The sequence below is a fragment of the Rhea pennata genome, chromosome 5 (assembly GCF_028389875.1).
Source record: "Rhea pennata isolate bPtePen1 chromosome 5, bPtePen1.pri, whole genome shotgun sequence".
Taxonomy (NCBI): domain Eukaryota; kingdom Metazoa; phylum Chordata; class Aves; order Rheiformes; family Rheidae; genus Rhea; species Rhea pennata.
In genome coordinates this window covers 40240901-40385079 of record NC_084667.1, presented here as the reverse complement: position 1 = coordinate 40385079, position 144179 = coordinate 40240901, and the positions used below count along the sequence as shown (strand labels likewise).

The window sequence follows — 144179 nt, the reverse complement described above, 5'->3', positions numbered from 1 at the left end:
CTTCTTTCAGAGTCAACCCTTTTATCCATCTTCACTTATCCCATGTGCTCGCCTGCTTTGTTGAAATGAGACACTTGTGCCACAGAGTGGGAGCTGAAGGTGGGAGTGCATCACATGAGAGAGCTGCTTGACCTGGGTTCTGGGAGGTTGGGTGCCAAGCTGGAAAGAGCATCCTTCTTTTTAATCATAGGCCTTAGAAATAAGGACTTAATTCTAGAGGCTTTGTGTATTTCCCCTTGTCAGCTGATGTGTGACAGTCATGCCCCTAGTCTGTGGTTGTGCAAGGTAAAACAGGCTAGTTTAAGCTAAAGTATAAATTACTGCATTTTACTGGGCCTTTCCATTGATCAGTTACTGTGGTTCAGCTATTGCAATTTATCCCATCTCCTGGGGTCTGTTCTTTGTTTGCTAGTGTCAGGTTGGGGGAGGAATGGGGGAGAAGAATGGAGATGCAATGCCGAAGCCAGTGAAGCTGCCTGTTGAGTAAACACTGTCACAGTGAGAAGATGGAGGCAGCTGCTGCAGCAAGCACAGAAGTGCTGCAGTGAATCACTGAGCACAGCTTATCACAGTGAACGACTGCGTTTACAAATTAGACACAAGGTTGCTTTCACTCAGCTGCAGTGGTTGAGGGGCTGCTTGTTTTACTTCAGCAGAACTGGAAGCCCCAACTTTTGTCTCCACCTGCCCAGTGGCTGCAGTGAATTTGCAGAGAGAAGCCAGGGTGCTTGCAAGGAGAGCTGAGTTTGTGAGTCGGTAGATTGGGTGAATGTGAGAACTGTACCTTTAAGTGGCTCAGCTCTGGAGCCAGAAGTCTGGGGAGGAGCTGCAGATGCTCCCGTTCTGGTTGGTGGAGACAGATGGAACTGATCGCTTAAGCACCTTTGGCCTGGAGTGATCTTCAAGAATTTAAAATAACATGTTTTCTCTAGAACCGAGTAGGGAATTGATGTCTCTGTGTGGTGAAAAGTAGGTCTGATAGAGTCCTCTCTTCTGATTCATTATCTTCTTCTGTCAGACTAATTCTGGAAAACGTATTTTTTTTTTTTCACCTGAACTGTTTCGTATTGTTGCTCCTCTGGAATAGTTTGTCCATTTCCTATCACAACTAACTATATTTCAGTGGTAGGGAAATAGTCATTTTAGAATACAGAAATTATTCCTAGCATGAAGTGTGCTTTCCCCCCTCCCCCTTCTTCTGTCTTAAGATAGTTATCTTAATATTTCTGAGCATAAGAAAGGGCTGCCTGTATACTAATGGAGGAATTCCAGATGTTTGGATGAAAGATGGTACTTAAATGTATTTTATTAAAAAATCTCTGCAGAAATGTTTGTGTTTACATATATGAATATACACATCTTCACACAGAAAAAAATTGTTTGGGAACTAATCAAAAATTGACTTACAGTTTCTCTTGTATTAGCTTAATTCACTGGCCCCACCCAATGTTGACACATAAGCAAAAGAGTCATTTCAGCTGTGTGCATCTAGCTTTGGAAACATGTTTTGTCAGCTTCATGCATGTGTGCATGCAGATAATTTTGATTTTTTACATCTAGGAAGTCATTTCAGTGTTGAAAAATAGAAAACTGTCTGGTCATTTGCATCATGTCAAATTACATGTAAGCATTAATATAAAATGTTTTTCCACAATGTGTATTAAGAGAACAATTCTGCCACTTCCTTGTTGTCCAGGCTGGTTTGTTAATGTGCTTGTATGCTATCTTTCAGCAAATTTGGCAGCCCTGCATGTTCAAACCTCTTAGCTGAGTATTTGAACAGATTCAGAAGGGTATAGTAATTGTCAAACTGTCATTTTATGATGGTTTTGTCTATTTTCACAGGCTCAGTTCCAGCAATTTATTTAATCCGTCTATGATACACAAATCTCCAACTTTTCAAGGTAGTGGAAGGTGTGCTGGTCTTCCCTGGAGTCTGTTCTTGGAGATGAAGGGTACTCAAAAGCAACAAAGTACACTTGGTATTTATGCACTGCTGTGGAACTGCTTCTGTGTATTGCAGGAATGTTGTGAGGCTACATCCCTGGAAAAACATCAGGTATTTTCAATGTTCAGAAAGGTCATGCTCTGTCATCATTACTGAAGTACAGAATAGAACATCTGAATTCTAAGTACCTCAGGAAAGAATGTCTGCTTGCATTCCTTAAAATGATAGTTGTTGACGTTAAATATGGTGGTTGAGACACTGGATTATAAAATCAGGATGGAGAATTCTTGGGTGTGTGAGCAGAAAATAGAGTCCTCCTTTCTTTAAGAGGTGCTATCTTGCAGATAGTTTATTTGTCTCTAATCATTGATTACAAACATAAGTTAGGTGATAGGTGTCACCCTTCCCAGATTAAATATGTTTCTTCCTCTTTCACTGTTTATCTTGGAGTGAATATAGAAGTTATTGTACAAGGTATCTATAAAGTTTGCTTAATTTATATGTTTTGAAGAAAACAAGAAATATCAGACAGTTTTTCAATGCTGCAGAAAATGTGCCTTTCCATACTATACATCAACCTAAAAAGAGTATACCATTATGTTATAATGCAGAGGGCAAGGCCTAGAACGTATAGAATAAATGTTATCTAGGCTTTATAAATACAACCTTGAGTTTCAGAGTGAGTGGTAAATATACTATGCCTTCTTTAAGTAGCAGAGACAATTTTTTTAAATGAAAAAATTCCAAAATAATGAGACATTACAATACAGAAATTGTATGTCATGCACTGTGACCATACTTTTTTGTCAAGGCCCATACATTTTGAGGCCCTATTTTTATTTCCTTAATACATATGTGTCCTGTTTCCAAAAATAGTGTGCATGTCTTTATAAAATACAGTTTTATATAGAGCAGAACCTAGATATTTCTAATTAAAATTAACCTACATGACAGGATTGTTGCAACCTTCTTTAGCTGTAGTTGTTTAAAAGGATTATTAATTAATTATAATGTAGATTAACACCTGTTTTTAGAAATAGAATAGTTGTTTAAAAATATGTGATTCAGGGCCTGAGTCAAATGCACAGGATTGAGAAATATGTGCAGGTTAGTTTTTATATGTGAAGATTTCATAACTGATAATCCTGTATCTAGAAATCTGACTAGGTTTTGAAGCAGATAATGTGATTTCTGTGTAGATTGCCTCTGTGCATCTTATTACCGTTCACAGTCACATGGCACAAGATTTCTGATCTACCATTACACTGAAATTTGGCATTTTCCATTGCTTTATCTCCATCTCCTGGCATGGTCAGATTGATCAGTACGATCTTTCTTTTTCTGTCCCTGTCCACTGGAATATAAAAATAGCATCAGAGGCAAAGGATTCTATTTTATGCAAAGGATAAAGGACAAAAATTTGTTCATAGTGGCAACAGCTCTTGCTGGTTATGTTTTTTTTTTTTTTTTTTTTTTTTTTTCCTGGATCACATTTCCTAAGGAGAAGTAATGGTGCCATCTACCAGCAGAAAAGAAAACATCTTTTGGAATTAGATGCTTTTCTAATTCATAGCGCCTAATACAGACGCTTGTTTGTTCTGTCATTGAGTAACAAAATCTTTTTCTCGTGTTTAATTCATTGATCTTGGTCATAAATGCCACAATGAGGCAATTATTTCTGTGTGCAATCCATGAGTCATGAAAAATTGTATGAGTAAAGCATGTTCACAGACACTTTTTCTGCCAAATAGCCTCTGGCCTGTTATAGTAAGGGAGTTTAACAAGATGTTAATAGTAAGTATGCTAATAGTAAGTATGGCCCTGATTATGATTTAATGAATCAATGAAACTCATTCAGCTAATTCTGGGTGTCATCTCCAGACATATGGAGAAAAAGAAGGTGATCAAGAGTGGTCAGCATGGATTCAGCAAGGGGAAATCCTGCTTAACCAATCTGATGGCCTTCTATGACAGCATGACTGGCTGGGTAGATGAGGGGAGAGCAGTGGATGTTGTGTACCTTGACTTCAGCAAGGCTCTTGACACTGTCTCCCATAACCTCCTCCTAGAGAAGCTCAGGAAGTGTAGGTTAGATGAGTGGACAGTGAGGTGGATTGAGAACTGGCTGAAAGGCAGAGCTCAGAGGGTTGTCATCAGTGGTGTGGAGGGTTGGAGGCCTGTGGCTAGTGGTGTCTCCCAGGGCTCAGTACTGGGTCCCATCCTGTTCAGCTTTTTCATCAGTGGATGAGGGGACAGAGTGCCTCCGTAGCAAGTTTGCCGATGATACCAAGGTGGGAGGAGTGGCTGATGCACCAGAGGGCTGTGCTGCCATTCAGAGAGACCTGGACAGGCTAGAGAGCTGGGCAGAGAGGAACGTCCTGAGGTTCAACAAGGGCAAGTGCAGAGTCCTGCACCTAGGGAAGAATAACCCTAGGCACCAGTATGAGCTGGGGGCTGACCTTCTGGAGAGCAGGTCTGCAGAGAAGGACCTGGGAGTACTGATGGATGACAAGTTGACCATGAGGCAGCCATGTGCCCTTGTGGCCAAGAAGGCCAATGGTCTCCTGGGGTACATTAGGAAGGGTGTTGCCAGCAGGTTGAGGGAGGTGATCCTGCCCCTCTCCTCAGCCCTGGGGAGGCCTCATCTTGAGCACTGCACCCAGTTCTGGGCTCCCCAGTACGAGAGAGACATGGAGCTACTGGAGGGAGTCCAGCGCAGGGCTACAAAGATGATCAGAGGGCTGGAGCATCTGCCCTCTGAGGAACGGCTGCGAGAGCTGGGCCGGTTTAGCCTGGGGAAGAGAAGCCTGAGGGGGGATCTTATCAATGTGTACAAGTACCTGAAGGGAGGGTGTCAAGGGGATGGGGCCAAACTCTTTTCAGTTGTCCTGTGTGACAGGACAAGAGGCAATGGGCAGAAACTGAAACACAGGAAGTTCCGCCTGAATGTGAGGGGGAATTTCTTCCCTGTGAGTGTGACAGAGCACTGGAACAGATTGCCCAGAGAGGCTGCGGAGTCTCCTTCTCTGGAGATCTTGAAGGCCCACCTGGATGCAACCCTGTCTACCATGCTCTAGGTGACCCTGCTGAGCAGAGGGGTTCGACTAGATGATCTCCAGAGGTCCCTTCTAACCTTATTGATTCTATGATTCTATGAAGCCAGTGTTGGTACAATTTTTCCTAATGAAAGTGCACTAATAGAATAAATTTACATCTTTGCTACACCTGTGCTTCAACCAGGAGGTCTTTTTCATTCCCACTTGAATGGCAAACTGAATTTCCTCACTTTCTTGACCTCCATTCTGAGATCTCAGCAGTGGAGCTGTTGTTTCAGCCAAAGACAACAGCTCCCTCAAGCCCTGCTGCTCTTTCATTTACTGCTTGGTTTATGTGTTGTAAAATACTTTCCAGAAGGCTGCAAGTATCCTGCTGCTTTGCAAGGAAGCGGAGAGTAGAATGAGATACCAATTCAGTGGCAGATGTCATGTTCTATTTTGCTTTTGAAATAAATGCTGTTTAGATATGCCCTTTATTAGGAATTGTCTTGAAAGATACAAAAACACCATCACTGTCTTACACTTCAGTAGTTTATTGCTGTACCTGGCAGGTTAATCCCCATGGCTTTTCTTAGTTTGGCCTGGAAGAGCAGTTCACATCCCTCTTCCCAGTTTGAGGGAAATTTCTCCTGAGATTGACTGTAGTTCATGGTGACTGTCAGATTACGAATGCTGTCTCTCAAGAAACTGGACTGTTGCAAAATGGCTCTGGTTTGAGTCACTTCTTCATCTTACACTTGGATCCATTTTCTAATCCTATTTTTTCTTGTTTATCCCATTCTTAACCATTTTCTCAATAAAACTCCTAGAACTGCAGAAAAAGTGAACAACCTGTGAGTGTACTAGAGCAATGAATCATCTGAGGCAATCTGGAATTCTGATAACAGTGATAAGTTGCAGATAACGAGCTGAAATTGGAAAACATTGAAAGGAAAATACGTATAAGAACTAAATTAAAAAGAAGACAAATCACTAGATTAGGCTTCTTAAACTGCCTTTTCTCCTTATGTAAAACATTTATATTTTATTTTTAAAATCCATTTAGCTTCTGTTCTTGCGGTGTTCTGAATGCAAAGTAAATGATATTTTACTTCCTCTTTTCAGAAAACTGCTGATTCTGAGGAGACAGATGGAGAATGTTTCCTGTTTTGACTTGCTGAGTTTTACAGGTTCTATGTAGGTCACAGAACAGCTGTGGTTGTTAAATCCACGTCTTTAAAGGCTGTGGAGGTGGTTTTCCATAAGTAACCACACAGGCACTTAAGAGTTCACAGCATTACACCATTTTCTCTGAAAAAGAACAATATTTCTGTTGCTGTTGTTCATCCTCATTAACTGCTAGATGAAGGGCATTGCTTTGGTTGGACGTAGACTGTTTTAATTTTCTCCTCTGAGTAAACAAATGCTATATTTAATTCTTAGATATTAAGAGTTGTTTTCTGTTGTTGGATGTCGAAGGCTGAAGACTAGATGAAGCAGTTCTTTTTCGTAAGAAGGAAATAAATATATTTGTACAATAGTATTTACAGGATGGTGAGACTAGAACATATACCTAGAGAGATAAGATTCTGACTTCTTGGGGTTTTGGCAACTAAAATCTAAGTTACCGTAAGCTCTGCTTAAGTTCAAGGCAGGAAGAGGAAGGGAATGAGGTAGGAAATTGCAAAGAACCCTCTCCGTCCAGTGTGATTTTTCTGGTTAATTCTTAATAAGGAAGTTTAGGCCTGTGCTGATTCTAGTATGGCAAGGACAAAAGAGCACTCGACTCTTGCGTAGTTTTGAGGCCTTATTTGGGTTGAAAGCTTTCCTCCTTCCTTCTTTACAGAGAGAGGCAACCAAATAGAGTTGTTGCAGAGAAAAGGCAGAGGTGTATCACATGTCTTTCTTACGAGCAGAGGAGTGTTTGGATGAGTATATGGTGGAGAGAAAGTGTTTGTCACATCTCCTGTGTAAGAGAAGAGAGGATTAGGAGGAATGTGGGAACTGAAAGCTAATTTATTCCCCCTCACACATCTTTAAAATGGATCAGACTTCCCCCTACTCCTCCTTTCTGTTTTGTAACAGTAGGAGGTGAAGGGGTGAGAGGGGATTCCCTGGAGATACTAGAGGTAGAAAGCAGTCTCTTCACAGTTTATAACTGGGCCCAGGAGCAAGGCAGTTAGTCTTTGAGGTGGGAGGAGGATTATAGAGGCAAACAGAAGAGTTTAAATAGGAAGCAAAAGCATGAATGGTTAATTTGGGGTGTGAAGAAGTGACATGAGGTGAACACAAAAGGAGTGAATTAGAATTTGGAGAACAGAGAACAAGGACTCACAAGAAGCTGGATGCCCTGAATCCTAGGGCACTTTCTGGAAGCTAACTTTGTAATATCAAGAGCTCTTACATTGAAGTCCATATCACTTTTCAGTATTTTGGAGAGTCAGTTCTAGAACCACATCAAGGCTGAATACTGGGGATTTGGGGGAGGAAAGATAGACCAAACGAGTGATTAAAAATCCCCTACATGATCTTTCTGTGCTTTGGCTTGCTGTGTTTTAAATAGTTTAGTCTGACAATGTAATGTATCTCTGTGAAGTGATACCTGAGTCTTAAATCCTAACATAGCAAATGCTCTTTATTTTTGATGATTTTTCTCACCTTCTGAGCTACAGGCACAGGTATTTTGGATTTGTGCCTTTCACTTTTGAGACTTCTTCAGGTTCTTTTCCCATTTAAGCATGGTTAAACTTTGAGGGACAAAGACTATGAATTTACTGAAGGTTTGTGACCTTAACATCAAGTCTAATGGGGATTACTTTTCTGTCTATATAGACAGGATCTTTCTGATATTTATCAATGTTAATGTCTGTTACAGTAGCAATAAGATTGATGAAAAGGAGAGTGATAGGTTCTTTCAGCAAATCCTCCTTATTTATTTTTTAATGAGGATAGAGTTCCTCGGGGAATACAAAACATGTTGCCCATAACTGAATGACAGTTGAATCATATTACGTATTTTTCTGTATTTTATCTTACATCTCATGGCAATGTTAGCAAAGCTAGGTTCCATACCTCAAATTTTGTTTGGGTTTTATTTCTGTTTTGTCTTTGAAGGACAAAAGTCTTGGATCATGCTGATAATTATGCTCATGTTATTTAAACAGGTTTACTATGAGTAAGCCAATCCAGCTTGGCTGGATCTACCTTTACTTAGAACTTGCACCTTTGAGAACTGAGTCCTTAATTGGTATCAGCGGAACATTTTGTATGTTTACTCTTCACTGTGCTCCAGTAGAGGCATCCTCAGTGTTATCACCTTTACTAAAACAGTGTGGGAACTGGTTATCACTTAAGTACAACATTAGAAACTGTTCTTTCCTGGCAGGCCAGCAATAGGCTTATTCAGTTCATTGGAGATATTGAAGTTGTTGAAATATAGCACTTACTGAGCTTATAACAACTGGAGCTTATAACTAACTGATACTCTCTACTGCAGTTTGTTGTGATGTTATAAAATGCTGTTAGAAGGCTGAGGATGAGCTCTAAAACAGCACAGAAGCCTCTAAATGAGATCAGTCCAAAAATTCCTACCTAAAATGCTATACTGTGCCTGAGGTTTCCAGTAGAAATTTCCTAAATGCCTAAAGATATGTTACTTTACATGACTTGTAATCGATGACTTTGTTTACCTTAACTTTAACTTGTCTAGATGCCCTGTCTCCCTGCCTGTAATAATAAATCCGGGAAGTAGGAGACCTTGTACTTAAGCTGCCCAAAGAAACTGGTGTGTTCAGCATGCTCTGAACCCACCTAAATCCTTATGACTGCATGGAGTTAGGTTCAAGACAACACTAACTCTGAAAATGTTGGACTGACAAGGTAGGTCTGTTGCAGTCTGAGAAGGTTTAAACATTTTAAGTCTACTAACAATATTGTGGATATTTGGTGATGTACATCCTTTCACTTCTGCTGAGGCTGGATGACTGTGTGGAAGTCAGCTAGTAAATCAGAGGGAGAATAGCAAAGGGAGCCCAGTCAGCTGGGAGGAGGAGAGATTCTGAGCAATGGTGTTTACATTGTTTTTTTTTTTTTTTTTTTTTTTTTTTTTTTTTTTTTTGATGCCTTCTCATGATCATAATGTGATGTGCAGTACCTACAAGTGCCTAAGTGACTCCATGAACCTGTCAACATTATGACTTATAAATAATAATCTTAAGCAATTTTGTGAGTTTCTATACCAACTTGAATGCATTTTATAATCACAATAAATCTGTATGTTTGCCATTATACTTCTCAGATGGTTAAAAACAGTTGCATCCCATCTGAATGTAGTTCAGTAGAAGCATGGTTGTGGAGCAGTAAGATCTGCTTTTTTCCTGCCTTTTTTTGGAGAGTATTTCATTATATTGCATATGATCACTCAGAACTTTAATTCTCTATTACACATTATGAAGCCAAAGCCGATACAACTATAGGCACTAACTACTTAAAAAAAAAAAAAAAAAAAAAAAAAAAAAAGGATAAAATGAAGTGATAGGATTAGTGTATGGCTTGTCTAAAGAACTTTTTGTCAAGAAAATTTTAGCTTCTCCATTTGAAAGATACACTTTTTATGTTAGATATGAGAAGTTCCAGAGATGCTATATTTTTAATAGGGAGATTTCTACCGTGGTTTCTTATATGGTGTTAAAATTCTATTTTTCTTCCCTTGCCATTTTCATCCTGAGTTTTATATGAAGTTTCTCAGCTTTCAGTTTTAGCCACAGCAGCTGAACTGGAGATCTAATGGCAAATTCGTTGCATCATAACGGTTACTGAATGAAGCATCTTTGCCATTACATTAATGGGCAAAGAACATCATTGCCTTAGATGCACATAACCAAAATACAGCCCTTGTTCCTTCTTGAGCAACGTAGTTTTTTTCTAAAAGGGTAAGATTTTTGCAGGATTATTTGGAATGCACTGAAGACCCTTTTTATGAGGTGATGATAGTTGATTAAGATTAGTCAATTCCCATTTATAATGAAAATGTTACCTCTGTGTGAGTGTCCTTAACTTTAACATTAGATTAAAAGATTTGAGATGAGGAATATAGTTTAATGAGAGTTTATTTTGGTGATTAGCACAACAGGTCTATACAGGGTGGACAGTTCCACTGCTAAAAAAATAGAAGGCCATATATTTAAAAGTGCTTTGTCTTGATTCATCTGCCCCAACAGATATAGTGAGAAAGTGCTCATTAAAAAATAATGGTAAACCTCCCATAAACTTTAGAAGATAAATGAATTTAAGTTTATAGCAAGAAGGCACATAGATTAAAATATTAGTGAAAAACATAATTAAGACTTAACTATATTAAATAAAACACATTTAAATGCACAAGATATTGTATTATTAAGCCTAAATATAAAATAAATTATACTGTTTTTTTTTCCACGTTTTCAAGTTCTGTTTATAGCCTGATTTTTCAAACGGTATTTTAATTCCAGTTCAGTCAGTATTCAGTTCAGTATGATGAATATACTGTGCTACAGTATATGTGGCATTTTAACCTAGAGTCATAATCAAAACTCAGTGGCCTGCTGGGTTTTGCATACAAACATGATACAATATCACTGTGTTACCATGTGTGAAAACTATGTACTTTATTTTGTAGCAAGAGATTCATTTCCTCGGGGAATGGTGAGTAGAATCCTAAATTCATATAGTTGTAAGAAGGAGACTGTTCACAAACCGGAACACCCTTTCTTTGCACCAGGAACTTGCTATAAACCAGTCACAAATGTGAAGATGGGTGCGAACTCCACCTGTAGGCAATCTCATAATCATTATTTTTATCAGTTTTTGTGGCAAGCAGCTGTTGTTAATTCCTTCACTCCTCCCAGAACATTTATTGTTTGTTCCCTTAAGAAACTAGGCAGAGACTAAATAATGACTTTCCTTGCTGGGTGTTTATCTTGGGCTAGACAGCTATTTCAATGGGAACATTGTTCTTTACCCTATTGTAAAAAGAGGCTTCATTTACAGTATTTGAGTATTACTGTAGCATTTCAAGAATTTAAACCTACTTCTTCATAACCATTTGGTGCTTTTCTGTGTTTTTCCCCATAGCCAATCTATTCTCTCTATACCAAAATGACCCAATTTCAGAGATTCTTCCTCAAAGAGAGACTGCTATCTATTAATTTTCCTATACCATGAGCCTTATCTTTTGAGTGAGGGTCCAGTTAATGAAAAATTAGAGTGTGTTGTAAAATAAATTAAAAGTGTTTGCGTGCTTGTTAAATATTCTTCATGTTTTTGGCTGTATTTTAGCACAGCTTATTAAAGTACAGTTCTGGAAGGCAGAAATTCTGTGGGGAAGATAAAGTTATGGTGTTGGATAAGATAGTTGTACAAACAGCAAGCTGTATTCCTGGGAGTGGAAGAATGTTCTTTGTGCATAGAGTTTGTAATTCTTTTCTGAAGGAAACAACTGTTCCAAAAATGAGTGCACTGAAACATGGGCAAAAATACCTATTTTTTAAATTAAAAAAAATACTTCAGTGCAAAATGAATCTAATAAATTGGTATAACTGGGGGCTTAAATCTCCTAATATAACAAAAAAATGATATAATATAGTCAATACCACTTTGTGTTTCTCCATTCTGTCTTATTGTAACTTTCCTGATGCAGAGTGACCACAGGCAGTAATGAAAAATATATATCAGCCTCCATGCCCGTTCATTCCTAGGTGCTCTACTGAAACATAAGAATAAAATGGTAAATTATTACTGCATTTTATCATGATTCAAGTCTGACAAATGCCAGCCTACACAGAGCTAGAAAGAAAATAACACAGTCATATGCAACTGCTAAACCAAGAGCGTTCAGTAATAACTTATTCGCAGTACCATTATCCAGGTTGGATTTGAATTTCTAACCTAGATATAAAAAGACTCTAAATCCCATTAACAACTATTAAGAAGACTAATGGTTTAAGTACACATTGGCTGAAAACTGTGTTACTTGTTTCAGGCTTCATACTTTTGCTTGTACAATCTTCCTAGTTACTCAGATTTTAACCTTTCTTCCAGTCGTGCTTGCTTTTATGTTTAATCACTAGAAAAGGTGCCTTACTTGCTAGGTTTCTTTTTAAGCTGGGCATATGTACAATTTGAAGCGTGTGTGTGTTAATGTTCTTTTACTGTGTCTTTATGACAGTATATAAAAACTGTGATGACATTTTGTCTTTACTGCCCTTCAAACTCTTACTGCTAAATTGTTGCTTTAAAATATATATATATTTATGCAGATATAATGATTACATACTTTTTAAATAATTGCCACCCTGTGTCACCTCAGTCATCAATATTATATTTCCTTTTCTTCCTTCTGGAGAATATTAGATTTTCCCAGACATTCCAGTGTAGGTGTTATCAGTATGTTAGTTTTGCTAGTGGCAAAATTTGTAGATTTATTTGTAATGACTATACACTTAAGAAGAATACAACAATTGAATGTATCAGCATAATTTGTGCATAAGGAAAAATTAGAAGAACTGCATTTATATAAATTAGATAGATTGTAAGGGAAATTTAACAATTGATCACACTTGCTCAAAATGTAAAGAAGTGGGATTAAATTATTTCTAGAGTTCAGAAATAAGAGGAAGAAACTAATGGAAATGCCATGACTTGAGTCATTTACTTAGCAAAATAAAAGTACACTCCAGGAAGCAAGCATGTCTGTAAATACCAGAGGCAATAAAAAGATGCCTCTGTCTCTGCATTCAGATGAATCAGATAATATCTTTCAAATACATTTGCCTGTATTCTTGAGAAGCAAAACCAATGTGTCCAGTATTGATCAAATATAATTTTACCTTGACTCATTTTAGTGTGACTTTATTTGCTTTTTGCAATAGCTTGGAATAACTTTGATGACATAAGAAGGAACTAGCACTGCTGTCTGTAAAAATGCTGTATATATAAGCAGCTAAATTCTTAAGAAGGAAACATTTAAAGAAATTGGTAAATAGAGATAGAAAGTTAATTCTTGTCAAAGAAATGAACCTGTGAAAGAAGTCAGCCAAGTTCCCATTAATTATATAGGATTTCACTCTGAAACAGATAGGAAAAGACAGGAACAAGCTGTTAAGCCCTCAAATTGAGAAGATTAGTTAGTGGTCTCATAAATCTGCATTAATAGTGGGGCAAAGAGGGGTTCTGATTTCAGAAGTTCAGTCTTGGAAGAAAGTGTTAAATAGTGGCCTGTCTTTCTCTTTCTACATAAAGCATTTTCTGATATTGCTCAAGGAGGAATTCACTACTTTTTCTGCACTGAGCGGTATCTAAAAAGATGGGTGGAAACCACAGTATTAACTTTGGAAACAGAATCAGATCTAACTTCAGGGAAGATGCTGTGTGTTAAATGTTAGGACTCCACACTTTAGATTATACTTAGAGAGAGACAGAAGAGACAGGAGTCAGGAACAAGAGAGAAAGTGGATAAGACTGCGAGAACAGAGTATGTGTCTTCATAGTGTCCATGCACAGCAGATATGTTCAAAAGAATTGACGTGGATTTTTTTTCCATAGTTGTTTTTTTTTTCCAAAGAGGAGGAAGAAGGTGGTGAAATGGTTTCTTGTGTGCGCACACGCGCGTGCAGACACACACACACACACACATACACATACACACAAAGAAAAAATACGTAACTGAGCTTAGAGGAGAAAAAAGTACTGACCAGCTATACATTCTGAAGTATAGTTCATCTACTCTGTGAGTTCTCAAGCCAGCCCTTTTCTACTTCTATGATTAGCTATTTGCTGAGGTTTTTTTGAGCATGTAAAAGAAAGGTTATTTTTTTCCCATAAAGAGTCATCTTTTATCCTATACATGATTCCTCAATGTCTCTCCCACATAATCACTCCTTTGTGTTGGTGTTTTTTTAGGTCTTCACTTGGAAAATCCAAATAGCCTAGCTACATGACCATCCTACAAACATTGCAGTGCTGTATTCTGACTTACTGAAGATGAGACTTGACAAAGGGAGTTCCCAGCAAAAATCCCACTGTTTTATGGGATGAGACTGGCCTGAAAATAAATAAATAAATAAATAAAATTACCCTATTAGGATGACCTTTACAAGATCTTCTTTATTGAGAGGCTGTGGGGATTATGCAGATAGAAATAGTCAGTCTAGGCCATTTATTCTTACAGTGTATGGTTTGTCTTGTGTAAGCGACTGTATGTCCATCCTTAAGTCTTCCTGTAGGAAGAATACTGACTGGAGACTGGTGCCATGTGCTCGACTTCTGTTCTTAATGCCTTTGGATACAGCATAATGTGGAGTAGGCTAGTTCCAAATAACTTCACCATTCTACTTAAGCAGGAATTTTGACCTCACATCCTTCATAGCTGAGAAGATTGTGTTTGTTTCTTGGACTGAAGAAAATAATAAACATTGATCTGAGCTAGTTTTTGTTTTCAGCACCATGGCCAGAGCACAAGGAAGGGAATTTGTATCGGACACAAGACTATATAAAACGTCACTCATAAAAAGTATTTTTGTCATGGATATGTTGCTGGCTGTGCTCGCAGTGGATGAACATTAGCATAAAGGTAGCTAATTTTGGCAGGCAGAAAACTGCTAGATTCTTCCCTGCCTCCTGGTTGTCAGCCAGTAATAATATACTTGTTTCTCCTGTAAGTCAGAGCTGAATTGCAGCATTAGTCATAACCACCTAAAGAGAATTGAAAGGTGGCATTGATATTTCTGGTCTTCTATCAGGATCAAACAGAACTACAGTCATATTGTCTTCACTGGTGTCTAGTTTAGCTTCTCACTTAATTCTGCAAGGCAGTGGATTCAAATGTTTATTCAAGGAATCTATGTTCCATGCCTTAAAAAGCAGAGTGAACATAAGAAAATTGAAATTGAATCTATAGGTGTAATTTAACTCTAAGAAGTGAATAACGAATATGAAGGATGTGCGTAGTTGTTCTTCTCTTTCCAAATCAAATATTCTGACTTTTAAGTATAAAAAATGGTCTTTCTAACTCAGCCAAAAGAATTAACTTTGTAATCTGGCAATAAATAGAATTTATTTCATCTTAAATTTTGTTAAGGAAATAAAATCTTTAAAGACAGATACTATGGTTTCAGAATAGACTATTAGCGGACCTCTCCACTATTCAATTGTGGAAGTCATTGCCTTTTGATGTTGTAGTCCACACTCATTGGGACTTAACAGTATATAATATATGCACTTATCAAGAGAAAACATGCTGTAGAAGAGGACAGAGAGTCATAGCTATTCAGTCTAGGAGATACATCTCAATACATCCAAGAGCCTTATAAATGGTTAACAGATAATCACTAGAACCTTACATGGAAACCTTTTGACACCTTTGGGGATGTTTCCCCTCCTGACTCTTGGTGTTCTTTTCTGTACATTTTCTAGTTTTAAAATAAACTTCTTGGATTGGCCAGAATGAGATGTAGTTTTTTAAGATGTGGTCACACAATGAATGCATATAGTGTTCCAGTGTTGCTTTATGTTTTGGTCTCCATGCCTTTATTACAATTATATATGAATTTTGACTGCTGCTGATCACTTAGATGGTGTTTTTCTGATACTTGTCAAATTGGCTTCAAGATCTCTTTCCTGAGAGGTGATAATTAACATCATGCCCATTGCCTTGTGTGACATAGAAAGAGACTGTGGACATTATGGGAATTCTCTGGTCACATTTGTTGCTTTATATTGACAGTCCTGGAGTTTCAGCTGTCATTTTATTCCCTGTCTGTATTGCTGGCTAATTATACAGTTCTCTCTCAGTTTAGTTTTGGTTATCCTGAATAATTTCAGATCTTAACAAGACATGTAAGATTACAGTTCATCCCTCTTTGATATTCAGCCCTGATAGAGGCTGTTGGTTACTTCTGTCCATTGTAAAGACTGACCTACAGTTCGTGTAAGTCTCTTAAGCAGGTTGCTCATCCATGGGAGGACCACCCTTCTATTCTATGGCAGCTTGTTTTTTTTAAGCACTTCTGTGAAATTTGAGCAGGTTTATACTGGAGCTGCTTTAGAACACCTGAAGAATGCCATCTGAGCTTGGTAATTTGTTACTGGTCTTTTAATTGATTTATTCCAAAATCTCCTGTCATTGATATACGGTTTCTCGGAGCAATACTCCATGAAGAGTGACTGTTACGGAGGAATTTCTCTGCGTAGTGAGATACCACCTCCACAGTTAACAGTGAGATAAATAAGCCATTCAGGTCTTCAGCTGTCACAGTTTCTTCCTTGAATGCCGTTTTTGTCATCTACTGATTCACTAATTGACAGTTTTCCTGCTTTTGATGTAATTGTTATTGTTATAATGTTACTCTTTTCCAATTACCTCGTTAGCTGCTCCTTAAAGCTTTTGTAAACCTGCTTTACTATGTTGAATGCTTTTTGTTATTATTTGTATCTGTTTTCCTTCTGCTTGTTCATGCTAGTATATTGTTTTTGCCTCTGTTACTCAGCTGTTTGGCCTTACCAGTTTTTGTACTCTTTCTCATCCTTTTGGGTCTGTTTAGTTGGTCATAATCACATGTTCTGAGACTCTAATGTAGAGCTTTTAAACAAGGACGAGGTCATCTGCTACTTTAGTTTTATCCATTTCCCTTATTTTGGGGCATTTTTTATTTTTAAATTTAAATAGTACTCTGGTATTGTTAGCTTTATTATTCCTACAAATGTTATGTGCATGAAAGCATTATTACAACCTCTCTTATCTCTGTTCTTACTATTGCAGACAAATCAGCACACAGACTTCATGGGCGTTATAAACCCAGCTTGCTGTAAGTTTGATAATCAAGTTTGTAACAGCAGCTCTGGTAATTCTTGTGTTATTGAAAATCTTATTCCTAACTAATACATATTTGCAAGAAAAACAAACAACAAATCCCCCAAACTTAGAGAAAAATAAGCAAGTAACGTTGAAAATACATTCCATAGTAGGATTTGTAAGACTACTCAGCCAAAAAAAAAAATTAATTAAAAGAAATTAATATCTTTGGAAAGCTTGCATTTAAGAAAAGGATTGACAGAAATACTTAAATACTGAGTAGCCCTCAGAAAGCGTTTGTTTCTGTCAATTGACTATAGAGAAGGATGAGGGTGGTTAGGCAGGTAATACTGGCACTTTCAATAAACACTTAAAGTGAGGGGGCCCAAATCTTTTCAAATGAACCTTTCCCCAAAGGGTTTGTATGACGAATTTAAAAAATTCGAGACACAAAACAAGAAAACTCGAAGGACAGTGAAAATAAAAGAATGATAGGGAAGACCAGAATGCTTTAATTTGTTTCTCTTTGTATTATTTAGTGCTGATAAAATACAGTAGCTGTTTGGTGTTCCTTGGAAAATTAACTTGTCTTTACAAATAAAATCTTAGTGATATTTTTTCTTAAGCTTTTAAGAACAGCTTCTCAGCTGATTTAAATAATGCCTAAGTTTTTCTACAATTCCACATCAACTATATCTGAAAGTGAATGTAATAATACCCTAGTGTTTGGAGAAACATTTTGGGAAGCGAAAAGCAGGCATTTTTACTATTAAACCTTATATACTATTCTTTTGAAAACATAGTATCATGTATCTTAGAGAAACAGTTAAGATTTCCTGTGTAGGTGACTATTTCTTTTTCTTTTTAATGGGCTTAGTCAATAATTCAGGTAGTCTTTGTGCAACTACTGTGAAATTTTCTTGTAAGTATTTTCTGAAGAATCAGGAATTAATGCTAAACCAGCATTGTACTAAAAGGTGTTTAAAGCAGCTGGAAAACTTGGATTCAGCAAGATAGGCATGTTGTTCTGTTTCACTTTGTTTTAACTCTACTACTGCTTGATAAGTACCTTTTAAAGTGTGAGTCTAGTTATCTGTATCATGATTGTAATTTAAATCAGTGTGGTTTAGATGAGTATAAAGAACAGAAGAAGAAATAAGACTCATAATCAGAGTTACCATGATCTTTGAAAAGATATGTTGATGATTTAGGTAAGAATGACTACTTGACTCAAAAATATTGCCATTTTTATTGTTGAACAGTCTAAATCCCATGAGGAAGAGCCATAAACCTGCAACAGGATGAGGCTACTGTGTAAACTTCCTGAAGCAGGTGTGTAGAATATTACCTTGGGATATGACTAGACCTGTAGATGCTCCAGATCAGTCTTATTTCATACTGTGTCAATGTGAGTTATGCTTCAGAGAAGGTATGCAAACTGGACAGTAGTCGAGCTGGAGCGGTACAAAAGGATCATGCTGTGTCTCCTGGAAATACGTCTGTAACTAGCAATGCTCAGGATCATTTGAATGTTTTCACTAGGTACTCTCTGTAGTGGAGAGAAAAGCTCCTGGGAAGTATAACTGAGTGCTGTGTGCTTGATGGTATTTTACAGTACAAGCTACTGTGGAGTTTTTTTGTTGGTTTGTATGTATGTCTCTGTTTCATTCTGTTCTCTTACAGTTAGTCAAATAAGAAAGCTTTCTTCCTGCAACTTGTGTAATGTGTATATACTCTTAATCTAACATTCTTATACTCAGTGACTCAGTAGTATAAGCTAATCTTCTGTTCATATCAGATGGCTTTCAAAGTTTTTAAATTTACTTTGTGAAATGGGAGTTACCAAATTGTATGGGAGTTTCTCAGGATTCACACGAAGAGGATACACCTTCGTAATCAATTAGCACATTATGAAAGTAAATGTAGAAGGTTAAACATCAGTCACTACCAAGTTCGTTCAAGTGCATTTTGCTTTACTGGCTTATTTTAATTTGATTTATGTAACAGGAGTGAAGATAATATACAGTTATACAAATACTATTTAGCTTTGTAAAACTAAATTCATAACTGCACGCATGCTTTATACATGTCTCATTTATGCATTCTAGCTTTGGATGGGATGAGCCACTCTGCAAGTTCAGTATTGATTGTGCAAGGAAACTGAGTAGACTGGTTCAGATTTAGATGCCAGACTTTTAGAAAGAAAGGCAGATGAATTCCCCTCCATCAAAAGTGATTTTTTTTTTCATAGTTTGTTTTGGTTATGTTCCACATAACTTTTTTGATGAATGCAAGTATGTTGCATGTGACAGACCAGGCAGATACAGGGTCACAACATGAAAATGTCAGTATCATTAAAAGAGGATTTTTTTTTCCTACAACAACTACAAAGTAGCTCTTATTAAAACTGAAATGATCCATGTATTTGTAATTATCCAGTCAGCTCATATTCTGTGCATTTGTCAGAGTTTTGTGTATAAAAAGTATTATCTCATATATTTAGTAGCAAATTAAAACGTCATACATCCTCAGTGAATTCAAGGGGTTTCTTTTGCACTGATTTGAATGAGTTTTGGACTAGCCAGTCTGAAAAGGGTTCCTATAAAGATGGAAAAAAAAGGTTTAGGAGAAGTATTGAAAGAGTTGAACAGGTAGGTCTGTGACATATCAAAATTCCTATAAATTTCTTACAAAGACGGGAGGAAATTTACCTGAAGATGAATATAACATCAACAGAAAATAATAATTTTTCAGGTGATTGCTACATATTTAACTTACATGTTGTTCTGTTATAATAGTCTTCTTCTAAAGTTCATATTTCTGTCTCTGCCTTCCATTTCCATAATGCTCTTGCTGAATTATCTCAAGTACCTTGTAATAAATCTGTGTTAAAATCTGACCATTTTTGTTATTTTAAAAACTTTTTTTGAGTGATGAGTGGTGTACAGAAGAATCTGTTTCTGTTGCAAACAAGTGTGAGCCTATTCTAAGATTCCAAAGAAAAGATCCTTTTTGAAATATGTCCTCTCTGAGCTGGTAAAGAGATGTTTTTTTAAGAGTTTATATGGAGGAAAAATAAGTAAATTTTTATATAATAACAGGTTTGCCTGACAAGAGCAGCATTTAAAACAATACTGATGAAGTACTGTTCTGAACTGGAAGCTTTGCTATGGTCCTAAGTCTTGGGAAAGTACGCAGAGAAGATACTATCATTATCTCCTAGACCTGGTTTCTGTTTAGCATTTTTATTACTTTTATTGCTTACTGCAAATATCTTTTACAGAGTTGTTATGAAATATTTTTTATCTGTAATTTTTCTAACATGCAGAAACATTGCCAGAAAAAGTCTGTTCTTCAGTCTCAGCAGAGATGATTCTATGTTGTTATCTATGTCCTGCTTGTTTTCTTACACATCTTACAATATATCAACACTCTGCTATGCTGTATTCAACTAAGTCTTTTTGCCTAGATGAAAATAATACTTTAATGTTTTAATGTTTTTTTTTTCTTTTTTAAACTCAGTAATATCTTTGTAAATGACCTTGAACAATTTGAGCTCATATCCATACCAAAGCTACTATTCTCAGGACTTTATCTATATTTTATATTAAATATTTGGGTTAGCTAAAAACAAAATCTTCTCTCTCTCCTCATAGACGATTCTCTCCAATTTCTGCATAGTAGAGTGAGACTCCCTCTTGCTTTCCTTTTCTCTGGAACAATGACACTCTTGAGTATTCTGTGCCAAGTTGAACATTTTCAAAAGTAGGAGGGAGCCTTTTCTCACAGAAAATGAGAGTGTGAGTCCTCAAGACAGATTCAGGTATCTCACTGATCTCTGAATGAGAACTCAGCATAGGATGAAAAGAAAGGTCTTCCTCTGGCATAGTCTTGAAGAAAAAGTGCTTTTTTGAAAAGCATGAAGCACGTATGTTCATGAAGTTGGTCATATCTATCAGCATATTGGCCATGGTCCACAGAGAGGGGCTAGAATTTAGACATACTATTTTCTTCAGATTTTCCTTTTGCCTGGTCCAGGTGGCTACCTGTTTGGGATGTTGGATATGCACCTCTCATTTTGAGTCCTTGCTGTATATTGCATATTTGTGACTCAGTGCCTCTGGCTTTATGTTTTATTCTTCAGCTGCAGGACAGGAATTCTGTAGACACAAATACACCAAAAATGTGAGATGTCCTGATACTTTGAGAAACAGAGTTTTTTGGGTCTCAATTTATTACCTATAATTTAAAGTTATAATCAGATTTTTTTCCTGATTGTTTATATTTGGCTACATTGAGTATAGTTAGTCCTCCTTTTGAAGATTTTACAGTTACTGTATGAAGTATATCCTAGGATGGTATGAATTCTCAGTACCACTGCTGACTTTTTGTAGTGTAGATAATTCTAAGAATTGACATTTAATAAAAAATAATTAAAAAGGAGAAGCATCAAGGAAGGCTCAGAAGTATTATTTTCTTTTCTCCTGTTCATTCTTTATTTTCTTTCTCTTTCCAAAGGTACCTTAAAGAGTAGTTCAGTTGTAATTGCATGGAAATTAAATAACAAACAATGCAAAACATCATGAAGTGTGCAAAGGAAAATAATTTCTAGGTTGTCTAATTAATCCTTCCCTGTCCTTTGTTGTGTAGAAAGCAGCAGCTTTCAAATGTGCATTCTTCAGTACACACTGTATATTCACAATGGTGCTTTGATACAGCACTGTGTATTCTGTGTTGCCTTTCTGATGATTCAAAGGTTAATTACAAAGTAACGGTGTTATAAAATGTACATGGCAGCTGGAAGACTTTGACATTAATCAGATGTATTCTTGCATTTGACGTAGTTTTTCCTCTTAAAACCAAATGGAAGGCTCTATAAATTCTGTAACTGCATATTTACATAGCAGAAAAAACTCAGAGTGTACTTTAACTATGGCAAGTGTAGTGTGTTGTGCCAGCTGGATAGTAATTTTTCATGGGAGGAGGAGGACTAAATATTTTTAGACAAAATGTTCATGCAGATCAGTTCAGTTGTCCATGGTGTCTTGTGTAACCATCACCATAGTGATAGTATGTCTCAGAAATGGATTATATGATTATATCAGCTAGTCAGTATTAAATTCATGAAATTCTGTCAAGTTATTAGAACTATAGACTAAATGCAATTAGGTAAGCCATAAATCAAAAACTTAGCAAAATGGGAAAAGATGATAAAACAGGAGAATAAACTGTAATGACCAAGGAATCAATGTATATTTTGAACAGTCATAAAAAAAATTTTGTTTTGAAATCCAAAAAAATGTTCATAGAAAATGGTGACTTCATAGCCGTATCCACACACCACTCAAAAAAGAAAGGGAAGAGCAAAGGGTTTCTCTCTGGTTTTGGTTGTGGCAGTAAGGTGAGTCTGATTTTTCTCATGTCACCTGAAAGTATTAAGTAAATGCATATTTACTTCCAAATTAGTGGAGAATTATGAGTCAAGGAGATGGTATAAAACAGAGAATTGCAATTAAATCAAATGTGCTCTATATGTTTCTTACTGAGACTGTGAATTCTCCTTGATTTAGGATGTGAACTCCATTCAGAGAATACAAGTTTAGGTGCATAAACTTTGCCTAAGATTTTTCTCAGTTTCTTACTGAGCTGTATTTTCAGAAAGTTCTTCAGAAAGACCGAGAAAAAGATGTTTTGCCAGCATTTTTCTCTTCGATGTTCGCTAGAAAGAGACTAAAAGAAGATTCAGAAAATCCTGCTCTATTGAGACAATTAACCAGAGAAAGAAATGTTTAGTGTAGTTCACTTTATGACTCTTCTGTGTCATCCCTTCTTGGCTATATCCAGTTCCCTGTGGCAAATCCCACAGATGCTTGAGGAAGGAAGAACTGTTTTCATCTTTTTTGAAATCCTCAAATGTTTTTCCATGTGTGTTGATACAGAAGCTGTCATGCTGAGGCTTTTTATAGACATACCTTTTTCTAGAAGGGAAGTACGGAAATTCACTAATTGAGGTTATTATTTAGTACATCAGCTCCCAACCCCAGTAATTGTGTTGTCACACATTTTTTACCATTTGTACTTAACTGGCAGAGAAACAGAAGTTTTGCAATCTAGGTTTCAAATACAGTAAGTGCTACTGATAAAGAGAAGGAAGTATTATGGCTGGAGAATGGATGCTAATCTTTAAATTTCTATGCAAAACCACTTAAGGAAGGGCATGTGAAAATGCTTCAGCTAGCATCGGCAGCTGACTTACACAATTGTATGGTTTGGCCAGTATTTGAATAAAGAATGCCAAGAAACCCAAAGACTTGCTCAAGGACACAGTGAGGAAATTAGTGGCAGAGCTGAGATTAGACCAACCAGAAATCAAATACCTTAGGATAAAATTATAGAATGATAGTTAATTCTGTAGTATGAGGCCTTTTTCAGCAGGCAGCCAGGATCAATCAAAGGTATGTGCATTTTCATAACATTTAATTTATTCTTTTGGCATAAAATCCTGAATGTTACTTCAGTACATTTAAATGGCCATTCTGCCATTGAACGTTCTGTTTGCAAAAATAATAATTGGTGATCTACTCATTACAAAGCCTGAGAGGACAGTGTATTTGTTATAGCTGTGCTTTTTGCAACTTGTTAATAATTTAACAACATACAAATCTACTAATTCTGGCAGTTCTGTGACAGTTGTAACTCCATATAGAGACGGGCCCTTTTCATGCAAGCAGTTTTAGGTTAATCTGCTGGCAACATGCGTATCAAGATGAAGTGCATCCCTGGTACTTCTGCTTCATTACTGTAAAACTCCTCCTTTGAACCTGCTGTTCAGCAGACTGCTGCTTGTCTCTGTGCTTTCTCAGGTTTTTATCATGGTGCACTGTGGGATGCTTACTGCTGTCTCAGTCAAGCAAGTACGATGATTACTTGTCAGAGATAGGTTAATTCATAATCAGGCTCTGTTAGAATCATAGAATCAGTAAGGTTGGAAGTTCATCTAGTCTCCTCTGGAGATCATCTAGTCCAACCTCCCCGCTCAGCAGGGTCACCTAGAGCATGGTAGACAGGGTTGCATCCAGGTGGGCCTTGAATATCTCCAGAGAAGGAGACTCCACAACCTCTCGGGGCAACCTGTTCCAGTGCTCCGTCACTCTCACAGTACACTCTCATTGTGCTTGGCAATGAGAGCAGTCTTTGAAATAGGGAGTGATGGGTATGTCATGCAATTGGGTGGGTGCCCAGAAGGATTTGTGTGCTGTGATGGAAAGCCAGCAGATGGGAGTGACAGAATGAAATCCTGCAGCTACTTCTGCAGAGCATCCTCACTGATAGAGTATTGCTTCTTGACTTGACAATTAGCCTGTGATGAACAGCAAGTTAGGAAAGTGCAAGGAGAAGCGAAACAAGTATCAATGACCACATGTAATTTTCCTTTCCGAGGGATTTGTATAGTGTTCATCCTGGGGTTACTGTGACAAGACTCTGCAATCAGATTTCTTCTTAGTGTGTTCACAGATAGAGACAGGCTCAAAATTCTTGAAAAGCTGCATGTTCTTCCTAGAACAGTAAGATTAGACAATTCTCTGCTTATTTTTTTTCCTTAAAGCACTATAAATTTTTCATATAGGAAAATCTGTAATATGAGTCAAAATGAAGCATGATGTTCCATTTTGGTTCTCTCTTAAAAAAAAAAAAAAACAAAAAAAAAACAAAATACACACAGTAAAATAAACTGTAGTTAATTTGAACATAAGAAGTTAGCCATGGTATGCTGATGGAATGATTAGAAATAGTCTCATAAAAGTTTAAGAGTGGTGATATTCTCAGTGCATTGATTGAGCTATGACTCAAAACATACTTCTATATTTTTTTTATCTCTGCTGCATTTGTTGCTATAGTAAACACACTTGCCATGCAATTGACTGTTTTTAACCCTGACTTGTAGCACTGCCTATAAAACACTGATCTAGGGGCTCCTAGTTCAGGTATGTATTGGAAGATTAGGGGAGCTTGTAATTCTATTCATGGACTTCAGGAAGTTTTTTTTTTTTTTTTTTTTTGTAAAAAGTACCTCCATTAAGAGTAAGCAGCATGGAGAACTAGATACGAAAATACCCTTTCTCATCATTTGTTCTGGTGATGCCAATTGCATTGTGTTAAAGCAGACTTTTTTTTCCGAAATGAATTAAGTTGTCAAACAATTTATAATAAATAAATTCATGTATGTATGTGGATGCAGAGTTTTCTGTGTATTACAAGTCAGATACCTCTGGATTAAAATGCGTAGGCCAACAAGCTTTAAGGTAGCTGATTATGAAAGAAAATAGGCTATAATGGCATACCTCACACACTAATAATTTCCGAAAGTCAAATAAAGCAGCTGGTAGACAGGAGCATTGCCTTCATGCCAACAAGGAAACAGGGATGGAAAAGTTTAGGATACTTTCTAATGCTAGCAAAGGTACAAATACACTTGCGAGTTGTGAAGATAAGGAGCTGCACTCATTTCTCCTCAGGTCATCACACCCATATTGGCTTGAGTATAAATTCAATGAGAGTGGTCGCAGTCCTCAAAGACATATTGCCTTCCTGTATTCTCCAGGTTGGATGTCGCAGTGACCCACAGCTCTCTATGCCAGAAGGAGGGGGCAATGAGAAAGTACAATTCACTGTGAGGAAAAACAGATTTGAGAAGGGAAATAGTCCTGTCATATGTATATATATATAGCCCAAGGTGGGATCATGCTCCCTTTACAGGCAGTCCAGAGCTGGAAAAGAGAAATACAGTCACTAAAATCTAATAGTGCTTGGTTAAGAGTAGTTCTGCTCTTAGACGTATCCATGTCACCCAAAGAAAGGTACATTTCTCACTGTGCCTAGGAAGAAAACACCTGCGTATTGGATTGAGAGAAAGCACATCTCTAGGTGGTTTATCACCTTTCACAATCCCAGCAAATGAGGAAGGAAGTGGCTCATTCCAGATCTAGAAGTTCTGTCGCAAACACTGAAGAGCAAATAGACAAGGTTCCAGTTTATAGATACGAGCATCTGATTTAATCTAAAAAGGATCAAGTCTGCTGTGTACTAGGAGTTCCTGTTATAATTTACAAATATTATTAATTAAATCATGGCTAAGATATGAGTTAAGTCATGAAGATTTTTGAGGGGACCACAGTGGTTCCACATGGGAGGAGTCTACCTGAAAAAACACAGGGAGGAATAAAAGCTCAGAATAAAGGCCTTCAGGAAACTCTCAAGTATTTTAGGAAACATGCCTGAAATAAGAGTTTTGGTGGTATAAAAGAAGGAAAGTTCCAAGACGAGATGTCTCTGAAGTGTCGTGAGAATTAGACCTGCTAAAGTAACCAGCAGAGAAAAGTCTCTACAGATAGTTTAGTATCTTTTTTCCCTCTAATTACTGTGTTGCAAGTAGTTATTACTGTATTTATTTTTATTTTCTAAGAAGGAATATGAATTCTGTATTCTGGTGAAAGACTCCACAAGGAGAGAAGGGCAAGTGCTTAAATTCAGTCAGGGCAGTTAAGTGAACACTAACCTGTGGGTGGGTGGGAGAACTACAAATCTACATCCTTTAATAGGAAAGGCAGAAAGTCTAACATCTTTTGAGATAAGTTCAAGGAGAACAGAAGGATGTCAGGAATGAGGATAGGCTGTACTTGTGCCTACAGCACAAGCAAAAACAGCAAATAAAAGACAAAAAACATGTTTTTACCACAAAGCACTGCTTCTGTTTGATCAGAGCAACCAAAAAGACTAAGTGAAGAATTTATTTGTTTTTCTACAAAATATATAAAAAAATAAACGTTCTACTTGTAATTTGAGCAACAGGAATCAGGAAAACTCTGAAGAATAAAGAGGATTAGAGATTTCTAGACACTGCAACAAGAAACTTTTTATGAGAAAATAAAGTACCTTGCCTGGTATCTGCAAGAAGTAAACTCAGTTAGTGCTATGAAGCAATTGTGTTAAAAGATTTTCTGAAATAAGCATATTTTCTCTGAAAGAACCTATGTTTTGTGTTCTGAAGAGAGTGCCAGAAACACTTCTGAGAAATTCTGCAGAGCAAAATACAGTGCATGTAGAAATCTTTTTATTTCTGAAGCAGCGTTCTGAGCTGATTTCTGTTTCTGCAGCTCTCACAAGGACCCTCTTCATCTTTCTCTACATGGGGCAAAGCTGATCCTTTAGCTTTCTGTAGGATCTGATGTCAGACAGAAGACTGTACCTTTATCATTCATGTAAAGGTAAGCAAGAACAAGCTGTTCAGGGGGATTTTCTCTGAAAACAAATCTGAGTTGTTATTCTATGTGGACCACAGTGTATTCCCCCTTTTCCCTTCTATTTTGTTTTTCTTAAAGCTTAAAATATTGTGAGAGCCCCTGAAGTATTTTTTTTTGATGGATTTTCTGTTGCACAATGACAATGTTTGATAGACCATCTCTTGTGATGGGAATTCCTTGAAGTTATTATGCCACCCTATCTCAATTACTTTTAGGGAATGATATGCTAAATAGGCAGTATCTTATTTTGGATGCACCCTAGAGCTTCATGAATCAGTGGAATCCAACAATTACCTGTAAAATAATTTTTCCATTCATAGCATATCATTATTTATAAAGGTTGTTTTGGTCTACCAGGAGTTTTATGAGCATCATTTAATCTTTGCAGAAATAGTTCTAAGTGATGATGAAAAATGAAGAAAACTCTTGGCTTTAAAGCCATTATCTGGGAGTATCCCTTTCTAAACTTCATTCAGGGTATATACTTGTTCAGCCACTCCAGAATTCACTGTTTATTGTTGGAGTTACTGAAGGTTGAACTTGGCGTGACCATGTGAAGGATTTAAAGAAGTAGCATCCTGTAGGACAAAGAAATACAAAAGAGCAATAAAAAATTGCATGATTACTGAATCAATATTATGCCATTTCCTGTATGTCAGATTCCTTCATTTACAGTGAAAAGAACCTATCTGTTTACTTCTTATCTTTTGTAAATATCACACCTATTCTTTTTACCTGTCCTCTTTCCTCCTCCCTTGGTATCTCCTCCCCTGTGATGGAATCAAATGCACCATTGGGTATTATATAAAGAAAAGTTCTCAGAGGTGTTCCCAGTTCACCCACCTTAGCCACCATGGGGCTAAGAACTGCCAGCCTTTTTATACTCTGGCTGGCACTTTCCTATGCAAGCGAAATAAGAAAAGGTAAGCTATAGAGATGAAATGGTGGCAGGTTGCCTCCTGGTAAAGGGGGAGAGAATAAAATACTACAGCAAAGGCAGACTGAGGCAACACATTTAAATAATGCGCTAGAGTTTTTTAAGATATCTTGAATTTTTTAACATTCGAATACTGAGGCTATGTGACTGAGCCAAAGTAGGTAGATACTGCTGTATTTGGAGAGGTCAGTGCCTAAACCTATTGCATTAATCTTTAGTTTGCTATGCTTGGAAACTATTATTATTATTTTCAGTGTTATATTTCTTTCCATATGTTTAGACTTTCCTACGTATGGTAACTGCCTGGTAGATATGTCAGTTTGGCAAATTCTTTGTTGTAGTAATGAAGAAAAGGGATGAGTGTACATTTTGTTACTCTGGAGTAACATAAAACCTCTCATATTCAAGGCTGTATTTTTAGAGCAGTTGGTGATGCATTTTCTGCAGTGGTTAGGTTTGAGATACTAGTCTTGATCTCCTGTATCTTAAATTTAGCAGTGGGAGAAAAGCAGTATCTTGTTTGGGGGATCCAAATTGTGAGCTCTGGGAAAATCTCTGAGTAGTCTTCCTTTGGGGGAGAGAAGTATCTAATAATTTGAGCTTTGGTTGGATGCACCTAACATGGTTGATAACATTGAAGAATAATGACTTAGAGGTTCCTGTGGTAGTTCTGGTTTCTCAGATTAAATACTACTAGATAATTCTTGGGAAGATAAGTGTCATGGATGCTCTTGGTACCTTTGCAGGCTTCCCAATTATGTTGAGCTTTTATGCTCACCCCTAATCTATAACATCTTGAGACTTAATTTGATACTATGTTAATTTGTGTTAGTATTTGATATAGTGGTTGGGAAGGGAATGAACTTGAGATCATCACCTTCATCTTTTGCTCTTGCTTTTTTTGTTTTGCTCCCAACATCATTATTTTCTGCCCTGGTTTTCCTCCAGAGATCTGCTGTAATAGAAATTGCTTCTGTTGGCAAAAGAAGGAATTTTTAAAAAAACTCTTGTTGTGCTTCCTAACAGTTTTTTCTGTTTTAGCACATGTTGGATCAGGGAAGGGAATAATTCTTAGAAATAATAAATATAAAATTATGTATTAAAACCGGTACTGTGATTCAGCATAAATTTATGTATTTGGCAGAGCAACGATTACTGTACTGATGCACCATCTTGTTAGCAGTCAGAGGGTTAAGTTTCCCCACCTTACACAGGCAATTCTTTCACCTCAGTGAACCCTACAAGAAATACCTAGCAGTATTTATTAATGTCTTCTTTTCCATTACAGAGATTCATGTCTCTTTATAGGCAGGTATTTGACTAGGCTGGAGATTAGTGGAATCACTGTGCATGTAATTAAACGTGGTTTCTACTCTATATCCTAACATTCCTTTCCTGTAAACTCATTTGTGCTCCATGGCTGAATATTATGAACATTATCCTCAGCTGTCTTGTTGGGTAATACTGCTTAGCCTCGTTGGACTCTGGCTTGTTCATTTTGCTTTTTTCATGTCTCTTTCTTTTTTGTCACTTAACAGGTAGGACAAGAAGCCACGGCCACTATGTCTGCAGCACTTGGGGGAGCAATCATTTCAAAACTTTTGATGGAGACATCTATCAATTTCCTGGCATTTGCGAGTATAATTTTGCTTCTGACTGTCGAGAGTCTTACAAGGAGTTCTCTGTCCAAATTCAGCGTTCTCTGAACAGCAATAACCATCCTGTGATCCAGTACATTCTGATAACAGTCAAGGATTTCACAGTGTACCTCGCACCAAAGCTGGCTGTAGTAGATGGGCAGATGTAAGTTCTTATAGTGGTGTTTCAGAGAAATGTGCTACGAAGATAAAAGCAGGATTGATTCCTTACACTGCTGTATATCATTACGATCACTGCTGCAAACATTTCCACAAGCTAAAAGAGCGCTTCAAAATCCAACATAAAAACTGCTTTGGGGAAAGGCTTTAATACTAACCTTGATTTGTACACTGGCATAAGGGATGATTTAAAAGCAAATCAGGGAAGAGGTTTATGGTAATCATTCTTTTTCTGGCCATACAATAAATAAAATGCAATTCATGAGCCAGATCTTTCCCTGGGATGAAATAACAGTACCACCCTGAGCTTACCTTAGCAGAAGATCTGACCTAGCAGGTCCTCATAAATGAAGATGCATTTTTCTGGAGTCTTTTTCTATATTTTCCTGGCAGGAGGGAGGTGTTATTTTTGGTTCTTCATAAATAGTTCTCTGAAGTCTAGTGGCCATTCTTCATGAGATTATAACAGATAAAATGCAGGTCAAAAGGGAGGAGAACTAAACTAATTAGTCTGTGGCAATATGTACTTCTTCATAGGGAGCTGTAATCTTTCTCCTCCAGTAATATGGTACTAAGTCTACCACGATTACTCCTCTTAATCCTACAAGTATGCACACTGAAACAAATGAAGCAGCTTACAGGTTAACACATAGCTGTGTAGGATGAAGATGGAAGAAACTGGGCCAAATATTAATACATCTTAGCCTTATTAAAAAATACTCTTTTTAATTTCATTGCCTGACCAGATTTTGTCCAGAAGTCAACTTCTGATCTTAAATGGGGAATCCGCTGCAATAGAAACCTATTCAAAGATCAAACATTACATCCCAAGGATCATACCAGAATGCATGACAAAATAGCATGAAATCATGAAAAATGCAGTCTTTTCCCTCAGCTGAAGAAGTCCTTCACCTTCAGGTCTTAAAAGAACTGCATAAAAAACATGTTTAGAGATCCTTAATTTTTTTTTTTCCTTGAAGGAAACCTGTTTTTCTCCTAGGTGTTATTCATAAAACAATAGAACTCTTCTGAATAGAAGGCTTGTAGAACTGGTTTTTGCTGCATGGGGGATTTAGTTTTTGTAGAATTTAATTTCCTATACTGCTCTTTAGCAGGCACATAATCCATTGTCATTTAAAATACCATTTCACACCGCTGAAGTTAAATCTGTAGAGCAGATAAATGTATGAGTTTACCTTTTAGTACCTGATCCACTGATTGATTAAATGTCCTGGCAGATTTGGCTTAAGTGTATACGCTTGTATTTCATGCTATGGTAGCTGAAAGGTGAAAAGCTACCCAATGTTTTATAATCCCTCTCTAAAAACATGATCTGTTAAGGCCTCATTTACTAGAGGGTAATGCAGCCAAAAGTAGAAGTAATGATTTCTGAGTTCCTAATATTTTGATGCTTGAGTCATTTGGTGATACTAAAATTACCTGAGGAAAACGGTAGGAAAAATCTCAGTGGCAGTAAATTAGGAGATAAATTTTACCATGCAAGAGATTAATTGCGGGGACATGTATGTAGACATACGTGTATCCTGAACGATAACAGTTATTCTGGCAAATGAGTAGAAGAAGAACCGATGTTTTGATTGGATTCCAGTGTACACTTCTTCTGTTTTAACAGGCACCTAGTACTTCAAATTTTATAGGATGCTGCTGCTTACCATAGTCCATCTATGAAATAATGAAATAATATGTAATATGTAGTGTACTGTTATATAGTGTACCATAAAACAGACATGCAGGAACAGATGTCCAGTGAGTTAGTTCCTTATCAGACAACAACATCTATTCTCAGCCTTCTGCAAAATACTTTCCATCATATTAACCTGCATTGCTCTCAGCATTAGTAAGCTTGATCTTACCAGTAAACGACTAAATTCCTCTTAACATGCTCTCCAAGTTGTTCTTCCACTTCTTTTGTCCATTCCCATACCTGCCTATGTTTTTAGAACCCTCTCTTGCAGAGGAAGATCCTTTCAAAGGAGCGTTCATTCTCTCTCAAATGGTTTTCAGATTTTTGGTAAGGAAAATCTTCCAGTCAGATTATTATTTCTTTGGTAAAAGTAAATGATCAGTAAGCGTTCAAATATCCTGTGTTAATCCTACAATGATGTTGGATTTTACTTTGATTAATTTAAAGGCATCTGGCATTTTGCCTATTTTTCTAAAGAACCTCTCCCCTCAGGGAGCATTTGCCTCTGAAATTACTTTACCTTTTAAAGGCAGTGATGCATTGTGTCAAGTGTCAGATAGAGAGGATTTTATGCCCCATAACTAGGCATCGTGTGCAACTGGAATGAGCTAGGGAGATATAAAAAGGCAAAGGACGGTTTCCTTATTTGTTAGACTATTTCCCCTGTAAAAGGCATTCATGTCACCCCTTACATTTCTGTACTAATACAAAGCCTGTGATTTTCTTCCTAGTGTCAAGACACCATATTACAGCTCTGGTGTGTTCATTGAGAACAATGACATTTACACCAAGGTTTATGCCAAATTAGGCCTGATTCTGATGTGGAATCAGGAGGATGCACTGATGGTACGTATGTATGATCCAGGTCATCTTTATTCCTGTTCCCTGGGTTTAATAGACTATCACAGACTGAACAGAAATAAAATATCATGGACTGAACAGAGTTAAGAGTGTTAGATAGACTCATCCAACTGGCAGTCATGGTACCATATTTTCAAAAGGTAAAGTTCTTTTCTTTGTGGTATGATACAGTACTGATACGGTATTCAGATGATCATACTACTCTCAGTAACACCTGTAGCACCTCCACAGTCTGATCTGCATTTTCCTTCATTTATCTTTTAAAGATGTTTCATAGCCAACTTTCCTGATTCATAGCAAGACTTAAAATTTATCTTGGTGGTGAAAAAAGGAGCCCTGTAATTTTAAGAGTGCTTTACTTTTCATCTCTGTAAACATGATGATTGCAGTGAATAGTGAATTAGAGGAACTTTAACCCCTTTATATTTTCTGTGTTATTTTCTACATCTAATTTGTGTATTTACCAGCTATGCTAAAACCAGGTTTACAATGCAATAGCTACTTCTGAAAGGGTTTTGGGTTGATCACCAGTTCTGTCATCTAGCAGCTTTCATTTCAGGTAAACATATTTGCTTTGGAGTGATCCTGGTGCTGCAAGTAATTTCTTTCCATTTTTCTTTTTTCTTTCAATTAACTAGGTGGAGTTGGACAGCAAATTCAATAACTATACATGTGGTCTTTGTGGGGATTACAATGGCATTCCAATCTACAATGAGTTTATTAGTGGAGGTGAGTCGTACTACCACACTGACAGTTATCACAGAAGATAGGTTCATAAGCATTGTGCATAGGAGCATCACAGGAGAACAAATTACATGTCAGGTATTTCCATAATTTACCAAAGTAAGTATTATGTTCCAGTTCTGCATTCCCATTGTAACGGTAGTTTATTCCAGGTGAATCATTTTGTTCTCTCCTCTACAGGCATAGCCTTCTTTTCTTAGTACAATATCAGTTTAAATTTATAAGCATGCTTAAAATAGACATAATTGGAACAGAGATCCATGTCTGGCAGATACAATTAATATCATAGTAACTGTTTCCCTTAATCAGTAGAGTGTCAGGAATCAGATGTTCCTTGTTGTCAATTTTTTAGGTTTAACAAAGCCTCTTTGTAATTTCTTGTCACAGTCTCAAGCTACAATTCAATTACATATGGGAATTTACAGAAGATCAGCAAACCCAATGCCAGATGTGAGGATCCTGATGAAACTCAGGCCCTTCCAAGCTGTAACAAGCATGTGAGTAATCCTTGTGGTGAACTTCACTTTCATGGGTACGTGGAGACATTCTTGTGCTGTAGAGAGTTAATGTGTGAGGAACTGGGAAGACTTCGTTCCTTCCATAGCAGACATTATGTCTCCAGCTAATATTAATGACTAATACTTCTTTTTAGAAAAAAAAGCCTCATGCTGCAAAAGCAATGAAACTATGTGGAAGCTTACAGTCCAGCAGTAAAAACAATTTGACCTTTCAAAAAAAAAAAAAAAAAAAAAAAAAAAGAGGAACAGGGGAAGCTCTAAGATTGTTTGTAAATTATTTTGATTCACATTTTTCCAGAGAGAACCTAATATATGGTTCCTTCTTCCAGTAGTTTTTGTTACAGGAAAGGACCTGTCTAGAAGTTCAAGTGTGAATGAATCTCTTAAATGTAAATATAATCTTTATTTTTCCTTCTTAGCGTGATGAGTGTGAGAGATTACTAACTTCTTCTACGTTTGCTGATTGCCATTCACGCCTCGATGTGGAAATGTATGTCCAAGCCTGCATGCAGGACAAGTGTGCCTGTAATGGAAGCGAGGACTCCTTCTGCCTCTGCAGCACCATCTCTGAGTATTCTCGACAGTGTTCACATGCAGGTGGTCGCCCGGGTGAATGGAGGACACAGCACTTTTGCCGTAAGCAGCTATATAAATTTTCAAAGCAGCAGATACTTAATGCATGAAGTACTGTGAAACTTAAAATCATTCCTCCTTTCAAAAGTGTATGCAGGTATTATAAACTGTATACCAGTAGTGCAAAAAACTATGTACTGTATTCTTCCTGTTTGCTTCTCCTATTGCCTCTATCATGAAGAAATGTTTTTCAGCAAGTAGAAATTCTGTTCCAGTTCAAAAGCTACAAGGCTGGATGCTGCAGATGATTGAGATCATTTGATCTATTCCACAGCAAAAGAAGAAAAAATAAAGGAGGGAGGGAAGGGGAAACACTTCAACAACAAACAAACATGCTTGGCCAAATGGAGTCTGGCTTCAGACACTGTTGACTTGAGAGGAGTGGAACATATGATCTTTAATTTCTGAGGAACGATGGACTTTATACTCAAATAACTGATGATGCCTTTCTCATTCTTTTAGCCAAGACTTGTCCTGGTAACATGATCTATAAAGAAAGCAGCTCACCTTGTATGGATTCTTGTTCACACTTGGAGATCAGCAGCCTCTGTGAAGAGCACTACATGGATGGTTGTTTCTGCCCTGAAGGTGTGTTTCTTGCTCCTATATCTGGAAATAAATGCTTGTATACTTGCCTTTAAACCAGAAAGCAAGACAAGAACAAGACCAATAGCTGTGGCAAAGGGGTTCATAACCAAAATATTAAACATTGTCAAGTTATACCTTAAAATTAATATGGCTACTCATTAATTTGCCCCGGGAGAATATAATTCTTGCAGGTTTTTTTAAAAAATGAGCTAATTATTGATGAATTAATATATAATTTTGCGGTTAAATCTTACTGACACACAAACTAGGTCTTATGTATTTGATCATAAATCTACTTTTAGCTCTGAACAAATAGATCTTTGCTAGTAAGTACAAAATCATGGTTTGAGCTTGAATAATTCTGATACAGTGGACATCATTTACCCGGAGAGTGAAATTCTCAGACTTACTGTCAACCTTAGGAAAAAAAACATGACAGTTATTGTCTACAGTGTACTCCTGAAGGACTATATCTAACCATATAAAATTCTAAGATTGTGATACATACTCCTGTGGAACTTTTCATTTTTGTAGAGTTATGTGAATTGATAGATTTAGACTTTCAAAGCTCAATAGAAGAGTTTTTCACATCTTATGTTAAAAAAGTAGAAATTTATCAAGTCATCTTCACAGTTTTAATAACCTTAGCCTCTGTTTTATGTCTCAAGAGCCTACCTGCTCTGAGAGTTTTTCTGCTTTGGAAATTGCTCTCATTTCAGAATGAGCTATAATAGTTAACTGTCGTGCTTTGCAGGAACTGTGTATGATGATATCACTGAGAAAGGCTGTGTACCTGTTAGCGAGTGCCACTGCAAGCTCCATGGAAAAGCATATTCACCTGGACAAAACATCACCGGTGAATGTGAAGAATGGTAAGGGTCATGGTTATTTATATAGCTTTCTTTGAATGATTGTCTATGGGTCTATCCTTTTCCATCTTCTACCTAGCTGTAGAAGACTTCCTGAAAAAATTCTGAACTTAAATTTATGTTGCATGGCTATACAATCTATTTTCTGAAGGCTTTTCTTGTATCTACAAGATACAGAGGAAGCAAATCTTAAGTAAATGGTCAAAGATACTGTTTCAAAACACTCAGGTTATCTTGCTGTTTGATCAGCATACAGATGCTTTCAGTGCTCTTAGCTCCAATAATATTTACATATATTTTTCGGTTATTCGTCTGCTTACAGCACCTGTGATTCAGGTAGATGGACATGCAAGGATTTACCCTGTCCAGGCACATGTTCATTGGAAGGAGGTTCTCATTTTACCACCTTTGATGGAAAGAAATACACCTTCCATGGAGACTGTTACTATGTGTTGGCCAAGGTACTGTATACTGAAGACCCTTTCTATTATAGAGTAAATGCAGATGTCTGTGTACTTATCGGTAGTATTGATAAGTAGTTTTGAGAAGAGAGAAGCAGAAATGTTTAAAGCCACCCTGGAAACTCCAGGGTGGGCTGTAATACCCCCATGCACATAGCAGTGATTAATGGGGAACTGTAGTCACTTAGTGCAGTGGAAAGCTAACACCTAGCAGACTAGGTATGCTGTCACTGCCCAGTGGAGTCCTTCATATATAAAGATTCAGAGGAGCACTGGCTGGATAGGTAGACTGCAAAAATGGCAGTTCTCAGGATTAGGAGATTTCAGAAAGATCTGTAATAACTGGTTCTGTATCTCAGTGGCAAAGTTAGCTGAAGAAAGGAGCTAAGCACCTATTTCATCTATTTCTCCCTAAAATATCTGGTTCTGATTCTTACAGAGAATGACAAAGATACTGATCTAGAAACTGTACCATTTAATTTTTTTGAAAGAGAGTTCAGCTGCTGGGGACAGTGCTGAAATGAAGGTCTCACTAAGTTCTACACTACTTGTTATTGTAACTGATGATTTCAGTCTTCTCTTTGTTTTGGAAGTCGTCTTGAGTGAGATGTTTGATTGGACTAATGGATATTTATTTCCCTATGATTGTAGGGTACTGCTAGTGATTCTTACGTCCTACTGGCAGAACTGTCTCCCTGTGGCTTCACAGACTGGCAGACCTGCTTGAAGACTGTTGTGTTGCTAACAGATCACAAAAAAAATGTAAGTGTTGTGTGAGTTCTGCTGCTGTGTTGAAGAGTAGCAAATTTCCCTTCTTGGAGAGCAGTAAGAATCTTCTGGAATTCTTACTGTGGATAGATGAGGCCGTTCAGACTGACTATAAAACAGCTGAAGCTTCTGCCTCAAAAACTTAAAATAGGCCTAAGCTGAACAAATGCTGAGATTCAAATAAATTAACATTTTTCCCCTTTCTTTCTCGGCATTGTATGATTATTTTCATTGTATTCCAGGTTGACTGTAAAAAAGATTACCGTTCTTCCTCCCTCACAGTATTTTACTTTATTCAGATATAATTTTACAATCTAATTGAGTATCTTTCAGAAGACATCCAGGCTTCTGAATGTTGATACTGCCCAACCTTCTTAACTAGTTGAATTTCATTTGCCAATAATCAAAGTTAAAGTGATGGGAAATGATTATTTTTGCATACATACTTCATTTGTGTTTCTGTCAAGTCTTTCTGATTTGCTTCAGTGTGCTGATTGATACAGCAATACCTGTACTGTATTTATACATAATTGTATGTAGATATGTATGCATACATAATTTTCTTCCTCTGTTCCTGGTCTTCTATGGTTTTACTAGCATAATTAGAAGGAAGAAAAAAACAGAACAGCAACAACAAACATCATTTTATGTTCCTGTATCTACGTACTAGCATTTTCTGAGAAAATTTAACAGATTGCTTCCTTATCGTGTTAGAATCATAAGAAGCCATTACGTTGAAGCCATGGCACATGCTTTTATAGAGAATAAGAACTTACTATTAATCTTGAAGGCCAAATGTTTTCTTTTACTTGCCAAAATCAAGATGCTCAGTATAAATGGGCTCTGCATTGTGTTACTGCTATAAATTGTTTTAAGCGGTAGTAAATGAAACACTGACTAGCAAGACCAAACCTTACTTGTATCCCACAAATCAGTTGTCACATTCAATTTTCAGAGGTTTTCCTTTTCTTGTATTTGTACTTGTATTCTAGTCACAAACTGATTGCGCAAAACAGTGCTGTTTTTCTCTGTCTCCCCTCTTATAAGGTTTATTTTTTATTAGTTTTGCCTCCTTTCAGTACCTGGAGTCTCATTGTTTTCATTTGTTTTTACACAGGTGGTGGTTTTCAGATCAGATGGCAGTGTGTTACTGAATGAGATGACAGTCAGTGTGCCTCATGTGTCAGGTAAAGGGCATAGGCCTTACGTGTCATGTGTCACATAGCCAACTTCTAATGTAGGAGAGATAAAACAATTTATCTTTTCCAAGCCAGAAGTGATAGACACATGAGAAGCCTGAAATTTTTTTCAGATGTTGGAACAAGAATTAACTGGAATGTAATTTAAAGAGCTTGCAAGGGAATGTGGTTGTGATTATCTTCACTGAGAATTTCATGACCAGACTGGTTGATTGAAAAAGATAACTCTTCACTTTTTTTCATACATCTTGAGTATACTTTGGCCTGTAGGTTGGGAAAAAGGAGTTGTCATGACCTAAATCGATATAGATAACTTAGTCTACTTACAGAGTGGGTTTTTAGGAGTTTCCAAATTTGAGTACATGATCTGGGAATATCCTGGCCCTTGGTCATGCTCAGGCTTAGACATGTCCACCCCACCCTTCCTCTTCCCCATGCCTTTTATTCTGTGGGAAGGAAGCCTGGCAGCAGAGATCAGAACATAACTGTAGTATTTTCTGACCAAGGCCTTGATTTGGACAACCAGGGCAGGAACGAAGGGTACGCTGTATAGCACCTCCTCATGCTCCCAGCTCTTTTGGGACATTGGCGTCTTTTGAAATAATCAGTAGATATAGATAGACTCTTGAGGCTGGCACAGGTCACCTAATTTAGGAGCCTATGTCCTGGCAGGTTGTCACTATGCAACAGCAACTGCTGGATCCTGGAATAATTTTCCAAACAAATGTAAAACTTCTCTTTGTCACTTCTTTTTAGATATGCTCAAACAACACACTGACATAGTATGTTTTGCTTCTGAGTTACTGACTCATCTGCTAATGACAAGTTATTTTCCAGGAAGTATTTTTTTATTTGGAGGATCAAGTATTCTTGGGATGAGAAGTTTGTGAATGGTTGCGTAAAAATAATTACAATGTGTAGTTAAAAGCTGAGAGTAACTAGGTGCTCTAGACAATAAGCAATATAGTATAATACATCATAAAATAAATAAAGTAGATAAATAGATCATATAATAAATAGATTTGCCTTAAGAAATGATTATCAGAAACTAGGAAGCCCACTTCCTCCACTGTGTTGATTTTGTACCTCAATTCTGCTGTTTTTTTCCATAATGGCTAGATAACGTGTTGCCCATGTGAAATACAGGCAAATTCACTGCCTTTGTTTTTTTCTGAGTACCTTATGAAAAGTTGAGACACATAAGTAGCTGATTTAACATCTACTCAATTCAATTCTTGGATATGATTATTCTCAGTCATGTTTTGTCATAGCAACTTGTTCTGAGGCAGTGGTTTTCATCTGTTTTCCACATTGTGATCCTTTTTCCATATGAAGGCATTCTGTCATTTAGCAATATGAAAATGGCGGCATGGTTTCAGTCCAATAACTTTTTGCAAACTGTAGGCTGAGAAGCCATATTCTGGGACTATGGATCACTGAAAGATGTTACGGCCAAAATAAACCAATCATTTGAAAAGGAACATATACAGATGAATTACTTTATTTTGATATGGTATGATACGTGCTTTTTTAAAAACGCATTATTACCGAATAGGCAAAGCAGTCTTCGCCCACTAGATCAGAGCGTAAGTTGATCACTAGCTAAAAAACAACTTTCTCTCTTGAGTAGTATCCTGTGTGGCAGATTATTAGGGGATTATAATGCGTTTCCCAGAAGAATGCAACAATGACTTGTACCAGAGTCATTGACCAGAGGATCTGTTCCTCTCATGCGTTTTGCTCGGGGCAGAGGATCTAAAGTTTTATTAGTAGGAATGTATAGTTATGTATTGACTTATAGAGAAACACCTATTACTCATTGTAATGTGTAATGAGTAGTGTACAGTTGGGAATAATGCTTTCTCAGGAAAACTCTTCAGACTGTTCAGCACTAATGGGTTATTATTGAAGCTGTCTTGCAAAAAAATCTGAGTTTGATTCTGATCCTGGGGCTGAATCATTATAGATAATTAACTTCTTAAGCTGGTAGGGACTAGTGCTATATCTAATTGTTCAGAAGTTTTTAGAGGAAAAAAAATGATTAATCTGATCCTTATCTCAAAATTTTCATGACAAGCAATACCACTGAAAATAATACATTTTATTAGCTTTTGAGATCTGTGTGTGTGTTTACTGCACAGCTCATGTTTTGTTTTTCAGCCAGCTTCTCGATTTTCAAGCCATCTTCCTACTACCTCATTGTACAAACTTCTTTTGGACTTCAGCTGCAGATCCAGTTGCTTCCAGTCATGCAGCTGTTTGCGACTGTGGATCCATCAGCCAAAGAAAGTCTGGAAGGCAAGTGTCCACTCAAAGGGGAAGCAAAGCTATGCTGTTCCACAGCTGGAGAGTCACATATTCTTTACATGGGTGGTAATTTGTGCCATTTGTTGATTCAAGGAAAATAAAGGCAGAAGCCATAACTTTGGAAGAGAATTGACTCAAGCAAACTAGAAATGAATTTTGTATTAAAATGACCTGTCACTCTTGTGCCCCTGTATGAGTATTTCTTAGACTATTCCTTACTTCTTTATTCAGTCTGGCTTTAAACCATCCATAAAACTGGGCATTTGAAGCATTTGCTGTTTTTATTTCATCAAAGAGCATTAAAGTATAGATTATGGGGAGATCTCCTGAGGCAGAGTTTTCTTCATGAGAACCATTCTTTTCAGAGATTATAGATTTAAAGTAGGGCTCCTAAATCTTTCCTTCTCGGAGTATGCGTTAATATTGACATGGAGTAATCAAGTGTGTGAACTTTTATCTGTAATGTTTGTGATCAGTTGTCCTTCCTCCTTTGACATTTTAGAATAAAACCAAGTAATAGTTAGAAAAAATGTTCACTTTCTTTTTCAATAGGTCTTTGTGGGAATTTTAATGGAATAGAAGGTGATGACTTTCAAACGGCCAGTGGGGTGGTGGAAGCTACAGGATCTGCCTTTGCTAATACATGGAAAGCTCAGTCAACCTGTGCAGACAAGTTAGAAAGGCTGGAAGACCCTTGCAGTCTCAGCGTTGAAAGCGGTAAGCATGTTTATAAGTCAGATAAGTGGCTCCTGCCAGAAAGAGCAGCTTCTGTATACTACTGCAGTAGGCTTGTAAGAATTGCACTGTGGCACTAATTCTTTTTTAGAGGACAAATTCATAATGGATTTCTGCTGGTATGTGTACCTACTAACACTGATTTCTCATCAATATGGAGTGAAAGTTCAGGGAGTCGTTGCAGAGGGATCTTGAGCTGAGAGACAGGACAATAGTTTGTATCATGTGCAAAGGTGGCTTGTGTTTTGTGGTATTACTTCTTTCCGTGTTTAACTTAGCTTTACAGTCCCCAACTGGAAATGTCTGTGACAATTCCATATAGACAGCTTGCAGCAGTAAGGTATGATTTGTGATTTTATGATTGTGTAACTACTGCTTGATAGTTGAATCAGAGAATAGGTGTATTTGTAAGTGACTACATGTAATTTCTCCATTCCTCAAAGTCCGTACAGTTGTCTTGTTTGTATTATTGCGTAGCATTTATTGCTATGTAAAAACCTATCTAGGCATAAGAAAAATAAGTGATTGCGATGAATGTAATGATATAATTTCATTTTTCTCCTTTCTTGGCAGCAAATTATGCTGAGCATTGGTGTTCTTTGCTGAAAAACTCAGAGGGTCCTTTTGCCAGATGTCACTTAGTCATTGATCCTTCAGAATATTATAAGGTACTGTAGTCTTGCACTCCTTTTAGGACTAGTTTATTTCAAACAGGTGAGGTAGGCCATTGTTCAGACATTTGAGACATAACTGAATAGCTGGGCAGTAAGAGTTGATGAAGGTTTTATGGTGATTAACTAAGGCAGCATAGCATGTATCCAAACTATCTCCTGTAATAGGATTCTCAAAAAGTACTGCTTTAGAAGGTCAAGATTGTTCTTTGAATTTGTTCTATTTTGTATTTAATGTATGTTTTTATTGGATTTTCCAACTGGAAAGGAGAATTCAAGAGATGCAATTATGCACAGATAGGTTAAGTCTACTCTTATAGATTAGTTGCTATTAAGTCAGAAAAAATAGTATTTTATTACGTTTACCTTGTTAGTTGAAATGGAACACCAAATCATTGTCATGACAGACTCTTCATGGTATCTTTTTCACCTGTCCTCGTCACTGTCCTCTAAGAAAGGTGTTGTTAAGAGGCTGGCTACTTTTTAAAGGTTCAAGAGGCTTGACTCAGGTTAGGATAAGCATCCAAACTTTTTCATTCTGAATGAAATAAAGCAGCACTTTCAATCCCTGAGTTTATTCATTCCTTCTATTGTGCTTCTGGTCTTGAGAAAGAATAAAAGCTACCTCAGAAAAAGGGTACAGGATATTGCATGAAAGTTTAGTTGGAATTACTGATTGCTCCCCTGTGGGCTTATTAAACCTTTGGTTCTTGTTTCAGAAATGTAAATATGACACCTGCCTCTGCAAGGACGGTGAAAAGTGCTTGTGTGCTGCCCTGTCCTCTTACTCAAGGGCCTGTGCTTTCAAAGGGATCATACTGGGAGGCTGGAGACAAACTATCTGCAGTAAGTAATAGAACTGTAATCCCACTGGAGTTAGCCACCAGGAGTGAATATTGCTTAAGTTTTTTTACATTAATTTCAAGGGATTTGGAATATCTTCTAAATGTCCAGTGGAATTAAAAGAGACAGTGCTTGGAATGCTTAATAGTTTATGAGATATTCTTTAGCTGTCACTTGTTCATGAAACAGATTTAAAAGTTAAAAAATAGCATTTTTCACTTTAACCTTCTTTCCACAATTTTACTAATAATGCTTTTTCTCTCTTCAACTAATGGAATCCCAGCCATCATGGCTTTTACATTGTCTCTGTTTTAAGTGTCTTTTTTATCATTTTGTTTGCTTATCAGCGATAGTGTGATGTCCTTGAGAATAGGATTTTGTTACATTGCATTCTCTCTCTATGGTTATCAGTATGCAAAAACTGTGGGAAAAGATATGTTTCTGAAAATAGAAGCTATCAGTGGGGCTTAACAAAATCAATTAATGAAAAAAGACAAATAACAATCCCTTAAAAAGGTAATGAATTTCTTCTTCAGTATAGGAATCATGCATCCTCATTTAGGGAAGAATGTTTCCATTAGAATATGAAGCTTATTACCTTTCAGTTGGCAACTTTAAGCGGTTAACAAGGTTAAACAAGTATTACTTGTGAATTGTGGTATCTCTTTGCTTTAGTAGAATCTAAGGGAGTATTTTACCGTTACATGCTGCAAAGCTAAGAAACCAAACAGAAAAATGTCTTTATTACACTGTCCTTTCCACATCACTTATTTATCTGTTTGCTTTTTCCCCCGCCTCTAGCTAATGAAGTATCTGCTTGCCCAGAAAGCCAAATCTTTCTTTACAACCTTACAATGTGCCAGCAAACCTGTCGTTCAGTTGCTGATGGTGAAAAGCACTGCTTTCAAGATTTTGTTCCTGTGGATGGCTGTGGTTGCCCTGATAATACCTACTTAGACAATCAGGGTACATGTGTGCCTATCTCCAAATGCCCATGTTACTACAAGGGGTCATACCTGGAACCAGGGGATTATGTCACAAAAGATGAAGAGCGTTGGTATGTTTTATTGTGGCTTCTTGTTTGAGAGTATAAAAGCCCTTTTTAAATTTGCGTATTAATTGTAAGCTGTCTGGCTGTTAACGGCGCTTTAATGAACATTTGTAATGTATTTCACACCATTTTCATGCTGAGTGAAACATTCTCCTGTTGTAATGTAATTTGTTAGTAAATGAGATGTATAACTTTTTTTTTTTTTTTGCGATAAGAATACTGACCTTCACAGATAAATGTGATCCTGAAGCTGCACTGTCAATAGCAATTTGTTGAGCAAATGGAAAAGGAAGCTGAATACCCAGCTATAATGCTATGCTGTTGTTTGCTTGTCTGTCAGATGCAGATTGTTTCTCTAATGTTTTTCACTGCAGGAAAGTCCACTTGATATGTATTTACTATAACATAGACTTTTAAAAGCAACTTTCATGATCGTGATTTTTTGTTATGAACTCTGACTGTTTGCAGAATCAATGCAGCATGAATCATCAGTACAAACAGTGAAATACTTCCTTCTCTCCAAAGGAGAGGTGAAGTGGAAGATTAAGCATATAGGCCAAAGTTTGCAGCATGTGACTTGAACAGGCATGAAACTTAACTGTGCATCCAAATGAAAGCTTTAATTTAAATTAGCATTATTATCTGTTTTCTGAGTCATTAAAAAGCATAGTATTAAAGATTAATGAAATAGCAGTCATGCCTTAAAATCATAACCTTTCTATGTAGTATGCCTAAAATCTCCCCAGCTTTTTCCCCGAATGAGTATTCACAATTGCACTTCAACAGAGTTGAATGTGATAAATGTGTCATTTTTTTTTAAACAAATCTTTAGATTTATATTGAAGACACTGAGCTTACATTTTTTGAATTTATTTCTTATCTCATTTCTTTGCTAGTGTTTGTCGAAATGCAAAGCTCCAGTGCACTTCAGTGACTGTAGGATCAACAAGTAAGTGACATTCATTGTAGTAAACAAAAGAAAACCCCAAACCCAAAACTTCTTATTTGAAATCCTCCCTTGTTGTACTTGGTTTTTTTTCTTTTCTGTGAAACAGTTATACCTTTTCATTTCGTTCTGCTGTCTTTAGTGAGCCTCTTTTTCTCATGAGGGTTGATATTCCCTGGAGTTTGTCTCAGTAATTACTACTCCTCACACACATTTCACATTTTCTTGATTTACCTAAACCAACAATATGTTTTTATTCAACAGAATGTCCTCCTCACAAGACATACTTTGACTGCAACACATTCCAGAACTGGACTTCACAAACACCTATACAATTCAGCTGTTATACTCCTCGAAGTGATCACGTATGTATTCAATTTTTCTCCGTGTCATAATTCTTTTGCTCACTAAATCACACTCTACAACAGAGGATTCCAGGAAATGCAGTTTTAAATAACAAATTATATCCTTTCATTTCCCCCTTGTTTTTTTTTTCCCCAGTGATTTTACTTTTTCCAATTTCAAGTCCATATCCCTCTTGTTTTCCCTCTTCTTTTTCTTTTCATTGGGTTTTCAGTGAGTTACAATTCTCAGGCAATCAAGATACTAGAAAGAAAAACCTTATAGAACAAAGTAATAGGAAACTGTTTATAAGTGTAGTTTATTTCATGAGTGTTTATGAAGAAATGGAAGAACAATGTAGTGATTGTTTTATAAAATAACAATTTATTTTCTCCTTATGTTCCTTAGTTCCAGGCAGAGTGTGTCTCAGGCTGTGTGTGTCCTCAAGGTCTGTTTGATGATGGGAAAGGGGGCTGTGTTGAGGAGAAGGATTGCCCTTGTATTCATAACAATCAGTGGTATTCTCATGGAGATGAAATAACGGTGGACTGTAAAACCTGGTTAGTTGTAATTTTCTGCTCTCTTCTTATACAATATATTGTGTGCATGGAGTTAGTAGTCATTTCTAGGCTTAAATACTTCAGTGGTTGAGATCATGATAGGTATAAAGCTTTTATTCTCAGACGTACTTCATGACATCAGAGGAAATACAGATTGTACTGAAAATAGGGTAGCCAACTACCTCTGTTTTCAGGAAGCATATCTTATTGGGAAAGCGTGCTGATTTTTGAATATGGTCATTAACTGATCTGAGAAATGTAGCTGTCCAGAGTTAATAATTTTAAAACAGACTATACTATTAATGATGTGACATAATACACACTGTAACACAGAAGTATATATTATGCACATCACCATGTTGTGTCAGGTAGCTGTGTAGTTTGTTTGGCAGTTTTCCAAACAGCACACTCTTGGTGAAATCTGAAAAGTCAGCTCTTCTACTCTCTTCTAGTATCTGCCAGAGAGGAGGTTGGAATTGTACCAAAGGTGATGTGTGCTATGGGACTTGTACCATATATGGAAGTGGTCATTATATCACCTTCGATGGAAAATTCTATGACTTTGATGGGAGTTGTGAATATGTAGCTACTCAGGTAATATTCATCAGGAGGGTGGAATTACCATCTTAAATGCTTTCAAATTGCCTTGAAAATCTACCTTCCTGTTTGATTTTGTCATTCTCCATTGTCTGATGTTGCTGTTCCTGAGATGTTTGCAGCTTCTGCCTTGATAAATTCTGTATTTTCAACCCAGGCAAGTTGTGTGAATGGGTTCTTTTGATAAAGTAGTCATAGCATGTGTGAAACAGGGCTAATTTATAGTGAGAACTGACAGGTCATGGCCAGTCATCTGAAATAAATAAAAATTTTTAGATTATTAAACAAGTATATTTTTCTTTTAAGACATATTCCTTATTTTGTTTTGTTTTCCTGCTTGTTTCCCGGATTTTGGCACTAACAAGACTGTAATTACTATTTATGCGTATTCATGGGGGGGTGTATATATGTAAATGTGTGTGTGTATGTACATATGCTTGTGTGTTAATACATAAGTATTTAAAATTTTATATTGGAAGCAGTAATAATTGATACATTGTTGAGATTTAAATGATTACACTTAAATTATTTTTAGATTGAAATCAAAATTAAATGTTCTACTTAATTTTCTTATGCTCTTTTGTTCCTTTTTAAATAGGATTTTTGTGGTGACAAAAACTCTAGCAGCTCATTCAGTATCATCACAGAGAATGTCCCATGTGGAACTACAGGAGTCACCTGCTCAAAGGCTATTAAAATGTTTCTAGGGGTGAGTAATGACATTCTGTGAGTACTTAGCTAATAGAAACCAATAATGTACCACATGTGTAGAAGTACAAAGCTATGTCCTTAAAGCCACCTGTAACAAGTGAAGGTTATCCATGTGTAAAGGAGTAGATTCTCAGGTAGAGGCCTGTCCTAGCTCTGTTGGACAAAGGTGCTATACACTTTGTGTTGTCTTGGAAGGTTAGCCTACAGACTTTGAGCTCTTAGTCTCAGAATGTGTTGTACTGTTAAAGGGCTCTAGTATTCATCTCTTTTTAAGAGTTAGTGTTGTAATATTTTTCATCTTTTTATCTTTCAGAACACTGAACTGAAGTTGGAGAACAAGGATTATAAAGAAATTCAGCGAGATATCGGTGATGAGGTGCATTACAGAAAAAGGGCCGTTGGCCTGTACCTTGTTATTGAGGCTAGCAATGGTGTGATGCTTATCTGGGATAAGAAGACTACTATTTTCATCAAGCTGACTGCTGATTATCAAGTAAGGAGCTGTCTATTGTCTTCTGAAGTAGCAGTGTGAATGGATGAAATAAGGAAACCAGGATGATCTTTTATTCTACTGCCCTCCTTTCACTGTTATAACTGCTACACATTGATGATTCATACGTTGCTTGCAATTACTATTATAGCTTGTAGTGGGTGCTTTTGTTTTCTTTAGTCCATTTCAGTGCATTGCAGAGGATGCACAGTACACAATTGCAATAAAGCAAAGTGTCTAAGGTATTCTGAGTTTATGAATACTAAGAGCTAGGCATCCAAAGTAATTTAGGGAATGCAAATTAACTTGGAAACCTGCATGGAACCTCAGCCCTGAGTTAGTCTGAAATTCCCTATGCAATGTATAGAGATTTCAGATTTCTATAAACCAGCACGCTAAATTATAGACTACTAAATTCTTTGGGCTGAGTAGGGAGGTGCTGGGCTGTGCAAACAGGGACATTCTGTTCCTTGAGGGAGTTTATGCGTCTTAATTAGCATTACCAAAAATCCGCTTTGAGGGTAGGTAGCAAAGTTGTTTGGAGAAAGAAAGTATGACTGTCTTTTCTTTCTTTTTTTTTTCTTTCGGGAATAAATAAATGGTGTCAGTTCAGTAGAAGTTTTAATATAAATGATTTTGAGGAGATTCAAATTCTCTGATTTATATTAACAGTATTTTTTGGTTGAATTACAATAAATGGTAAAGAATGGGAAATAAATTCATTCTTCTCCGCTGAAAGAAGTTTAGCCACTTTCGAGTGCTACAAGTTGGATGAAGGGCCCCAGGGACATGGAAATACATGAGCTATAATAGGTTTCAAGAAGGGAAGAGATAGGTAATTGAGCAGTTTGCTAAATAGGCACATAAATGAAGATTTAATTTCTATAAAAATGATCTGAAAATAAAAATGACAATATATGCAATTTACAGGGAGGATCAGTTGTCTTTTTTAAAGCCAGTGTTTTCTTACTTTACTAGAGTCTGTTTCTCACTTCCCTGATATATTTAAGAGCTGTGTATGTGTTCATTTCCTTTTCCAGGGCAAAGTGTGTGGTCTGTGTGGCAACTTTGATGGCAAGTCCAACAATGATTTTACGACAAGGAGCGGATTGCAGGAAACTAGTGCTCTGGAGTTTGGGAATTCCTGGAAGCAGTCTTACACCTGCCCAGATGTCACAGAAGAAATCCTGCCTTGCAGCGTGAAACCACATCGCAAGTCGTGGGCAGAGAAAGAATGCTACCTCATCCGGAGTGCTGTCTTTGAAATCTGTCACTCCAAGGTTTGTAGAGAGCAGTATGTAATGGGACAGCACAGTATCTTTTTGCAGGAATAACGATATCATCAGAAATGAATGAAGAAACAGTTAAATGAAGTGATCTTAGCTAAGTTTGCAGTACAAATAGAGGTGTCAGCACACTTCAGCTAGCCTTACTTGAAGTGGCTTGAGCATCAGGGCCACTGGAACTGTGGCAACAGAGGTGCCAGCACAAACTGTACATATCCATATTCATCACCGCAATTTCACTGCTCTTGTTACTCAGGTTAGCTTCATAGATGGTTGGGTAGGTCTGTATGTGCAGCAGTTGCACCATCTCTTTTAGAGAGACTGTCATTGATACTATAAATTCTGAAAGGCCTTGTAATCACCCTGTTGTCTGGCAGAAACATACTATACTTGAAAGGTGGCCATTATAGAAACTACTGCTCCTTGCAGCATTCAGTGTACACGAGGTATCTTCTTGGAACTCACCCACATCACGCAGTTTAGCCAGGCTTAGCTACTAGTACAGTGCCTCCAAATTGTATCAACATGTATTTGCTATGTCAGGCTTACCTCTTCCAGAGCACAGTATAATCTCTCTTTTCCTCGTCTCTTATCTGAAATATGTAATACTAACAATAATCTGTGCTTATCTCAAAGTGGAAAAATCACAAAGATTTTCACAGTAATTTAGTACATGTTTCTGTGTTGATTACTTCAGGGATTAAAATCCAATCTAGGTTTCTCCTTGTGTAGTCCAAAGCAGAGAGGTGAAAGGCTTTGCAAATGTGTAATTGGATAGAATCTACAAATGGGCTAGCACGGAACTCCGCTTCATATTTACTGTGAAATGCAGTCTTTCTGAGGTTGCTTAATTCTTGGCTGGCTAAGCTTGCTGGAAGGTAAGATTTCATTGGCATCAGTCCAGTTTGGTTTTGAGAGCAATAAAACGGAATTCTTGTGAGAAGATGTGGGCACTACCCAAGACTGTACTTTATTTTGTTTGATCATAACAACTTATGATGGTGGTGTGCTACTTCAAGTCTATAATTATCCGAAATACAATAAGCAGTTTCCAGCCTATAATGTTTATTCAAGTTTTGATAATTCTTAGAAACAGTCTCACACCTGCCCAGCTCAGATCTCATTCCTCAAGAGATATTATTGCTAGCTTGCAAGCTTACTAGTTAGAAAACTAGTTTGGAGATGAATTGGGACATCATTTTATCAACAGGTGGACCCAACTCCATTCTATGAAGCATGTGTTCATGATGCCTGCTCTTGTGACAGTGGTGGAGATTGTGAATGCTTCTGTTCAGCAGTTGCTGCATACGCTCAAGAATGTATCAAGGCTAAGGCTTGTGTGTTCTGGAGAACTCCTGATATATGCCGTGAGTAACAGTTAAACACAACTATATCCAGCTGGCTGTTGTCAAAGAGCATATCAAATAAATCATAAGTTCTGTTACTGCAGGGTTGTACTGGCTGTACAACATGATTTATTTTCTCAGCATAGCAGAGAAGGAACAGAATTAGTTATTTTGTAGAACTAGAACCAATCTGTTACACTAATAACAAACACTAGTGTATTTCAGAATTGAAATGCACAAAGAATATATGTGAATTTCTATTACTGTTTTAATGAGCCTAGCATGTTTTAATGTATTAAAGCTAGATTTCAAATTATCCTTCCATTTTGCTTTCTAATTGGTAAAGGGGAATTCCTGTTATCATCTCCCTTACAGGAAGATCTCATATTCAGAATTTGTTTCTAGCAATTGTATATTGAAGCACTTCTGCTAAATGCACCTCATCTGTTTTGAGTGTTTGAAGTAGTGTCCATTAGTGGTGCTGGTGTTCATACCAGTATGTCATACAATAATGGAAAATAGTATTTAAATTAATATTCCCCAAACAGTATTCAAAACAAAATTTTGAGATTCCAAAAGCCAGAAATGTCAAATTTTTGAATTTTAAAAATTCATTCAGATTCAAAAGTAAGGCTAGTTTTCAAGTTTAAAAAACAGTCAGTGAAGCAGAAGTTAAAAATTTCAGTCAGTTCTGATTTATAGAGCGTAAAAATTCCTTTCTCTGTCCATAGTCAAGTAAGCTGAGTTCTGCCTAATTTTATCCATAAAATCCGGTATGCTTGTTCTTGGCTTGCTGGAGATGATTCTTGACTCATGTGATACAGCAAGGTAGAACTACTCTGAATATACCACAAGTGTATTTAGGAGTTTGCTAATGGTCAGGGAAGAAAAGACTCACAGAAATTCTCTATTCATTTTAAATTTAAATCAATGCATATTCTGTTTTTTTCTGTGATTTGAATCAAGGCGTATTTCCTCTGCAGCTCTGGTGTTTAATATCAGAATCTTTAGCTCCAGTGTAATGATGCCCCAAAAGTTCAGTAGAGTATAAGGTTCAGGTCTCGTATCTCAAGAGAATTAGTGTCGGCTTATCATGTATATTTATTTAGCATATAACATTAAAAAAAAGAACCCAGATGTATTCTGGCAATTGCATTTTTGATTGACCACTGCTTTTTTTATCAGCAATATTTTGTGACTACTACAACCCTCCTAATGAGTGCGAGTGGCACTATGAACCTTGTGGCAGTGACATCTTGACCTGCAAGATGATCAATAATGTCAGCACTAACTTCTCAGTACCATACCTGGAAGGTAATGAATTCACTACCATTTTTATCTTTCATTTTATAAAACATTGTTCAGGTATCATTTAATGTTCGTGTAGGTTGAACTTGAGTCTGCAGTCTTAAATAAATGTTTCGTGCAGTATAATTTATTATTTGTAAACATCAGTGGATGACAGTCACATTGCCAACATACATAAAACTCGGTTTCTGCTTGGATAATATCTTGAAACATGCAAGATTATTTCACCATTGTAATTTTGAATCTCATCTTAATTGGATCTCAGAAGAAGGAAAACTTTTATCTTCATGATAAAGGAGCAGGTTACTACCTGCTTTTTTTTTTTTTTTAATCTAGTTACTGTTATGTGTAAGATATGTCTTGATTTTTGTTAAATATTATGCAGTGTACTCCTGTCATTACAATGGAAATACCTTTGGTGTCAGACACACACATGCTACTCTATATTGGGTTCTTAGTGGACACTACAGCATATTGTCTAAGGGCTAGTACTTTGCTTTTTTAGTGCATCTCCTTTGCAGTTTTTATTTAGACTTTTAAGATCAAGATATGAAGCTTAGCCAGGTTATTCTGTATTCCGTCACACTTAGAGGACCAGCATAAGGTACAGACACCATTTAAATCCCATTGAACCCCTCAAAGGATGTAGAGATGTGATGCAAACAGGAGGAAGGCCTTTTGATGGATAACTGAAGGGATTTCACCTTGGTATAGGTTTGTAAAAGTAATGTTATGGGAACTGTGATGATCTAAGAATGTGAATGAGGATATAAATATCTTCTATTCCACCTCAGGATAAAGTTGGAGAAAATGGGGATGTTTTTGGCCACTCAGTCTTTTCTTTTGATCTGAACCAGAAGTGGCTGTCTTCAACCGAGGGATTAGAAAGAGCTGCCTTGAGTTTAACTTGGTTATTTTAGTCCTTATACTGCTGGTAACATACTTGATAAACAAAACTAAGGTGACCCATATTTTGAAACGGATTGGTTTAGATTATCAAATAAACCTCTAAAGCATCAGAAATAGATTATTGTATGTCTAATAATTTTTAAACTTATTTTTGTTTGTTATCTTCAGTACAAATGTAGGACACTTTTGTTAGGATATTTTTAGTACAGTCTGGCAGTGCAAACTGACTTCTAACTGCCAATTAATTATTATCAGTTTATTAATTATGTTCAGTTTTTAGACTATTTACAATTCTAGTGTAGTGTAAAGAGGACTTGATGTCATAAAACATCCGATTCATGATTACAGTTGTTTATTTGGAAGCAAGATGTAATTTTTGAAATACAATGAGGACTGAGAGGTGATTAATCCCTGGCAGGTAGGTTTTCGGTCACTGGCAAAGGGTGTGGAAAAATGCAGATAAAATACATGCTTTGGCTGGAGATAGCTTGTCTATTAAAGGTGCATGAACAAGGTGTACTATTCCAATAATTGTAGTGAAAATCTTGTTTATTATTAAATCCACTTCCATATTCTTAACAAAAATATTATTGGGAAAATGATCACATTTCAATATCAGAAAAATAGTTAACTTTCTTTGTCTTAAAAATCACCAGCTACACATAAAATATAGTGTAAGTTAGAGATTGCTCCAATGTGCTGAACCAGGAAAAAAGCTTTCCTGTTTTTCATGAGTAGAGTCTTATTTAAGCCTTCTCACCCCAGTATGATCAATGGGGACTGCCGAAGATTTAGATCTTTTGGAAAGCTTGATTGTCCAAGGATTAATTTGAAGTCAATAGAAATTTTCTATTTCTTTCACTATGCTTGATTCAGAGAGAATTATTTGTTAATGATACTGATTTACCTTCAGAAGATATCCTATCATTGAGATAACTGTTTATTCTTTTCTTCATCTCGTACTTCGTGCTAACTATGATCTCAACAGGTTGCTACCCCAGATGCCCTCCAGAGAAGCCCATTTATAATGAAGAGACAAAGAAATGTGAGACCAGAGATGACTGTGGGTGTTACTTCAATGGAACTTATTATGAACCTGAGGAAGAAATACTTGTAAAAGAGAACTGTAGAAGATGGTATGTAGAAATGCAAATCCACATGCAGTCATTCAGGAAAAAAATTTATGTATGCTGAGCCTATCATTTTCTTTACTAGGCCTTAAGCATGTGTTTTAATAAGTACAGAAGCATCTTTAAATCAAGAGCTGTTATATATTAGAGTTTATCTGTACAAATCAGAGCAACAATGTCGGTTTAGTCCAGATGAAACTCAAACTCTGTAAAATTTGTTGAAGCAGCACTTCCAAGAGATAAAGATTCTAAGCTTTTCATCCATAGTTTGTATACTCCAAATTTCAAGTTGATGATGTCTTTTTAGCAAGTATATTAGTAACATCATTAAATTTACTTTCAGAAGTGCCAAAAATGATACATCAACATGAAGCCTGGATGCATCTCTAGAACAACCTTTTGATTCCGCTGGCACTTCAAGAAGAGGGGGGCTAATCTGCCTTGCATTCACATTTAAGACTAGAATTTCAAAATCAAAATTCACTCTAATCTCAAAGGATCTCTAAGTGCTCACTCTCAGTGCCTCACTAATGATAGCATTGACATCTGAATCTGTATGGTAAGGTGAGGCAGAGTAACTGATCTGGCTTGAAAATTCACCCCCTCGAAGAGCAGCTGTTATTACACTATTGCAATTTACAACACAAAGCAGTTCGTGATAGTTTAAGACACTGTACTTCAAGACAGTAAAATGATGATTGTGTTGGAACAAAATAACAATAGTCAGAATTAGAAGGCATTACACCCAGAAAAATACTCACTGTATGAATAAATATCAAGTGACAAGTTTGTATGTTTCTATGCTCTTGATTGTACTAAATGTGCCATAAAACATCTGAAAATATCTCTAGAATTATCTTACTGCTGGATTACAACATTGTAATTTCTGAAATTTTTCTTTTTAGTGTCTGTGTCTCCTCAGGAAACATAAACTGTACAACAATCCAAGGTAAGTAATATCTTTTTTTCTGCAAACAAAAGGAAAAAAGAAGCATGAAACTGCTAGGTCTGGCTCTACAAAAGGCTTAGTATTGCAATGATTTTTTTCCAGTGCAAGTTAAAGTTGTGGCAAAAGAAAACTGGGTAGCACTTTTGTTGAATGTTGCTGTTAGTACTTTTTGTTCAACCTTTCTCTCATGTCTCTTCATTCTTTCCCTCCTGTCCCATATCCAAGCTAACAGATTCTTTATAAGACTTTGCCCTCCTGCAACATGCAGTATAATAGAAAAGTATCTGATGCTAAATTGCTGGTGTTAATTTCTCAAAGTATTTTAAAACCTAGTTTGTAAGTAAGTTCTTCCAAGTCATTTTATACAGCGCTTTAGTAGATATGTTTTGACTTCCCTCTAAATGTAAAGGTAAGTTAGTGTGACGAATAGGCCTAAGCTCCCTGTATACCTCTGAGGGGAGCATACATGACACATGTAAATGCTAATTTGTATCCTAGGCAATTTCGTAAGAATTTTGTATTTTTCTTCAATCTGAAAGACTTAACAGAAAAAATTCATGGTAAAACTCTTTCTTACAGGCTGTCCTTGTGTGATCAATGGAACGAGATATGAAGTGGGAGAACTTGTGGGGCAAATAACGGAAGGTGACGAGTGTAAAATATATGTGTGTGGACAAAATGGATCTATAATGGAAATAACTGTTCCTTGTCCGACAACATTGCCTACGATCTCTTCAACCTCCTTTAGTACTCCTACCATCACAGGTAAAGCTTTAATGGAGATACATATCAAATAGTTATTTTCTTTAAGGAAAATATTTTAAAGATACAGTGCACAATATGTGGGCTTGTTATAGTCGAAACGGCCTGAGTGATGCTTATGAACAGTTCTATTACTCTGTACTAAGAAGATTTGAAACACTTTGTAATGATTTACTCCTCATGGAGGAAATCATATCTATAGAGGTGTAGGGTGCCTTCGAAATTCTGAGAATATGTTTACATTTCACTATCCTACTAGGATTTTAAAGCAAATATTATGTTTTAATATATTAATAACAATTGCCTCAGTGTCTCAGCAAAAAAATATAAATGAAATATTTAAAATTACCTTCATTTTTTTTCTGAAACTTGCAGATGATAAAAATAAACATATGATAAACTTGCGGTAATACTTTTCTTTCCATTTCAGTTACCACTAGAAGCACTCCAGGAACTACAAGTAAGTTTTAAAAATAAAAGTTAGATATTGTAAAGTGTTGAAGGAACATTTAAACGAAGGATAAGTTAAAAATGGCCTACTATAGAAAAATAGTTTTAAAACCTAATGTAGGAAAATGTGGTAAGAATAGAGAGAAGGAAGACCTTTGAAGGCTTTTATATCTTGGTTATTTGATGCTGATGTGAAGCTTCCAGCTAAAGAACCTGATAATGTTGAACTAGTTTTTGAACTGTTTTCTCTTGCTAAAAGGACGTGTTGTAGTGGATTACTTTAGTCCCTAATGGAGGAGAATAATAATGTAACCTTCTCAGAATATCATCTGTGAGCCTGGATGCTGAGCCTCTATCTTCTTTTGCAGCTTCATGCTTTGGATTAATATGTGACTGGACTGAATGGTATGATGTTAGTAATCCTGAAGAAGGTGATGGTGACTATGAAACCTATGATGCAATAAGAGATAAACATGGAAATGTAGTATGTGAAGCTCCTGAAAAAATTGAATGCAGGGCTAAAAATAATCCCAGCCTAAGCTTAGAGGAACTTGGCCAGAAGGTGGAGTGTAATGTTACGTATGGACTAATCTGTAAAAATGAGGAGCAAAGTGGTCCCTGGTCTGTTTGCTATAATTACGAAATCAGGGTAAATTGCTGTGAGTGGCATGAAGTTCCTTGTGAGACTACACAGAGTCCAGCACCAACTACAACATTCACCACCACCAGCACAACAATACTGACCGCCACCACAGCCTGGCAGCCAACGGTGACTACTACAACACCCAAACCTACTCCAGTCACGACAAGCAAGCCCACACCACCATCTACTACCCCAGTAACTTCAACCACCACAGGTATTTAGTGGGTCCATACTCTCTGCTCTTGCCTTACCACAGAGAAATAAAGAGCTGTCAGGACATTAAGGCATGTTATTTCTAAGGCAGATATTGAGCTGCAAAGAAGCCTCGCTTTTGCTGATTTAGAGGTCCAGCCTTCTACCAGAGAGAACCTACACAGAGGATATGTGAGATGGGAGTAGGCCTTGATTTGTGCACTGTCATTTTAGGGATTGTTTAGGTACAGCTGTGCAGAATTCAATCCCTTTCTCTTTCTGCATTCCTTCTGTATCAACACGGACACTTGCCTACATTTCTGGATCTAGGAAGGAAGATTGCCCTGGTAGGGTTCAGAGAAGGTTTGCAGTCTAAAGGTAGTCCCTTGCTCTGAACTGTAGTCCCTGGTTGCTGAGACCCCCTAGTATTTTCATGATACCAGTTCTTCTGCCTGACAATACAGTTGACACTGCACTATCCTCCTGATGTCTTACAATTTGTTGGCATATATTTGATTTATTGAAGAGTCTGTCACAGCAATACCTTAACACTCTTCAGGAGAAACAGGTGACTTAATTCGATACAAATTAATCTGCATTAATTTCCACCTGGTCAGATTTGTGGAGCCAGAGGGGAAGGATTGATTATAAAAATGAGCTTTCCTGTGCTCATGGTAGATGGATGACTGCAGATGTGTGGCAGAGCTCTGAGATGGCCACTTCTAATAGTGGTACTTTAATGGAACATAGATGCACCGTAGGTTCCATGGGAGAGGCTCAGATCTGCTTGCACCCTTGCCAGTTGTCTGTGTCCCAGCTGTTCCTAACTGTTTGTGTTGCTGATGTCCGCCTGTAGTATCCTGCGACTGCGTCTGGACTGACTGGATCAGTGTGAGTTACCCAAGTGTGGATGCAGATGGTGGTGAAGATGAATCCTATGAGAACATCCAGAAGCATGACCCTTCCTGGGTGTGTGTGAAGGCTGAGAATATTTCGTGCAGAGCAAAGGATTTCCCGAACACTCCCATTGAAGAATTAGGGCAGAAAGTGGAGTGCAATGTTAACACAGGGCTCACTTGCAAGAATAAGGACCAGGTCGTGGGGGGTCTGATACCAATGCCAGTCTGCCTCAATTATGAGATCAGTGTCTGCTGTGTCCCAAACAAACCGGAGTGTATTCCAAGCACCACCCCAAGCACCACGGTTACAACCACCCCAAGCACCACGGAGACGACCACTCGCACGGCAACACCATCAGTAGTTCCCACCAGCACAACGCCATACAGCACTGCCTCCACCAGTGTCTGGACGACGACGACCACCACCACGTCGGGCACTCCGTCACCCACGCCAACCACCATATTCATCACGAGCTCGCCTTCACCGACACCCACCACCTCGCTAACGCCTCCAACCGCAACAACTGCAGGTAGCTGTCTGAGCCATGCTCTTGTGTGTTGCCTGCCTTGCTGAGGAGCGATTGGGGTCCATCGGCACCTAACGTTAATCCGTTGTGTGCGCGTGGTACTGCAGGCAGGACCAGTTACTCTATACAGTGGATCCCGTGTAGCAGCCAGATCCCATAGTGAGTCCTGGGGCTGTCTCTTTCTCGAGTCAGGAGCCCCCAGGGGTGTTAGTAGGGGACTTTTGGATCCTCCTAGTTAGCTTGTGAAGAGGGAGCTTCTTCACCCTGGTCCCGCTGCCTTGGTTAGGCAGGTATTGAGCCGGCCAGAAGTCCTGTTTCTGTCCCCATGGGGCTCCGTCTTTGTGCGGAGGCCACTGTGCTTCCGCGGAACCACTGTGTAGAATTACAGTGGTGCTTGGGTAAGGGCTCCCTTGTTCCATGACTTGTTTGGGCTGTGTGCTGTTCAGCATTTCTCCTCGTTTTGTCCTCCTGTGTCGCCTTCCTGGCCAGCGCTGGCACTTGGCTGCAGGTCTGGTGGGAGGGAGAAACGTTTCCAGAGCAGGTTTCTGCGGAGGAGGTTCAGTGAAGGGTTTGCATCCACGTTTTGGTAGTGGCTGTGGGCTGTCCCCTTTGGTTGAGAAGTCCCCGTAGTACTTCTGGGAACCGCTGCACCAGGCTTGCGCTACGCTGCCGGGAAGCGATCCAGCATTGAGTCGGGAATATCGGCTTGCTGCCCTGTCCCAACCGCGCCGCTCTCAGCGATTTCTCCCCGAGTTAGCATGGAGAGGTGAGTGGCAGGAGAGGATGAGAGAGAGGCAGGAGGTCGCACTGTGTCTTGCTCGGTGTCACGTCATAGCCTGCCGTCGGTGTTTTCTTGCACGTGAGAAGCTCGTGCCAGGAGCGCGTGTGGTCTCACGGGGGGAACACACGCGGCCCGTCCCTAGGTCTGTTTTTTTACAAGGGCACTTTGTGGGTCTGGAGGGGAGAGTATGGTCGTACCAGTGAGGTCTGCTGGGGCCAGGGAGGGTCGAGTAGTGTCGGTGTGTGTCAGTGCTCTGAGGTGGCCGCTTCTGTGGAGCACAGGTGCCATGGGAGAGGCTCAGATCCACTTTCACCCTTGCCAGTTGTCTGTGTCCCAGCTGTTCCTAACTGTTTGTGTTGCTGATGTCTGCCAGTAGTATCCTGCGACTGCGTCTGGACTGGCTGGATCAATGTGAGTTACCCAACTGTGGGTGCAGATGGTGGCGAAGATGAATCCTATGGGAACATCCAGAAGCATGACCCTTCCTGGGTGTGTGTGAAGGCTGAGAATATTTCGTGCAGAGCAAAGGATTTCCCGAACACTCCCATTGAAGAATTAGGGCAGAAAGTGGAGTGCGATGTTAACACAGGGCTCACTTGCAAGAATAAGGACCAGGTCGTGGGGGGTCCGATACCAATGCCAGTCTGCCTCAATTATGAGATCAGTGTCTGCTGTGTCCCAAACAAACCGGAGTGTATTACAAGCACCACCCCAAGCACCACGGTTACAACCACCCCAAGCACCACGGTTACAACCACCCCAAGCACCACGGAGACAACCACCCCAAGCACCACGGTTACAACCACCCCAAGCACCACGGTTACAACCACCCCAAGCACCATGGTTACAACCACCCCAAGCACCACAGTTACAACCACCCCAAGCACCACGGAGACAACCACCCCAAGCACCACGGAGACAACCACCCCAAGCACCACGGTTACAACCACCCCAAGCACCACGGAGACAACCACCCCAAGCACCACGGTTACAACCACCCCAAGCACCACGGAGACAACCACCCCAAGCACCACGGTTACAACCACCCCAAGCACCACGGAGACAACCACCCCAAGCACCACGGTTACAACCACCCCAAGCACCACGGAGACAACCACCCCAAGCACCACAGTTACAACCACCCCAAGCACCACAGTTACAACCACCCCAAGCACCACGGAGACAACCACCCCAAGCACCACGGTTACAACCACCCCAAGCACCACAGAGACAACCACCCCAAGCACCACGGTTACAACCACCCCAAGCACCACGGAGACAACCACCCCAAGCACCACGGTTACAACCACCCCAAGCACCACGGAGACAACCACCCCAAGCACCACGGTTACAACCACCCCAAGCACCACGGAGACAACCACCCCAAGCACCACGGTTACAACCACCCCAAGCACCACGGAGACAACCACCCCAAGCACAACGGTTACAACCACCCCAAGCACCACGGTTACAACCACCCCAAGCACCACGGAGACAACCACCCCAAGCACCACGGTTACAACCACCCTAAGCACCACGGAGACAACCACCCCAAGCACCACGGAGACAACCACCCCAAGCACCACGGTTACAACCACCCCAAGCACCACGGAGACAACCACCCCAAGCACCACGGTTACAACCACCCCAAGCACCACGGAGACAACCACCCCAAGCACCATGGTTACAACCACCCGAAGCACCACGGTTACAACCACCCCAAGCACCACGGAGACAACCACCCCAAGCACCACGGTTACAACCACCCCAAGCACCACGGTTACAACCACCCGAAGCACCACGGTTACAACCACCCCAAGCACCACGGAGACAACCACCCGAAGCACCACGGTTACAACCACCCCAAGCACCACGGAGACAACCACCCCAAGCACCACGGTTACAACCACCCCAAGCACCACGGAGACAACCACCCCAAGCACCACGGTTACAACCACCCCAAGCACCACGGTTACAACCACCCGAAGCACCACGGTTACAACCACCCCAAGCACCACGGTTACAACCACCCCAAGCACCACGGAGACAACCACCCCAAGCACCACGGTTACAACCACCCCAAGCACCATGGAGACAACCACCCCAAGCACCACGGAGACAACCACCCCAAGCACCACGGTTACAACCACCCCAAGCACCACGGAGACAACCACCCCAAGCACCACGGTTACAACCACCCCAAGCACCACGGAGACAACCACCCCAAGCACCACGGTTACAACCACCCCAAGCACCACGGAGACAACCACCCCAAGCACCACGGTTACAACCACCCCAAGCACCACGGTTACAACCACCCCAAGCACCACGGAGACAACCACCCCAAGCACCACGGTTACAACCACCCCAAGCACCACGGAGACAACCACCCCAAGCACCACGGTTACAACCACCCCAAGCACCACGGTTACAACCACCCCAAGCACCACGGAGACAACCACCCCAAGCACCATGGTTACAACCACCCCAAGCACCACGGAGACAACCACCCCAAGCACCACGGAGACAACCACCCCAAGCATCACGGAGACAACCACCCCAAGCACCACGGAGACAACCACCCCAAGCACCACGGTTACAACCACCCCAAGCACCACGGTTACAACCACCCCAAGCACCACGGAGACAACCACCCCAAGCACCACGGTTACAACCACCCCAAGCACCACGGAGACAACCACCCCAAGCACCACGGTTACAACCACCCCAAGCACCACGGTTACAACCACCCCAAGCACCACGGAGACAACCACCCGAAGCACCACGGTTACAACCACCCCAAGCACCACGGAGACAACCACCCCAAGCACCACGGTTACAACCACCCCAAGCACCACAGTTACAACCACCCCAAGCACCACGGAGACAACCACCCCAAGCACCACGGTTACAACCACCCCAAGCACCACGGAGACAACCACCCCAAGCACCACGGAGACAACCACCCGAAGCACCACGGAGACAACCACCGCAAGCACCACGGTTACAACCACCCCAAGCACCACGGAGACAACCACCCCAAGCACCACGGTTACAACCACCCTAAGCACCACGGAGACAACCACCCCAAGCACCACGGTTACAACCACCCCAAGCACCACGGAGACAACCACCCCAAGCACCACGGTTACAACCACCCCAAGCACCACGGAGACAACCACCCCAAGCACCACGGTTACAACCACCCCAAGCACCACGGAGACAACCACCCCAAACACCACGGTTACAACCACCCCAAGCACCACGGTTACAACCACCCCAAGCACCACAGAGACGACCACTCGCACGGCAACACCATCAGAGGTTCCCACTAGCACAACGCCGTACAGCACTGCCTCCACCAGTGTCTGGCCGACGACGGCGACCACCATTTCGGGCACTCTGGCATCCACCCCAAGCACTGTAATCAGCATGACCTCTTCGAGTACTTCAACGCTAAGCACCACTATCAGACCAGTAGTAGTCACCCAGACCTCAGAACTTCCAATCAGTATACCTATGGGTATGTATCTGATCTATTTTGTCTGATTTTGTCTTGTTCTTGGATAAATCAAGTTCATTTGGTACCTTGTGCCATCTCTGTAGTACCCCCGGAACAAGTTTTTATACATTTCTTTTTATTATTATTTTAGCAGAGTAAGTGTAGGAAAGCATTGGTAGTATACTTTTCTCTTGGTTAATTTGTGCCTGTGGGGATTTTTTACCTTGCAACCTGCCTTTAGCCAATACTGAGGTAATGGGCAGGCCATCTTCTTCTGGAGTTAGGCTTCATTCTTCTGTTGCAGAAGAAGTCTTTGCAGCATGCCATTGTGTAGACGAATGATGATTGACCGATAGGGGTACCTTTTTAAGGAATCATTTGGGCAGTGTTTTTAAGCATTGCTTCACTTTCCCATGCTATCCATGCAGACATTGGAGTGCTGTTCCAGATCTAGGACAGAAGGTTTCCCCAGGCAGCCTCGAGGGATAGGGTTTGAGGAAGGTTTTCAATCTTCTTACCCCCAGTGGCTGTGAACCAAACACCCACTCTAGTATCCTCAACCATCTCCCTCACCATTGCCAACATACAGCACCTTCCTAATACCTCCACCCACAATAATTGGAGGTAATTGACCTGTGCTGTCATATGTTGCCTTACTATGGGAGATGCCAAGATCTGACAGTACTTAGTGTTTGATACCCAGTTTTGGAGTAGGGTTCAAAGTTCAAAGACAAACAGCTGCGTCCCATAGCTAGCCCTAGGACTGGCTCTTTTTGGAAAAAAAAGCATGCAGGGGCCATGGACAGGTTCTGTTGTGTTCCTTTATTTGATGGGACTCTGAGGAGGTTTTTCATCCTTCACCCTCTGACTGGCTTAGGCAAATACTGGAGCAGCAGGAAGTCTTGCTTCTGCTTTTGTTGGGCTTCATTCTTCAACTAGAGAGAATGTATTCAGAGAAACCTAATGTGTGTAACTGGAGTGTGCCTTGTTTTGTCACTGTCATTTTAGGCATTGTTTGGGCATGGCTGTGCAGAATTTGTTTGCTTTTTTTCTACATTGCCTCTGTGGCCATTGCTGCCACTTGCCTACAGTTCTGTATCTAGCAATGTTGGATTTCCCTGGCAGGGTTCAGGTTCAACCTCTGTATAGACCCTGGATATGCAATGTGGTCTGTGGGTGCTGAGACCCACTAATGTGCCTGTGAATCGCTTTCTGTGTAGGGCATATCACTGATTCCTCAGTTTTCATCTGAAGAGGAAAAAATTGCTTTACCCTCGTAAAACACCAAAATGTGGGTTGGTTCTGTTTAGGAATTGCTCCTGCGGGCTGTGAGGGTGGGGCAGCAGCAAGTTTATCTCATTCCTATTCTCTAGCATTTTGACAGTCCTCTAGCATTAACAAAATGCGTTTCTGCCTACTATGTGTATGTTGGCATTGTATTCTAAAAGCACAAATATAGAAAGTTCTGAGGCAGGCCTCTGAGGATTGTAACTATTTATTAAATGCCAGGCATTTTAAATGAGCCTGCATTAAGGCTTGTAATGAAATCTGGCTTGATTGTGTGAAAAGGATGAAGTGGAGAAGTGAATTTGGGGTACTAGCATGCCAAAACAGCATTTGAGTGGGTAGTTTCAAAGGGCTGAGATATAGGTAAGGAACAGCAATTGCTCTAGGTACTGCTTAGTTTTAGAGGAGCCAAATGACCCTGAGCATAAGCAGCACTGGTTTGAGCATGCCACATGAATCATAGAATCATAGAATCAGTAAGGTTGGAAGGGACCTCCGGAGATCATCTAGTCCAACCTCCCTGCTCAGCAGGGTCACCTAGAGCATGTTAGACAGGTTGCATCCAGGCAGGCCTTGAATATCTCCAGAGAAGGAGACTCCACAAACTCTCTGGGCAGCCTGTTCCAGTGCTCCGTAACTCTCACAGTGAAGAAATTCCCCCTCACGTTCAGGCGGAACTTCCTGTGCTTCAGTTTCTGCCCATTGCCTCTTGACCTGTCACACGGGGCAACTGAAAAGAGTTTGGCCCCGTCCCCTTGACACCCTCCCTTCAGGTACTTGTACACATTGATAAGATCCCCCCTCAGGCTTCTCTTCCCCAGGCTAAACAGGCCCAGCTCTCGCAGCCTTTCCTCATAGGGCAGATGCTCCAGCCCTCTGATCATCTTTGTAGCCCTGCGCTGGACTCTCTCCAGTAGCTCCATGTCTCTCTTGTACTGGGGGGCCCAGAACTGGACACAGTACTCAAGATGAGGCCTCCCCAGGGCTGAGGAGAGGGGCAGGGTCACCTCCCTCGACCTGCTGGCAACACTCTTCCTAATGCACCCCAGGAGACCATTGGCCTTCCTGGACACAAGGGCACCATGAGGTCAACTTGTCATCCATCAGTACTCCCAGGTCCTTCTCTGCATGGCTGCTCTCCAGCAGCTTAGCCCCCAGCTCATACTGGTGCCTAGGGTTATTTTTCCCTAGGTGCAGGACTCTGCACTTGTCCTTGTTGAACCTCAGGAGGTTCCTCTTGGCCCAACTCTCCAGCCTGTCTCTCCTGCCCTCTGGTGTATCAGCCACTCCTCCCAACTTGGTATCATCAGCAAACTTGCTGAGGAAGCACTCTGTCCCCTCATCCAGGTCATTGATGAATAAGCTGAACAGGATGGGACCCAGTACTGAGCCCTGGGAGACACCACTAGCCACAGGCCTCCAACCCTCCACACCACTGATGACAGCCCTCTGAGCTCTGCCTTTCAGCCAGTTCTCAATCCACCTCACTGTCCACTCATCTAACCCACCCTTCCTGAGCTTCTCTAGGAGGATGTTATGGGAGACAGTGTCAAAAGCCTTGCTGAAGTCAAGGTACACAACGTCCATTGCTCTCCCCTCATCTACCCAGCCAGTCATGCCATCATAGAAGGCCATCAGATTGGTTAAGCAGGATTTCCCCTTGCTGAATTCATATCACCTTTTTTTCCTACATATGCTTGGAGATGACATCCAAAATGAGCTGTGCCATCACCTTTCCAGGGATGGAGGTGAGGCTGACTGGCCTAGGGTTGCCTGGGTCCTCCTTCTTGCCCTTCCTGAAGACTGGAGTGACACTGGCTTTCTTCCAGTCCTCAGGCACCTCTCCAGTTCTCATGACTTTTCAAAGATGATAGAGAGCAACCTGGCAACAACATCCACCATCCCTTTCAGTACCTGTGGGTGCATCCCATCCTGGTCTATAGATCTGTGAATGTCAGGCTTGCCCAGAGGGTCTCTAATCATATCCTCCTCAACCAAAGGAAAGTCTTCCCTTCTTTCTCCCTCATGTCCAGGCTACAGGATTCCTAGGGGCTGCCCTCAGCAGTGAAGAGTGCAGCAAAGAAGGCATTCAGTAATTCTGCCTTCTCTGTATCCCTTGTCACCAGGGCCCTCGCCCCATTCAGTAACGGACCCACATTTTCTCTAGTCCTCCTCTTGCTGCTGATGTATTTGAAGAATGCCTTTGTGTTGTCCTTAACATCCCTTGCCAGACTCAACTCCAGCTGGGCCTTAGCCTTCCTCGCAGCCTCTCTACATACTCTGACTGCATTCCTGTAATTCTCCCAAGCAGCCTGTCCCCTCTTCCACATTCTGTGTACTTTCTTCTTCTGTCTGAATTTGGCCAGGACCTCCTTCCTCACCCATGTAGGTCTCCTGCCCCTTTTGCTGGACTTCTTACCCATAGGGATGCACTGCTCTTGAGCTTGGAGGAAGGGATGTTTAAATATTAGCCAGCTCTCCTGGACTCCCCTTCCTTCTAGGGCCTTAACCCATAAGACTCCACCAATTAGGTCTCTGAAGAGCCCAAAGTCCACTCTCCTGAAGTCCAGGGTTGCAATCCTGCTTGTTGCCTTACTTCTTTCCTGCAGGATCCTGAACTCCACCATCTCGTGGTCACTGCAGCCAAGGCTGCCCCCAACCTTCACATCATTAACCAGTCCCTCTCTGTTGGTAAGGGCAAGGTCCATCAGGACACCCTTCCTCGTAGGCTCCTCCACCATTTGTGACAAGAAGTTATCATCAATGCATTGCAGGAGCCTCCTGGACTGTTCGTGCCTTGCTGTGTAGTCCCTCCAGCAGATGTCAGGGTGGTTGAAGTCCCCCATGAGAACCAGGCCTGTGATCGTGAGGCTACTTCCAGCTGTCTGTAGAAGGCCTCATCAACTTTCTCTTTCTAGTCAGATGGCCTGTAGTGGACATCCACAACACTGTCCCCCGTGTTAGCCTGCCCTTTGATCTTTACCCGTAAACTCTCAACTGCCTCCTACTCCTCCACCCCTAGGCAGAGCTCGACGCATTCCAGTTGCTCTCTCTCATAAAGAGCAACTCCACCACCTCGCCTTCCTGGCCTGTCTTTCCTAAAAAGCACATAGCCATCTATGGCAGCGTTCCAGTCGTGTGAGCTATCCCATCATGTCTCCGTGACTGCAGTGAGATCATGGCCCTGCAGTTGCTCACAGATCTCCAGCTCCTCCTCTTTGTTCCCTGTGCTGCGTGCATTGGTGTACATGCATTTAAAAGAGGTAGTCATGCCTGCAGGTTTCCTAGGAAGAGTGTATGGGGGTCACCCATAGCCATGTCCCAAACACACATTCCTAGCTGCATGCACCCTTTGGAGGCCCCCCAACCCAACTTGTGTTTCGTTGTCTACCCTGTCTGTATGACAGGGTAGACCTTCCTCCTACCTAGTTTAAAGCCCTCTTTACTAGGCTGGCTAACCTGTTTGCAAAGGCAAATGTGCCCCGCTTGGTGAGGTGAATCCCATCTCTCCCACCATTTGTTTGTCTTCAAACCATGTTCCATGGTCATAGAGTCCAAAACCCTGTTGCCAACACTAGCAGCATAGCCAGTTGTTGATTTGGAAAATCTTCCTATTCCTCCTCCCATGCCTCCCCCTAATTGGCAGGACCGATGAGAGAGGAGCAGAGGGTAGTAGTCTGATGAGTAGACAAGCCTTGGAAGCCTTTCAGACACATCTTGTATCCTTGCCCCTGGCAGGCAGAAAACCTCTCTAGAGGAGGGGTCAAGTCGGCAGATAGGCACCTCTGCCCCCCTCAGCATGGAATCACCCACTACAACCTCTCGTCGCCTCTTCTGAGTGGTCACGCAAGGCACAGGCTCAGACAGCCAAGTTGATTCCCTTGAGGCCAGGTTTGGGTTCTCCTCATCCTGGAGTGCACTAAACCTGTTCTTCAACTGTAACTCTGAGTCTACAGGAGGATTAGGGGCCTTTCTTCTTTTTTTTTTGAGAAGCAACTAGTAGCACAGGGAACAGTGATCTCTTCCTAGAGTATATCTTAACAGCAGTACAGAAGTAACCAAAAAGCTTGCTGACCAGCTTTATGAATTCCTCTGGATTTCAGACTGCTGAACATTTCTCTAGAAAATAAAATTATATCAATATAGAGAGCTGATGCATCCAGCACAGGCATTTGTTGAACTATTTAGATCTCTGTTTCTCAAGCAAGGTTTCAAAAGTTTTGTTCATAAGGCATGCATTAGTAAATAGCTATTAAGAAAACAGTTTGTGACTACTGCCTAATTTAATGTTGTTATGAAGTAAAAGATTTTTTTCATTATAAGAAACAAAAAGTTAATAACAAATGCCGTTTCTCTCTTACTACTAAATAATCTTTACTCCTTCTCCTAAAGAAAATACATCCAGTAGCACAGGAGCACCAACGAACACCACTACTAATACTACTCCTTTAGCGACATCACTGACAAGTGTGATTACAGAAATAACCAGTACGGTGTATACTAAAACCACGACTACAAAACCACCACCAAAAACAGTGTCCACAAGCCCAGTGTCAGCCACAACATCTGGAGTCACTGAAACCACATCAACCACCGAAGCCACCACGCATGGACCACCTGTAACATCAATTAAATCTACTCCAGTGTTCACCACGACATCTGGAACAACTGAACCTACATCAACTAGTAGCTTCTCCGGATCAACTGTTCCTTTTACAACATATGCTAGCTTTACCACCCATTCTGAAACAACTTCTATAGAGTCAACTTCATCTCTAGAGACCTCTTTTCCTGTTTCAGCCACTACTTCTGGAACAACTCCAACAGAGTCATTCACCACCACTTCAGGAACAACTTCTACTAGTTCCACCACTACCCCTTTAACCACCACCACCTCTTCAGAAATAGTTTCACTTGTCTCAACTACTACCTCTGAGCCAACTGCTGTCTCAAGCACAGTCACCATTTCAGGAACTTCTACCTACAAAACAGTTACTACAGTTAGTTCAACAAGTGCTGTACCATCAACCACCCCTGGGAAATATTGTTCTATTTTCCCTAATCAGTCTATTCCGGTTAGTAAATTTCATGTTTTCTTTTTCTTTAGTATTCTGCTTTGAAAGAATATTAGACATAGCAGTGTAATTGCAAATTAGGGTTTTTATCTCTGGTATTTCAATTACGTATTGGCACATTCTGGATATTACATTGACCTTATACGTAGTTACAATGCTAATAGCACAGAGCGTAGATACTTTTCTGGATGTAAAAGGAAATATCAGGCCATTCTATTTTATGCTATTTTCTTGGATGTCAGCATGACATGAAGTGATTTTTGGTTTTGTAGCTCGTATATTAGTGTTAGTCCTCCAAGGACAGTTTTAGAATGGCTTTTCTTCAGGGAGTTAGATCACAACTCAGTGATTATTTTTATTGTGTAGGACCTTTGGTGAAGAGATAACCAAGGGCTAACTCACACTAAATTGTGTTTTCTGTTTCTCCTTTCTAATAGGTACAGAGTGGGGAAAGGCTGGTTGTGTGTTTCCAAAGTCATACCCCGGCCCAACAGAAAAAGAGAGGATTGTGCTAGTCTGAGTGTGGAATAAATTATAGTTAGGCATACTCTGATTTCAAGACAGGACTGTGAAGCAGATCACATCCAAATGCTCGTGAGATTTGACTGCAGTTAGGAGACATAGACAGACTCATGGCACATACAGTTATAAAGCTTCCACACAGCTAAGATGTTTGCAACACTCAATAGAGCTTCAAAGACAAAAATCAATTGTGGCTGAAAACTGATAGATATTTGAAAAGCTGTGTACCATCACAATGCATATGTATAATCACCTTAGACGTTGCATTCCAATTAGTCGATGTTCTCTGTACCTTCAGCTGTATTTAATGTTTTAGACATCCAGAGAAAGTGACAGAGTCTAGATGATGAGATTAGATTAGACATCTAACATTCAGACAACTGAAGCTAAGAAAGACAATTACCCTTTCTGATTACTGGCGTGACTCTTGCAATTACTGCCTTTCACTTAGCACCTATCAGTAGAGATAGCTTGTCTTACAGGCTTTGGTGATGGGGCTGAGTGTTGCACTTCATTCCCATTTTTAGACTTCTACTGGGAAGAAAACCATCATTAAATACACCCTGTTTCATAACTAGGCAAAAAGTATTCAAGCATAACTGTTACCAGTCCAACTACTTCATGAGGCTCCTCTTTTTTTTTTTTTTTCTTTTTCTTTTCTCTCTTTCTCTCTCTTTCCAAATACAGTCAGGTGACTCATTCTGGCTTTGTAACTGCACGAAGGTAATATGTATAGAAGACAACAAAGTCGAGGTGATTCCAGTAATCTGTAATCCACCTCCTAAACCCACTTGTACTAATGGGCTTGCTCCTGTACAAGTTGTTGATGAGGATGGATGCTGTTGGCATTGGGAGTGTGATTGTAAGTATATATTTTGTGGAATATTTTGTCTCTTGTGGGATCATTACTAGTGACAAAAACAATAGTTGTCATGGGACAGGGACTGACATGTGAGGACTGTGACACTTGGACTTCCAATGTTGAGTTATTTAGAGTGCTACATTGATTCTTTTTAGCTAATCTGGACTTTTACTTAATTTGATAGCCATCATTTCTATGTAACTGCTGTTTTACTAGGATAAATTAGTCTCCTTAGGTAGGATTTATATGTCCAGATGTAGATATCTATATAACAGAAGTCTACATATGAGTTACTTAGACTATCTGTTAGTGTACCTCTAGGATACGGTTCATCTTATTCTCAATTATATATCAGAAATAAGTTGGATGTATGGTGCCCTGAAAGTGCCTCTTTTTCTTTGTCTCTTAAAGATGAGTTCCAGACATTTAGCTCCCAAATTGACATCTAAACTTTAAATTTAAATTTTTAACATTAGATGAGATGAACCCTACACCTTCAGATTTTGTTTATAGTCTGATCTGATTCTGTATGTTACCATAAAAAACTAACCTAACTGAATCTCTTCATAGGTTACTGCACAGGCTGGGGAGACCCGCATTATATGACTTTTGATGGACATTACTACAGCTATCAAGGGAATTGTACATACGTCCTTGTGGAAGAGATTAATAAATCAGTTGACAACTTTGGTGTCTACATTGATAACTACCATTGTGATGCACGCGATCCAGTCTCCTGTCCACGAACACTCATTGTGAGACATGAGACTCAGGAAGTGCGCATAGCAACAGTCCAACCAAATTCTCTAAAAGTACAGGTATTAGAGAATGTTGCCTTTTATATGTAGATTGAAATATCAATACAGCCTGAACCTGATAATTACATTCATGACATTAGGAAAAGCTTTAAAAATGATCTATGTTTTAGCTTTAGTACCAGCTTGGGTTAGGAGATAGGACTGATTTGAAGGACTGCTTTTTTGGCTCCCTGAATATTGGAAGAAATATCTATGATTTCTGTCCTCTTTAATCTCGAATATTTGCAGTGCCTTATCTCTCCTAGATGTGTAAACATGACAGTACTGATACCAGTTAAGGTTATAAAATAAATTTGTGTATAATTAATGAAGGAAAGCAATGAGTATTGAATGGAAGGACACAACATAAACTGGACCTAGAAATGAAAGTACTAAGCTTAAACATTTTAAAATAATATCCTTTTTGCCTTTGAATGGTGTTTCCTTTTATTTTTTTTAAAAGAGGGATTTATTTTATTGATAAACATGATGGTCCAAACACTGGGGTTTCAAAAATGGCTGAGAAGTGTTTGTTTTTAGACTTTTTTTGTCGTGAACATTACTGTTTGAAATTTACTTTTTTACTTTACTTTACATTACTGTTTCAACTATAGTTGAAAGATTTCAATATGTAAGCCTCTTTTTTTTTTCTTTTTTTTTTCCTCAGAGGCAAGGATATCTGTCTTTACTGAATACAAGGATTAGTATTAGTTCCATCGGTTCATCACAGCTGTTGTATTTAAATAAGCAACATAGATTTTGGCTTTTTTTCATTTAATTTTATTATAGACACCTTTCTTTAGATATTTTTAGTCATTCCAAGAAAGTTAAAGGTTTGTGCAGTAGAAATTCAAGAGAATTTTATGTTGCATTTTTACAGGGCTTTTTCAATGCCATAGTCACTCTGATAAATCTGTACCATGTTAGCCTCTAGCTGATTTAAACTCTAAAAACCTTGTTTATCGGTGGCTGATAGGCCTTTTCTTTGGCTCTAAGTATGACTTTGCAGTAACGTAGAAGGACATTGGGAAACTTGTGAATGAAAAACAAATTACTTGCCTTTACATTGTATCATTCTATCTTCAGTGCAAAGTAATGAACAATTGATTTATTTTCTAAAATCAAGCTAAATATATGTCTCTTCTCTGTTTTCTTTTATATATTAGGTGACAGTAAACAAACAGGCAGTGGCTTTGCCTTACAAAAAATTTGGTTTGACTGTGTATGAGTCAGGCATAAATCGTGTGGTGGAGATTCCTGAACTTAAGATGAATGTAACCTACAATGGCTTGTCCTTTTCTATCAGAATGCCCTACAGCCTATTTGGCAACAACACTCAAGGACAGTGTGGTAAGGCTTATTGTAATAATTTTGTACTCTTTAAAAATGGCAAATGGGTAAATTACAACCTTGCCACAAAGATTAATGGAATTTGAGAACAAATCTGTTTTTTCTCCCCTTACTAATTTTAGGTACTTGCAATAACGACACAGCAGATGACTGCATGTTACCAAATGGAAACATTGCAGAAAACTGTGAAACCATGGCAGATCATTGGCAAGTTGTCGATCCCTCTAAACCACAGTGCTCTCCAGGCATAATTCCTACAAAGAAGCCTAGCACAACCACAGGCCAACCCTGCAAAGAAGCTTCAATCTGCCAGCTTCTTTTAGGAAGGTAGATATTTCTTTGGTGTTTATAAGCCTTAATCTTCAAATTTAGTGGCAATTTTGAGGTTCGTTTCTCCGTAAAAAGTATTCTTAACTATTTTTCCATCTCTTGTAATGCTGGAGGCTGTTTCCACCTCTTGTTTTTCCTAGATGTCATTCTCTTTGTCGATTTAGTTTGCTTCCAATGCTGTTGCTGCCACATCAGCCTTCTGTGATGTTCTTACATTCTTCCATGCTCTGTTGCCTTTTGCTGTGCTCACTCAGCAGCAGAGATCCACTGAAGACAGAGATTTTCATTTTTAGAACCTGGCGTCAGATGAAAAAAAAAAAAAAATCAAACTCTGTTTCACAATGTAGTGCGTGGCTACACTTGATAATATTCATCTGGCTCCTGGACAGAAAATAATGGTGCCTGAGTATTTTGGAGATAAAGAGAGAATGCTTCAAAATATATTGGAAGATTACATCCTTGTCAAGTGCTGTTTGGAAAAACCTCTCAGTTACAGTTCTTGTTCACAACTCCCTAAATATCACTTCTGCCACATTATAGCAAGCACAATGAAGAATTCATCAGTTATTCAATAGCTAATAATGTTATATATTTCTAGTGTGTTCGAGAAGTGCCATAAATACGTTTACCCTGAGAAGTACTATGCAGCCTGCGTTTTTGACAGTTGCACACTTCCCCAGTTAGATCTGGAATGCTCAAGTTTGCAGATCTATGCTGCCACCTGTGCTGATCAAGGCATCTGCATTGACTGGAGGACTCATACCAATGGTGTTTGCTGTAAGTATTTTGCCATTTATCTTGAACTATTTGGGAATCTTACATGAAACTATTTTAGCAACTGTCCCGACTGTGAGTCAATATTACCTTGTAAGCAACAAAGACACTTCTACCTAGTAATTTCACAGGCAACATATTTTACAATAGCAGTGATAAATGAACCTGAAGAAGTATACATCCATTGACCATGTCAGAAACATCTTTATCAATAGATACTTTCTTTTTCATACAGGCAATTGTGTATTTTGCAGACATCAGTGGATCACTCCTGTGTTTAATGTCCTCTATTAATTTTTCAAGTGTAATATAAATATAAAGGAGATGAAGGGTAGGAATACATTCCATTCTGTACAGAAGAATCCCAAGCTACAAAAAAAAGTTGTAATCAAGCTGTAGAATCTCTATGGCACCGTATTTCTATCCCTATGTTGCATAAAATAATCTCAGTCAGAGACATGAGTCTGAGAACTGTTTAATCTGTTTGCTTCTCCTGCTCAGGTCAAGATTGTCAAAGATATATAGGAAGATGAGTAGTTATTTTTTAATTTCTTGGCATAAGGTCATGAGGCTTTTATATGATATTCCTACTGAGCACTTCCTCTTTTTTTTTTATTCTCCCATTCAGCTTATAAATGCCCTGCACACAAGGAATATAGAGCATGTGGTCCTACTAAAGAGATGACCTGCAAATCAAGGTAAAAAAAAAATTCCTCACTGCTAGTTACATCTCATACAACTGTTTAATAGTATCTAGTTTGTAAGTGGATGAGGGAAGTCAGTCAACCTCCTTTTGTCTTTTGAATTGATTGTCAAAGTTATTACCACTGTTCTCTTTTTATACTGTTTGGCTGTTTACCAAAACAAGAATGCTGACAAATCCCTAAATCACAGATTTGCAGATCATTTGCACCTGTATTTTCTGTTAAAGTGTATTTTGCTTAATCTTCCTCTGTGTGCCTGTGTCAGTAATGGTATTCCTTTGAACATTTTGTCTCATGCAGTCCAGAGCAGCAAAACCAAACTGAAACTGAACAAATGGAAGGCTGTTTCTGTCCTAATGGAACAATGCTATATGACTCTGGTGTGGATGTTTGTGTAAAAACTTGTGGTGAGTTTTACTACTACATTTGAATGTATATTTATTTCCTCTGTATTGTTGCCTTCTCATACATACAGCATTGATATGACTAAATGCCTTAATCATACCACATAGAGGTATCTACTGTTACATGAGTGGTAATGGAAATTTATTTTGATATTTTCACAGGTTGCGTTGGATTGGATAATATACCAAGAGAGGTATACCACTATTTGCTTTTGTATTTCAAGTAGAGGTGGTGTTGGGGATGGGAACAAAGAGAGTAGTCTTCACTGGAGCAGTCTTATTTTGTTATCTTCCAACTTTTCAGTCCTGTTTTTACTTCTGTTCCTTTTAATTGCTAACAGTGCAATCACTTTCTTTTTTTTTCTTTGATGACAGTATGGGGAAAAGTTTACAGTAGACTGTAAGGACTGTATTTGCCTGGAAGGTGAAAATGGCATTGTGTGTGAGGCTCACAAATGTGCTGAACAAAATGAGATCAGTTGTGATGGAGAAGGCTTCTTTAAGGTCACTGAAATCAATTCTGAAGATCCTTGCTGCTCCATTACCACCTGCAGTGAGTTTATATCTGTTTATAGCATTTCACTACCTTTTAGGAATAGTAAAGAAAATAGGATTGAACTAGTTTATCACCACAGACCTGCAGTAGACAGTCACAAAGTAATGTTTTCACTCATGCTTTTTAAATCAGTTTGTCCAGTGTTAGAGGAGGGTCCTTTTAATATTGGAATGGCTTAACATAACTGAATCTACAGTTAGGGTCACATTTTATTAAAGTAGCATGCAGATAGATTACAGAATTCCGTGTAGCTGTAGGATTCTCATTTTGCAGCAGTTGCCTATGATTTTGGAGACGCAGAGTCCTGTAACAGTCGTCCACTGCTTCTCTGCAAAGAATTGTGATACTTTTCTAATGCTTGGCAATTTCTTACTAGAATAAGTTTCATAAATTAGTACAGTCCTCTATCTAATGCCTGGATGCACTAGGAAAAAAATGTGTCCTCTAGCTGCAGTTTTTTTTCTTTGGGGAGGGTCTAGAACATTCCCTAGCAATGGAAAGTCTAACCTAAATGTTCAGGTGGGACCTTGATTGATAATTATTTTTCTGTAGCCATAATACAAGGTGCCTTCTGGCTTATTCCTCTTTTCAGAATGCAATACAAGCTTGTGCACAAGCAAAGCCCCCAAGTGTAAGCTGGGATTTGAAGTTCATTCTCATATTCCCAGTGGTCAGTGCTGTCCTGAGTACCAGTGTGGTAAGTCTTTTTGAAATATATTACAACAATTAGCATTGTATTTTATGTATTTTAGTATCAAAGGGTAGGGAGACTGTATACAGTACTCTCTTGAAAGAAGTAACAAATGCAGTCGGATTCTAGATGGTTGCTATGAACATACCTGTCGCTGTAGCTTGAGAGAGTAGTGCAGAGGGAATCAGATACAGCTCACGTGGCTCAAGAACAATTTTTTGTGTTTAAATATATGTAAGAACAGTTACAGAATAAACTGGGACTGCAATTCAAGCTTAACCTAGCAAGATACCCCTGTAAGTATGCCGAAGGGAAAATAACTGTACAAAGTCAATGTTATTCGTGTAATGAACACTGGGAACTGATTTACCTGTTAAGCTGGTGGTCTTGGCTATGAACTGGACTATATAGATCAGACCAAATCTTCTTCCCTTTTTTCATGTGCAGTAATTGATTTTATATATGTCCTATCTATTATTGGAAATGGGAAATAACCAATATATTTGAACATACACATTGTATTATGACTGGAGTGGTGTGAAGACAGTATTCCCCCCCCCTTTTTTTTCCTATGTAACCACCTATTCCTCTCTTTTCATCAGTTTCCAAGGGGGTTTGTGTACATCAGAATGCAGAGTTCTTGGTAAGTTCCTGTTTCAACAGTCTCCAGTAAAAATGGTTTTGAGACTAGTTAGCATCCTTTAACACAAGTGCTATAAAGAAGTTTCTATCTATTATATTCCATATTTAATAAAATTTCAGATTTTTGTCAGGGATTTATCAATTTCACAAAGTCTAAATCTTTTCAAAAAAGGTTGCTGTATATCAAAGAGACTGAACTGTTGTTTCTAAAGGCCAATACCAGAAATGGATTTGGTTTTAGAATGAAGTATGTATACATCCAACAAAATCAATCCACAATTAGTGTCAGCATTTCATTGCAATTTTAAGACTGTGCTTTCAAAAGTGAGATGATTTGTAAAGAAGAACTATTCTAAAGACACTGAAAGTCATGATAAATTCTTTTGGTTTCAATGATTGTTTTATTGCAGATATTTATGACACCTATCCAAATTTATCTTTGCTATGTAGGACTTCAGTAAAGACATATGTTAAATTAAATTCAATATGAAGCATGTTGTATGCACAAACAGCTAACCAAATAGCTATCCCAAAGTGTTTGTAACGGATTCCTTTTTAGTTCTTGGGTTTGGAGGTGTTTTGGGAATTAAGAAATGTCTGGCACACATATCATATTTCATTAATATGTGAATCTCTGTTTCTTAAAATTTATAGCCTGATTCCCCAGTCTTTGTTGATAAGTGTCAGAATTGTATCTGCACTAATGAAGTTAACGTCACCACTCAACTGAATGTCATCTCATGTGAGCATATTCCTTGCGACACATATTGTGAACCAGTAAGTGACACATTTCAAAACAACAACAACAAAGTTTATGTACATAGAAGTAGAACTAGAAATCCAGCACCTGCATGGACACTAACTGTCCTTGAGCAATCTATTCTGTGCAGCTTGATAATGTAGCCAACAGTACTCTGTTCACATGGGGAGAGTTACCCGGAGAATTTCTGTAAAATGCTTGTTAAAGTGATATTTAACTACTAGGCATATTTATTGTTGTATTTTGATTGATTACATTTATAGCTTGCTTCTATTACTTGTTTTCTGTGGGGTTGGTAATCTTCCAGCACAGAAAGGCACAAATCTAGAGCGTACTTTAAAGCATAATAGATTCATGGATTATTATGTTTTCATTTATTTCTCAAAAATACACCTATCATAGTGCTTTAATTTTAATTTAATTTTAATATCTAGGGATATGAACGTCAACCAGTGAAAGGTGAATGTTGCGGAAAATGTGTGCAGACTAAGTGTGTTATACATGTCCTAGAAAGTTCTCTCCTCATCTTGAGTGTAAGTATGTTTTACAAATTTTGTAGCGATGTAAGACATAGCATTCTGTTTGTCTTTATGAAAGTGTGGAGAGACTTGGTAAAGAATTACTAACGGCAGGAATCAGGCTTAATTACTAAGTTTGCATCTGAAAGGTCAGAGGCCCACCTTAAGCAAAGTTCACATACAGTTTTCTGGCATGAAAGATGAACTCATAAAATTAGATTTTCTGGAAAGCTCTTCTTGAAATGACAAGTCAGAAGTACCGTAGGTAGGATTTTTCTTGTAATGTCTGGAAGTTTGTGCTTTTTTATATTACTTGATTTCTACATGCTGAAAAAATGCTAGAAAAGCCTGGGTATGGAGCAGTTTTATTGCCCTTGTAGGGTGAAAGTTTATAATTATTCCTAATCACCATATGGAATTTTAGCTTTCTCTAGGCAAAATCGAATGGCACAAGTGAGATTGTTCATAACTCTAATGTACTCTACATGCTTTAGAGTGATTTTTCTTTTCCAAGGAAAATCCCATGCAAAACTCCAAAGATCCTCTCCAGCTGTGGCATCCTGCAGTATATGCAATAAGCTCTAGCCAAAGTGGCTGTTAATCCAGAAATAATCGACTGGGGAACAAGAGAATGGGAGAATTTTGGCTTGAGCATCCTTCAGCTTTCTTTATGATATTTTGTATTTTCTTTGCAGCCTGGAGAGTTTAAAAATGATCCTTACAACAACTGCACTGTTTATAGCTGTGTAAATATTCACAATCAGCTTATCTCCTCCACATCTGAGATTACCTGCCCAGCATTTAATGAAGAGACCTGCAAACCTGTAAGTAAATATGGAAAACTCACCCTCAGTGCATAAATTACTTCAGTTCATCCACCCAACTAGCAACAAAGTAACTTTAAATTTTGGTGATCTTTCTCCAAAATTTCTCTGTCTCAAGAGTAGGGAGTCTTACATCCGTGCACCTCTATGGTGTGCATAAAATAAGATATGTGTGTGGGTGTTCAAGGCTTATTACTGGCAACTGTCTCTTGGTAGCCTAAAAACTGGTCAACACTGAGATGTAAGGTCCTCACAGGTTGCTTTGTGTGGGGTCCTGTCTGAAAAAGAACGGTGTTTCTTTGAATGTCATGGAAAAACAAACTGTCCAGTCAGTAGGCTACTGGCTGTACCATGCATACTTCCCATTCAAACATAAAAGTGTCTGAGGAAACTGTTTTGGAATCGTTTCTAAGTAGAAATTGCATGCTCATAACTGTACACTTCCTTCAAAGTGTTGTCTATGTCTCCATATTCCTATGAAAAGTGACAGATTTCGAATCTGGAAAAGACCTTACTTTTGTTTATTCAGATCAACTCCACAGTTCTATTTCCTAATTTCCAGCCATTGAGGAGTTGCTCTCCTCAGTTACTAACCTAGAAAGTTCATTATTATAGGGAAATAATAATGTTCCTTTTCCTGTTTGTTTGCTTTTTTCAGGGAACTATTACATTCCTACCTAATGGTTGCTGTAAAACATGTAAGTATGTCAGTGAATGTGAATAAACAATAGTACAGAGAAGAAATTTTCATCTTAAATCAACCCATTTTCCTTTATAGAGGCTGACAGGCTTGCATTTAAATAGATACCTGTATATTTATATTTTTTGTTCCAAGCATTCAATGTCTGATCTCTCTGGAAAAGTATAACATGAAGCAGAAAGAACACTTGAGACAGTACTTTCAGTGAACTAGTGAAAGCTTGAGTGTGCTGAACTGCAAGGAGCTTTTGGAGCTATTTCACCGAAGGTGTTTTCTGATCATCTTTCCTCACAGGTGCGCCTCTGGATAGCCCAACACCATGCTCTGTCCGTCATAGAGAAGACTTTATTTTCCATCAGGGCTGCCATTCTCTGACAAGAGTTGACTTGACTGAATGTGAAGGAACATGTGGAACCTTCTCTCTGTAAGTAAACTGATCAGACAAAGAGATTTGAATTCTGTGGGCACTGAGTTTGTTTAAATAGAAGGAACAATAAATATATAGACAGAATGGTAGAAGACCTGGAACTATCAGCTCTCAAAGTCATGGGAACAAAATCATGAAATTTGTGACTGAACAGTTGATTCATCTTAGCACAAAGAAAAGAGTATTAGATTTTCTTGGAATTCAGACAGCTATGATGGCGTGGTTTTACCACTGAGAGCCAGTTTGCTTGTCATTTATGTCAGATCATCTTGGATTCAAGCGATCTCAGCAGAACATGGAATATTTCTTTTAAGGAGAGAGAGCCCAGAGAGCAGTCAAACCTGATGCTCATTAGCTGAAAAGCTGCTTCTCAAGAATTGCCATATAAAATGAGATACACATACATCTTTTCAGGGAAGATTCAAACGTGTAATTTCTTTAGAGTAAAGAAGTGAGAAAACAGCTTTCTTCCAGCGTGATGTTAATGGAGAAGTCCCTTTGTATGTTTTTTCTCTGGAATGAGAGAATCTTCAAGAAAGTGGTTACAAGAAAGTGATTGGTAGGATACTTGGTACAGAGCTATTAACACCCCCTGGAAGACCACAGTCAATAACTCTTGACTCCCAGAAAAAATTATCATTTGCTGCCTATCACAGAAAGTACATCAGAAAACTGATCGTTAGTCTCAGACTGAACCCTGATTAGCCAGAGGATTAATCAGTATTTTGAGACACCTTATGGTCTTGCCTCTACACACAAATGTAAGAGAAAGATGGTTCTTGACACAGTTTACAGCCTGATACTAAGAGAGTCTACAGATTAGGAATGGTACTTGGGAAGCTGATGATCAAAGGGATGGAAAAGGTGCTTTGCTGTGAGGTATAAACAATAGTAGCTGTTGCTTCCCCTTTTCATAATACTGCCTGGTTTGGAATATCCACTGTGATTCATACGATACAATTGTAGCCACATGTGTATGCAGCTTTCTCCTTCAGTCATGGCTATGTCTGCCCATACGTGTTTGATCTGGTATATTTAACGTCCATCTCTGCTGGGATTATGAAAGGAATCTAAGATGAGCTTGTAGAATTCACTGGATTTTTTTCTTAATCAGACTTAAATAATAATTGTCTTACCAGAATATCCCAACCAGTGCAATGAATTTTAAAAGCATGTTGCATTAAACTAATGCTCTGCCAAATGAGCTCATCACTACTCATTAGCCCCAGCAGTGGCTCTTCTGCATTCTTCTGAATTCCTCACAGGAGCTCTGTGCCTAATTTATCCCTCTCCAGTGAGCACAGAGTAATGTTACCTTTTTTCCTTGTTAACAGATACTCTGCCGAGGCTAATTCTATGGAGCACAGCTGTTCCTGCTGCAGGGAGGCAAAGACTAGTGTGAAGGAAGTGGAACTGAAATGCCCTACTGGGCGCTCAATAACACATCAGTATGTGTATGTGGAAAGCTGCAGTTGTCAAGACACTGTATGTGAGATCTCAAAATCCAAAGAATCCACAAGCACAGAAGAAAATGACAAGCAGAGTGCTCTGGACCGTATCAAGAGGGCTATCAGCTTAACATCAAAATGAAGAGGAAAAATACTAACAGCACTCAAGTAAAGGGACTATGCACCATTCTCATCTTCCTTGACTAGTTCAGAGCTTTGCTTTTCCCAGTTACTGCATCCTGTGTGTTCTCTGATTATTTTTAACAATGCTCTAATTTATTTGTGTGCAAAAGGGGAAATTTCTTCCAAGTGTATAGCCTTTTGAGTCCACTTGTAATCAGCTTGTTTGCTCTGAGTGATTAAAAGCACATTTCAAAAATTTGGGTTTTGTGCTTACTTATGTGCTGTCTTGATGACATTCAGTTTTAGAAGAGAAGGAAAGTTCTTCAAGCTGCAGGAAGTCAACTTTCATACATCCTAATCTTCTGAGTATCAATCTATGGCTCCTTAAAACATAAAATATGTGAAGGTCTTGTCTGGAGGACCCAGCATGTAAGGTGGAGCAGTGCTTGATGCTGTCTACCAGACAGGCAGAAGATGGATAAAGTATCGTGATGTGATACAAGTGACTTTTCACTGTAGTGCAGCACCAGATCATTCTCTAGCAAGGTTGTATGTGTTTTAGTACTGTCTCAAAGGTTGCTTCTTTTCATCACAATTACACATTTTCACTGAGAAGATAGTTCCTCTGCTGTGAGAGTATGAAGTTCATTCACGGAGTTTGAACTTTGAGGGATGCATAGTTAGTAAAATAGGAAGAAGTCTCCAAATTCATACCTTTGCAAAACAGATGTCCATCCTCAAACTAGTCATACTAGGCTTATTTACAACAAATGGAAAGAAATAGCCATTTTGGGCATTCATTGATCTCATACTAAAGGAGATAGCCAAAAGACATTAGCTGGATTGCATTCTAAAGTGCCTATTTATCTGACCTAAAAACTGCCTGTAAAGGGAGCTGAGCTAATCTCCTTCAGAGTTGGACGTATATCTTGAAGACATCTGAAGTATCATGAGAGTGGTTTACACCTTCTGTGTGTGAAAATTGCATTTAGCATTATTTCTGTCTCTCTTAGTGAACACTAATTGTGTTTTATATTTCTGAGAATTTAAACCTGTTTGAGCCACAACCAACCTAAGTGCAAGCATCTTTGCTAAATGAAGTGGTAGAATTTGTGGCACAGGAGACTGTGGATTCAGCACATATTTTTTTGTGTGTGAAAGAAAGAGCTCTTTATGCTGTTTTCTCCCTGCTTTCCTTCTGTATCATCCATTCTGTGCTACTGTTTGCTTTGTCAAGTGTGTTACAGCTTAGAAGGTAGACATCAGCAGGATGCACAGAAAATGAAACACAAGAAGTTTTTCATCTTCAGAATACTGTCATTAGAGAGCTGATGTCTGTGGAGGGAGAGAAGTAGCCAATCCAAGAAGAAGGAAGATTAGTCACTTTAAAAAGCAAGCTCCAGAACTACTGAAACCTCATTTCTGCTTCAGTCTGGGTTTCTGAGGATTTATATCTCTAGGTCACCTGTGAGATGTGACTGAAGCTTTTCTCTTGAGGCATTTAGAAGTCACTCTCATGGTGGATTCTTTGTTGTCTAACAATTTGTGTGTTGACACTACAGTCTACTTCTTCTTGAGGTGTATGTAAAGACCACTTGACTCAAAATCTGTCAATGTCTAGCTGGTTTTTGAGATCATCATTTTTGCAGTGTGCATTATACTTTCACTGAAACCCAAAATCTCCCTTGTTTCATTCTTTGTTCCTATTTTGACATCTATATTGGCTCTTTCTGTCCTTCTGGTGAAGGGTAAAGTAACTCTAAATAAGGAAATTAAATGATCTGCTGTAAAAGTCAGTAGAGCTGCAGTTTTTGACTTTGCCACTACAGGGCAGTCTGTGGCTGAGAATGTAAAGTTTCTTCACAGACAGAAAGCAGGCAGCCTACAGAGGGGAGATTGTACATTGCCAAGAATTTTACGTGTGAGACGAATGAGTACTGATGTTTCCCCACGGACACTTGTATGCTTTTAGTAAGCGTTGGGAAAAACTGTTCTGACAAGGGTTTACATGCATGCACAGCATGATGTTGCTTGCAGTGCTCTAATTATAGCAACCCCTTCAGTTTTGCTACTGGATCAGTGCTGCCCATGATTAGGTTCCCAAGTGGGTACTGTCAGAGAATTCTTAGTTACAGGTGCTTGGCAGTTCCAGGTCAAACTGTACGTGTCAAACCTCCACCCCTTTCTGTGCTCTTGGTCACCTCAGAAGTTTGCCGTTCAGTTCACACCTGTATTTCCATTGAAACTGGGTGACAAAATTGAGCAGGTTAAACTTTATGCCCAGTGGAGAAATCCACAAAGAGCCTATAAAAGAGAAATTTCTATACGATGTGCCCAAGAAGAGGGGAAACAATTGCTGGAAGAGAACCTTCCCTCCAAATCTGAAAGCGCAGTTGCTCAAGAGATTCCTTCTCTCCAAGTTTTATACCCCTACATAAAAAAAGAATCTCTCTCTCTAGGAGGAGTCCCTTATATCCACTTAGACATTCCTACAAGCGTTCTTCACCTACAGAGAACCCTCTTTTTAGTAATGCTGTGATAGAAGAACAGGCTTTGCTGCTTTATGCTAGGCATTACCTCTATGCTAGGCAAATGACTGGGAATCCTGCCTTTTGGTACTCTGAGTTCGTGCTTTCTGGCAGCTCTGGAAAATGGACTTAGGACTCCCTCACCTGGAGGGGTCCTAGGAAAGGAGAGAAGTTGTAACTGGAGAAGTTCTAATACTACAAAGAGTGCAGTGAGCAGCAATTTTCCTCCTTCTCGCAGCTCTCTTGAAAGAAAATGGAGACCTGCCCTGCCTGATCACATGGAGATTTTGAATCTTAAATTCAAGCAAGAGGTATTGGTTCTGTAGGCCACAAGCTCAGCCTCACCTGGAAAACCCAAAGGAGTAATTGAAGAAATCTCCCAGTACCAGACATTTAGGGGCCACAGAGGAGATGGTGGAATCTTCGGATCCCATTGCCTTTTATCTGACTTGCATGTCCCGGCAGGGCCTATTGCAAGCATCACAGAAATTTGTCCTCCAGGGTCTAGCAAGAAGGGAGCAGTAGCAGCAGCCCCAGCAGAGCTCAGCTGTGTGGCAGAGTTGCTAAAAACGCTTGCTTGGGTCCATGCCATAGAGCTGTATTCCTCTCCTCTCGGACTTTTCTCCAGTTTCCCACTTCCATTTTTGGCGAAGGACTTCCTTTTGGTTTGCTTCTTTGTTTTTTCATCTCTAGTTCCTTAGCAGTTCTGGCTTTGTCCTGAAAAAGGGGGAAGACTTCCTGTGAGGCAGGTGGGACTTTTACCCACACAGCTTTTGGAGGCACCAAAAGCCCAGGGTCCTAGGTCTTGCCCTACAAGAACTGCTCAGTTTGGCCTCACTTTGGTGCAGTGTCCCTAGGTAAGAGGTGAGCAATTTCCTTCAGCATAGGGTTTAACCATGTCCCTGAGCAGTGCAGTCTTTGAATCTACTTGGCCATTCTGGTGAGCAAAACCAGTATCATGGCCCTATTGCTGCCTTCCCCAAGGGAGGGAAGGGCAGGCATTAGCAGTCTAATATATCCTAAGAACAGCCTGGAGCTAGGATCCATGATTATTGCCTTGGTTACAAGAGGCTGTGATTTTGAGTTGCTATCTGCAGGAATAGGGTGCTGCGTGCTCCTCCAAGTGGCCTGAAGCTCAAGAAATCCTTCCCAAGAAGCTGCAGTCTTATGGGAAACTCTTCACAGCATACAGCCAGCTGTGAGAGATCACTGCCGAAAGCTGAGGCACACCTGAGTGAGTTGGCTGCAGCTCAAATAGGCTACTATCACTAAGTGAGGTAAGACCACTGCTGCTGGGGTTTTCAGGGCAGAAAAGGAAAAAAAAAAAAAAAAAAAAAAAAAAAAAAAAAAAAAAAAAGAAGAAGAAGAAGAGGAAGGACATTGCCCTGTTGTTGTGGGTTCTGAGATGCACTGTGAGCTCACCCTGATGCCAGTCTGAAAGGGTGGCAATTGTGGCATGTAGCTCATCTGTGGAAACATGCAGGTTTAACTCCTAATTGTAGTCTTCTCCAAGGTAATTGGAAGCTCAGACTATTTCTTCCTCATTATCTAGAGATGCATTGGAAGCTTCATGTTGTTTATATGACTCTTCAAGAATACAGTGTGAATTTTCACCTGGAGTTAAAAAGGAACCCTCAGAAGATTTGCTGATAAAGGGAGGGTGGTTGTTTTATGAAGAATTATTGGACAAGTGTTTCAAGAACAACGAAGGCAGAATGGAACGGGCTTGTTAGCAATATGGAAAAATCACTGCTGCTGTCTGAGGTGAGGCAATTGAGTTTGGGGGGGGGAGGGGAAGCCACATACAAAATGAGAACAAACCTCTCCAAAAAAACACAAGGTAGAGATTTGTGATTTAATAATTATCTTGTTTAATGATGTAACTGTATATTATGACATTATCATTTTGAGCTGTTGAAGGGGAAAGGGAAGATAAAATTTTCACTATGTTCACTGTTGGAATGTACTTTGTTAAACCATGCTTCAGTGAACTAAGCACAGCCAACTGCACATAAGCCCCAATCAAAGGACATCAGCAAAGGCAAAGCTGTATGTAAATAAGCATGTAGTTACAGTGCTTGTTACACACTGTTTGAACTTCTGTAGCATAAGCAAGCCCATTTACTGTGGAAGAAAGGAGGCAGAAACAGACTTATAAACTCTCAAATCATAGTAAGGAAAACTCTTGCAGACTTTAGGTCCCAGAAAAACTGAAATATAGGAAATTGTTTATTAATGCTACTGTTATTTAAATATATTTCATCTCCCAGCAGAAGCTTTAGGGGCTGTTTTAAAGGAGAACAGATTCTTCAAGGTAAACATCCTTCTGCCTAAGCCAATTTTCCTAAACTGACTCAATCTTTTCAGGATCCCATAAACTTCTGTGCTATTAACTGGCAACCTCCCAAACAAACTTCCCACCAGACTATATATGCCATGTTACCAATCACTAATGTAGATGATGTAATCATATTTTTTGAGCTTCATTTTTTAAAAAGCTCTGATGGGTTCAAACCGGACTTTGTTTAACCTTTCTGTTTTTCAACAGTCAAATATAAAAATGCTTGAATTATTTTTACAAACTTTTCTCTAGAACAGTGAAAAACACTACTTGCAATTTTTTCTTATTCCAAGACTTGAACTTTAAGAAAACCCACCAAACATAGCAGAATTCATCATGGAGTTTTGATACTGCTTTAGTGCAATGACTTCCGTGTCAGAACATGCTTCTGTTGCAGACCGATTTAAGGCTAGGAAATACTTGATGTAGCTTTTTTCTCTGCTTTTGGCTAGCCTCCTTCCCACATTTTGCAAAAAAAAAAGGGGGTTTTCCCTACTTCCATCGAGTTCCACAAGCTTCCTTAGTTCCAGGAAATCATGGATCTTCCAGTATATAAGCAATTCCTTTTCAATATGAATGATTTGTTCCTGGTTATAGCATGTGGGATATTTGACACACAAAATCTTTTCATTTGCTTTGAGGGCTAAATAGAAGGACTAGTCCTGAGACCCTAATTCAGCTAGTCACACAAATGCTAATCTTTGCACGTAGCAGGAGCTACTGCCTGATGATACAAAGGCAATTTATTGTCTCAGTCTACGCTAATTAGGAGCATGAAAGATTTTCAGATTATGCAAGGAGGAGTGAGTATGTGGGGAGCAAGGTCAGGAAGAAATGTCGGATACTAAGGGAAGCAACATATGTAAAACTACCCTATTCGGCAGAAATGAAGTAAAGTTTGGCAGCGCTGGGGTTGAGAGGGAGCACGTTTGCTTCATGTTGCTCTTTCAAGCAGTAGCAAAGGGCATATGATCCAGGAACGTGTCTTTGCACACAGTGCCTGAGACCTGACAGCAGTGGAGTTTCAATAGCCCGTCCCTTCAAATGATGTTAACAGCGCTCCTTGCACTCTGTGCTATCTACTAATGTGGCTTCCACCTTCTGTAATTTGTACCTAGAGAAGTTCATCTCTCTCTGCCAGTTTATGTTTCATGGAAGTCTTTCCTCTCCCTTTAATGCACTCCTCGTTAAGCCCAGACGAAGCTGTTCACTTTGCAATAGCTGCCCTGCTGGCATGGGGAACTGCAGAAGCAGACATACTTCATGGTCTTCCTAGTTGTTAATCATCAGCCTATTGACAGCTGGAGCTGTGTGCTCGTTCTTCTTCCTTCTTAAAAACATGGGGAGCCTGAACTGAACACAGCACACTCACGTGGCACTAAGCAGCAGCTAGCTATTGGATGGCTAATACTAACTCCCACAACATGCAAAGGCCTGGGAGAAAACTGTGGCCCCATAGCTCTTGCTCCTCCTCTCCCCCCCCCCAATAGTTACTTGGATTTAAAAGAAAATTAGTATTTAGCTGTTTAGAAAACTGCTTTGGGTTTAATGGCTACAACTGTTCAAGGCATACCAGAATGCCGTGGTGCCCAAGGCTCCATGTCTTGAATGGCATAGAAGAGTTAGCCACTCACTGTGAAATGACGTGGTTCAGGCTCAACCAGTTATTTCCTCATGGATCCAATAGGAATGCTCCAAAAGAATTTTGGATCTGTAAGATAGCGTAAGTCCAATTTAGGAAACAAAAGCAGACCAAGATAGCCTAGCTTCTCTCCTCGGGCTGTTCCTTTGCCCCTTCCCTCTGCCTTCTGGCTTGCAGTGTTTTTCAGTCATGGTGGACATGATTACTGAGTATGTAATTACAGAGCTGTATGGACTTTAGGATTAAGTATGCAGTGGCCTTTTCTGACTTGTCTTAACATCCATGAAGGTAGAAATGTCTGTAAGAAAAATCTGCTCTAGCCTGAAAGCCAAGAAGCTCTAATTCTTAAAAAATAATCTTTACACCCTTCCCAAATTGGGCCATGGGTTTCCTTTGTTCTGCTCCCTTACATTTCCCCCCTATCCCCCTGGAAGGCTGTTTAATGTAAAATCTTGGAGGTGGAGAAAGCCCAAGGATGCAGCCTCCTGATGAGATGCCTTTCTGTGCAGGGAGTCTTTCTAATGTGAGGAAGTGCCAATAGGTCAATGAGACCTGTGTGCGCAAACACCAATCAGCCGTGTCATTACTTCTTGTATGTAGATATAAAAAGATCTACATCTTCTTAAAAAAACAAAAACCAGCAGCTAAATTCATTCCTTGCAAATGGGAGTAACTGATGCCCTTGAATGGTTCAGGAAAGGTCAAGAAACCCTATGGCAAGATGAGAGGCTATAGAGCTTTATGTTTGTTCTAAGGCAAAATGTAAGAAAATAACCTACGGTATCCCATCAAAGTTAAAATACTGAAGGCATTCTTCATGTATTTTAATAGACAGTTAATGACATAGACCCACTCCCTGCCCTTTTTCTGCCTGTTATAGATCACCATATAGTTCCAACCCTTTTAAGCTGTGTAGTAAACCTAATCTTGATGGAGCAAACACATCTTTGATGTAAATAACCTTAATTCCATGGGCTTATGCCAGGGAATAAAATATAGTCCACGTTGTTGTTGAATTCTGCTGTCAATGTAGGATGTAGGATTGGAGCCATTAATTATGTAAAATATTTTGCCAAATTTATTTCAGATGTTTTTATCACATCAATGACTGGCATGAGGGGCTTAAGATCACATACAAAATTGACATTTTCCTGGATAACTTTATCTTGTTAATGAACTGAACAGTATTTCTCTATAGAGTTGTTATCTTGACAGTACTGATAAAATATTCTTTTTAGCTGATTTATATGGATAAGAAATAATACTGTTTCCTTTTCCTGAAATTAACGGGAATATTAGAAGCTTTCCAGGCAGAATCTTGTCAGTTTATGGACAGAACCTGGATTATTTGTCACAAGAAACTTTGTAGCCTTAACATTTTACATATGGGAGTAGCCTTTGAGATAAGAATATGAAATAAGTGCAACTGCCAAACTTCAATACAGCAGTTGGGTATGGATAGTGTTAATCCCCCCAAGGCCCCCAATTTAAGTGCCTTATTACAGAGTTTGTAGCAAATAGCATGGGACATAAGTCATTGGTGTCTTATGTTAGCTTCATGCAGGTTTATCTCCTGTGAGTCAATGATGATAAAGAAGCTGAGTTAATATTTACCTATTGTATTTACTAAATTCACATACCCTTTAATGGCGAATGATCCATGAAATGGGTTGTAAAGAAGCCAAGAGGGATTGTTCTTTTTTGCTAGTACAGCTGCAGGAGAATTTAAGGCCTCTTAGGCTGGAGGGCTCAATAAAGGGAAGAGTTACTAATCCCAATATGTCACTACAGGGGGAATAGTTGTAACTTGTGCACCTGCAATAGCAGTTATTCAGTGATAAGGGATCAACATATGCACAAGCTTCCTGTCAGTCTGAATTTCTTTCTGAAAACCCACTGTGTTTTCCTTCTGCAAATGCCAGTGTTGCCACACTTGAATATAAAAACTTCATTTGAATGCAAATAGCCCTCCCCTGTCCTAAAATAATTTCAGAGGATTAGAGCATCCAGGGATTTCAGAGGAGTGTAGCCAGCATTCTCTGCTGAGAAGCCAGAAGCAACAGCTCTGGTTAGTGACTGGCAGGAACTCTGCTCCCTGAGAAGTGGCAAAGGAATGGCCAAAATGACAAAAGAGACAAGTGGAGGTAAGAAAATGGTTAGGGTGCAGACCAAGAGGACAGGATTTCATCTTTCTCTGAGTAGCAAGAGATGTGCTCTTGCTTTTCTCAGGGGAAGATCCCAGATGATTGATGTTACTTTCTCTGCTGAATGGAACAGAAGAAGGAGGTTCAATGAATTGTCTGTTTTATTCTGTCTGTCCCTTGGACACATAGTTTTAACTAGTTTAGTTAACTATGGTTTATGTTGTTCATTTTCCTCCCAGGCCCATGTATGCTAGCTGGGATTGCAGGGGGAAATCATGCTTTAGCTCATCACTCCAGCCCACCCTGGCATGACCCTGAACCATCCCATGCATAGAAAACAAAGGGGAGGGAGTTGTGGTCGTCAGACTCACCAGGTCTTTGTCAGATAAGAACTGCTTCAACCAGAATGGTATCTTTAGGAGGAAGTTCATATGTGGTTCCTGCTGCTTTTGCGCTGCCCACTTGGAATAGAAAGATTTTGTTTTAGGTTGAGGAATCTACCCCTGGATTCCTGTTCTACTTTCTCCTCTCGTACCAAAGTGAATGAAAGAGATGTGGATGCCTTGATTTCCTGGGTGTAAGTGGGAAGAGAAGAGAGCTGTAATTAAAAAGATGAGCTCTATCTCTGCAGAGTTCTATATGTGACTTTGCCACTGGCCTAGATTTGGAAAAATTAATAGATTTCAGCTTTTCATCTTTATCCTCAGCTAAACTCTTCCTTTCTGTGTCAATGTCAGTGGGATACTGACCTCTACGCTGTCTCTCCTGCGATTCAAAGCACTTCCCTACACCAACCATTAATATTGTTCTGTGGCCTGAAAGAGGAGGCTACATTAAACAAAATTTGAATCTGAATGTTACCATGGGAATCTGCTGAATCTGAATGTTACTATTGTACTGTATGGGATTTAATATCATCCTAATATCCACTATATCATAATCTCATAGTCTGGGTTATCTACTAGATATTCTGCTGTTTGACATTGTAATTGTTTGGGTGGCGGAGAGTGGGGAAGACGAGCTGTGATAAAAAAGAAAAGCAGTAGAAATCTACTGCTTCCATCACTGGTGCCGTAAAGTCTGTCAGCTCTGTATGCCAGCCAAAATGGCAGGGCTTCAAGAACAGACTTTACCTTCCAATAGTGCCCTGCCTCAAGTGTGACTGACAATGGAATTAATGGGGCACGGACAGTGGGAAAGGGGTAACATGAACTCATGTTTCATGTACTGTACAATGCTCTAACCTACTAGTGCGGGATTTTCTTAAGAGCAATGGCAGCAGCAAATCTTCTTCTGGCAGATATTTGCACCTGCACCTCTGAAAGGCACTTACTAAACAGCTCATAACCCTGTTGGAAGGAACAGCTGAAAAGAATCAGAGGGCCAGCTTTAGAGTACTTACCTCTGTACGTGCCAGAAAGTTTGGTAGAACAGTGCACAAGTCCTTGAGGACTGGCTTATCATCTGCCAACCAGATAAAAAGGCATGCGCCTTTCCCAGTGAGTCCATGGACTGACTAGGGCTGAGGACTTGTAGCAAGGGTGAAATCTAAGTCTGCTTGGAGCCATATTTGTGCTCACACAGTACTGGGAATCATTCCGGCATTAGTGTCTTCCAAAAGGGCTGGGTAGTAATTGAAGGTATTGAAATGTGGTATGCATGTTTGTCGGATTTGCTAGGACTGGGTGAGAGGTTTCATCTGTGACAGAGATGGCTCCCCCATAGCTCGGACCAAGTGGAGCAACATTAGGTCAACTTGTACCTTCAAAGCTGGTAAATCTCCAAAGGAGGTCCTAAAATTACCAACATCAGACATTTATGGCAGGAAATCTAGGCAGTGTCCTACAGTAGGACACACATCAGCTTATGAGTGAGCACTCTGAATTTTTGATGGGTGTGTTCTAGAGTATTAACACACCGATAACTGCAACTGACCCCACTGAAGCAGTGGAATTTAAGAACTGAAGGAATGAGCTGTGGTTTGCATTTTGGTGGGTCTTGAGCACTCCTCCCTAATGCTGTTTGGAAAAAAACAAAGCTTCTGTGTGCCTAAAGAATAAATTAACCTCCCATGCCTAACTGGTGCAATCAAATTGCATTTGTGTGGTAGAGTTAAGAAGTTTGCAGTGTGTGGACTAATGCATTTCCTGGTCTGCTGAAGCAGTAAATCTCTGGCCTTTTTTATAAATAGTTTGAATTCAGTTGCTAAAGCCCATTTCCCTCTTGTCAAAAGTTTTTACTCTAAATAAAACATAAATTATGCCTGACCTTACAATATTTTTTACTGTAATGCTTAGAAGTAGCCATCAAGCTAGCAGATGAAAAAGATGAAAAGCTATCACTTTTCTTTGAGCTGGGGAACTGTCCTGATGTGCAAACCAGAGGAAACCTTTGATCGAGGACACTGATTGCTTGTTACTAATAGAATGCTATGAAAAAGAAAAATAATTGTTGCCAAAGAGAAGGAAAAACGGTAGGGGAAAAAATCTTTGTAAGGAAGGAGAAAAGCAAAGGACAGCTCTCTGTCCCTGCATAAAGCAGGAGAAAACTAGATCATTGTTTCTGAAAGAGAGGCCGTTGCTGGGTGTTAAGCATGAATCACTGAAAGAAAAATGGATGAAGCTCCTCCTTTCAGGGACCATGCCATCAATGTTTTGTTCTCATGCCAAATTCCAGGACTATAAAAATCTGCCTATAAGCAGAAAAAAACCACTTCCCTGAAAGGATTTTCAAGTTACCACTTCATGGCAAGATGGAAATAAAAAAAGGGAGATCATTTTGGATCTTTTGCGTAATTTGGAGTTTTTGCAAGGGAAAAGAACCAGTTCAGATAGGTAAGAAAAAAATCTAATTCTCAGATTAATTACTCACATATTGCTCTTGACAACCAGAGTTATCAAAAGAAAATACATAACAAAAGCTAAAGGCATGCCAGATGTTGTTTAACACTATACATATGAATCCTTAACTTAAGCCTTTAGGTATTTTAGTATTTTTCTTTGCACTACTAGGTAATTTAACAGCTGTTTTACTTCCTAAGTGGATAATCTTTAGCAGTAGACTTTCTTTATCCTTTTTAACACATTTCACTTATCTTCTTTATAGGAGAAATATGTTAGCGTAATGTCTACTAGGCTTGATTGACCAGTATGAAATTAGGAGTACTCACTTTTTTGTGTTCTGTTATACTGTTACCTGGTTTCGTTTTGAATGTCTTACATCTTTCCCAGTCACTCAGTACACAAACAACTGCTGTGATGTTTTTTGCTGTCTTGGTAATTCTAGCAACTCTCCTTACAAGAATAAGCTAGTCTTTCTCATCACTACTGTGTAGGAAAGTGCTGAATTAGCGTACTTCACTTCAGTGCTGCAAACAACTATGCAAATTACAGTCCCTTCAAAAAGCTGTTTCTATAAGGACTTGTCACTCTAGTTTATGTTGCACATGGCTAGCATCAATACTGGAATTTTTTGGTGCTCCTCTGCTGGTTCTTAGATACGAATATCTCATAACATTTTAAAGTTCATTGAGTATATGAATGATTTTGATTTGATCTGTAATGGACCTTGCTAGGTTGATGTTCCTAAATGTGCCATATCAACAACAGAACAAAACTTGCCGTTTCTTCTTGCCATTCTTCCACATGGGCCCAAAAGAGATGCTAAAAGCATAATGGACCAAGCACATATTTAATTCAAGGTGTAGCTTTCTTTGATTCTTATTAGCTTTGTGCAATTAGTGGTGTGAAAACTACTTTCCATGCAATTAGAGTATCTGTCAATGCCTTAAGCAGTAAGTGCAATGCTGTGCTCCAAGGTATGTGTTTTGGTTGAGATGAAAAATAAAAAGCTCTGAGCTAACTGCTGAAGCTGATGGCAGGCTCAGCTGTGGAGATCAGTGGCTGCCATTTTGCTGAAAAGTCATGTTGTTTGTGATGTCTCCTGGAGGAGAATCGATAGAAGATTCCAGACCAAATTCTTGCCTAACCCTAACCCTAACCCTAAGCCTGTTTTAAGGAGTAGGATTTCAAAGGCAGAAACAAGATTTAGACAGTCAGGATGAGACTCCCCAGGGGGAACTTGTCCTCCCCACTTTAGACAACTGCAGTCAAGAGGTATGTCTCTGTCTAAGATGGCACACCTCAACTCCCTTTATAGACAGTAGAGAGAAACAGGCAGTCTTGGAGCAGGGTTCATTTTTCCTAGGTAGATGTATAAGATAGGGCAGCTGAACCCCTTCTGTTTCTCACTGCTGACTTCAAAGGAGCCTGGGCTGATCTGCTTGGATTGGAGGTGTCTCTGACATGGACTTCTAAAATTAAGTGAGATTAATTTCCTTCCTGATGTCTTCCAGGGGGTAGTATTTTTGCCTTTGAAAATGTCTCCTTTATCATTTTTAAACACTGATCTCAATTGCAAACCAGCACTTGTAGAGTGAATCACTAATCTTTCTACTCTGACTCTTCAGTCCAGGTCTCTACTGTCAGCAGAAGCGAATGTGCCACCTGGGGCAATTTTCACTTTCATACATTTGACCATGTTAAGTTCACCTTCCCTGGAACCTGCACATACGTCTTTGCTTCACACTGTAATGACAGCTATCAGGACTTCAACATCCAAATCAGGCGCAGTGACAGGAATAACCTCTACATCTACTTCACCATCACCATTGATGGAATAATCTTGGAGGTGAAAGAAGCAGGCATCACAGTGAATGGGAATCAGTGAGTAAAGACTATACTTTTGTTTTCTTATGTTGTTGGTTTATTGTCATATATCAGCTATGGGTGGTCTGTCTAGAAAGGGGTCCTATCCTGCAAAGGGAAAAATGGGTGTGTGTGATGCGCTTACTTTGAACAGAATCCATTCCGTAGTACTGGAGAAGGCAAGAAGCATGTAGACAGCCAGGAATCACAGGAATACTTTAGCAAAAGGCAATATAATGTCAAATGGAACTCTAACAAAATATAAGGTGTAGGTTTCCTTAATGTCATTTTCATTTGGGGGGTGTGGGGGCTCCTCTTTTTTTGTTTTTTGTTTTTTGAGGGTGGGAGATAAGATTAACACTTTAGTCATAGAAGATTTTGATTTTGAAGAAATTTATTTTTTTTTCTCAAAAAATTATTTCTGTGGTACTAAGCTTGCTGTTTTGGTTGCCATTCAGGAATGGATGATCCTTTAAGAAAAAGTGTTCTGTTTCTAGAAAGATAAGTCCAGAAATTGCACTTCTTCATAGATCACAGCTTGCCATGGCTTATACATAACTACAAAGGACAGATGTCTCAGAAGTCAAAATCCACACCTTTAATTCCAGCTTGAAATGAACCAGAAAGCAAACTGCAGACAGAAGGGCAAAAATACTCTGTGAGGAAATGGATAGTCAAGTGCAATAGTAGCTGAGTTTGATGTAATTTCAAGGGTAACCTTCGTGAGAGATGCAAAGGTCTGTTCCCAGCATATAGGTATCAAGAGCTCAGGTAAACTTGGACTCTGGAAAGAGCCCTCACAACTTTGCCGAGAAAATTGCAAGCATTATGGTCTGTCTTTTCTTGAGAGTTTTCCAGAAAAATCCAAATATAGAACAGAATTACTTGTTTATAATTATAGTAGCAAAACCCAGATGTCTTCTAAATCAAAAGAGCAATATATCTCCTATCTTCTCCACTGATCTTCTAGAGAGCCTACCCCTCTTCTGATGTAGAACAAGGAGAGTGCACAGAAAGGTGAGGAAGGCTGAGAACCTCAATTAATTACCTTAAATAAGCTGAGGTTGGCTGCTTAAGGCCTTGGTGAGATTGAAAAAGTGATCTATAGCTGAGTGACATCAGTACACAGGTAGTCAAACACACCAAAATTCCTCTGCAACACCCAAGTACCAAAGAGCCTGGAGAGATGATGAACACCTGTGTTATCCTCATGTGGAAGCAATTTCCTCATAGTGTGATCTCACTCCTCATCCTTATGGGTTAGGTCCTCAGTTCATGTCAACCAGCACAGCTGGATCAGTAGAGCATCTAATGTAGTATTGACATGCTTGTGACAAAAACACATCGTTTTGTGGATTAGGGTTAGTAAAAGGTTACAATGGAAAAGATTATCATGCCTAAATTTAACGCATTGTGTGACTCAAGCCCGACCATGAAAGGCATGTCCCTATGGTTTATCTGGCTGCTTTTGACTTTAGTCTTTTTTTCCTCATATCCTTGAAAGGATTTGATGAGTCTTTCCTTCTTTTTTTTTTTTCTTTTTTCTTTTTTCTCTTTTCTTCTCCCCTTCAATGTGGTCTGTTTTGTTTCCTCCAATTTCCAGGATCCCCTTGCCCTTCAGCTTGAAGAGCATCCTGATTGAAGACACCTGTGCTTATTTCCAAGTAACTTCCAAGCTGGGCCTGACACTCAAGTGGAACTGGGCTGACACTCTCCTAGTATGAACAGCCAGTTAGTTGTTTTTCTCTTGATGAATCTCATCAATGGTGGAAAGCAGAGCTGCACACAGGCACCGTGTTGATTTGGGGCTTGGGGGCTTGAATCCATAAGGTGATGGTGATGGGGACATACCACACCAGTTTCAGAAACAATACTACACAATTATTTCATGAGGCAGGTGACAGTAATTGCAATTCCTAGGTCTCCCCCAAGCAATTTTACCTAACAAAAGATGCCACTGTCAATCCTGGAGATAGCATCCCTGCATTTATTTGCTTTCTCCATTGAGCACTGGCAGAAGGAAAGCTAGCCCCTCCTCCTCCCCTCCACCCCCCCCCCCCAACTCTGACTTGTTAGTTACCCTCTGTCTGGATGCACATCTTGTGTGGCAAACTAGTTTAATCTGTGTGGTCAGTTCAGTCTGTGGCTATTCTCATTCCAAGACCGCGTATTGCCATGGAGGAGTTCCCCTCTATAAATCTACCCCGATATAACCTTTGCTGTGGTACTCTGTTTACATCTCTAGGTATAAAGAGCAATTCTCCACAATCAGAGATGGTAAGATTTCCAATACCTAAATAAATGAGAGTTGTAGGTCATGTTTCGCAGTATAGATAGACAGAGAAAGGGTAGAAATAGAAGAGAGAAGAAAAAAAATTGGGAAGCTTTGTGTGGATAGAAGGCTAGACAGTATATAAGGCCCATACTGAGCTTCTACAATCAAGTAGCAATACTGATTTAATCAAGTATTTGCTTCCCTCTCCCCTTGTACTGCTGCTAAGAGTTGGCCAGAAGATGTTTCTTTGCAGTGTCCAGCATCACAGCACAGTTGAATGTCTGTTCTTCTGCCCAGAGCAGAGCTGTGGTGCCCTGCATGAGGAAGGAAGCAGGTGTGTACTGGAAGATACTGGTCCAAGGATTAGTCTAGTATTCAGCCTGCTGCAGTTAGCTGTTTAATAGGTAGGAATAACAATTGTTAGAGAATTATCTTCCCGCATAAATTCAGCCTTTCTACTGGTAAATTTTATGACAGATTTATAGCTGAAAAGGAAACTACTAGAATAAGATAAGAAGTATTTCTACTACTGTGCTTTTCTACAATGAACCATGTAGTAACATGTGCTGTCAATGGGGAAAAAGACTTGAATTTCCTCTTTGCTTTTGTTTTTTAGTTGGACCTGGAAGAAACATACAAAGAGAAAATATGTGGTCTGTGTGGGAACTATGATGGCAATAAGAAGAATGATTTGATTTTGGATGGTAGGCCATGATTACAGCATTTTACCTGTAGAACAAGACTGTATTAATAATGTGACATGAAACCTGACATCCATTTTCTCTAAGTAGGGTTTCAGGTTTCCTGAAAAATATTCTGAAATACGTAAACATTTCCATATAACAGAGATGCATTTTAAGTGCTTCTGGGATGATTTGCAAACTTGCAACAGTCTCTCAAATGTCTTTGATCCAAATTAATCGCAAGACTGTCATGCGATGCCCTTGCCAGGTTTCCCACTGACAGCAACAGACTTTAAGAAAGTTGTGGTCTCAAATGAAGCATGAGTAGATTTGTTCTCCTTTCATTTTCATCATTTTACAGTTGGTTAGCAAGTGTGATTAGCTTTGCCTTTGTAATGCAATGGCTTTAGGAGAGCTTTTATTTCCAGAAAAGTTAGTGAAAAAGCAACTAAAAACAAGGCTTTTGTGGAAGTTGTTCTCTCAGGCCTGCAACCAGTTAAAGGACTGGGGCAGTAGAGGAGAACAGACCTGGTCAGAAATCTCTATATTAAACTCCCTTCAGAAAAATGGCAACTCATGGATACTCTTCATAAGAATGTATAAATTAAAAAAAACTTTTGTCATAAAAATTTCTCAGATCTGGAGTCAAATTTTTGGAAATACTTTGGGAAAATGTACCCTTCTAGCTAGTGTAATGGTTGCATGCATGTATTGTTTTCCTGTCTTCAGCCCCTTTCCATCTTCTCTAGCCAGTGAAAAGTAGTAAATTACCAGATAATTAGAAACACGGGCACCTAAGGCTGTGCTCTAGCTTATGATAGTAGAAAGCAACTAAACTATGTGACTGTTACATATGCAAACACAGAATTCTGTAGATCAGGTATACCTGTAAAGAACCAAAATTTCTGAAACCAATCAGCCGCAATAGAAAGGTCAAGAGTCCCATCTGACTTTTTTTTTTTTTTTTTTTTGGTGTGTATGTTACCAGAGTCCTTGGTACAAGAACACCAAATTCCTGATTCTAGCTAGCTAGAAGCTATATCAGGCTGTCATCCTCTATATTATGGGCACTTTGGTGAAGAACATTTTGCCTTATACCACAAAGATTAAATGCATATTCACAGACCGTTAACTGATCTAAAGGGTTATTGTGGATCTGACAGTTACTTGGATGCATCTGGGAATTTTACAGGGTATAAAATGCACCCAAGGCAGTTTGGGAACTTTCACAAAGTAGAGGATCCATCAGAAAAGTGTGCTGATGTGAGTCCAGATGACCACACTGGAAGAGATCCTAGGAGGGAAGATGATAGATGCAGTAAATTCGTAAGTATGTGTGGCCAAGAAGTATAAACCCTCCTGATCTACAGCCCCAGAGAGATTGTGTTGAAAGAAGAAAAGAGCATGCACTGAACTGAATTTGTTCAGACTCGAGCCATGACTCTGAGGAAAAAAAGTTGATCTTACAGCTGAAAGAATGTGCTACAACAATGTTAAAGAAATACTTAGTAGGAAAATATGCAATTTAGTGACAGCTTCCAGTCCAAGAAAAAGAACTTCATGACAGAAGGTTAGACTGGATGACATCCTAAGGTCCCTTCCAACCTGAATTATTCTGTGATGATAGAGTTGTCATCAGAAACTAGGATGAACTTCATACAAAGATGAATGTTGGTAAAATGTTTATTATTGTTTTTCTTTTCCTTCATTCTTTTTTGTTTTTTTTTTCTCCCTAGAAAAAAAAATGTAAGAAACTTCTGTCCCACTTTGGAAACTGCCCCAAAGTGGTTGCTTTTGATGACTATGTAGCTACCTGTGCTGAAGATATGTGCCATTGTGTGGTTAATTCTTCCCACTCTGATTTGGTTTCCAGCTGCATATGCAGCACTTTAAACCAATACTCTCGAGACTGTGTCCTCAGGAAGGGAGACCCTGGGAGATGGAGAACCAAAGAGCTTTGCTGTGAGTAACTAGTGCTCTAGAGATTTTTTTTCAGGTAAGCCATATATGGCCAAATCCTGACCCCTGCAGAGCTGAGCTGGGAGCTCTGCTACTACAATGAATCAAGCAATAGGAGCACTTTGAAAGAGACATTGTTAGTAGAAAAGCTTCTGTAAATTCAGCTCGATTTTTGCTCCTTAACTTTGAACTATTTTGCGTATCTTCCTTTGTCTTCCTCCTTATGCCTTTTTTTTTCATTTTTCTTCTTTTTACCTTGTGCAATTAACTCATAAACGTTGTCTCTGAAAAGTCTCACTTGTTTGTCCTCAGCTTATCTTATGCGTTCAAACTCCAGTGTTGTAACTACTGAGAAGGAAATCACCCTAAATCTTGGGGGAAGACTACAGGAAGTCCAAAGAGTTCCAAAGAGCTGTTGTGGATTTAGAGGATTAATGCTGGAAGGGCTGATATTCAAGGCAAAAACCAAGCTATTATGACTCTATAAATGATTCCAGTGCCCTTTGCTGGTACCATGACTTCAGCCAACCCTGAGCTAGTAAAATAATGTGAAATCATATTTCCAAGCAGTACTATTGTCTCCAAAGATGAAGTAACAGTGACCATAAGAAGTTCTTTTAATAGTTAAAAGAACATGACAAGCCTAGGTAGAAAGTTTCGCAACCAGAGTGTGGAGGAAAGGAGGAAGAGGTTGGGTAGTGATATAATGATTCTAGAGCACTTACAAACAAGTCATTAACATATCCCATCTTCGATACATGATCCCATCTGGTCTTGCAGATCAGGAATGCCCAAACAATATGGAGTATATGGAATGTGGAAACTCCTGTGCCGACACATGTGCTGACCCAGAGAGGAGCAAGATTTGCAAGGCTCCATGCACAGATGGCTGCTTCTGTCCCCCTGGTAAGGCAGTTCACTTCTTCTAATGGGCCTACACATCAAGGGACAAATAGTTCATTCCCTTTTAGTTAACGGCAATTGTTTTCTTTACCATTGTATACTAAAGATAATGAATAAACTGTTTCTTCTAGTATGATTCACAACTCTCTTCTTGGTATAATCAGATCTCTATAGGTTCAAAATCCTGGTGCTGGGGGGAGGAAAAGGACAGATGCCAAAGGACTAGACAGAAATGAATGGTATAGGTGCAGTGGAAAAAGAAAAGGAGAAGTGGTCTCTAGGAAGCAAAAATACAGGTGAAGATGTTTGTGAGATGCCTCCATGATATGAATCTAGATGAATATCCAGCCTATTGGATGCTAGATTTTGCAGTAGCAGGGAGGGGCCTGGCATGTCATTTTCCTTAAGACTTACTTCACCCATTTACAGAACTGCTGAAATACTCCTGATTTTTTTTCCTTACTTTGTTCTTCCTTCATAGTATTTCCAGACTTACCTAAGAAATATTATCTAACCAATGTGTCTGAACAGGAACTGTCCTTGATGACCTTGGTGGCAAAAAATGCATTCCCAGAGACAGCTGCCCATGTATGTTTCAAGGCAAAGTCTACTCATCTGGAGGGACTTACTCCACCCCTTGCCAAAACTGGTACTGTTGTGAGCCTGACTGCACTTAACAAGGGAGAGGCATTTATTACAGAACACTGAGTTGCATTCTGCTGTTTTCTCCTTTTTTATTTATTTATTTTTCCTATTCCTAACATTTGTCTTAACAAATAATGGCATTAATGCAAAACTTGGGATCTGGATTCCGGTAGCTCCAGAAAAATTTAGAGACAGGCCTTAACCTCATGTAGTTACGATCCTCACTTCGCATTGCCAGCAAAGACTGGGCCCAAGATTTCAGAATGCAGAAAAATGAGACTCTTTGCTGGTTAGCTCAGAGACATTAGCCACTAAAGTGGGGCAAAGAGTCATATTGTGTTAATGAGTTACGTTTCCAACCACCTCTAGATCTATAAAAGGCTGTTTCAAGGCCTGGATCTCAAAAGTCCTGATCCTTGAGAACGATTTGATTTGGAGCAAAACCTGTAGCTTGAACCCATCTCTACTCTGCACTAGTGAAAGGTGATAAGATCTCAGGTATATTATTTTCAAAACAGTTTTATTTCTTACTCTGATATCCATTTACAGAATGAACAATCATATGTGTTATTTATGCTCCTGTAATGCAGGATAGTCCTTGACTTTAGTTGTAACATTTACTATAGAGAGCAAAGAAATATACTGTGATACATGGTGGGGTAGAGAAGATGTTCTGCAACTCCCTTTAGATCAAATATTTCAAATATTCTGTGCATTTTCATCTTTGCACTTTGAGAAACTGGACTCAAAGGGCTTTGGGTGGCTCCTATTTAGCCACATCTACACTTATCACTCACAATATCCGAGCTAGCATGGCCTGCTGTTTTCTGCTTGTGTGTATAGCTCTGAGAATTATAACTGCTCATTAACTGAGGTCCTTGACAGATACTTACCGAACAGTTGCATTAGTGGTATAAAATGTTGTGAGATCCTGATTGAGGAGGCTCTTTTGTTCTTTTTTTTAAAAAAAAAAAAAAAAAAAAGGCAGTGTAGGCCTAGGAAAACATTTATTGCTTGACCAACTCAGTTTCTCTTTGGAGGAGCTAGTTCCAAGCCCAATGCAGTTAACTATTCCATTGACAAGCATTCAACTTTTTTACTTTAAGGGCGTAATGTAAAGTCTTTCTCCCACTGGGATTTAAAAAGTAGATAACAATCTAATAAAACAAAGAAAGAGTGACTGATCTGTGACGATTCAGATATAGATGCTATCTCCTCCTTTGCTCCTTTAAAACTATGTTTATTCTAACTCCTTTTTTGGGTTTTGTACAGTACTTGCACTGGAGGCCACTGGAACTGTGTCTCTCTGCCCTGTTCCGGACGTTGCAATATAGATGGAGGATTCCATATAACAACATTTGATAATAAGAGGTTCAATTTTCATGGCAATTGCCATTATGTCTTAGCTAAGGTATGAGCAATCTTCCGTTTCACTCATGAATCTCTAGCATAGCAAGAGGCATTAAACTTTGCTGGAGCTTCATTTGATCAAATGGCCCCAGTCCAGCAAAGCACTCAACATATGCTCCATCGTAAATGCCATAAATTCTCCCATTTGCAATAGACTATGAGTCAATTGCTTTGTGCTTAGCATCAGCATTTTGCAACTTCAGCATAGTTTTACATCTTTTTAAATGGATTTATTTTCTTACTGGATTTATTAGTGTAGATCTAAGCATTTCTCATGAAACTTTCTTCATGTATTACTGGCAAAAAGAAATGGATGATCTGATTCCTTCGAAAAGATTGACTACCATGTGAGTGTCTGCAAATGCGCTATCTACACAAGTTGATAGCAAGGAAACAGAGTGTAGAGGAAAAGCAGTGAACATGATCGATTTTGGCAATGAAAGGTAGCAGCCTGCAGTTACAGATTAAATGCCCCAGCTCTTTCAAGGATCCCTTTTAGCCTTTTAGAGATAAGTTTTTTTTTCCTTCTAGCGCACTTCCTGTAACATGCGGAGACTGTCTGCCCATTTGTTTTCTCACCTCTTTTCAGAACACTGATGACACTTTTGTGGTGATTGGAGAGATTGTCCAGTGTGGGACATCAAAGACGATGACTTGCTTAAAGAACATATTAGTCACACTAGGAAGAACTGTAAGTAATGTGCTTTACCTTTTGACATGTAATATGCCATTTTTATTTAGGTTCAGAGGTGGGTTTTCTCTGTAATTGTGAACTCAGCTCTATTGCAGTCCTGAGACTGCAAGATTAGTACCAGCAGATGATGAGTTTATTAGTTTTGTTCTGCAAGAGTTATTGGCTTTCCAGTTCTTTTGGATTCTGGCTTTTCCATTTACTTCAGAGATAGTTGGTTCAAAGTTATCTTTGTCAGCTTTCCCTTTTTTATGACTTCAGACTTTTTAACTTGTTTCTTTTTGAGAGCTGGAGGTATCTACAAGAAAGGACCTCCTTTTTATTGAGTTTTGAGACCTGAGGTTTTCTCTGCTAGAAGCAAAAGTAGCAGAATTTTCCAGATGAAGGCCTGAGGCTTCTCCTACTGCTACGATTCAAACTGATTTCAGTGGAGACAGAGTTGGGACTAGTTTTTATGCAGTTCTAAAGATATACAGATTTATTCTAAGGCCTAGATTCATCCTGTCCGTCTGGTGCTTAACTGGTATAAGCATGTTAGGAGATTCAGCATAGGAGATTCAGCATTTTAACCTCCTTCTGTAGTCAATAAAGGAAGATGAGGATCTCCAAAGGACCAGCCAGCCCACTTTAGGTAGGAGGTGGCTTCTGGAGGTACCTGTCTCCATTGACTATTGAGAGAGTTTGAGACAGATAGCTCTAATTTGGGGGATATTACATTTCTGACTGGATAGATCCAGACCTATGTATAGTATCTTGACTACAGTTCTTAAAAAGATAACCTATTAGGTATGGGAGAACATTCAGTCACTGCTTTTGCCCATGGAGAGAGTTTTTCTTTTTTCATTATGACTTACAAATTTTCTCTACATCACTCTATGGCATCCAAACACTAAATTATATTGACCCCAGAGATGATCAAGTTTTGAAAATGTTACCTTCTTAATGAAGCTTGTCAAGTCATGTCTCATGTCACACTTACTTACTCATTATTGTGGGCATTTCTTTTCTTTTCCCTGCAGACTATAAAAATATGTTCCTGTGGAAATATCTACATGAACAATTTTATTGTGAAGCTACCAGTAAGTAAAGGTAACTGTTCCTTCATCAAGTCTTCCCCAGGCTAGCCTACATCTGTTTACAGAGGGATACCTGTGCCTTGCTCTGAAGAACCTGAACCTGTCTGTTGTTAGGATATTTGACTAGGTGGAAAATAGGTCTGGGAATGGCTGTGTTAGCTTTGGATGTACTGCTAAATGGAAGTTCCTGTTTACTTGCTTCATATTGATTTGCAGACACAAACACACTTTGTTTTTTCATCATTAGACGGCATCACCATCTTCCGACCCTCTACATTTTTCATCAAAATCTTGACCTCAACTGGAGTACAGATTCAAGTGCAAATGAAGCCTGTAATGCAGCTCTCCATTACAGTGGATCACTCTTATCAGAATCGCACATCTGGTAGGATACATCATGCTCTTTCAGTCTGCTCTTGTACTCAGTTATAGCTATTTGTCCGTAACTCAAAATGAACAAATTATTTGATTTTATTTGGACTTTGGTTTGTTAGAACCCTTGATTAAATCTGTAGTCTTTCAGGAACAAAGGACTGGCTAAACCCTTTAATGTGCTGAAGTAAAGAAATTAAACTCTGTGATGTTTAGTGTGTGTAGATCTTTTAGACTTCAGATGCAAAAGCAGGCTTCATCAGAGACTTGTGAAATAGAGGCTGTGTTCTTGGTTCTGTCACCAATCTGTTTTTTATCTGTTACTTAAACTTTCTATGCTTCTGTTTCCTATCTGGGTAAATAGATAACACCCCATCTTGCCAACCTGTGCCAGTATTTTGGTTTTGTTTTGTTGTTTGATTTTTGTCTTTTCCTTTTGTTGTAAACTTTTTGGGAAGGGACTTGTCAATCTGTCAGTGTTTACTGAAGCAGATTTAATCAGCCTCCAAGCTATCTCTAAGTGCTACTATAATACAGAAAATAATAGTTGTACTGTAAAGACAGAGTCCTATCTGATTTCTGGGGATATCAAGGAGTCTCTGAAGGAAAATGGGCTCCTCTCAGGCAAGGCCTATTTGAGTGCTAAGGGTATTCATCTAGAAGCCATTCCTTCTAATGCTCATCTTATGATTTTTTTTTTTTTTCCCTCTGCCACCCACTCAAGGTCTTTGTGGCAATTTCAATAACATCCAGACTGATGATTTTAGAACAGTCACTGGAGCTGTGGAAGATTCAGCTTCTGCCTTTGGTAACTCATGGAAAACTAGAGCCAGCTGTTTTGATGTTGAAGACAGCTTTGAAGATCCTTGTGCAAACAGTGTGGATAAAGGTAGCAGGCTTTTCGTCCCTGAATTATCAGTGCTAAATAATTCTCATATGTTGGATAACCTAAAAAGCTTCAGAAATCTTATACCATCAAAAGCCACTGCCTCTGAGGTGATTAATAGAATATATAGGTTTTTGCAAGCTTCTAAGATGACAGCTTTGCTTTTAAAACAAAACAAAAAATTCACTGCCAGATAAAGAGATGACAACTTCTTTTCTGTTGACTTGAAAACGCACAGGATATGAATCAGAACAATTTATGTTTAAGGCAGAAAATACTAAGTATATTCTTGGGCAAGACCTTCATCTGATCTAAGTTGTTAGAGGTAGGCTGAAGTCAAGAGGAATATGTTATCAATAATACTAACTTAAGTAAACACTAGGTACCCTATCCAGCTTCTCATTTTGACTGCAGTGAGGGTTTGGATATATAGAGTATTCAGAGTCTATTCACCCAGCTAATATGTGTAATAAAAGCTACCATTTTTAGTTACACAGCTCACTGATTATTAGATGCCTGATGTTATTGCTTGATTATAATTTGTAAAGAATTAGGAAAATTTCATGGAAAACATTGAAAATGGGGAGTTTTAGTAGTTGTTCTGTAAATCCACGCACAGTAATAATGTTAGTACTTGGAAAGATGAAACCTTTCTGTTAGGAAGGTGGCTAGTCACCCATCTAACCATGCTTGTCACCTTGATATGTTAATGTCCACTATTTCCTTCCAGAATTACCTGAACATCTTCAGAATGTAATATTCTAGATCTGATTCGTGATAATATTAATCACACAGTAATGTCGTCCAGGTGACTAAGGACAATGATCTTTTTTTCCACTCAGAAAAATTTGCCCAGCATTGGTGTGCTCTTCTGTCTAATACAAGCAATGTGTTTGCTGCTTGCCATTCTGTTGTAGACCCTTCTGTGTACATCAAGGTAAGCCTCTGTTCCAAACGGGTGTTTTAGTCTCGTCCAGAGGCTGATCTGCCATGAATGTACTATGGTCTATAGGAGTCAAATAGGTTACAACAAGATCTATTTGCAAAGAAGTTCACTGGTGCTGTTGAAAACATTAACCAAATAAGATACTGTGGCCCTTCTTGGCTTAGCCTGGGAAATATTAAGTAACTGCCTTCCATGAACAGCACTACCATCACTTGAAGTTCCTGTTGTGTGATCCAGAAGCTAAAAAGGAAAAATTGAGTTTGTTGTTTCTGAAAACTGTTCAGCCTTTGAAAACCCAAACCAGTGATTCCACATATGGAATTTATTCCCCATGAGGAATTTTATTCCTAGGGAATTTTATTCCCCATCATAAAAAAAATACTCTTGATTCCCACTTTTTATTCACATATTAAAAAGTTCAGACATGCGAGTTAGCTTGAAATGTTTGTTCTGGTGACAGACTCTTTTTCACCAAAAGAACCTCCCAGGTAAAGAAAACAGGCAGGTTCTTGCATAGGTCTACTGAAATCTGCAGGACTGGCCATATTTTTAAAGTTAATCACAGGCCAATCTGAACAGAGGCTTCAGAGGTCAGCAGGACACTAAACTAGCTTCTGTCTTTCTCTGTGTGAAGTGGTGCAAATATTAATGTCTGCAGAGATAAGATGAACTTCAAGTCCTCTGTTGTTTGCTAAGGCAGGAAAGATAGTTCTGTGTGTCACAACTAATTCTCAAGGAAAATTATTGTGACAGCAAGCTTTCTGAAACATCTGTCTTTTCTTGAAGTCCCTCTGATTTTGTTTAAATTTCACATTGAGGGATGAATGTATACTACATTTGCATCTTTTATAACCCACTTATTATGGAAGCAAATTAATCTCTTTGTATCTGGAATGCAGGAAACTATTCTTACGTACTCTTGGTATACAGCTCTATAAAGTCGTTGTGGAAGCTGACTGAGCTAGGGAATTACCACATTTATGTGGATAATAAAACCGTTTCTATAGAAACTGTAGAAGAGTCATGTAGGGCATGTATAAGATACAACTTACTGAGAGATTATCTGAGATTGGAAATTTTCCTTAAATTTAGTGTGTCTTTGAATACCTAAAAAATAGGGCTCATGCTTCTCCCCTGCTGCTAAGCTTTCCTCAAGAATGTATCTCCTTTAAAATTCGTGTTAATTAAGGAAAAGTGATAACCAATTTCCTATGGATACATTTGCTGCTTCTGCTGATCTTACAGGATTTTTCAAACCTGATCAGCAGAAGTGTTTTCCATGACATCACTGGTGGCAGGATAAGGCACCATCTATGCAGTATGAACATAATGCTCTCTTATTAACTGCCTGTATTTAGAAAGTGTATCAAGGGTGCACTTGGGTGCTTCTGTCCAGTCACGCAGTTAAAAGAACTCGAGCCTTAGAGCCCCTTTATACATATTTAATTACTTCTTTATGTGCCATTACGTACAATTCCCTATTAAATCATTGCTAATAAATGCATTTGTCATTTAATATCTTGTCTATACACAAGCTCCTGTCATTGCTGTGCAATATTATCACCTTTACACATTTGAATGCTGTATATGGACAGACATGTCCTGGATTGTACATCTTCATGGGAGTCTAGTGTAGACATTCGTTAGTGCTTAATAGACTATGAGTGTCTTTTATTGCTTTATTATTCATTTGTTTGAGTATTATCATCATTGAAGTTATATGACTGTAATTGATCTCCTGTATCCCAGATTTGCATAGTATTTCATTAGCATATATTTTGGCTTAGAGATATTACAAATTAAATCTCACTGATGATAATACTTAACTGAAAAAGTATTGCTTGCCTGCTTTTTGAATTGCTGAATATCTCATTGCTGTTGCTGTGCAATAATGCTTATGTCCTTGTCTGTCACCTAGAAATGTATGTACGACACCTGTAATGCTGAGAAGAGTGAAGTGGCACTGTGTAGTGTGCTCTCTACTTACTCCAGAGACTGTGCTGTAGCAGGCGTGTCCCTGAAGGGCTGGAGGCAGGGGATCTGTGGTATGCATCCTATATTACCTTGGGTAGGGACGTGGGGGAACATCTTCAGGAGAGCATTTTCTTGTGGCAGTCTATGTTTTGTGCTTACTCATCAAGGTCATGGGTCTTCAAAAAATAGATTAAGTATACATATTCTAGGGAAAAAATATCATTTGCCTGCCAAAATCGGTTCATGTCCGCTTCATGAAGGGGCTCTTATGATGTATGTTCCTTGTGTAAAACGTTTGGTGAATTCAGGACTCAGAATGCTGAGGGAGGAGTATAAAGTGTGTTAATCAAATCAAAACAAGCAATGGCAATTAGATTAGCTTTGAATATGTGGTCCTCCCAATGTATTTTAATTCTGAGACCTTTTTTACAGCTCAGCTCAGTCCTGCTGTCGTAGGTGTTGCCCAAGTACATGGTATCAATCTCATTAGTCTTATTTTTTCCATGTTACATTAAAGTACTAATGATTTTTAATAAATGTATATTGCTGGTAGCTAAGAATGTGAAAGTGTTTAAAGAGATACATTATTCAGCTCAGGAATAGATAACAAATGGACAAAAGTTTCTTGAAACATAAGTTTGTATTTGGACGTCCACGTTTTCACAAAATCCGAGGTTAGGAGTCCGAATACGCATGTATTTTTTTGTGTGGCACTATCAGAATTTATTATGTGATGATATCGGAGCTGCAAATAAAACTCAGGAGTTCTAGCTTCTGAATTTTATTTTCTCATTTCTGTTTTTCCATAGATCAGCCAGTTCAAGTGAGATTTGTGTATTTCAGCATGAAAATAGATATGTGCATTTCTTGATTAATAACACATCTGAATATGAAACATAACAAGAATGATTTTTATGCAATTTAGATGCTACTATGATCTATTTAATTACTTGATTTAGAGGCTAGCTGGAATATTTAGTAGAAAGAAGCACGCATGTATTGCTTTGTAGAAGGAATTTAAGATTACAATAAGAAAAATTTAACGAACTTGTGAAAAAATTCAAAAGGAACACAATGTGGTCTACAGCAAATTACTCTGAAATCATGCAGATTTCTGTACTAGATACAGTTCCTGTCACAGAATCACAGAATCAGTAAGGTTGGAAGGGACCTCTGGAGATCATCTGGTCCAATCTCCCAAAGATTTCCTAGTGCTGGTTGCACTGGGGCTTGAATCCAGGACCTTCAGCATGTAAAGCAGACGTGATAATCCACTGAAGTCTTTGTTGTCAAGTTAAGAACGTGGAATTAGTGACATTCTGTATGTCAAAGCAAGCCAGGGTTGCAGCACAGGTTAGACTAAAATCTGTTGACTTACAACACAGTGGGTAATATTAGCTCAAGCAGTGTAATAACCTCACGAAAAATGCTGATGGCTTGATCTGCACGATCATATTTGGCTTTATTAAAAAAAAATCAGGAACACGCCTGTGATAAGATAGAGGTTTGCGTTACTCATGAGTGGAAGAGTAAACGGGCTAGAAAAGCCACTTTCAGTGGTCTGTCCTGTTGCTGGGGTTGGAAAGGCTCATTTGGCTCCTGTGCCTGTGACCAGCTGTAGCAGGCTGCAGGCAGTGTCCGAGGCAGGTGATACCGTAAGGGGATGTCTACGTTACTGTCAGTTGAGTGAATAAAATAAGTAAACTCGTAATAGCCAACAGAAGGCATTGTGTATATGTGACTGAACCTTTAGTGGAAAAAGCAACCATTTCTCGACTTACTCATTACCCAGAAGCCCCTTTGGGTCAGTAGCCTTTGCTAAGTCGTGGCCGTGTTTTTCTATTGCTCCCTGCGTGAGCTAGCTTGAAGCTATCTTTGGTATGCTCATGTGTCCTGCACTCACTCCTCTAACTGTGTTGTATGCATACTTGACCATGAATACGACTATGATTACGTAATCAAATAACCTTTTTCGCACAAGACCTTGCTTTTCCAAAATGGATCTTTTCCTTCTGTGAGCAGTTAAAGGGAAAAAGTAGACCTATCATTTTGTTGCATTCATAACTAGCAATTAAGACACCCATTCAGGTAAATCTCCTGGCACGTGGCCTGGGATACAAGCTCATGTTTAAGTCCTTTAAAGAATAAGGGTATCTATCTTATTTGGTCCATTGTGATTTACGAATACTAATTGTCTCATCTTCATAGTACCCCTATAAAGCAGGAAAAGTGGGCTGCCTTTTCTTTTTTTTCTTTCTTTCTTTTTCTTTCTTTCTTTTTTTTTTTTTTTAATACAGGATATCTTGTTTGCTCCAACCAAGACCAGGAAATCACTCACCAGTTGTTTTTTTTGTAGTAGTTATTGTTTTTTTTAATGTGTACACAAATCTAGCATACTAATCTAAGAAAGTGTAGTACAGCCATAGCCTAAAAAAAAAAAAAAAAAAAAAAAAACACAGCTTTATTTAATCAAGGAATCTAATTACTGATCAAGTGATATTGTTGCTGCACAGCTAGCCAACCCAGTTTCCCATAAACAGCCCTTCTAGTAGATCTGTGTGTATCTGAAAAACAAAGCTGTGGGGCTAAATCTTTGGGAGTGTGAGTTAGAAAGTCTAGTCTTCTTAGGCCCCAGTTTGCATTGAATTTCAGTAGAATCTAGATGCCAGGGTTTCTTGAAAATCACAGCTTTTATGTAGGTGGTATTTCCTGATGCAATTTCATGCTTTACCTAAGGAGACCTTCCTACTGCAGATTTTGTGGCAGAGTTTTGAAGGTGATATGGCTTGACAGCCCATGAAGGCTGATCAGCTTTTCACTACCTTACAGGGACAGTTGAGCCCTTTAAGCTTTTGCATTTAACTGTTTTGTCTGCCCAGAGAACTTAGAAAGTTTCTTCCTCATTTCATCAGAGCATGCTAAGAGTTTTCCTCAAGAAATTTCCAAAATCTGTGAGAATTCAAACACAGTTTCCTTGGTAACATCAACTGATTAGCAGAGTTCTCTGGCACTACTCATATAATTTCAAAATTTATCCCTACAAAATGTGTCCATTTCTCAAATTACTTGCAGATGAAGGAAGCATTACTGAAGGAGAACAAATTCATTTTTAACTACAAGGACAAGTCAGAAGTTACTGATTTCAGTTCCTGACATATAATAGAACTGTAAATTTTAGAAACAGCAAAATCATAGTGATTCCCCTGATCTCCTAGAATCCCTTCTTCCCCTGCTTCCCCTGCTGCTGAGTATTTCAGCATTCAATCTTACCTAGTTTTTGAAAGCTATGTGAGCAGGTTTCTCCCAGACCACTGGGAGACAAGGTCTTCTAGTTTGAATAAAAGTAGATTTACAGCTACCACTGGGCTGCACAAAGAGCATGAATGATGGTTGCTGGAGGAGGCCATACATCCATTTTATTTCTCTTGCCAAGATCCCTCTGAGGAGTGTCCTGAGACTATGGTTTATAACTATAGCGTGAAGTTCTGTAACCAGTCTTGCCACTCCCTGGATGAACCTGATCCACTGTGCAAAGTTCAGATCGCTCCAATGGAGGGCTGTGGTTGCCCTGAAGGGACCTACCTCAATGATGAGGAGGAATGTGTAACTCCAGAAGATTGTCCCTGCTACTACAAAGGCAAGATTGTCCAGCCTGGGAACTCCTTCCAAGAGGACAAGCTGATGTGGTAAGCGAGTTTGCTGATGCAAATGCAAATGCCAATGTCCCTACTAATAATGTCTGAAAGGCAACACCTTAGAGTAAGGAATAATGACATACTTCTGCTTAATACTACCAAAGCAAATTTTACCCTGGCAAGAAGGACAGCCACAGCGAAGTTTAGGATCCCATATTCCTGCTAATGGCAAACAAGAACCTGAAAGCATGTAAAGCAGAGAAATTTTGGGGATCTATCTGTACTACAAAGTTCTGAAAATATGAAGCATGAATGTGTAGTACAAAAAGATCCATATATAGTGGGAACCAATTTTCTAGAAGATATAGAGAGCTTGGGGGAAGTTTTGGTTTTGAGATGAAAAAACAAAATGAAAAACACCCTACATGCTATATAAAAACTAAAAATGGCCCAGGAAGAAAAGCAAAATCTCAATTTTGAAGCACCAAAAAAATAAAAATTTGAGGGAAAATACTAAAAGTAAATATCTTGTATTTCCAATAAAAATAATTGGCCTTCTCAGCTAGCTCAGGGTAACAATGTGAACAAATAATAGGGAAAGTGAATTATTCAAATGATTTTTGTGTCTTCAGATGCCAACCTGTTCTCTCTCTCTCTTTCTCTCTCTCTGACTCTCTTTGTATACATATAGATATGTTATATGATTTTTCTGAGGATTTTAAACTATTCTGTAAACATAGATTCATTTAATAATTAGAGGTCTCATTTAAGAAAATATTGGTCGCATTTTATAGCGTGGGAAATAGATGCTTATGAAAGACTTGATTTAGGGAAAATACGCAGCAAATGAGGACCAGATGAAGGAAGAGGATTTGAGAGCTGAGTGACTTAATTTTTCTTCTGGGATGGTAGCTCATGTCTGTGAACCTGATAGGTGTACAAAATGTTCATTTTAGTCTATTTTGTTATTTGTGTGACTAGCAAAGCTTTGCAGTGACTTTTTCTGTAGAATAAATGTGTGAAGAGCTGATGTGTTTCATTTTATGGAATCTCTTTAGTAAATGCATTCAAGGAAGATTAGACTGCATTGGAGAAACTGTCCTAGTAAAAGGTGAGATTTTGTTAAATAATGACATTATAGTGTCAATATTTATAATATTTTCAATATATCGCTCACTTTCTGCAACATTTATTATTAGATGCATTTTTGCCTCCTCCCTGATATTTGTCAGTTATTGATAACAGTTTTCTTTGCAAAAAATGTCACCACAGTTGCTGAATACTTAAAAAGCGAGGATATTTCGCAAAGCTTAGTGGTGTCTGTCCCCTTCTCCACTGCTGATAGAAATAGGAACTGGAAGTATGAGACACGTGCTACCCTCTTTCTTTGAAAACTGCTGTGCTCTATCACAAGATGTCTGACGGTGTCATCACTTTCAATAAATGACGTTCCTATAATGTTTTCTTCTTCAATAGACTGCCCTGCTCCTATGTATTACTTCAACTGCAGTTCTGCGGGTCCTGGTGCGATCGGATCAGAGTGTCAGAAAAGTTGTAAGACGCAGGACATGCACTGTGTAAGGACCTCACCTCCTAGCAGGAGCATGGGACAACATGGCTATGCATGTATGATTGTCCTTAACAAATGCTGACGGTAACGCGTTACACTGTTTACAGACCAACCATTTTTTTGATAATGCAACAGTTACAGCTATGCGTCTAGCCGTGATGCTTATAGTTTGGTTGTCAGTGATTTACAGTCGTGGAATTTAAAAATAATTTAAAAGTTTGGCATCCAGAGCTAGCATCTCTGTTCTTTCTGTGCATTAACACATCACTTTGTATTATATCTTCATATACACAGTATGTCACAGAATGTGTCTCTGGCTGCATGTGTCCTGATGGGTTGGTATTGGATGGCAGTGGGGGCTGTATTTCAAAAGACCAATGCCCATGTGTCCATGGAGGACAATTTTATAAGCCTGGGGAAACCATCAAAGTTGACTGCAACACATGGTATGTTATCCTAAGGAGTCTTGTTTTATAATTTGCAGCCGCAGAAGGAAAATAGCTAATAAAGTAAAATAGAAGTAGTATATTGTGAGAATAAGGGGCAGAATGCATTCTGAAACCTTCCTATTCATCAATAGAGCAACCAGGCTTTTAGATAATAAAAGAGAAACATTTCCCCTCTGCATTACATTGCACCAACCTGCCTTTGGGAAGAAGAGGTGCCAAGCTTTTCTGTCTAATGATTTCCATTCCACTCTGTAGGGTGCTTGCACAGCAATTTGAGAAATACCAGCCCCATCCAGGCTGGTCTATGGCTGGTCACTGTACAAGCATGCAAGGCTGAGAGGGCATTTGAGTCTGTGTCTGTTGGGCACAGCTGAACCTCAGAAAGGGGATAAATTTAGAGGGGGGAGGAACTGCAGGGATATCTCAGTTGCTTACAGTGCTTGTGGGTTTGTAGTTCTCAAATGAGGTAACTGAATGCTTGTGTTGCTGGTATAATGCTACCGTAGTCTTTACGGCTTATTACTGATTATAGTGGGTGAAATTTTTGTATAATTAGACAGTTTGTTGATTTTAGACAGTTTGTTGACAGTTTGGAGGATGAGATTGTGTAGTCCTGCCAAGAAGAGGTACAGAAAATAAGAGCCGTAAACACTTTGGCCTGATCACCATTGGCATGAGCATTCAGGTTTAACATGTGAGGCCAAACCCTGATAAGCGGTTGGTAATGTTACAGAAGCCATTAAGAGGCTTTACTGCGGTGAGGACTTTCTTTCTAGGAGAACAGAATACTCATGGACAAAATTGTAGAATCCCTGAGCCAAGGAAATAACTACTAAAATGTTCTCTGTGTGGTCCCCCTGAGTGGAGGTGAGGTTTGGCAGAGAAGACAGGAAGATAATGTTGGTTCACACCACTACAGTCACGAACAGTTTTGACCTTCTGGTGCATCACAAACTGACACTCAAATGCATTTCAAGTATTTTGTTCTTCACCATGAACTTAGCTCCTTCTTGCTGCCTGCTGTCAGTCTTTAATGGTTTAAATGATATTTAAAGGAAAAATACGATAAAAATGTACAAAGTTCAAAGATGCATCTTGGTAAAAACCACAAATTTTCTGGTTAGTAAGCCATCTTATGGCATGGTCTCAGAATAGCTGGAAGAATGAAAGACTTTCTTTGAAGTAAAACTGCGCTTGACACAATGACTGTGAACCTTTGTATTTCACCTCCCAGCACCTGTGACAAAAGGCAGTGGAAATGTACACACAACCCCTGCAAAGGAACCTGCACGGTCTATGGAAATGGACATTACATGAGCTTTGATGGAGAGAACTTTGATTTCCTGGGAGACTGTGATTACATTTTAGCTCAGGTATCAAAGTTTTTCACTTTCCTGTCTGTGTGCTTTTCACAGTTTACACTTCAGGATTCAGTTTGAATAATTAGAAGCCTATCCCATGCAAGATCATAAATCCTGATGCGCAGAGCCCACCCCCTTGTCTCTTGTACCTAGAGCAATGCAGTAAGACTTCTTTCCATACAAAAGCAAAGCAATTACCCCTCAGAAATGACACAAGAGGGCACTGTGTGATCCTAAATGGTTTACTGCTGGAAAGGACAGCCCTTTTCCTGGTGTCATTCCATCATTTGCAGTGGGAAAGGATTGCTATGATGTGGAAAAGCTAAATGTCTCTATAGATCATCCTTGTGTGATAGTACTTTTTTGTGAGAAAAGCATGTAAATGTTACTGGGTGAGCCTAAACTCGTGTACAATAATTGTGTATGAGACAGAATTCAATGAGATGTTTTGTCATCTCCAGATTACAATTGTTTGTGCTAATATTAAGAAAAGTATACTGTATATTTTTGGCTGTGCATGACTGATACTACAGAAAGTTAATTTTTCAACGAAGACTTTCACCTTAAAATTTCTGGTCAAGTATAAACAGTTCAGCTATGACCAAATTCTTCTAAAATGCCCAGAGTTTTGATGAGCAAAAACTGACAAAATAGCTAAGTCAGATAAAAATATCATGTGTTTAGAGCTCCTGAAAATGTTTAAGACTGGGCTAACCTAACACAATGTTACAAATTTTTCTAAGGATTTTTGCCCCAACAACATGGATGCTGGCACCTTCCGAATTGTAATTCAGAATAATGCCTGTGGAAAGTCGCTCTCCATCTGCTCTCTGAAGATCACTCTGATTTTTGAGGTTTGTCTAGAACGAGTTATAACCGAGGAGGTGTGAGTTTTAATTATGTGAGCAGTTAGTGTATTATGCCCTTATATTATGCCTTTGTATTCCAGTTTAAACATGCAGAGAGACAAAAGCACTCTGTGTTGCTGTGCATCTGTATCTGTGACATTAGTGTTGATGGAGTGGTGATAAAGTTTAGAGGAGCGTGTTTCTGTGCCTGGGCTTGAGCATAGGGCAGACCTATCTATAGAGGGAAGAGTTTCTTCCTTCCAACTCAGGTTTAGCATTTCCCCAAAGCATATGAAAAACGGAAAAGTGATTTCTCCCAGGAGGCGGGGGGAGACTGTGAAACAGATAGGCATGACAACTGGTATTTGAGCACACCCATGCTCTTCAGAGCAACTGTGCCCAGCAAAATGGATTTCTGCTAGAATGCAAACAATTTCTATGGCCATGAGGTAAAACTTGTGATGCCTGGGAAGAAGTTTCCCAAAGAATTCACAGGGTTTTGTCTGTGTCTTGGAGGCCAAGTCTCACAATTCTGAGGACAGAAATAGGCTGAGACTAGAAATAGGCTGAGGATAGAGATAGGCTGCAAGTATTACAGAAAAATGAGATGAATGACAAAGATGGAACATCAGTCCTGTTGTGCTGAGTTTTCTGTTTGATTTCCTTCCATGCAATTTATTTACTCCTTTTAGAGCAGTGAAATCAGGCTCTTGGAAGGAAGAATCCAGGAGATTGCTACTGATCCAGCAACTGAGAAGAATTACAAGGTGGATCTCAGAGGAGGTTATATTGTGATTGAAACAACTCAAGGAATGAACTTTATGTGGGACCAGAAGACTACAGTTGTTGTTCATGTGGCACCATCTTTCCAGGTAGGTGCAGGACTGACTGAGAGCTACAACGTCAAATTTAAGAGTCACACATGTAGTACTGGAGACCCAGCCTGAAAAGCAGAGCTTGGAAAAGAGTTCAATCCAGTGGACAAGAAGCAGCAAGTGGACCACATTTTGTGTTTTATTTCACCATGCAGTCAGTACAAAGTGCTCCAGAATATTTGGATCTAGAAGTAAAGCCAGATGCTTTGCAGTATTAGAGGGCTGAGAGTGATTTTGTCACTAGACTCCAGCTTTTTCTAAGACCTATTTTGATGACTGTTTAGAAACTTGCAACTATTTTCCTTTTTCACTTACTATACCTGTGCAAATTACCCAGGGAAAAGTCTGTGGCCTTTGTGGGGACTTTGATGGCCGCTCAAGGAATGACTTTACGACCAGAGGGCAGTCAATGGAGATGAGCATCCAGGAGTTTGGAAATAGCTGGAAAATAACCAGCACCTGCTCAAATATAAACATGACTGACCTGTGTGCCGATCAGCCTTTCAAATCTGTTCTGGGACAGAAACACTGCAGCATCATTAAGAGTAACATCTTTGAAGCCTGTCACAGTAAGGTAATCTTGTTCTCTTCTTATCTGCAGTACTCTCACATTAAGCATTTTTCTGCAGTTATGGAGTACGTTTGTGCACAAATCGTTACTATTAAAGGCTGTTACACAGTGTCCTAGAATACAATGGCTACATCTCTCAAAACCTCACTTTATTGTTATACCAGCTAAATCCTGTTGCACTGTATTAATGAATCAGAGTGGTGCCTGTTTGGAATAATCAAAGACAAAAAGGAAAATTGCCACTCCGTGCAGAAAGCTAGGTATCAGTTTGTGATCAATAACTCAGTATAAGGCTATACTTATGGGGTTCCTTAGGAAAATCAATTCAAATTACCCAAAGGAATACATTATTTGGTAAATTTTGGAAGCAAATTGAATTAATCTAAACAGAAGAAAAGCTACTAATTCTTGATGAGAATGTCTATACAAGGCTTCAGTGCAGTTTAGTAATCTCTTTTAAGAGTTATTTGGGCTTAATTTCTTTGGTTAGCTCATGCTGACAAAGGTTAAAACACAAGTGATGTGAAATTCAGTGGAAATAAGATTACATTTGGAGTTCATTTTGATGTTATTTCTCAATTAGAGAGTGCATACACTATACATTTGTGCTAACCCAAACCAAGGTAGATCTGTCCTGCAGAAATTACATCGAAAAGATACTTTGTGTGTAGATGCAAGTATTACAAACATGAGAATGAGAAGATTTAGAGTCCAAGTCCACCAGACAGGTGAAAACTTTACCTATTGTGAAATATCAGAGCTCCTTCCTGGCAATCCTAGACTGTCACTGACTCAGCCTGGTTCTCCCCAAGATACTGACACTGGATGGCAGAATTTCAGAGCTCATTCTCTCATTAAAAGACAATGTGGGAGAAATATCTGTGATAACAGATCTGTTGATATTTTGATAGGTGAACCCAATACCGTATTATGAATCTTGTATTTCTGACTTCTGTGGCTGTGACAGTGTGGGAGATTGTGAGTGCTTTTGTACCTCAGTTGCTGCTTATTCAAGAAGCTGTAGCAGAGCTGGCATCTGTATTGACTGGAGAACTCCTGCCATTTGTCGTAAGTATTCCTTGAAAAAGCACACAGAAAAGCAATATTCCATGTACTTGGGCTTCTGACTTCTGGGCGCATACATGACTTAAACTCTTGTTTGTAAAAATTAGAATGTAAACCTTGCTAGAGATCTGAGATTTGGAGTTTTTTTTTCTTTTTCTGTTCCAGCTGTGTTCTGTGATTATTATAATCCACCTGACAAACACGAGTGGTTTTATAAACCTTGTGGAGCCCCTTGTCTAAAGACCTGCAGGAACCCACAAGGAAAATGTGGTAACTTGCTGTATAGTTTAGAAGGTAATTTTTGATGGACTTTGATGGAGTGTACAGGAGGCAAAGCTAGTAGTCCTACTTTAAATGTCTTAAGCATCAAGGTTGCTGTCTTCCATGAACGACTATTTCATTCCATTCCCAGAAACTCACTGACTGAGCTTTGGGCTAATTCCCCATTGTGCCGTTCAGAGCAAAATTTGCCTCTGCCTTTAAAATTGGGCAGAGATACAAGGACATTAACTCTAAATTTACACAGAATAATTCTCCATTGACAAATAGAGTTATTAAAACCTTTGAGGGACTGGGAAAAAGAAGATGAGGACAAATAATTGGCAATATGAAGAACCCCACACTCATTTGAGAATCAAATATGCCACTGAGAGGTATTTGTGCTTGCCCTATATCTGTGTGAAGGAGACCAAGGACACTTTGTGTTAACTTTCCAGGCTGTTACCCGGAGTGTGATCCTGAGAAACCGTATTTTGATGAGGACCATAGAGAGTGTGTTTCCCTCCCTAACTGCACCTCATGGTAGGTCAGGTGATGGTAAGAGGGGCAGAATAGGATTGGCCATGACTATCTAGGCAACATCTGGTTTATGTTTATAGTGGCATATAGTGCCATGGCAGTGGCAATCATAATTAAATCCTAAAGGAGTAGGCTTCTTTGTAAAAATAGATACAATTGTAGACTTTTGTTGTTATTCTATATATCGACTCAAATCGGTAAAATGATCTTATCCTTTCCTCTTTACCTTCAGTGATCCTGAAGAGACACTGTGTACTGCAGACTCAAGAGGTAAGTTTTCACCACCCTCATCATTCCTATTTATCCTGTTAGGACAAGCAGGACTCAATATCATGTGATACTGCAGCCTCATTGCCAGTAGGACTTCAGCTAGTTAGTTCAGTAGATGGAGGCACAGCAATGCCTTAATAAGCCAAAAGAAGCCTTTGACCTGAAGAAAGGATAATCTAAGGATTATCCTAGGGATTAAGTGTTAAAGATAATCAGAAGGAGTTAGGAGAGAGGCCTGAAATGTGGGATTCATCTCAGCTAGGTAAATACTAGTTCATCAGGTTTATATTTTCTTGTAGTCAATGCAAACATAATAGCCTGAAGCAGGCCATTCATGATATGGTTTTAATGGGCGCTTTTAGAATGGGGTGAATCTTCCTGTAGTGATGCTATTTTCTGAACCCTGATGACGTAAGAAACCTAGACAACTATCTTACGTTAAACAATTGATGTTTATATGCCTCAAGGCATTTTGGAGGTGTGGGTTATGCTCCAGGAGCTGCAGTGAAATGTTAAGCAAGCCATGCAAAAGATCAGATATCAGTTCATTGCCAGAAATGGGAGAAACCACATCTCAAAAATGCAGGGATAATCCTTGACCTAGTAGACAACACTTCTTCAGTTTTGCTAATTTGTTACAGTAATAGATATTTTCTACTGGGTTCTTAGGCAAACATTCTCCAGAAATTGGAGAGCTTCTCATGTATTTAAATGAAACTGTTATCATTGCAATTTCCTGATTAGTGGATGGAAATGGATGTGCAACAGCTTTTTAGCCAGTGTCACATCCCCCATCAAGAGGGAATGGCCCCTGTGTTCCAGGCTGGGTGAGCACAGTACCACTTCTGACTCTTTCACCACCCAGTAACTCCTTTATGCAAACTGACTCTGAGAAACACCATCAACAAAAATCCAACTCAATTTAAATTAAAGAAGTAGACTCTCAATGTGACTCCTCAAGTAGAAACTGAGAAAGCTTTATAGCCTGGCAATTCACATTCAGTGATATGAGCCATAGAATGGTAAATCCAGAGGGTTTTTTTTTTTTCATTTGTGTATTTATATTATAAAACAGTGTCTCCTGGTACCATGACATTTATTCTCTTGTTACTTCAGATTGCCTTTGCTGCTACAATGGGAAGACTTACACCTTAAATGAAATAATATATAGTCAAACAGATGGAACTGAGTGCAGTAATGCTGTCTGTGGCCCCAATGGGGAAATCATTAAAACATTCATCCCTTGCAGAACATCATTCACACCAGCACCAGGTACTAGATTTATAAGGGATTTGGTGAAAAAAGTCTGTAATGGTGACAAGATTCCTCTGTCTTGGAAAAGACTACTCCTAGCTGATAGGTACCTGATAGGATAAGCACAGAATTTTAGGCAATTGAAGTTCCAGGAAGGAGGGGGTAGACCTTGTGAGGCTCATGTGGGGGCAAAGTGTCTTTTTTTCTTTTTCTTTTCTTTCTTTTCTTTTTAATAGATTCCTACTTTTGGAGAGGAAAAGAGAGAACAGAGATTCAGCCACTTCTCAGTACAACTTTTATAGTAGCTGTGGGCTTATCATAATTGATATTCTGTTATCAGTCCTGGTATTTCATAGTTCAAAACCCTGTTTTCTTCCCTCTCATCATCTGTGTCCCACTGTTGTTCTTACTGTTCTGTTTTCCATCTTGGAGTCAGTCAATCTCAAATAGGTCACTGGAGCAAGCAAATCAAGGTAGCTGGTGGTTTACTCCCTTTACAAAGGAAAAGTTGTGGAATGAAGAGGAAGCAAATCAACAGAAAATAGAAAGTAAAAAAGAGATAAAGAAAAGATGAAAATATGAAACATGATTATAGCAAAGAAAAGCAAGTGTCTAAAAAAAGTGTCTTAATCTGATGGCAAACTTTACAAAGTAGGACAGGGAAAATTAAAGGTTCTTTTCTCTGATGAGTAGAAAAGCTGAAGACTTGATGGTCAGCCCATGCGTTTCATATTTGCTACAAGTGTTAACATCTGGAGCAAGACATGTAGTAAGGTGGTGGCTAAGAAAGGAAAAACTATTTGAAGCAGAGTGTAGGGTAGCCAAGTTATGCATTTAAATGATCTGTCTGTATTTAAATCAACAGATACTTTGCAACCAGGCATTAAAAGAGACAATGGTGTCCCACTGGAAATTACCTCTCCAAAGCCAGGTGAAGTCCTAGAGGAACAGAAAGTTCAAAGAAAACTTAATTTAGAATGAATTGAGAGTCAGTGGAAGGCCTGTAAATTTTATTCTACGTGGAGAAAATCTGACTACAGTGTGAAGTGTGTGTATATGATTCTAATAGCATACAACATGCGTGTATGAACACTAAAGTAACTGTACAAAACATGATGGGGATGTAAAATGATTCTTTCCCCTCCTTGTGATTGTATAGCATGTAATAGATGATACAGGACTTGAATTTAGAGTAGTAGAGGATTTGAATATTAATTAATTTCATTTCCTGCAGTGATGCATATGCAGCCTGTAACATCTGCACCACCATCCCCGACAGTAGCCACTCCCTGCTTCTGCAGTGACAATGGGCAATTGATACAAATGGGTGAGAAACTGTTTAATTTCTTCGGTCTGCATCCTTGATGTAGGAAGATGGACTGTTAGATAAATATGGTCCAGACAAGCACTCGTTCAGCCTACTGCAGTTGCATGTTACCAGGACCCATTACATTTCTGAACTGCAGCTGACACCTTCAGACTTACAGCTCTTCTGTATCCTGTAACTTTGTCCTGTTTTGGATATCCTTGTTGTAAGGGAGCTTGGAGCAGATGTTAACTTCACTGGGCTCCAGTGCAAACCCTGGATCCCAGATCCCCAAATGTGGACTTGTAATCCACATTTATATTCCAAAGATAGAAGACTGAAGTCCCTCCATCTATCAGTGGCTCCTGAAGCACCCACCTGCTGATCTGTATGAATATAGGATGCAGTCAGTGATGTACTAGCATGCTCCTTTGCTGTACTCATTTTCAGTTCTTACTAATATACTTACTGAATACAGAAGAATTGCAGATTAGCCACCTGTGGCCTTCCCTTAGCCTTTGTGTTTTGGATGAATTGAGCTCTGGTTCTATCATAAAATTCAAAGATTTGCAGTCTGAGAGCCTCAGTTCAATGTGGCTGTTAGATGCAGACAGGACCGGCTAGTTAGAAGCAGAGCTGTGTTTGAGAATTAGTAGGTGGCTGACATGAAAGAAAAGTGATTGTGTGTGGGCCCTGGGATTCATAACAAATCTTGACCAGTTTCATGGACAACTCAGTGCTAACTATAGGGATTTTTTGGCCTTGCAGGAGAAAATGTTTCCCTGCCAGTGAATGTATCAGGTCGTTGTGCTTATTCCGTTTGCAATGCATCGTGCCAGATTGAATTAATCTGGACAGAGTGTAAAGTAGGTCATGCTGAGCCTCTCAAGATCTGTGATCCAGACTCTGAAACCTGTCTACTGACATCTGCTCTGAATGCAACAAGCCCAGTTCCTGCTTCCACGGCAGCTCCTGTGAGCGATTGTCTTGGACTCATTCCTCCCAGGAAGGTGAGAGACTTGAAAGAAGAGGATGTGGCTCTTCAGCTGCAGCATTGCCTGCAGCCAAGATTTGGTTTTCTTTAAATCCATACTTCTCTGATACTGGTAACTACTACTACAGTTGGACTGCAAATGTTGCTGAATTGGATGATTTAGTATTATACCACAAGCCCCAAAATAATTTAGAGAAGAAGTTGAAAATTATTCTATTCAGCTGAAACACCTAACAGACTGTAGGTAGGCAGAGCTACCAGGGCTAAACAAAGGCCAGCACCTTAATATTGACTCCTACACACAATGTTGTAGAACAGAAGTAGCTTTCAAGGCTCTTTTGATTGCTGTAGGTTTTCTGATTCTCAGAGGAAGCGTAGATAGCAAATATCACCATGCCAAACAGTTAACAAAAAGCTGTGTGCTTGGTGTGTGAGATTTAAAAAGCTTTGGTACATTACTTCGGTATGTTCCTCTCCTGTCTCAATCTGTCAATAGTTTAATGAATCGTGGAACTTTGGAAACTGCCAGATTGCTACTTGCTTGGGAGAAGAAAACAATATTAAACTGTCCAGCATGACTTGCCCTCCTCAGCAACTGAAACTCTGTGTCAATGGTTTCCCATTCACAAAACACCACGATGAAACTGGCTGCTGTGAAGTCTTTGAGTGTCAGTGTAAGTACTGTGGCAGAGGAATTCCTGAAATCTATGTTATGTCCAGCTGGTCCTCAAGCAGGATAAATCTATATGATCAAATTCCATACTAAGTTATGATCAATTCAGTGGAAGGTAATGGAGCAGAATTCCCACCTAAAACATTGTCCAATAAGCACAGAAAGAAGTGTTGCTGATAAGGTAGCTTTTCTGCATCTAACTGGTCATTTCAGCTCTCATGGAAAGAGATAAACAGAGTTAAAAAACAGTTTGCACTTGCAGGGAATTGAGAGGAAGCCCAACTTGAAGTCTGTCACTGTGTTTTCTAGGTATTTGCAGTGGATGGGGAAATGAGCATTATGTGACTTTTGATGGAACATATTATCATTTCAAAGAAAACTGCACATATGTCCTTGTGAAGCCAATTCAACCTGACTCTCACAGCTTCTGGGTTAACATAGACAACTACTACTGTGGTGCCACTGAGGGAGCAATTTGTTCCATGTCCCTTCTCATTTTTCACTCCAACTCTGTTGTTATTCTGACACAAGCAATGGAACATGGAAAAGAAGCAAACTTGGTGAAGTATTTATTAAAATGAGTTCTCAATATTATTATGTGGTAGTTATATTACTGTACTGCCAAGTGCCCTACCATGATAAAGGATAAAGCTTGTAAAAAATGAGATGGATGGCAAATGCAGTTATGTTTCTGTCTCTTTCTTAATGTCAACAAAAATTTGCATATTCTAAAAATTTGATTAAGATGGGAAATGATCACATAATTGAAAGCTGTTGTGTTTTCTTTCCTGACACAAGTAGTCAAATACAAATTACAACATATTAAATAGATATCATAAAGAACTAGCAGGCCACTACTTAAATGACTGCTTTCATCAGATTTTATTTGGTACTGCTGAGGTCTGAATTTGTGCTATGCCTTCCAGTTACTCAAGCTGTACACTTTGCACAACAGATGGATATTCACAGAGCACTTTTGTGTCCTTTTTTTTTTTTTTTTTTTTTTAGATTCTGTTTAATGGTAAGAAAGTTGTTCCAAACATTTCCAAGAATGGTATCAGGATAACCAGTTCTGGCCTTCACGTCATAGTTGAAATACCTGAATTAGAAGTTTATGTCTCCTACAGTCGACTTGCATTTTACATAAAACTTCCTTTCAGAGTGTTTTATGACAATACTATGGGGCTGTGTGGTGAGTGTCCTGTTCAACTGACAGCAATGAACCTAATAGTGTTCTCCTTCTTTCTCTCATACCCTTATAAATGCCTCTGGATCCATGCTACTCCACTGAGTTTTATTTGATGCATATATTTAATGGATCTCTCCCTGTTTGGTGGAAAGACACTGCTAGAATGTGGAGTTTAAGTCACGGCCTTCCATTCTGTCCACATCTGATGGCGGATGGGGACAGGTTCTTTCTAAACTGTGCCTCGGGATCGTATCTAATCAGGATGGAAAAGTAGGGCCCTGTGCTGGACAAAACTATCTTATTTGCCTTAGCCACACAGAGGAACATATCAGGTGACAGCTCAACTCTGCTTTTCATGGGTAACTGGCAACTAGCTCTTCTAGCCTTCTCTTCCTACAGACAGTTCTTGTGAGTTCATCCAGGACCCCATGTATTTGTTACCTTCTCACAAGGGTCAGAGCTCCCCCCTTTCCTTGTTGTGGGTATAGCTTTTTTCTCGAAAAGCAACTTTATCACCTGTCCATGAATTGTCATTTTGCTTTTGTATTGCTGTCAGGTACCTGCACCAACCAAAAGTCTGATGATGCTATGAAGAGGAATGGTGAGATCATTGAGTCCTTCAAAGAGATGGCACGAGATTGGAGAGTGCCAGATCCTACCAACAGATACTGTAATCCAGGTGCCTCAGAACTGGCTGTGGTTCAAAATCAGCAGCACTGTGAGCCTACTGATTTGTGTAAAATCATCTGGTAAGACAACTTCTGCAGGTGTCAGATGGAGAAGTCCACAAGATAATTCTGTACTTTACCGCATGGCTTGGGAGAACTGCCTATGGGACTTGATGAAAATGTAAAGTCTAGTCTACCTTTTAAAGCTGAGCAGTGAAATGAAGTGTGAATGTTGCCGAATTTGGCAAATATTTTTCAGCTACATCATCAAAATCAGTCCTCCTTTAACAGTGTCTGCTGCTTGGCACTACCTTAGCCTGACAGTTCTGGAAAAGTTAAACAGGGGTTCTTAGATATAATTAAGTATCTGAAAATTCTGGATGAGAGGGACACAGTCAAAATACATTAAGCAAATGTTTGTGTCTGATTTTTAAAATTGGATGTCAAACATGCTAACGTAAAAAGATCTGTATTTAGAATTACAGCTGTCAGCTATGAAGATGACTTTTCTTTGCAGGTATCAGTCCAACATAAAATCCTTTCCTCTCAAAATGTTGTAAAGAATGGGAGGTAAAGCTCATTCTTAATTTAGCTATGTAGGTCTGAGTGATATATAGTGCCATGGGCATATTCCCTATCAGAGCAATTTGCCATTAGATTTTTACCTTGAGGCTTTCTCCGGATGGGGACATTTGGTTCTGAGTTGAATTTGTCCTTGGAAGAAGTCCAAGAAAATGAAAAGCCTTGCCTGTTTTCTTGCTTTGCAAAGGAATCTGACTGCCTGCCATGGCATTGTTCCCCCACAACCCTACTACGTGGCCTGCGTCGCAAGCGGGTGCTCAGAACAGGGCCCGCAAGCTGAGTGCCAGAGTATGCAGACGTATGCAGCCTTGTGCGGGCTCCACGGGGTCTGCGTTGACTGGCGGAGTCAGACGAATGGGTGGTGTGGTAAGTCTGAGAAAGGTCTGCTGGTGGCAAAGCATCTCTGGTCTGCCCTTCCCTCACCCCCGTGAGTCAGTTTCTGTTCCTCAGCATAATCAGGTCTGAATCTTTCCTTAGCTGAGGCGGACCTGAGAAAAGCAGGAACAAAGCGGAGAAGTTGTTCCACCACAGAACTAATGCAAACCAAGTGGGGAGCTTTCTCAGAGTCCCCTCTGAGCAGCTCAGTGGTGATGCTGTTTGGGACCTGTCCCACTTTTCTCCCCTGCACATTATCTACAGCTTCATCACTAGATGGCAATACACAGCTTCCTCCTCCTCCTGGGCAGGGGTGGTTTTTGGTTGGTCTATATGTGCCAAAGGGTGCCAATAGGCCTAGGAGATCTAACCCCCCCCCCCCTGTTGTAATGCTCCACAGAAGCCAGCTGTGCTCAGGATCAGGTCTACCAGCCATGTGGAGGACCAAAAAGAAACACTTGCTTCAGCAGGTGGGTCATTTCCTAAGGCAAAGGTCTGTAATTTGAAAAATGCCAAGGAAGGTAGGATATTAACATTCCTGTGGGATTTCAGTGTCAAATTGCCTGTGGGCATATTTCTGTCTCTCATTCTTTTCTTGTTTATATTCTAATTGTGCAGAGAACTTGTTGTGAATGCCATTCCCACCCAAAATAACACACCAGTGTTTGTTGAAGGATGTTACTGTCCTACTGGAAAAACTCTGCTGAATGATCACGATGGCATTTGTGTTTCTGTCTGTGGTAAGAACTAATATAAAAGGTGGGGTGAGGAGGGGGGGATCAAGAACCCAACTGGAGCTGCACATAAAGATTCCCTACTGCGTTCCTGGGACACCACATTCTGCACATTAAAGGACCAAACATATTCTGGGGGAGACCTTCATATTAACCCTTTCTAGCTAGGCTAGAAATGTTTCTGAGTGACAGTGTCTGCCTGCTCTTAGGCAGAAAGTGCAGCTTTTGAAAGAAAAAAAAGAGCTTTAAGATCTTCTGGTAAAGCACCTGTGATTTTGCAGTACAAATATCTTTCTTTTCATGTCCATTTCTCAGATTTCAAGACCCTCCTTCTATTCCTGTCTTCCAACTTCCGTTGTTTCCCCCAACACATGTTAAAGGAATCTTTAATTTATTCTGTTTTATAGGTTGCACTGCACAAGATGGATCAGTGAAACAGGTACGGAAAATCCTGTCCTTATGCTGCAACTGAATGCTGTGAAGTAGTGTAAAAATGGTTGCATGAGTTTCTTACTCTTTTCGTTCTAATCTTACATATCAGTGAACTGTAAAGATAGTGGGGAAGAAAACAACAGACTATTAATTTCTGAATTTCATTCCTTACCTGAGATAGGGAAGCAGAATTATCAGTCTGTGAGAATCACTGCTTTCCGGTAGAACTATCGGGTTTCCCTTATGAAACACATAAACTTGTAAAGTAAGGCAGCAGATAATAGTATTTTTTCCTTACAGTTCCCTTCTATCCCTAATGAACTAGGGCAATCCAGCCCTACCTTGCCTTGCAGCAGGCATGCATTAATCTAATACTTCTAGGGTTTGCTTTCTGAACTGCTACTTCTCTTGTTTTCACAGCCCAGTGAGGCTTGGGAGTATGACTGTCAATACTGTACTTGTGATGAAGCAACCTTGAACATATCTTGCTTCCCCCGCCCTTGTGCTAAGTCTCCACCTGTCAACTGCACTAAAGAGGGCTTTGTGCACAAAATAAGAGCACGTCCAGATGACCCATGCTGCACGGAGACAGTTTGTGGTGAGTGGGGATTCAGATCTTCAGATTCATTTGACATAGTTTACCTTCAGCAGTGACCCTCAAGTGAGGTTTCAAAGACTCCCCAGGTACTAGATACAACTAAAAGCACGGGAAGGGTCAGTCTTCATCAGACCACAGTTTTTTTCTGGCCCACTGGCTCTTTTGCAGATTTCTTTACAGTACAAGCAGTGTTTAGCAGGCTGGCATGTGCCTTGCCCCACTTCCACATGCTGCAGTTAAATTGGCGATCCAAGAGGTCTTTCCCAAAACCTCTCTAAGCTGCCAGCCTTTTGTCAGGGCTTCTTCAGAACCTGGGAGCTCTTTGGAGCAGCCAGGTCTGCTGCAGCTACCAGAGAGGAAAGTAGGGAGATATTTTCCAAGCCTCTGCCCACCTCATGCAGGACTTCATTTCTTCCACCTAAGTGCCAGGTGCCATCAGAAGTAATGCATGTTTTCTCTCAACTTTTCATTTGCATTCTCCCAAACCAAGGCATAGGGTGTATAAATCAGCCTCTTTCCTCACACACACAGGAGGAAGCATGATGGGGGATCCTGGCAACAGCAGGGCCTGGTTTTGGTCCTCACCCTGTCGTTCTTCCAGGAAGAGACCTACTGGGCTCCTTAAGTGCCTTGAGGGAGCAGTGGGCCCTGTCAGGGTGCTCTGTCTTATATAAAGGTCTTCATACCTTTACATTTTTGGCCCTTGTTCATTGCCTCATCATTTTTTTCACTTTCTCATTCATTTCTCTGTATGCAATTTGTTTCTCTGTCGCCTTTTTTGTCTTTGAGATGAGAGTGTTTAGTATTGTAAGAGATAGAACCCAGGGGGAGAAGAGAAGCAGGAGCAAGGGACAAAAATGTATGTCCAGGGAAGAGCTTTAGAATAGGACAAGCTTAGATGTTTCACCTGAGGGTACTCCTAACTTCCAAGAAAATGTGATTCAAGAATCATCTATTTCTACGTAAGTTCCCTTGTCTAGTAATTCCTACTGGCTGACTCAAGGTACTTGAGACATTCAAAGCTACTTTGTCAGCAAGAAACACTTAAGCATAGGAACTTACACTGAGCTTTCTCTTTGTGAATCTAAGTCCCTAAAAACAGAGTTTTCACAGGTAGAAATTGAACCTTGCTAAAGCAGAGCAATTAGGATATGACTTGGATGTTCAGACTTTGGTGTACAGGTAAAACTACCAGAAAGGATGCTTTGACTTACTTTATCTACATTGTCTGTTGCAGAATGTGATATAAAAACCTGCATTATCAACAAAACTGCATGTGACTTGGGCTTCCAACCAGTGGTAGCTATATCTGAGGATGGGTGTTGTCCTATTTTCTCTTGTAGTAAGTACTGTATTTCCTTAAGGTGCTTTATATATTCCTTGAACTATTGCACTTTTTCTAAATGGAACTTTGTGCAGGATCAAAATCACAAAATGTAACCTCTCCTCTTCCCTCCCAGCCTTTAAATTTCTTGTATTCTATTGAGAGGGAGCAACTGGTACAGGTTATCTCTAGCCAATATTCATACATTGAATTTCTGTAACATAGAAACCACCTAGAAACTTTGCTACAACAATGTGCTTTCAGAATCTCATGCCTAACCCAAACCCAGCCTCCCATTTGCTTTGTGACCATTGAGATGGCAAACAACAAAGAGGAGCTCAACTGATTTGAGTATGAGTAAAAATACGTGATGTAAATACTCTGCCATATGGGAAATGCCAGGATATAGAGTTCCACCCACTATGTGCATAAAATCGGAGCAGGTGTTAGATGTGGGCTTCAGGATAACAGTTAGAAACATGTCCCAGCTAACTTCTTTTTTTCTTTCTATGTGTAGGGTATTAAAGTCAGTGGACAGGCTCAGTTCTACTCTGCCTCTCCTATAAGTCACTGAGAATTTAGAGATCAGTACAGTAATTGGCTACATCATTCCTAGCACCACCTTTTCATTTTGTTTTTCTTGCAGTACCAAAAGGTGTATGTGTTTCTGAAGGAGTTGAATTTAAGGTAGGTCATCTTCCAGATGTTTCTTTTCATGGGCTGATGCAACCTGAATCAAAATGCTCTGAAATTCTCATTGGCAACATTCACATAAAATGCAGGATTAAAATAGCCCATAACATTCCCCTGCCAGTAGTCTTATGTATTATTAGAAATGTTACTGAGTAGATGCCCCTAGAGATCAGTAGCTTACTTACTAAATGAGATCTTACCTGTGTTTTAGAGTCAAGAAGTCAGGATGGTAATTGAATACAAAATTTAAATCTCATTAGATGTTGTAAGATTACTAGGTCAAACTGAGGAAAAATTGGAGTATGGCATTCATGAGATGAAGTAGTAATTCATTTAACATGACTGATGCACTTGGGAGTGTCAGCCTCATGTTAATTTTGTCATATTGATAGTATGAGGTTTGAAGTTAGAGACCTGAAAATATTCATTTCAGGAAGCTCTGTCAGAAGTAATTCCCAAGCACAACCATTTATTTTATTTTGGTCAAGAGAATGTATGTATATCCTTGAACCCGCAGAGTCCTTGCCGTGTCTTGTCTCCTCTCTCTATTTCTTCTTTTCAGCCTGGGGCAGTGGTGCCTAGAAAATCTTGTGAGGACTGTGTGTGCACAGACGAGCAGGATGTTGTTACACAAACCAACCGTATCCAGTGCATTCCAGTGAAATGCCAAACTGCCTGCCAGCAGGTCAGCTCTGTGCACTCAGCCTCTTGGACCAAGAACAATGGTTGTTGAGAGGATATATTGCAAAACTGGGACAATATAACAGGTTCCTCCCTAAAAGGGAGCAGGATATAATCTTCTGTTAGATTTTTCTTTTTCTCTAGCAAATTTAAGAAGTCACCCTTGGAATAGTGCCTTGAGGGAAAATGATTGCAAACTAGTTAAAGTGGAAACAGACTGCTGAAAGACTGTGTTGGTGTAGTCTATTGGCAGCTCAAAAATTAAGATTGCAAAAAAATTGCATATTCTAAGTGGTTTACCTGCGTCCAGATACGACTCAGTAATCACGAGCTAAGCACCTACGAAGTGTTGAGTACCTTGCTGAAGGCAAGCGAAGAATTGTTACTTTTCCATTCACACCCAGATACGGCCAGGCCCGCTATCAATCCTAAAAATGGATAAAACCATTATCCTTTATCCTGGGACCACCTGCAGCTAAAAAAGTGAAAGTGAAGTATACCTAAAACAAGGTGGAGGAAATAATTGCGTGTGCAGACATCTTCACATGCCTGACACAGTGACAATACTTGTGGATGTTGGTGTAGACCAAGCACTTGAGGATGCCGAGCTAATTACTTTGTCCCAATTAACTTGTGTGTTAGCATGAAGAAGCGTAGCCAATAACAAGGTCTTCAGGGTGAGTGAAGTGCCCCAGAGCTTGCTGTTCAGTAAGGGAAAGAAAGAGTTAAATTGTCAGGTTTCATTGGCAGATTTAGTGCAATTTCTAACGGGTTCAAACAGAAAAATAATTGGAGTGTGCTTCATGAACAAGACCCCAGGTGACATGGCAAAACAGTAACTTTATTTCCACAGGGCTTCCGCTACGTGGAAGAAGAGGGTCAGTGCTGCAGCCAGTGCCGCCAGGTGGCTTGCGTGGCAATTTTTCCATTTGGCAATGTGACCATAGAGGTGAGCACTCTCCTGCTCGGCACACAAGGCTGGATTACCAAAAAGACCTCAGCATTTCTGAAGCAGTGGCATGCTTTCTGAGGTTGGGAAGACCATTAGGAGATTTTAAAATTTATGTATTTCCAAATTAAATGTAGATGTTTATATGGCTGCTGTCTTTACTATGCACATCTCTCAGACACTGCTGTGTTGAGAATTACGCATCTCTGGCAGGAATGGAAATCAATTAACCCCTTTTCCTGGTATGCAAGAGAGAAAGATTTGGAAGGGATGTTGACATTGTGTAATACAGCTTTTGCAGAGATATGTGAGCTGGCTTCACATCACAGTGCTCCAAAACTAGAAACAGTGTCATTATGTTGCCCTGGGGATACAACGCTAAACTGTCTGAGTGAGCTGATACAGCTAAACTGCCCCTATTTCTGAATTTGCTGGAACTGAAATTGAAAGCGGCATAGCCACTTTAGTATAACGTGCCTTGGTAACACACCCACGTAACACAGCCGTATACCATGTCCTCTCAGCTTGGCATTGTGCAGGCATAATCTGAGCCTCAGGCAAGCTCTTTGATTTTATTACAGTCTGCTACTCCTGTGAACAGTTACTGATGTTGTCTCACTTCTCTGATAGCTCTGTTTTGCATCTTTTCTATTTATCCTTTTATTCCTTGATAATTTTTCTTCCAAACTACCCTTTTGCACGCCAACATATTCTTTTTACATTTTCCCTCAAACAAGGCTGCCGTGAGTAGGCTTTGCATTTATCCATTAACGTCTGTTACAAAGACTGTTTCCCTTTTTTTTTCATTTTTGGCTTTTTGTTTCCATCTGTTGAAAAAGCAAACTGCTGAAATCCTTTAAAAAAATTGATTTTTCTTCTGTGCATACTTCATTCCACATATGTTAACACAACCACGTTCTGTACTTAATAGTGCCTCTTAGCATTTCTGTTCATAACTCCATGCTCATTCAGCCATCAGCTTTTGATTCTTTCTACCTTGGTGGCAACAGAAGGGATTTTTACATAGACTGGTACTGGGTGAGCTTTGTACATAATTTGCAGATGTAAGTTCCAGGCATTTCGACACCTTCAGAGTGATATGGACAACCCAGTCCCTCTGGCAGCTCATTGACTGCATTACTATTGTATTACTTCAATTTTGTTGTTAATGTATATTGGATTTTTTTTCTGTCTTAATTCAGGTTGGAAAGAGTTATAAAGATCCATATGATAACTGTACTAAGTACACATGCACTGAAACAGCAGGCCAGTTTTCCTTGACTAGTACAGTAAAGGTCTGCCTACCATTTGAGGAGTCAAACTGTGTCCCAGTAAGTATTTTAGAGCTAGATAAAAGCCTTCTGGAATGAGTTCTGGTTCTACTGCTCTGAAAGGTTTCACTCTGAAAGGTTTCACTTTGAAAGTGAGCAAAACTAACTTCCCATGAAACCCCGGAGGGAACTGATAGACACTGTCTTCTGTGATGTGGTGCATCGCTAAGGAAAGGAGGAGTACATGAATAAGCAGGATGAGCAACAAGGGGGCTCCTCTGCAGCCTGGTTTTCAGTGGTTAGTGGCTTCCAGTAATTTTCAGAGGTGATGTGGGGATTCACAGCAGTTCTGAAAATAAAAGCAGGGATGAAGATGGCCATTGACCTAGATTAACTTTGCATTAAGTTCCTTATAGGTAAGGCTGTCTGTCTGCAGGAGAAGAGCTAATTCTCTGCTTTGAAGCTGACCAAAATTTTTGTGGTGGCTTCAATAGGATCTGCATAAGGCAGACCCGTGTTGTGGAACATTTTACCTGGCTTGTGTTATGACTTATACTTTTCAGAAAATTCATTCCTTCCCTTGCTGGATTTCTTTAAAACTCTTTTGTATATAAGTGGTACAGCCAGTTTTGTGATGTGGAATCAGTCTGTTGGTTAAAGATGCTGGAAGGTGTTTGAACTCTCATTGCTATTAGTTGCTTAGCATTATGCACATCTTAGTGTATCTGAACTGTTCTCTTTACGTTTGCTTTCAACCACAGGGGACAATTGATGTGACTTCAGACGGCTGTTGTAAGACATGTGAGTGTGTTAAATCACTGATTCCCTAATGAAGCACTGTTTGCTTCTCCACTGCTTGTAGCCCCGGATCCTTTGGTCCTTCATGCAGTGAGCATCTGCAGTTTCCACAGATACTTGTGGGACAGAAGGATTGTTCATACTTCCCCAGCACTGTTTTCTGCCTCATAGCTGAGGCTCAAAATCTGCATCATTCTTCCAGTGGAGATGCTAAAAATCTTTGTGATCTCCTTTTCTGTATTTTTAAAGAACTAAAATACTGTTAGTTTAAACTATATTTCTAATGAGAGAATTTGCAGAAAATATGTTCTCTGTTCTTCTGTCTGGAAATTACATACAAAAATTTTTTTTTTCTTTAGGATCCACCCATCTACCCAGAAACTATTGGCCATTATAGAGTCTCACACATTAACAAACGTCATTTATAGCAATAAAAAAACCTCTTTGTGTCTCCTTTAGGTCTTGGTTCAGCAGTAGCTTTACATGAACTTATATATGTCTTTATTTGAGTTATTCATTCTCAAACAGAAAAGTGTCTTGACAAGCATGGAATTAGTGACTCTTTGGTATTTAATTATGCACTTGAACTATAACAGATTTTAGCAGGATGATCTGCCCTTGCTTTCCTAGCAAGTATCTTTCAAAATGTTTCCTCTCCAATCTGAAAAAGTCTAATGGAAATGATCTCCCACACAGGTATTGACCTGCCACATAAATGCAAACTTAATATGAAAGAGCAGTATATCGTTCACAACCACTGTAAGTCTGCTGCTCCAGTCCCCATGCCTTTCTGTGAAGGGACGTGCAGTACCTATTCCGTGTAAGTAGAAAACCTTTTGATGTTCTTGCTGGTGTCTGATCTTCCTGGGTTCCTGTCCCCAGGAGACGCAGCTGTTTGTCCCCTTCCCACTGTAGAAGGACCTGGTTAGGCAACAGAGCGTGCAGAACAGCAGCCTTTAGCGATGTGACTGAATGTCATGCTTAGGCTTTAGTGTGATAGGTGTGCCTATCTTACCTAGGAAAGCAAGCCACTATAAAAACAGATCTGCTAAAATTTGTTAACTAACCTGTTCTTACACACCCCCTTATGCAATTTTTAAACAGCTTTGGGGTTTGTGGTTCCCCCCCCCCCCCGCTCTTTAGTGTCTGCATAAATTGGTCATTTCTGTTTTGCCAGAATGGGCCTAACTAAAAATCCATTGTAGTGACTAGGATTTTCCCATGGGCATCAGAGAATTAGGCTCTACATGGCTTGTAGCATCATGAGAATAGACTGTTTTGAATGAGCAGGAAAGTGGATAGGAAATGTTTACTCCTTTATTCCTTAGAAGTACCTATGTTCTGAGCAGCAGATACTGAATGACTTGGGAAAACAGCAGGCTGCAGGCTGATGTGTGAATTCTGTTTCCACAGGTATTCCTTTGAGGCCAATGAAATGGAACACAAATGCATTTGCTGCCATGAAAAGAAGAGTCATGAAGTGCAGGTGGAACTGGTTTGCTCGCAGGATAAGACAATGCATTTCACATATGTGCATGTAGATGAGTGTGGATGCATGGAAACAAAATGTCAGAAGAGGGGAACATGAACGTAATCTCTTGGAGACATTTCAGCTCCCATTTAATGCTTCTCTAGCCTGTGAGTAGTTTAGAACAAAGCTGTGAGCATCCTTCTAACAACAGTACTTTTCTCTTTTGCTTTTTCCTTCTGGTAATATATGCAGTTATGAAAATTAGCCAAAGGATTTTGCTCTGTGTGTTTCTAGAATAAACTGCATTTTAAAGAGGACTTGTTCTCCTGTTTCAGTGATGCTGCTAATGGGACAAGGTGACTAGTGTCTTTCCTCTCATAGTGATACATAAACTGAGGTTATTACAAGGCACTCCAGAGACAGCTCATGCCTTTCAAAAGTCTTGTCTGAAGAAAATACAAGTTATCAAACAATACCCATACATATCACTTCATTTCACTCGGAAGAAAAACAGCAATAGCTTTTACAGCTGCAGTTCAGTCCATCAGACAGGCCTGAGCTAAGGGGCAAGAGTACCTTTCCATTCTTCTCACGACTGGTTTTGCACCTCATTTCACTGAGAATCTGCATCACTGGAGGAAAGCAAGATACTGTTTTGTATAGTGAGCACTACATCAGGAGTGTTAAAAACATGTTTTACCTATATGCAACAGAATTGTAAGAACTTTTAAAGTTCTTATCTCACTGGTGTACTCTTTTATCTGCAAAGACCACATCAAACTTTGAGATGTGTGTCTGGTGAGAGACTGAAATTCAGTCCCCCTGCTCATGACAGAACTTCATCTTGTGTTATGAATGATTGACTACCAGCTGAGGCATGGTATTTGTGGCGGTATCTCATGTAGGCAGGGATCAGAATCGCTCAAAAATGACTTCAGAAATGCAAGCAAGGTAGATGCATTTGCTGCTTGAGCAGTTTGGGTTTTCTGTGACCTGAAAGAGAACCGAGGACTGTGACTTTCTTATTTCCAGTGCAGTGTCCCACGGCCTGATGTGTGAGGTATTTTGGACTCTTTTTTTGAAAGGAATGCTTTTAAACTGACCAAGTAGATATGAAATTCATTAACTTTTAGCTTTCCATTTTAAAGTGCTGCAGCTATTGAGCTCCCAGTAATCTGCAGTTTAACTGTTTTTCATAATAAATCATGCTAACTGCCATCAGCTCAGTGCATTTTCACCGTCTAGTTCTCTAGGCTCCTTCTGGAATGATTTTTCTCAACCTAAGACTGGTTTGTAAGACAGCCCTTGGGAAGATGCCACCTTCTCTGTACTGGCTATTTTGAAAGCCAAGGCAGTCAGCTTAGATAGGTACAGTTGGATGAGCTGAATTGCACCCTTTGTTTCTATTCTATTTCCTTAAAGATCATAAGAGAGGCTGGATGTTCCTGATGATTACAGTGGGAACAGGCACATTGCAGGTAACTTTGGGAACACAGGGCCAACAAAATCCAACAAGGTGTTTGTGCCGTAATAGAAAATTGAACCTAGTTCTTCCATTTCCTGAATCTAATCTAGTCCCTGTAGTATATTGCTTTATTATAAATGAGAAGAAGCCCCAAATAATACTGAAAACTCTCAGTGCAATGCAGCTCCCTTGGAAGACAGGTGTTGCAATTGTTTGGCATTGAAACTGAAGTATAAATTTCACATTACCCCAGAAAATGTTCTTACCGATAAAAATCAAGTGCATGCATGCTTTTGCAATGCGAAAAGAACAGCAACAAAAAAGGCATTCCTTCCTTTCCTCCTTGCCTTTGCCTGAGGGGGAAGAAATCATTCTTGAGTGCTTTTGTCATCAGAAGAGTGAAGAAGCTGTGTTAGTAGTCAGATACATGCTCATCAATCAATCCTTCCCAGCAGGCTGGCATAGCAAGAGCACTGGTGGAAACCTTTCAGTATCTCTGAATTAACTTCAGGTGGAAGAAGTGCATAAACCATAATCTCATCCCATCAGGCACACTTGGAAGTCTGTTTTCCCGTGTATTTTACTGATGATGAGACTTTATACAAAAACTGAGAATGGCAATGATTTAAAGGCACTCTTTACTGTTCAATCTTGGCATGCATTTTGCTTTGCTGGTGAGTGAAATTACTTTAGCTTAGAACTGAAGCAAAAGCATATGCTTATCTGCAGAGCGCTTTTGAACAGAGATCAGAGCAGATCAGATGAAACACCCCATCTTCCCTTACACCGCTCTCTGCTAGGCCTGACCTGTCGTTTACTCACTCAGCTGAGTTTCTAATTGGCCTGTGCTATCCTATTTACTACTTGGAGGTGGGAGGGGGCCAGGTTTTAAACTGAACTCATTGCTCCTCTGCCCGTGGGTGCAGAATTCTATTTAGCCAAGACATGGCAAGCGACACAAAGCCTCTTTGCAAGATCCTTCAGCTTCCTCAACTTGGAGACAGTCAGTGGAGCAAACATCTCCCCCATCTTCCCGCAAACGCACACACACATGTACAGAAAAAAAAAAAAAAAAAAAAAGGCCTAAAAGCAGTTCTATCTTGGGTATTACACTGAAAGGGGAGAGCCGTAATGAACCGCTTCAGAGCTAGCCTTTCTTACTGAATGATCCTGGCAAGCCAGCTTGCAGCTTAAGTGTGCATGTCCTGCTCTAGGCCACTGTCACTGTCCCTCCTGGTCTTGGCAAGGGTACAGGCATGGCCAGCTCTTCCAAGAAAAGCTTTCTTGTGAGCTGTGGGTGCTCAGCCCAGCTGTGGTCCTGCTGCTGGTGTGTGGCTGCTTTTCTCGTGTGCGCGCTCAAACCCTCGTCTGTGTCACAGGGCATCTCTTCCAGTTAGCGAATAGTCTCTGCAAGTCAAATGTTTCCTTGGCATAGTGCAACCCAAATCAGTGGAGTTATTGCAAGAACTGTTTCTTCCCTTTTGCCTGAATTCTTTATGCCAACATCCACTTTAGCAACATTGCCTCAGGAGCACCACCCTGCAGGCAAGCCAGTCAGGCCAGAGCTCAGCTGGTTTCAGCCTGTAGCCATTCTTTTCATATCACAAAAGGATGGTACTCCCACTTGCTGGACAGTTCTGAGGCAACACACCAGGAAGTACTGTCCCACTTTGCTAAAATAAATATTTGCCAGAGATATTGCCTCTTGTTAGGTGAACGAGTCCCAAGGCACGTTATGATTACACTGGCGTGCACTGAACCAGGATTGCTCATTGGTTTGTGGTTTTGAAAACTCTGTTTCCAAAACTGCTTTGACATCGTATAACTAAATTTTTGTTTGGCTTTTGTTACCAATTATTGGTGTTTACAAGGAGGAGAAGAAAATTAAATATCTATTCTGAATTTTTGTTTGGGGAAAGGCTCTTTCCTTCCACATCCTCTGGCTGTGGAATCAGCCCTCTAGTGTTATCTACAGTGTACTGTATCAATATCAACCTATTTTGGTATCTATAATCTTGAGCTGAAAACAAAGACTGTGAACTGTAAATGCCCTCTAATACAGAAGGGATTGTTTAAAAGAATATTGCACCTATTCTGTTTCAGCATATTCTCTTAACAATTAAAATGAGAACACTGCAAGGTAAATGTGAAAAATTTCGTCTGAATATCACTCAGTAAAGTTACCTGATTAGTAATGAACCAGAAAAGAAAATAATATGGCAAATTCTATGGCTCATGTTGCAGGTAAGATGGAGACCAAATGTTTGATGGTCCAAGAACTAACTCTTCTACAAGTTTTGTGTGCTCTAATACCTGTTGTTGGCCTTGTTTATACTTCCTTTCTGAGCTAAGATAAGAGTAGAGGTAGGCCCTTGTTTCTTTATGCTGTTGTAACATTAAAGTTCATAAAGCCTTTTTTGCACCATTCTAGTTGCAAATCTAAAGGAGCTACACTCCCTCTGGGTAGGCATCCCAAAAATCCTTACCAGAAAGAAGTGTGACCGATTTTACAAAGACACTAAGACAAAGGTATCAGTTGTGAAAATCTTTCTGTTTTTTACACTCCAAAGAATCTGATTAGTCAGTATCTTTAGGGCAACAATGGGTTTTAAGTCTCAGTTTACCTTGTACAAAGCTATTCTCACAGCCATTTAATTCTTTGACAACAGCAATCCCTCTTCTAGGAAGGCAACCCAATGGGCTCCGTGCCCAGGCAATTGGCTTTGTGTCAAAGGCAGGCCAGGGTTTGATCATGAGCGTGCAGGAAAGTCATAATTCCTTATGCACATTATGTTTCTCTAGGTGTGAAGACCCAGTTCTCCAGGAATCCCTAAAACAGTTTCATTGAGGACTGAGTAGGCAGGCCTCAGTTTATCCTACTTATCTTTAAGTTTTAAAGAAATATTACTAATTCAGGACTTTAGACATTGTAAGCTGCCTGTAGAGGTACTGAAAATTGCTATCCACCTTACCTGAAACCTCACCTGTCTTCTGGAAATGCCCCTACCTCTACCTCCTTTGACTTCATAGGTAGCCTAGGGAAAGAAAAAAGCCCTACCTTATTTAAATGCTTTAAAGCAGTGTAAGAATCTCATCCTAAATACCAATTTTATATACTTGTAATGAGAACCCCCAGATACTTGCATCCAATCTGGCAGTTTTATGTCTTACCCTGGACACCTCAACCAGCCTCATGATTTTGAGTGAAAGACTCTTTCACTCTGATTTATAGCAAGAATGATCCTGAAAACAGTTTCTTTTTTTTTTTTTTTTTTTGACAGATTCTTTAGGTGGGCTTCATCTCTTTCAACTTTAACTGCAAATAGTGGGCATGTGAATTTTGCCTTTACTTCTTTTTTTTTATATATATATATATATATAGTGTATTCCAGTGCAACTGATCTAATTTTCAGCCATGATACCGAGTAAGCTATATTTTAACCGTTGCCAATCTCTCTTAGTATTATGCCACCAGCTGAAAGTGACCTTAAAGTTAAGTTAACTTGGCTGGAAAGGAGTTTTCTGCCATTCCTGTGTGTTTTATTTGTAAGTTAGATTCAACTTAATTTCTGAAGGTCACTGACGGAGTCCATAAACCCTCTTGCTATATTGCAGCTGGCTGATCCAGTTCCTGTAATGCCATAAAAAGCTGGCTAAAACTGAGAGTTTCATCTGACCCTCGGTGAGCATTGTTCTGTAAAACAAAAGGCCACCTCTCCCCAAAGAGCCATGTAGCCACACCAGCAAGTCATTGCTAAAAGTGCTCCTTTGTCACCTGGAATTAGCCAGGGCCATGTCTCTGAGGACCTCAGCAGACGCCTGCACATCCAAAAGCATCCTGACTTCTAGCTCTCCCAGTTACGCTTTCTGTTTGCTCATGGTGACGTTCTCCAACCTTTTCAGCTACGGCTCTTTCAGGGTAGGCATGCAAAAGATTTTCTGAGTACGTCACATGTTCAGTAACTCCAGCTTTCTTTCCTGTTACCCCAGGAATATTTTCAGGAACTGCTACATTCATCACCTCCTGCCTAAATAACTAGTTTATGAAATCATTCAGAGAAATTTTATAGCCTGCAACCCTTGCTTTGTACGGTGAAGTGCGCATCCACAGGCCATTTACTGAGAACCAGAATAGCCCTGGTGGCACCGGTCTGGAACCTTGTTCTTTTCCATGGACCAAAGAAATTAGATTGGGCATTTTTCTAAAGACATTTGTGCTTTTCTAGTTGCAGATGGTTCACTGGGCGGCTTTTTTTGTAGCCTGTGTTGTGCTGTGTTGCTCATTGGTGACTTTTTTTGTAGCCTATGTTGTGCTGCTCAGATTAGATTACAATAAAGGTCCTTTTAGCCTGCCTAAAGGAAAAAACAATTTCAGAAAAATTCTCACCTCATAGCCATAGTTTCAGAATTGGATACTTAGGCATTCAATTACTGATTTCTGGCAGAAACAGCAGCTTTGCTTATTAATTCACCCGTCCCTCTCTCGAGCTCTGTGAGTTGAAAAACATCTGAAAAAACAAGACCATTTTCTCCCTAGTCTTGTATTTTGCTTTCAGAGCAATGCTTGAGAGTGTGCTGGCTTTCCCTGCCATGTGTTTACTAATAACTAATGAATTAAGTGGCTTTCAAATGCAGATTGTTTCATAGTTCAGAGTAAGAAAGACCTGTACCCAGGATCCACCACGCGGAATTTTTTTGCACCCTCAAATGTAGGTGTTACCATGGTGTCTTAGAGCTACCTGACTGATACTCAAGATAGACTTTCCATATTGGTTATACGTGTTTCAGGAGGCAGTCTCCGCCCTAAGAAGTAGCAAATCAAACACAGAGCAGGAGGGAAAAGTTATACATGTATGTATGTGTGTATACATACACACACACGTTTTTATATATACATATATATATATACACACACACATACAAAATATATGTAAATAAAAAGCTTTGTACTGTACAACTAAAGCAAGCATTCCTGGAACCTAAGCCACTGCATTTTCAGAGGACTATCTTCCTTTTCTCCATCTGCACTTACTTGTAATGATTTTTTTTTTCTATTTGTAAAAGAAACTCTCAAAAAAGGACAGAACTTCTTCCCACCCCATCCTCTGTAAATCAGCTGCAAAACCCCGTAAAGGTAGGTGCATGTTCAACAGTACTGGTGACATGACTCTTTTCTCTTGCTCCACACTGCCAGGAAACAAAAATGGTTTGATGTGTCCTGTTCCAAAGTCCACACGCATGGTAACTCAGAGGAAAGAGCAGCATCTATGGCTCTTTTCAGCCAAGAATATGTCTTGGGTCTCCTTTCAGGGTTGCCAGGAAATTCAGCTATGTCTCAGCTGTCTTGATGGGCCCACCTATTGACAGGTTAGGGATAGTACCTGCTATAGACGATAATAGTGCTGTTAAAACGGGTACTGGAGCTTCATGCTGGATGCTGTGTGTGTGTGTCTAGTATAAGCCATTCACTGCCACATGGCAGGATGGGATGGGATGGGAAGGGCAAAGGGAATTTCTTCCATTCTAGTAAAAGGAGGAATGCCCCAATCTGTTCTCTTGTGCTGGAGAGGAGCTGACAGTTACAGATGAAAATCAAAACCCACTGAGTCCTGCCCGCCGAGAGGAGCAAGGCAGCGTGGGTGGAAAACACCAGTGGTGACTCTGTGACCGAGGCAGCGAATACCCAAGTCTAGCACATCCTCTTACCTGGGCTCTGTGTGACAGAGAAATGACCTCAGAGGGAAAAGTACCAAACTGATGCTATAGTCCTTAGCTAGGATGGCACTTCAGACAGAAGAAGGGTTGTTCCATAAAAATCCTAAATAAATTATTTTATTTGATGAACAGTCCTAGGTCACTGTGTAATATCACCTGTCCTAGTAGATACTGAGGGATTCTGCAATACAGTTAAATTTCACTGACACTGAATCAGTTTGAATTCTCCAGTTTCTAGTAACTCTGGGCCTGATTCTCATCCTAATCTCTAGTGTATGAATATGAGATAGCTCAGGAGCCATCCTTTCTGTTATACAGCTTTGAAACTGAACTACACTTTTTAGTTTTTATTTCCCTAATAAGGTAGGTACCTTGCCCAAGAAAGATTCTGCTAACAACACAACAAATAATTATTGAAGTTTTTCATTATCAGCAGCAAAGATTAAATACTTTGTATGTAAAGCATATAAAACACTGTAGGCTCCAACTGCTTGGATGCATGCAAGGGATTAATAGTACTTAAGAACGGTTTCTGCGATCAAAATTATGGAGTAAATAAAATATGTAATTTTTGTTGCAAATGGGTTCTGACTGGACTAGATGGCCCTGCTTCATCTGCACAGCCTCTCTGAAGGAAATACAAATCAGTTAGATATTCAGTTTTGTATCCACAGAAAAATGACATGCCTCAGTATTATCCTTTAGTGTGAAATACATCCTTACGCCAATCGAATCTGAAAGTGAGAAAAGCGCTTTCTTTTTATGAAAGAACAATCTGTCATTCAGTCTGAACCGACACTGAAAGCAGTGTTAGGACGTTGCAGAAATGTGCTGCGGCAGGATCCCAAGCCAGGCAGTTCACTGAGTGGAATGTCTTTAAAGCAAACCGGACCCTGCCACGCCAAAAAGACCAGAAACTTCCAGTCTCTGCAGCCGGATTTTACTACAGTACAAAATACTAATCTGCAACTGCGTAGCCAAGTCTCTCCAGGGTCCCCAGCACATGCCTGTGTCCCCCTCAGCACTAAATTTTGGGGGTTTGGGTCTGCTCCCTGCTGCAAACAGCCCTGGGGGCTGCCTGTTCTTGGGGCCTCTGCCCCTGCCTGGCCAGGCGCTGCGGTGGCCGGTGAGCTTGCAGCCGCGGTCAGCCTTGGTGCAAAGTCGTACCCCTGGGCTTTCGTCCCACAAACCCCCAGCAAAGCAATCGCGGGTTGTAACAATTTCCAGCTTTAAAAATTTTCATGCATAATTGCATCACTGAAATGGAAACATCCTGCCGTTCTGGCTTTCTCCTTTAGCTACATTGCTACACCTGGGCTCACTGCTAGTACTCAGCAAGGCATCTTATTTGTTTTACATAAATCATGGTTTTCTTTGTGAAAAGATTTGGAATACTGTATCAGAAAATAACCCTGATCTGAAACTTTGGCAGTATTTTCAAA

The 144179-nt window shown here is 39.5% G+C and overlaps 2 protein-coding genes across 2 annotated transcripts; both read left to right on the top strand.

Annotated features, from left to right (window-relative positions):
- The first annotated feature begins 27964 nt into the window (after positions 1-27964).
- MUC2 (mucin 2, oligomeric mucus/gel-forming) lies at positions 27965-80961 on the top strand. Its single transcript, XM_062576354.1, has 49 exons — positions 27965-28034; positions 29587-29851; positions 32302-32416; positions 33070-33160; positions 33563-33672; positions 34113-34329; positions 34789-34914; positions 35669-35786; positions 36106-36244; positions 36896-37006; positions 38130-38199; positions 40372-40509; positions 41071-41235; positions 41827-41921; positions 42644-42770; positions 43569-43824; positions 44715-44767; positions 45029-45129; positions 45515-45666; positions 46119-46260; positions 46862-46972; positions 47288-47467; positions 48505-48744; positions 49961-50117; positions 51282-51410; positions 53302-53449; positions 54349-54392; positions 54972-55157; positions 55973-56461; positions 57284-57880; positions 59020-62169; positions 67828-68510; positions 69720-69894; positions 70465-70712; positions 71858-72041; positions 72164-72368; positions 72970-73148; positions 73774-73843; positions 74150-74256; positions 74416-74447; positions 74629-74806; positions 75402-75506; positions 76103-76143; positions 76797-76919; positions 77337-77435; positions 78116-78244; positions 78903-78942; positions 79239-79368; positions 80706-80961. Exons 1-49 carry the CDS (start codon positions 27965-27967, stop codon positions 80959-80961), a joined length of 11076 nt encoding a protein of 3691 aa, XP_062432338.1.
- Positions 80962-92349: 11388 nt separating this feature from the next.
- On the top strand, positions 92350-135674 carry LOC134141634 (mucin-5B). The gene is made up of 47 exons (XM_062577960.1): positions 92350-92431; positions 94066-94321; positions 95907-96021; positions 97195-97282; positions 98454-98587; positions 98998-99223; positions 100001-100126; positions 100655-100772; positions 102041-102179; positions 102768-102869; positions 103889-103958; positions 104193-104330; positions 105042-105206; positions 106046-106140; positions 108068-108194; positions 111557-111809; positions 112817-112869; positions 113235-113335; positions 113623-113774; positions 115012-115150; positions 115882-115992; positions 116679-116858; positions 117199-117435; positions 118344-118500; positions 118663-118791; positions 119214-119298; positions 119528-119565; positions 120682-120837; positions 122054-122146; positions 122894-123135; positions 123616-123793; positions 124102-124352; positions 124801-124984; positions 125538-125730; positions 126419-126597; positions 127007-127076; positions 127225-127346; positions 127748-127779; positions 128193-128370; positions 129608-129712; positions 130341-130381; positions 130950-131072; positions 131922-132017; positions 133220-133348; positions 134050-134089; positions 134783-134906; positions 135500-135674. Exons 1-47 carry the CDS (start codon positions 92350-92352, stop codon positions 135672-135674), a joined length of 6327 nt encoding a protein of 2108 aa, XP_062433944.1.
- Positions 135675-144179: the final 8505 nt, after the last annotated feature.

Coding starts and splice junctions, on each gene's coding strand:
- MUC2 (XM_062576354.1), top strand. CDS start 27,965: ATGGGGCTAAGAACTGCCAGCCTTTTTATACTCTGGCTGGCACTTTCC. Junction 32,417..33,069: donor ATCAGGAGGATGCACTGATG/GTACGTATGTAT, acceptor TCAATTAACTAG/GTGGAGTTGGACAGCAAATT. Junction 78,245..78,902: donor ATGAAGAGACCTGCAAACCT/GTAAGTAAATAT, acceptor TGCTTTTTTCAG/GGAACTATTACATTCCTACC.
- LOC134141634 (XM_062577960.1), top strand. CDS start 92,350: ATGGAAATAAAAAAAGGGAGATCATTTTGGATCTTTTGCGTAATTTGG. Junction 124,353..124,800: donor ATGGAAAAGAAGCAAACTTG/GTGAAGTATTTA, acceptor TTTTTTTTTTAG/ATTCTGTTTAATGGTAAGAA. Junction 127,780..128,192: donor AAGATGGATCAGTGAAACAG/GTACGGAAAATC, acceptor TTGTTTTCACAG/CCCAGTGAGGCTTGGGAGTA.